Here is a 143,921-nt window from a genome sequence, read left to right as displayed (position 1 = left end):
AAACAAAACATTTGTGTTGCCCTAACACAATGACCATACCTGAAAGCAACTGAGGGAAGAAGGTTCTGACCAAGGAGCCAAATGAAGGGCTGTGCTTCTCTTTGGTCTAAAGCAGGCCTGCTCAACTTTGCCCCTCCTGCAGATATTGGCCTACAACTTCCACAGTCCCTGGCTATGGGTCACTATAGCTGTGGATTATGGGAGTTGTCAGCCAAAACCAGCTGGGGGGCCTAAGTAGAGCAGTCCTGGCAGCGGTGAAGCCAATGGAAGCTGTTGTCAGGGTTCCAAGGCCAGTCGATGGAGGGAGATTAGGGTGTCAATGCACAAGACCAAATCTCTCCCACTTCATTAAAATGATGATTTCAAGGTATCCGCCTTCGTGCTCTGAAAGCATCAGGGTCTCTACCTTCAGAGCCACATGTGGCTTGTGAGCAGATTTCATTTCACTAACAGCTGGGTTTTTCTCCTGCTTGCAGCAAACCTATATCTAAGGCAGAGACTTGCACAACTTGTGACCCACTCGTTTATGAGTGTCAGCCTCCTATTTTGGTAGCTCCAGGCCAGCAGCAGAACCAGATCCGTTATCAAGCCCAAGTTCAGTTTGTGGGAACACAATTTGTGTAGATCTGCTCTCACTAAAAATGGACAAAAAATACACGAAAACCTACTGAAGTTTAAAACTCCTCTCTAGGAATAGCCTACGTCTAGTGTTACATTGGCTACATGTGAGGTGGTTTCCAGCTTTTTGCTGGTAGGGCTCCTGTGCCTTTAACTGCAAGGAGCTGCAAAACAGACAAAAAATCAATAGCTAGACTTAATTTCAGTATAGGGATGGAGTAAAAGAAAAAGTTTCACCAGCTCAGTATTTCCATAAGCCCTGGTGGGAAAGTGGCAACTCTGGATAAAAACTAACTACTCTAAAGGGGCTATTACTTTACTAAGGAGTAAATTCCACAAAGAATCCGCAGAACAGTAATCTAACTTTTAAAAGGCACAAAGCATACATATTTCATACACACAATAAACAAAGTAACATATCAGTTTGTATGTACTATCAAAATATTCTAATACATGCTACATGCTTTAAAACAACTCAATAGGAATACATATTTAGCACACCCTTGGAATCCAAGAGTGGAAATTTCACATGCTAGTATATGAAAATACTATTGGAGAGAGGGCTTTCCAGGCAGTAGCACCCTGCTTATGGAATTCCCATCTCAGAGAATTGCAACTGGCGCACACACTGTTATCTTTCTAGTGCCAGGCAAGGACATCTTTATTCTCCCATGCCTTCCAAGTCTTTATATATTGTGGCTGCTTTTTAAATTTTTATTTTAGGGATGTGCTCGAAATGCGATTCGGCATCTGAATCACAGCACAATCCCTTTAAAACTGGGGATTTCCACAGCCCCTAACACAAAGGAGAGCAGGTCCATCTGTGCTCCTCCTCCGCTTGCTGGCATTGTCTGGCTCACGGTTCTCCTTCCAGCTATCAGTGCATGCTGATGGCACTGCCCACAAGCTGCCCCTATTCAGCACCAGCACGTGCATGGCCTCTGTACATGCCCTGACCATGCAAATGTGCTCAGATGCCATGTGTGTGCCGGCATGCGCAGAGGCCAAGTGTGTGCTGGCACCGCATGGGGGCAGTGGAGGAAAACACCACTGGTGTACTGGGGGGAGTACCGTGAGTACAGCAATGCCGGCAAGCAGAGGAGGAGCATGTGTGGACCTGCTCTCCTTCATGTTAAAGGGGCTGTGGAAGCCCTCAGTTTTAAAGGGATTGTGCTAGGGATGTGCACGGAACCAGGCGGGGGTGGCTCAATGGCGGTGTGTTTGTCTCACTTTAAGGGTGGGGGAGGGTCCACTTACCCCTCCCACTGCTTTTCTCTCACCAGCACCCGGTATTTTAAACGTCCTACGGGGCGGCAGCATACTTCCCTGCTGTCCCATTTGCTCTTTGGCTGGAAGTGGCTTGTGCATGTGTGCCCACCGGGCGTGAGCATGCACATATCACACTCATGCACATTGGGTGCTCGCACACTCGCAATGGGCATGTTTGCTGCGGGCGCATGTGCACCAGCTACTTCCAGCCACTTCCAGCTGAAGAGCAAACGGGGCGGCAGGGAAGTATGCTGCCGTCCCGTAGGGTATTTAAAATACCGGGCGCCGTTGGGGGAAAAGCAGAAGGAGGGGTAAAGTGCACCCTCCCCCATCCTTAAAGTGAGACCCCCCACCTTCGAACTTCAAACCCCCCAGTGTAAAAGGGCTTCTGAACAGGTTCGTGCACATCCCTAGATTGTGCTGTGATTCGGACACTGAGTAGCATTTTGGCACACAACACACCCCTTTTTGTGTGCTGCTGCTGCTTCTTGTAATTTTTTGATTACAAAAAATGAATTCTTGTAAATTGTTTTGTTCTGTTTTTCTTATTCTGTTGTTTATGATGTTTTTGTAAACTGCCCTGAGAATGCAGATGAAATGTGATAAAGACATATTTTCAAATAAACCAGTAAAAATGGGTGTATTGCAATTTTATTGTCTAAGAAACATGTCAATGCACATAATTCCCCATTTTGGAGTACATAGCACAAAACATAACATGCTCCCAAGCCTTTCAAATCCAGCTCTTCTGCATGTAATGTATGCCACAAAGAGTCTGACAGAGTGATACAGGGTCCCAGTGTGGCTGGCAGTGATACTGGCAGTATATACACTGAGACCCACTGAAAAAAAGACTCATTTCTACTAATGGACTGCAGCCCAAAATGGCAATGTCTCCCTGGGCATGAAACACGGCATATTTTACATAATTGGTTTAGCTGCAAAATAAGCAGATAAATAAATGTTAATGAACAGCTGGTCTCAATAAACAAGATAAATTAAAATTAATAATAATCTTATTCATTTAATGAACATGCTAACCATATTTTTAAAGGCAGGGATAAAAAATGCATGATCTCCTGCAGAGAGGCATGAATCCAAGTGAAAGAGATGTCTTTACAAGCACTCCAGGGCTACCTTTGAGCTTCAGAGGGAGTAGGCAGTTTGCCAAAAGCTTTGTTTTTTGCATCACTGATGGTGGTGGTGGTGGAGAAGGAAAACATGTTCCATTTTTAGTTAGCATTGCCCTACCACCAGAACTAAGCCAGATATTAGTAGGTGTGCCATATATATATTTTTTAAGGCAGAGGTTCTGGTTGCTGCTTTTAGCATCTGAAACCTCTTGCACTACTTAAAACTTCGCTTGCTTGATTTCTATGTATCAGGCTATTGATAAAGACATAGGCGCATGGCCAGGAAAAAGTGGCACGCTGACTACGCTTGAGCTCCATTCAGACATTGCATTGTACCTGAGCACAGTATAAGAGTCTTTACACATGTTCGTGTGATTGTGTGAATGACCGTGCATGCATTCATTTAAAAGGGGAATATGAGAACTGCAGAGTACAGATAGGAAGTGCACTACTGTACATGAGTTAACATAACATACAAACAATTGTACATGTGTACAGTTCTGTGCATGCATATTTTGTACACAAATTGTATGTGTGCTGAATATAATATGTGAATAGGATCCTGGAGTCCTGGGCGCTACAGCAGGCCTTAAAGAAGGGGCAGAAGAAAGGACTGGGGGTTGTCAGAGAAAACAGAAGGTATGATGGCCTCATCTCCTGTTTCATGGGAGAATTTAGAAGCAAAACATAGGCTCAGTTCATAACATAGCCATTCTAATCAACACTGGTCCCACCGTTCTGACTACCTTAAGTGGCACAGTGGGGAAATGCTTGACTAACAAGCGGAAGGTTGCAGGTTTGAATCCCCACTGGTATTATATCAAGCAGCAGCAATATAGGAAGATTCTGAAAGGCATCATTTCATACTATGTGGGAGGACGAGGCAATGGTAAACACCTCCTGTTTTCTACAAAAAGAAAACCTGGGCATCAGGAGTTGACACCGACTCGAGGATACACTTTACCTTTTTACCCACCCACCCCTGTTATAAGACTGCTGGGGGATTAGCACAAGTTGCATGGCATAGAGCTGCCAACTTTTTATTCAGCCTCTCCTCCTGTGCTATTAATCACAGTTTAATAATCACAGTTTTAATTTTCAGAAATTAGCAGATGATATTGCTTATCTCTGTGTTCACCTGCTGCTGTCTTCAGATCAAGTTGCTATCAAAGGCAAAGCAGCAGGCCAGGCAGAGTGTTTTAGTCAGCTGACAACCCTACTTGGATGAGTAGAAACAGTACAACAGATCCCCTAAAGAAAGAGAGAAACAACCAACCCAGAAAACCAGGTAAGGAGAGCACTGCTGATTGATATTGTCTGGAGGCATGGAGTTAAAGCTCTAAATAAAGTAGTTTATTTAGGAAATCCATCAGGGAGATAGGTAAGGCCTATATCCAGAGGTGCAGGTTTTGGGCGGTATAGAAATATGCTAAATAAATCCTGTATGCTACTAGCTACAGGAAGAAGGGCAGAGAGAAGACTGAAGTCTCTCTCTCTCCAGATGAGAATGAAACCTGAGACGATCAGGCTAACAAAGGGGGAAAGCATAGTCAGAGAGTGTTCCCTTGCTTACTATCTCTACCCCTAGTGGTCAATAGGGTTGCTGGTGCTAAGAGTCAATGCCATTAGAGCTGTATCTCCAACACCCCTTCTTGCACCAATCCATGACTCCCATCTTCTCTTGAAGAGTCTGGAACCAGTCGCTTGGTAGCGCCAGGCAAACCTCACTGGGGAGGCTATTCTGTCTTCAGACCAATCTGTGACCGTGTATCCCACTAGTCTGGGTTTTCTGCTTGCTGGTATCATGAGTTTGAAATGCACTGTACCCTTCAGGTACCTTCCCAGACTTTTGATTGCGGTCCAGTCATTCTTGGTTGGTGCACTTACTCATCTGCTCAGAATCCCCACTTTTGCAGCTGTGTCTGGCCTGTTGCTATGTACAGAAGTTTCCCAATTGCTCTTCTGTATAGACTGGCTCGCTGTCCTGATCTTGCTTCAGGAAGCTTCTCTCCATTGGTGTACTTGACCTCATTGGCTTCTATCAGTTTCAGGCATTCTAAGAGATCCTTTATCTCCAGTTTCTGGTTGAGAAGGTAACTTGAATCCTCTTCTCTTTCTATCCATATGCCAATATAATAGGAAATGCTTCCTAGTTCTTTCATTTCAACTTCTTTGTTCAGGTGTTCCACAATCTCACGACTGTCTTGTTTCTTTTTATAGCAAACAAGCAAATCATCAAGAGGTCAAAATGTAAACCCATCTGTCATTTCTGAATCTCGAGTATAGGCAGAGGTCAGCCTTCCCTTGCATGGACCCCTCCTTGAGTAATATCTGGCTCAGCTCCTCATTCCATGCTCTAGGAGCTTGCTTCAAGCCATAGATGCGTTTCTGGAGTTTGCAGACAAGCCTCTCTTTTCCAGGTTCTTCAAATCCTGGTGGCTGCTCCATGTGGCAGTGGCTGGTGAGGGCCGCACAGGGGCGTGGGTGGGCGGCAGTGGCTAGAGGCACTTTTACAAATAAATCAGCAGGTGCTTCCCAGCGTTAGGGCAGTACCTGCAAGCTGCCTCAAGCAGCGGCACTCGGCGGGGCCTGGCCTCTGCGTGGAGGCCCTGCCAGGCGGAGTGCCGCCACCCTGCATGGGATTCTGGGCGGAGTGCCGCTGCTGGAGGCAGCTTGCAGGTGCTGCCTTAATGCTGGTATGCACCTGCTGGTTTATTTTTAAAGGTGCCTCTCAATTTATTTTTAAATCTATTTATTTTTATACCTTTATTTTATTTGTTTGATTTATTTATAAATCAAACAAATAAAAAATCATTTATAAATCAAACAAATAATATTTATTTATTTATTTATTTATTTATTTATTTATTTATTTATTTATTTTTGAAGGCGCATGCTGCCATAGACTACTATGTGGCTCCTGGTTGTTTGAACCAATCCTTACAAAGCCTTAAACACTGAAAGGTAATTCTCATGACCCGGGAATTGGGTGGGGAGGGCATGGGGGTGTGTGTGTCAAGACTGATCTTCCCTTCTCCCCCTCCAGTTATCTTAGCTCTTTAGTGGGCCACATGGCTTGCACACTCAGATGAGCCGCGGTGCCAACAGTGCGGCGTTCTAGAGGCTAGGGAAGTGCAGTCTGGCTTCCAGATATCCCTCAATGCTCCGCACAAGGAGCATGGTGCATTGAGGGGTTTCCACGCAAGCTGGGTGCTCTAGGCAACCTGCTCTGTGTCTGCTTGGGCTGACACAGACACTCAACTGGGATCCTAGGTAGAAGGGCATGCTCGCCCCCTGGGGGGTGGGGGAACCTTGGGCTACCTGGAAGGCAGCACTGGGATTGGCCCCGATCCTGGTGCTTCACATGAGCAGCCCTACCCGGGTAGGTTGTGCAGCCCTGGGTAGGGCTGTTCATGTGAACAGCCTCTGGCTCTTGCTAAGTGCTCCTGCATCTAGAAGTGAATTGCACTCCAACTTTGAATTGGAACTTTTGGTAAATTATTATCTTATTTCACACATTGGACTAGCTTCTGGGGGTAACTGATTTTTTTAAAAAGGGGGGTAGGGCTTATTTAACAACAATTGAACAACTGACAGTGTGGGGAGCAGGAGAAGGGAGCATGCTTTGATTTTTGAATTAGGAGATGGATGTTTGGCACATAATTTATGCAATGCTGGTTCCTGACATTAAGTCAGTGGATTTCACCCCAGGGTATGGGAAATTGAAAGGCACTGATCTATTTGTCTAGCAGTACATCACTGCCTGAGATGATTGCAGCTACCAAAGTCCCTGATCAGCAATAGAACTCTGGGTTTTTTTTAATGAACTAATTGATTTGCCCTTCAACTAGTGCATTTAAAATTGGCACTTGTCTTTGTTAACCAATAATAATCCTGGGCCATTTTAGGAGAAGTACAAAAGCTGACAAGGTGGTCATTCTTTTAGCAAAATCATAATGGTAAGTTATCCATCAGAAGGCTTCAGTAAGTGTTGGAGATTTTGTTTTTGTTTTATTTTTAAAAGCAGAGAACCTGAAATGACCTAGTAATTATGATGAATTAACAAAATCCCTGAAAATGTTGTGATTATGTAAATCAACTAGCTTGTGATTGATATTTCTCAGGCAAAACATACATGTCAACATTGCCAGAAAATATTCCTAAAACTAGCCCTGGCTTTTTGCCATTGACACAAAATTAAAATGGGCTTTCCAGTATCGTAAGGGGTTTGGAGTTAAATATTCTGGACATAATAAGACGATAGTCACAACAAACCCATTGAAATCAATTGGATGATAATGCACAATTAAATACTAAGAGCCTGATCATATGCACAGTTCCTCAGAAGTAAGTCCCACATGATTTACAGTGTAACAGTTCTGTAACATTCCACTCTGCTCTGGGGCTGCTGTGAACTCATATAAGCAGCCCTGATGTTGTTGAAAACCAGTGGCTGCGCAAGCCGTTTTCCGCACTGTGGCAAATGGGGAGCTGTAGAAGAGCTGCTTGTACGGCTGCTAGTTCTCAACAGCGTCGAGGCTGCTTATGTCTCTACAGCAACCCCTGGGCACAGCATCACAGAGCTGTAATGCTGTACATCATGTCAGTGACTGAGTTTAATGGGAATTCCTTTTGAAAATGTGTGTGCAAACATTGCTGTTCCGGTTGCTTGTAGTGGGCTTTAGTGGCTAGATTGTGCCTGTTCCGCCTCATTACAGCTAGAGTTCTTGAGTTTGCAGTTGTTTGAGGAAGGTTTTGTTCTCATTTGTATACATACATATTTCTTTTGTCCTAATGTCACCTCTGGTCAAACAGGTTGTGCAGGTTTTTGAAACAGTAGGAAAGCCAGTGAGCCTGTTTACCAGAGGCAGAAATGCACACCAACTCTACCAATCCCTCATTCAAACCACCTCTTCTTTGACTGGTAGAAAACAAAGCGTCATTTATTTTTGTTCTGCGTAAATAGTAGGACTGTGTGTTGCTTGAAGCAGATTAATAATAATAATAATAATAATTTGATTTCTATACCGCCCTTCCAAATATGGCTCAGGGCAGTTTACACAGAGATATAATAAATAAATAAGATGGATCCCTGTCCCCAAAGGGCTCACAATCTAAAAAGAAACACAAGATAGACACCAGCAACAGTCACTGGAAGTACTGTGCTGGGGGTGGATAGGGCCAGTTACTCTCCCCCTGCTAAATAAAGAGAATCACCACGTTAAAAGGTGCCTCTTTGCCAAGTTAGCAGGGGTAACTTGGCATTCTGATTCTGATCAAATTCTGATCAAATGCATCATTTTTCCTATGAACTGGTGTGTGTGTGTGTGTGTGTGTGTGTGTGTGTGTGTGTGTGTGCCCACAACAATGAATCAAGCTGATGTGTCAGAAGCCTTATTTGATACCAGCACTGTGGGCTTGGATATCTTTTTATTTGAAGGTGTGAGTTTTAAAAACCTCTGCCTTCCTCCCCAGCAATCAGCCCATAATGTTCTGGGGAACAAAGAAATATACCCTCTATCAGATCCAATTGGATTAGGCCCAATTGACAATCTTTTCATCAGATCCAATCCAGGTGTTCTGAGTGTAAATTCTCTGGCAGCAAATGAGAGTGGATTCATTTTCAGTGACAAACAATGAATCCATTCTCATTTGCTACCAGAAAATCTGCTCTTAGAAGACCTCATAAACAATAGAACCCAGTACCGCATGGGCTTGTGGGTATGGGGGTGGTTAGCACCCTATGTAGCACCACTACACCACCACTCGCTCTGGGCCACCCCAGTGCCCCGCAAGTAGAGTTATGGGGCTGCTGAAATCCCCTATGGGGGAAAAGCTTTAAAACATGCAAACTTCAGACATTCTTTAAAAACCAACCCTTTGCCCAATCACTCTGAAACCTGGATAGTAGCAGGCACCCATTGGGGCACTACCACCCAACTCACTGTGACCCTCCTAGGAGGTACCCACAGGCAGAAATGGACACTGTCTGTCCCCATTGTCCCATAGGGTGGATGCAGCACACATCAACAACAGCAGAGCTTTGCAAAGAACAAAGTTTCCAAAGGTCGTGCACATCCACTATCTCGCTCACCACATCCACTGTGTCCCACCATCCCCCCACAAAGAAATGCAATTGATCTACACACAACAGTGTGAAACGACAACAACAAAACGTACTGCCCCACACACCCCCTCCCAAAGCAGGGTAACAGCAGCAGTCAGCAGCAAGCAAGCAAGCGTGATATCACAGATGCAGCAGACTAGGGCCAACAACAGCATTAAATGTGCCCTGCCCTCCCTCCCCCAGGCAGCAGACACAGCTACATCTGTGGCACCCGGCAACAAAAGCAGGTTAAGTAAGCAAGGGGGCAAAACAACATTCTGCCAGTGGAACAGCAAGGTTTGCCCCCCCACACACACACACACACAAGTAAAAGAGTGATGATGACAACAATGACACACAATTTGTGGCACCTTTTTTTTTTTGACATTTCTGCAACAGATCGGAGCCTGTGGCACCAGCACAACCTATTGTAGATGCAAGCAATCTAGTTTGATGATGCTAGAAGTCACTATATGACCCAATCTTCATTGCAAAGAAGGAGAGAGAGCGAGAGCGAGAGCGAGAGAGAGAGAGAGAGAGAGAGAGAGAGAGAGAGAACCTGTCCTGTGCCCATCCATGAGATCCCCAAAATACAGGCACAACAACAACAAACCATCCAAGGCATTTGAATTGCATAATATATATACTGCTAGACTTGAGATTATGTAGGGGGAAAATCATAGTATACTTGTGTGTGTGTGTGCTCTGCGAAATGGTTAGTAGGTTTAGGGTTAATTTTTGCCATGGCCTCAGAATGCTGCAGTTGGGGGTGGGGGTAAATGGGTGCAGGGAGTGAGGCCAGAGAATGTGCCTTCCTGCCCACTCAGAGTCTGTAGGCTGCTGGGCAGAGAATATTAATACTGATATATTGTGGGCACAGAGGGCTGGAGGACAGGCTTCTGGTTTGTTTTTTTTAACCCATCTTTGGAATGGGAAAAAAGACAGAACTGTTTTTTAAAACCACAAGACTACATTACCCTTCTAACCACCTACTAGTACTAGCGATCCCTCCCACACAGAATCCCTGCTTAAACTTCTTCTAAACTAAACAACACACAACTTTTTAAATTCAATTGCAACCCTAAACCTTCTTCCAAACAGGAAAAAGCCCCAAGAATACACAATTACAGAGATGTACGTGTGTGTGTGTGTGTGTGTGTGTGTGTGTGTGTGTGTGTGTGTGTGTAAATGGGTACACTCACTCAGTCTAGGGCTTCACCCACATTGTGTGTCCAGTTGTCCACTTCTATGGTCTGGTTTCTGAGTTTACTCTTTCTTTTTCAATCTTCTTCTCCTTCAGTCTTCAGATTTGGTGGAGGGCTGGGGCAAAAGCCTCAAAAATCTGGGCGGAAAGGGGGTGGCCAGCCAGGTGTCCAGTGGCCACAGGGGCTGGGGCTGGTGGCTGGCACAGACACAGCAGGCACAGGCGGGCAGTCATTCTCTCAGCAGCAGGAAGGGGGTGAAAACTCTTCTTCTCAGAAACAAAAAAACAAGCAATGCAGCAGATATAACCCATTCCCTGGCTGGCATGCAGCAGCATGGGCAGGCAGGATGGCTGGGGTCAGGCTGGCAAGGCAGAAGGCAATAGGCATGGCAAGGCAAAGCAAAGCAAATCTCTCTCTCTCTCTCTCTCTCTCTTCTCCCATGAGGCAGAAAGGCAGAATGGTGGCTGTTGCCTCTTTAAATCTGATTGAAAATCCCTCCTTGAACTCCTCTCCCCCACCCTTGCCCCTTCTTCAACCCTTCCCCTGGCCAATGTGGGGTCAGTCAGGAGTGGCAAGAGCCAAAAGAGCCAGTCTGGAACCAGGAGGGAATTGTCAGCAGATCAGCCCATTTTTGTTCATTGATGTGAAGCTTGGAAGGGTGGGAAATTCAAATAGACATCAAACACTAAATGGACACTACATGGAGATTGCCACAAAATGGAGGTCTGAAACAACAAAACGTTCAGCTCTGAAATTTGGGCAATTTGTTTTGGAGCCGAATTTTTCGGGACTTGCAGAGGGGCGATTTGTTTTGTGGACAAATCACCCAAAAGAGGCAGATTTGGGTACAGAATGATCTGTACCCAAATCTGCCTCTTTTGGGTGATTTGTCCACAAAACAAATCGCCCCTCTGCAAGTTCAAAACGTTTCAAAAACGTTTCAAAACGTTTCACACATCCCTACTAAACGGCCCACCTGGCATGCAAAAAGCCAGCTAGGAAATGGCACATGTGAACCCACCACCATTTCCTAGCTGGTTTTTCACACACCAGGCTCACTTTTTTGTTCCTCCGCTGCCAGCACTACAATGGCTGGTGATGGCAGCAGTTGAATTCAGGGGGGCCTGGCTCAGTCCAGGGGGGCAACTGCCCCCTACCATGTCTCACGCCACCATAATTGTAACCAGGAACTAGAAAGCAAATTTCAACAGGAAATCCTTCCTTTTATTAGGTTCTCCCTGCTCCAGGCTAGGAAATGTAAAAAACCACAACACTTTTGATCAAGCTACAGTATCATCAAATCTGGATTCTATTACAGGAGAAAATACTTATTTTTATGCAAATGCTGACTCTGGCTTTATTTTATAACTCGGTAGAGTCCTTATGTAATGAATTTGCCACATTATTTTCGTGCTTCTCTGTGCTGTACAGAGCTGATCACGTGGCAGAATTTTCATGCACCAAGGTCTGGATCGCAGTAGTCTGATCATCTTTTAGTGCTCCTCTATGAGCAGGATCAGACCCTACCAACATAGCTGCTTAGCTCAGCACCCTTGTCTGATCTAGGAAATTCTTCTTATTTTGCTAGTGATTGCACCAGCATGCATGAGGCATTTTAACACAAAAGGAGGCATTTGTTTATAGAGTCCATCTAACTCTCTTTTCTCCCCCTCCTTGCCATCAAACCAGATGAATGAGAATAATCATGGTGGGTCAAACCTGAGACAAAGTACTTGATGGTTTCTTTTTAAGTGCAGCAATTCGATTACAGAAATTGCACTCTGCCTGCCTTCCATCTTCTGTGCCTTTGTAGAAGTTAAAAATATCACATTGCTGAAAAGGGCTACTTTTGATCATAGGGCTTTGTATTATTTTGAACAGACTGAATTTAACTGGCTTAGCTGCCACAAAAGAATGCAAAATACCAACCTGGTTATCTCCAAATGCACGGCTGGATAGAATGACTAGAGGACCCTTGACTGGTGTAGTCACAATATGGATTATGCTATCCCATGCACACAGAAGTAATTAATACACAATGTTGAGAACCTAAAGAGGGATCTTGGGCGAGGCGGACCTGTGGTTATAAATTTACATTGGAAATCTTTGCTACCAGGGTAGATAAAAATTAATGTGTCCTGAAAAACATCATTAATAACTTTCTGAGGAAATAGGCACAATCTATGGATTAGATGCTAATCAAAGCTAAAGCTGACACAATCCAAAACTGCCTCACTCTACAGAAGAGAATACTAGGTTTGGACATTGTGACTGGAAGATTCTGTGTTGTATTTCCATTCGGGTGGGGGGCAGAATTAAACACGGATTCTGGCATTTGGTTAAAATCTGTATTTGAAGTATCAGCGGGCAAGAGGGAGGTACCGTCAGGCTTGGGGTAGCCGACAGATGCTCTGGCTTCACAAAAATCTGAAGAAAAAGCCTATGACCACCACCACCTCGAACAGCTCCAATGTAACTCAATGGAGCAGAATGTTTGTAGACACAGAAGAAAGTTAACAGACAACTAGGTGCACACAGCTGTGGAACTCAGTGGTGAGGAAGGCGGAGGGAAAGGAGGGCTTGAACAAAAAAAATTCTCAGCTTGAAGACTACTCCCTCAAGACAGTCAACCCCTTCTGCTTCTGAGGGTGCCTAAAACTTTCACCACGCTCAGGCAACACATGTAACATTTGAAATAGTTCATACAGTCAGGTGGGCAGTGGGGAGGGGGGCTGGTTAAGTTTACCTTCCCCCCAGATGAATCATGGCTTGTTTCACACTTTTTCCGTAATTCTTGTTTAAATTCTTAGTCTAAAACTTATGTTGTTTTCCAACTACCAGAGAATGGAGTGACCTTCCAATTATGGAAAATGCTGAGAGAGAGGAAAGAGGAGAGTTCTCTGATTGGAATCTTTAGCTGGGCAATGAAATTCCTTTTCAGGCCTGAAGGGACTGAAAACACCTGCCGACAATTGGTTCCCTGTGTCTCTATTCCCTTCCAGTTGCACTGACTCAAGAGTAAAGATGTGATCATGAAAGGAAGAGGGGTGATTTTTGCCAATTCCCCCTTCCCTCTGCTGTCCTTCAAAATATGCCCCTGAAAGTCCCCCAGCCCTCAGGGACATCTTTTCAGGAGGCAGCAAAATGAAGTCAGCGTTGATTAAAACCGCCTCTTATCTTTGTAACAGTGCAACGTTACTCCATATCATTCTTTCAACCCCCCTCTGCTTGCAACTTGTGGAGGAAAGTCCTCCCAGAAGGGACTACCATCCCTCTAAGCATCCAACTAAAGCAAAAAGGTTAAGAGCTGTGTATACTTCAACTTCCTCAACCCATCATGAGGTTTTTTGGTTTTTTTAAAAAAGAAATTCACAGGTATTTCCATGATTACTCATTGTTTCCTATGGGCAACGCATCATAGCATGTTGCAACCTGATGCGTTGGCTCAGTTTGATGAGGGCCTTCCATTTGTTTCAGGAAATGAATCTCATTGGCTCTGAATCAGATTGGAATCTGGTCAGATCCATTCTCTGTTCTGTGCACAGTGATCCTTTTTTTGTTCATCTGCAGAGAGTAAACTGTGAGGTCACTAAGGTTCTCATTTTACAGATGGGAAATGGAGCCAGTGAACTCACGGGAATGCAGTATGCACTTGGGCTTCTGATGTTCAAGTCAAGCATGCCACTCTGGAGATAAATTCTTGACTTCCGAATGAAAAATATATAGGATAACTGTCCAAGATAAGATGCTTAAGGGAATTTAGAAATTAAAAGAAACCCAACAACCGATGATAGTACACTGTTATTTTAATAGTGTACGGGTAACAATATTTCACTAATATTTACAGGACTGGGCTAATATCAGGGATAACCTAATAAAAATAGCCAAAAGATAAGGTAAGGTACCAAGTCATGATGGAAGGCTTATAATAGGCTATAGATAAATCTAGCTCTCAGTGTGAGCGTATATAAGGTTTTCATATGGTTTTTCCCTTGCCATGGAAACTGAGGGCAGAATGGGATGGTTCTAGAATAGTGTCATGGAGCAAAGAATGGATCCATCTTGTGCCTCTTTGAGAGGAGGAAGGGTCTTTCTACTATCTTAAATGGTGACTGGGTAATTTGTGCCCTTCTGAAAGGCATCTCTTATCTGATGTAATCCTAGCATTTACAGATGATGTAAATAAATTAGTAAAAAGAGTTCATAGGGGCTTAGGGTTTTATTAGCATTTCCCTTGTGGTAGCTCTTGAGGCAGCATGGAAAACAAAGCCCTATTTTTATATTTGTAATGGGGAAAGTCAGAAATCAGATAATATTCACTCCCGTGCTAAATGTTAACACTCCCTCCTATTTTTCACATTCACATACACACTATTTTACTGAAACGTTGTGAATTAATCACAACTAATATGGAAACACTTTTCTCCTGTTCCTTTTCTCACATGTCACCTGTCTGATTGCTGGAAAACCACCTCTGCCAATCTGAGGAGAAAAGAGTTCACTTTCAGTACCAATTCAGAGTGAATTCTCTTTGTTGCACATCTATGAAGAAACAGCACCATCTAGTGGATTTATTTTGCATAGAAAACCAGGTACACTTTGTCACAGAGCATGATCAAATCTGGCCTTTTTCTTGGGCTAGTAGAGCAATGGGAACAATATAGGTTTGCTATCCCTAAGAGACTGGCCCATATCATCCAAATTATATAGTTTTCTACAAACAGAAAGGGTAGATCAGCAATTCTGCTTGACAAGTTTAGGTGGGCAAATCCACCAGGCAAATGTTCTGCCTTTGCAACATTGCTGCCATGCCTACTTCTTCATCTGTTTAAGCTTCTTCTTTCTAAAATCGTAGCTACTAAGGTATCTAAGCTCCTCATGAGCCTTAATGAGCTGACCCATAAGTCCTGCTGTGAGGTAGAGACACATAGCCTCAGGAGAATGTAAGGTACGGATTGATTAAAGTCAGGTATGCACAGTGGCATAGAACATGTGCAGTTGTGAACCCATGTCAAGATCCCATAAATCCCAATTCTTATTAAACCTTAAATATAACTATATCCCCCCACCCCCAAAGACAATAAGGCTGTTCGCCTGGGCTAGGCTGCTCATGTGGAGTGCCAAGATCCACGTGGATCTGAGCACTCCAACCCAGCCAAACCCAACTTCTAAGCCCAGCCTTTAGCCGAGGTTAAGGGTGCAAACGCGCTCTTAACCCAGCTGCCGGGATTGTGTGCGAGCTCAGGATGCTTGCAGCCCAAGTGCACACAGAGACTGGCACCAAAAGTGCCCATCTCATGGGGGTATCCCCCAATGCACCACACTCATCACCATGTGCATTGTGGGATACCCAGAGGCCTGGATGCAGCATCCCACCCTCCAGAGATCTGCGCTGCTCCAAGCAGCATGGATTCTGTGGGTGTGTGGCAGTGTGCCCAAAGAGGAGGCACACCATCATCTAAGGGAAAGGTGAATTGGACCCTCCCCCCCACCCTTAATATGTACAAGTCCTTATCTGACAAGTTTGGATTATGATCCAATGCCTAAGTCATTGGACTGGCACAAGAGTCCTATTCTGCTCTAGTAGTGCTCTGGAAGAAGCAACCACACCAACTGATCAAATTATGTGCTTGCTTGACTAACAAGCAGAAGGTTGCTGGTTCAATCCCCGCTAGTATGTTTCCCAGACTATGAGAAACACATATATCGGGCAGCAGTGATATAGGAAGATGCTGAAAGGCGTCATCTCATACTGCACGGGAGGAGGTGGCAATGGTAAACTCCTCCTGTATTCTACCAAAGACAACCACAGGTCTCTGTGGGCGCCAGGAGTTGAAATCAACTTGACAGCACACTTTACCTTTACCTTACCTACAGCCACTTTGACAGAAGCCTGAGGAATTGGCAGACTCATATGGTTGCTTCTTTGCAAACATTATCTGCAAGATAATGGAGTGGGAAGCTCCAATTTGGATCCCCAGAAACGTGCATTGAAATTCCTTCCCACTCTAAAGAGAGAGGGTCTCCTTTCATCCCAAGGAAAGGATTTGGGCTCCAAGGCAGCATGCCAAAGTTGCTGTTGAGCCAAATTTCTGCCCCTCTCACTTTGGACTCGAGGACTGTCAAATCCAGCCCTTAAGCAACTCTGCTACTGCAGCAGCCTGGATGGCTTTTCATGTTTAGCTGTTCATATTACATTATTGCGTCTTTTAAATAGGGTGGCTGACATAATGAGGAGAATTACTCAAAGTGTTGCCATTGAAATTACAAGGACAAGTTAGGCAAGGCCTAACACCTAACTTATCCTTTTAATTTCCATGGGACAACTCTGGGTCATTTTCTTCATGTCCGCCTCTAAACCTCATTGACTGTGAGCTGCCTTGGGGATCTTCTCTGTCTGAAATGCAGCATCCAATTTCAATATAAATAAGTCAATAAACCACATGGGTAGATATTTTTTGTTCCTTCCATGTGGGTTGAAAGAGATGAGCTGTGCTCAATTCCTCAGTCAACACCATTCTGATAATAACTGCTAACCTCTGCTGCTAAGGATAATCCTTGGTGGAAGAGGTGGGTGTGCATGCACTAGAACTCACCTGGGGAAGCTGGAGGGGAGGAGAAGGGAGAAGGCAAGGGTCAGGTAAGCATAGGAATGTGCAGCTGTGGGGAGCAGCTCCCTTACAATAGGTCTGCTGCTACCAAAGATAATAATTGTACTTAGCATTTGTGTTGAACTTAACATTTGAAGTTCAAAGCACTTCATATAAATTTTCTCATTAATTCTTATAATCTTGCAAGTGGGTCTGTACTGGGGCATTGAGTAGTGGCTTATGTCTGAACTAAGCCCAAGGCTGGATGCAGATTTGAACTAGAAACTTCTGCATCCATGTGCTTAGCTACTGTGCTACAGTATCTTTTCCCTATGTTCTGATAATATGAAAATTGCATCTAATGCAAACAGTTACTGGTGGAGATATGACCCAATGTAATATATCATATGATGCGAGTTCCAGCTTTCAAAGTCACGGATATGTATAATTAGCCTGTTTCCAGAGCTTGGAGCAAATAACGACATGGCTTTATCCTCCCTTTTTTTTAATCCTCCCCTAAAACCAGAGGCAGCTCACTGTTGTTTCTATGTAACCCAGAAGTGTTACTGAAAATAAGCCTCCTCAATTCACTAAGGGAGATTCAAATATGAAAGAATGCTATTGCATGTGCGGCCAAATACAGACCTCCGAGTGGATGTTATCTGCATCCACACACCAAACCCTATTGAATCTGTAAGATGCATTGTTTGATGCGGATAGGAATGCACTTATTGTTAGGGATTTGCCTTCATTTTCAAAACAAATGGCAACCAAACCAAAGAGGGACCCATTTGAATTCCATTAATTCCAAAACTAATGTGATGTTAAAGAAATGGCTCCCCCCCCCCCATTTTGGGAACTCCACTCACTACATATTCATTTTCCTTGGGGAGAAAAAGGCAGTTACAGTGTTTCTTGGTGGGTGCCATCTTGATTACCCATATTGCCCCTGGATGTAATGACATCCTAGGTCACTATGGTGGTGGCTGTTATGCTGTCATCCACTATGGTTTCCCACACTGTTCCAGGGTGAATACGATGTCCCCAAAGGGCTCACAGTCTAAAAAATAAACATAAAATAAATACCAGCAACAGCTACTGGAAGGATGTTGTATTGGGGATTGATAAAGAGAATCACCATTTTTAAAAGATGCCTCTTTGCTCAGATTAGCAAGAGTGATGCTGTGTCCCTTGGCAGTATAGATATTCAATATGGTACCCAACAGAAGGCAGCTGTGTATTGCCTCTTCTGCCACTCCAACACACAGGCAGTGACAAAAGCAAAAGTAAAAGCTTAAAAAAAACCCTGAGGTTTTAATTATTATTTTTTAAAGAAAGTTTTTTATTTTTAAAGTAAGTGGTTGACATGCTCCACAGCCCTCTGGAGATGGAAGGAGGACTTCAGGTTCACAAGGAGTGTTCAGTGTCCCTATGCTGAAGACTTCTTTGCACAGCAGACTAGGTGCAGAGGGGGAAGGATATTTGTGTATCTTCCATCCCTCCAAAAACCCTTTCTACTTGTATAATTATGTTTGGGGGGCGGGGGCAGGGTCATGCAGTATTCAGAAACATATTCATACAAGTGCAAGGGGATTTTGGATGGAGAGGAGGGATGTGAAAATCATCCCCCCTCCTTTTCCATGCCCAGTCTGCTGCACAATAAACTGTACACAAACACTGAAGGCTCCTTGTGGACCTGCAGTCCCACTTTCATCGCTGGGGGTGTGTGGATCATGTCAGCCAGTGTTTTTAAAAAAGGAATAGGGACCCTCTGAATGATGCCAAAAATGTGCAGCGTGGGGTCTTCATGGTCCAAAAGACAACAGAGGCCTTGAAAGTGAATTGTTAAGAACAGACCTGCTGGATCAGGCCCAAGGCCCATCCAGTCCAGCATCCTGTTTCATACAGTGGCCTACTAGATGCCTCTGAGAAGCACAGGGAAGAGGTGAGGGCATGCCCTCTCTCTTGCTGTTGCTCCCTTGCATCTTGCATATTTAGAGGCATCTTGCATTGGAGGTTGGTGGCCCATAGCCACCAGACTAGTAGCCATTGATAGACCTGTCCTCCATGAACTTCTCTAAGCCCCTTTTAGGGTGTACATATAAAGAACAATTGTTGGTGTGTTTACTGGGGCCAGCAGGGATATGGAAAGGGCCACCTACTTGGTATACAAGTGTGTTAAATAAATAATAATACTTCTCAAGATGAGCAGAGATTGGAATCCAGATTTCTCAGGGAAGAAATCCAGCTTTTTACTCAGTGAACCACAGACATTATTTTGGTTAAAATGCCAAGATGCATTTGCCCTACTGGCATCTTTGTCAGTCATACCAGGCAAGGAAAACATGTGTTTCAGATACCCACTACAAGCAGTCTGGTTTATATTCACAGGCAGTGCTGGTGTCCTGTACTCCTTTTCCTCAGATGGCATTACAATATCCTTTGGTATTGTATGCTTTTAACCTTGACAGATGGAAGCTTCTGGAATGGACAAAAAACCTCACATGAGATATTTCATAATTATTTTATTGCTCAGTCTAGGGAAGGCAGAGCAGAAGGCAAAGGCAGACGACAGCAGACTAGGTCATCAAATTAGGGTACAACAGTCTCTCTCTTTTCTAGTCATATAAAGGAGGCTTCAGGGAGATTCTACTGAAGTCAGTGGGAAACGTCCAGCTCATTTCAAAGTGCAGTTGTACAGGTTTTAAACTTCAGTCCAAATGAACTTTGCTGCATTCCTGAGGAGAATAACCACATTCCCATATGCAAAAGGGAAAAGAAACATTGGTAGACTTACCGTGAAGGGTTCTTTTTCTGGTATGGAGAGGGCATCCACAATGTGACGGGTATTGTTACGCTCTGCATGCTTCGAGACAGGGCCAATAGAATTTCAGCACACTGTTCCCCTGCTCGGTAACTCCCTCTCCAGCCCATTTCTGTTCTTGAGCAATCCTCCGGGAACAAAAAACTCAGCTAAATAATGATAACATTTGCCAGGCCAAGACAAAACATAGTAATAGACATAAGTAAGGTGAGAAAGTTAAAGGTATAGAGCAAACTAAGTCACCCGGCAGTCGCCCCGCCTCCCACAACATTCCTTGAAAAATCCGCGGGAGGGTCAGATGCCTTCCCCATACCAGAAAAAGAACCCTTCATGGTAAGTCTACCAGTGTTTCTTTTTCCAAGATATGGGGAGGGCATCCACAACATGAAGGGACGTACCCAAACTCTCAGATGGGAGGGCAGCGGATAGTTTACACAACCTTTTGTAATACCATGTTTCACAAAGGGCAAAGAAGACGACCAAGTTGCTGCCTTACAGATTTCTTCTAAGGGAGCCCTTGCAAAAAAAGCTGCTGAAGCTGACGCACTCCTGGTAGAGTGGGCTGTAATGCCTTTAGGAACAGATAAGCCAGCTACTTCATATGCCAAGGCAATCACCGCCCTAATCCAACAAGCTAATGCCAATGCAGAGACCTTAACTCCCTTGGAGGCCAGGTGAAAAGACACAAAAAGAGAATCTGATTTATGGAAGGCTTTAGTTCGTTTAACATAAATTCTTAGAGCCCTCCTCACGTCCAAAGAATGCCAAGCCCTCTCCTTAGGGTGCTTGGGTGAGGGGCAAAAGATCGGAAGGACAAGGAGACCTATGGGAAAGAGTGTTATTTTTTGGAATAAAAGTAGGGTCCAGCTTTAATACCACAGAATCAGCTTGGAAAACACACAATTCATCCCTTACTGATAAAGACGCTAGTTCTGAAACTTGTCTCGTGGACATGATCGCAACTAAAAACAGCACTTTGAAAGACAACAACTTTAGTGAAACAGATCGCAAAGGCTCAAAGGGAGCTTTAGTAAGCGAGTTCAACACCTTATTAAGATCCCAAGTGGGAAACCTATGAACTGGAGGAGGGGCCAAATTATTAACCCCGCGGAGAAAATGTTTAATGTGGGGGTGAAGATTAGAAGATCCCAAATGAGATAAATCCAACATGGAAGCCAAGGCCGAAGTTTGACGGCGCAAGGTAGATGGGCGTAAACCCTTCTCCACCCCTGCTTGAAGAAAGTCAAGGACCTCTGGAACACCTGCTGAAAGAAGCAATAGTTTGTGCTTCTTCCCCCAGGCGCAAAAGGCCTTCCAAGTAATCTGATAGATACGTTTGGTGGATTCCTGCCTAGCCACCAAGATGGTATTCTGGACAGAGCGAGAGTAACCCCTAGCCTCTAGTGCATTCCGCTCAACCTCCACGCATGAAGGTGGAACCACGCCAGGTCTGGATGGAACATGGGACCCTGGATTAGGAGATCTTCCCGAAGAGGGAGAGGCCACAGCGGTTGAATCGACAGGGCCACCAGGTTGGAGAACCAAGGTCTCCGAGGCCAGGAGGGGATGACTAGAATGACCTCGGCTGACTCGTGCACCAGTTTGAGTATTACCGCCCCAAGAATTACTGTGGGAAGAAATGCAAATAGAAGACCTGAAGGCCAAGGAGACACTAGAGCGTCCACTTGCTCCGCATTGTGGCACCAATGTCTGGAAAAGAACCGGGGAACCTGATTGTTCTGCTGAGAGGCAAAGAGATCCACCCATGGTAGCACCCACCCTTGTACAATCTGATTGAAGACTTGTGGATGTAATGACCACTCTGCCGGGTCCAGCCACTGGCAGCTCAACCAGTCTGCCTGTACATTCGCCATGCCAGAAAGGTGTTCTGCTGTAATTGACTTCAGGTGCAACTCCGCCAATTGGAACAACCGTTTCGATTCTCTCATCAGAGCTCGTGACGGTGTGCCGCCCTGCTGGTTTAGATGAGCTTTGGCAGTGACATTGTCTGTGCGAACAAGGACATGTTTTCCTGACACAAGGTCCTGAAAACAAATGAGGGCCAGACGAATTGCTTTGAGCTCGAGCCAATTGATGCTGAATTGGAGGTCTCTCTGTTCCCATACCCCTTGGGCATGCTGGGACATGCAATGTGCTCTCCATCCCAGGAGAGGCTTGCATCCGTGGTAAGAATGGTCTTCTGCGAGACTTCCAAGAGAAGGCCTTCCTCCATGGCCGGAGACAGCCACCAATGGAAAGATTGGCTGACCTTTTGTGGCAGCTTGACCAGCTTGTGCCTCCTGTCCATGATGACCTGTTGATGAGGAAGCAAGAACCACTGAAGAGTTCTGGAGTGCCACCTGGCCCAAGGTGTGCACTCCAAACATCCTATCATCAGACCTAAGATCTGGGACAGAGCCATTACAGACCCCTTCCTCTTGGTCAGCCATGGTCTTATGGCAGCCGCTATCTTTTCCTGTCGATCCCAAGATAGGGAAACAGTGCCCATCCCCATATCGAATAACACCTCTAGGTGTTGTAGGTGTTGTGATGGTTGCAAGGGACTTTTGGAGCAATTTATCACAAATCCGTGGGATTCCATGATGCGTACTATGCTTTGAACATTTCTGATTGCTTTTCTGTAACTTCATGAACGGATGAGCACGTCATCCAAATATGGATAGGCATGTATGCCCTTTTGGCAGATGTGGGCAATCACCGCTACCATGAGCTTGGTGAAAACTCTCAGGGCTGAGGTCAGGCCGAAAGGCAGGGCTCTGTACTGGAAACTGTTCTGTTTGTATGAGAAGTGCAGGTAACGGGGAGAAGCTAGGTGAATCGGAACGTGAAGATAAGGCTCTGATAAGTTGGAGGCCAGCCAATTTTCTGGATGAATGGCCATCTTGATAGTTCTCAGAGATTCCATCCGAAACTTGCGCTTCTTGACGAACCGATTCAGCCACTTCAGGTCCAATATCGCGCGACAGGAGTCGTCTTTCTTTGGGACCAAAAACAGTAAGGAGAACACGCCGGCACCTGTCTCTGTTGACTGAACTGGCTCTATAGCCTGAATTTCCAGAAGGTGCTGGATAGCTTGGTCCATTAAGGCCCTTTTTGCATGGATTTTTGACACCGGGGTTTCAAAAAAGAAATTGGGGGGTTGAGACAGTAAGTCTATTTTGTACCCTTGAGTCACTGTCTGAATCACCCATTGGTCTGACGTGCTCTCCCCACAAATAGGAGCAAACCCTTGCAGTCTGCCCCCCCCCACCGGAATCGAGTCACTGCTTACGGTTTCATCTGTCCGGTGGGCTTAAAAAGGTTCCGGCTCTGTTTCTGAGGTTCCCTTTATTCTTGTTACCCCACGCTTGACATCAAGGCTGTCTGAATGAGGCTCCGTGTTGGTCTCTATCCTGGAAGGCATCTCTGAATCCAACATTGGGAAATAGGTTAAAGTTCCTAAAGGAACGAAAGGAACTCTGGTTAAAAGTGTTCCCTTGAAATGGCAGCCTCGGTTCCTCACGACCCACTGGCATGGCCTTCTTTTTATCAAGGGTGTCTATCAGGATCTGCTCCAAAGACTCCCCAAATAGCTCCCTCCCCGAAGGGAGTTGCTGCCAGTGCTGATTTTGACTTGGAGTCCACCCTCCAGTGTTTCAGCCACAATCCCCTTCGCACTGCCACCCCGGCCGCCATGGCTCTGGACGCGCACTGTATACAATCAACATTGAACCAGCCATTAGAACGCACGCCCTGGCAATTTTGTTTAATCCTTGGTGCAACTTAACGTGCTCCGGTGGCACCAATTTAGCCAATTCCTTGGTCCATAAAATGGACGCCCTAGCCAATACCAAATTGGTTGCCGCCGCCCTAATAACTGTTGCGGAGGCCTCGTGTCCCTTTCGCAAGGTGGTCGGTCTTTTTCTCCTCTGGTGCCCTCAGGAATTCTTCACTTTCTTTGCTCACCAGGGCACCCGTTACCAGTTGGGCCACGGGCGCATCGACCATGGGCACAGCTAGAAGAGACATATCAGGCGGCAGTGAGTAAAGCTTTTTAGGAAAAGACAGTGCGGGTTGGGTTGCAACTGGCACGCCCCACTCTGCTAGTATAACTTCCTTAAACAGGGAGGGGAAAGGAACCATAGCCGCTGAGACAGGGGTAGATGGAAAAACCTCCTGGTCCAGTCCCGAACCCTGAGGAGTATCAACAGTGGGTGCCACATCCTTAATAGCTCTTTTAACCTTGGTTAAGAGGAGTTCAAATTCTGAATTTGAAAATAATCTAATTGTACTGTGCTTCTCAGGTAACTCTTGTTCCTCTGACAATTCTCCTTCCTCTTTTTCCTCATCTGAGGAAGAAGATTGATTAGGGGCATGTTTAGGGCCAGACGGATGGATTTCTGAGGCCAGAGTGGTCAGTGGAGCAGTAGCAACCATAATGTCGACACCAATGGGCTTGGACGCATTGGAGGCTGCACTGCCTCATCTGAGGAATAATGTGCTGAAGACACCTTGTGTACCGCCTTTTGAACATCACCCTTTCACCTGAGGGAATGGCCCACCTAACCGGGCTGGAGTCTGGGGAAGATGAAAATGAGGGACGCCTATGTTTATGCACCGTGTGGATAGGTACAGCAGAGCTGCCTGGTTCAACAGCCAATGTAGTGGCTGATATAGTAGAAGTGCCTGTATTATGCATCCCATATTGTGCTGCCATGTTAGTAGTGCCTGTATTATGCACCCCAGGTTGTGTGGGATGACCAAATAGATTCAGGCACTGTTTCTTAACAAATTCCCCCAGCCAGAGTAATTCATTAGAAGACATGCGTCCCTCAGTAGATTCCAAATTTGGTACTCCTGCCTGCGTAATATCCCCTCCAGCTAAACTGTTATTGGTGTTAGTGTTACTACCTAGAGCCAATGATTCTTGCATCAGCCCATGTTGTCGCAATGGCAAGGGAGCAGGCTGTGCCGTGTCACCAGCAATAACCGGGGCGAGGATCGGACTTGCTGCAGCACTCAAAATGGCGACCAGAATTTTGGCAGGAACGACAGTTGCTTTTGGGCTGGGTTGCTGCACCCTAACCACCTGGATTTGTAGCCGTTCACTGAAGGGAACCGAAGTAGAAGCCCGTTTCTTCTTTGTCCCCTCCGCCTTTAAGTGCATCGTTTTCTTAGAAGCCTTCAACATAGCTGGGACCGGGGCCATTACAACAGGCGGCAGTGGCGGCGGTAACAATGGCACTGCTGAAGGAGCCCCTTCCCGTGCGCCCTGCAAGGCTACGGGGCCGCTTCCCAACGTAGCGGGAATTTGCGGCGCATCAGAAAGAGGTCCTTCCGAAAGGGAGCCTCAGAGAATGTCACCCGTATGGGCCAATTCCATATCAGTTGAGGGAGGGGGTGGGAAACAACACTGGAAAACACAAAAAAGGAAGGGAGGGTTGGGAAAAAACGGTACCATGACTACAACGGGAATGCAAGACAAACCGGGAATGAATGGTGACTCCCTCCCCCCCCCCCCCGCACACAGTAGAATTAGAAAGTAGCTCTGGCGAGCGGAGACTGAGTAAGTGAAAAAGCTGTCTGCAAAGCGAGACAGGACAGAACTGGGCTGGAGAGGAAGTTACCGAGCAGGGGAACAGCATGCTGAAATTCTATTGGCCCTGTCTCGAAGCATGCAGAACGTAACAATACCTGTCACATTGTGGATGTCCTCCCCATATCTTGGAAAATGAGGGCTGCCATTCAGACTAAGATGTTAAAAACTAAAAGAGGGGGGGAAAGACCTAAGATGTAGGGGTGGGAATCTGCCGAGAAGGCTCCTGAGCTTCTCAGTTTATGGCTTTTAGAATGAAATTGAATGGGGAGGTGCTTGTCTCATGCCTTGGTGCTGAAGTGGAGAGTCACAACATAGTCCAGCTGCTTACAATCAAAGTGTTAGTTGCTCGTTGCACATGAGAGCTGTGATTTCATACAACTGACGTGGTTCATACAGCTGGAAGTTGGAAGAAACCTTGGAGGTGCTCTTGAGGTCTAACCCTTGGTGCCCTGCTCAGTGCAGGAAACAAATCTTGTAGCTATTTGGTTGCACAAACCTAATCCCAACAGAGGGGCTGGATTTGGTGAATGTGGTCTGAATCCCACACAGCCACTGAATTAGAACATATTCGTAGCATAAGAAGAGTGTGGGAGAGCATTCCATTACAGAAGCCAACAACAGTCAGCAATAGGAAACAACACATAATGGATGAATCTGGCTCAGGGGCATTCTAAGATCTGGGAGCAGCAACTTCATTTGTTTCCTTTTCCTCCCAACCTCCTTTTCTGCTACAGCTCCCCCACCCCACCCCCACTTCACCAACTACAGCATGGATCCCTTCAACTCAATTTCATTAAAACAATTTCCCTGTACTGATACATTTCTTTCACCACACCCCTACAGAGCAATTTTTTGGGTACTAGTTGCCAAAACAATCCAAATTTCATGGCAAAATGATTCAATTGTTTAATTTCATAAGCACGCATCTATCTAAATTAAACAATCAGCAACCACTCTACTCCTTTTCCGACAAGGTAATACTATGACTGCTGCCAGAGTTTGCAAACAAAACTGTTTTGTACAAGTTCTTTAACTTTATTTTTCATTTGAAAAGGTGCTGAATGATATTGTTAAATGTGACTGAGTCAGACATAGTTGATGGAATATTTTGTTAAATATTTGTGTGTTCTTTTCATGGCTGTTGAAGAACAGAAATTAGGGCGAATTTTAAGTTTTGTGTTTACAAAAAGATATATTTGATTTTCATTTTTAAATGTTTCTGGGTATAGACCTGCTAACTGGGCAATGAGGTACCTTTTTCTCAAGGTGGGAGCAATGGCCTTTATTCAGCCCCAGCATAGCATCCCTCTAGAGACTGTTGCTGGTGTCTACCTTTGTTTATTTTTAGAACATGAGCCCTTTTGGGACAGAGAATTTTCCCTTTTTCTATATGAACCACTTTGAGAAGGTTTTTTTTTTTTTTTAAACTGAACGACCAACAGCAAATGGAAATAGCCCCTGCTCATGAATATCAGTTTGAAATCATGTTGAGAAGGTGGTGGCCTCCCAGTTCCAGGCTGTCTTGGAGGAAACTGATTATCTAGACTCATTTCAAACTGGCTTTCAGGCGGGCTATGGGGTGGAGACTGCCTTGGTCACCCTGATCTACAATTGGGAATTGACAGAGGGAGTGTGACTCTGTTGGTCCTTTTGGATCTCTTGGTGGCTTCTGAAACGTCTGAGGGGATTGGGGGTGGGAGGCACTGATTTACAGTGGTTCTGCTCCTACCTCTTCGGCAGATTCCAGATGGTGTCCCTTGGAAACTCTTGTTCTTCCAAATCTGAAATTTCCTATGGTGTCCCTCAGGGCACCATATTGTCTCCAATGTTGTTTAACATCTACATGAAACCGTTGGAAGAGATCATCAGGAGATTTGGTGCAGGGTGTTATCAATATGCTGATGACATCCAAATTGATTTCTCCATGTCAACATCATCGGGAGAAGGCATAACCTCCCTAAATGCCTGCCTGGAGGCAGTAATGGGCTGGATGAGGGATAACAAACTGAGGCTGAATCCAGATAAGATGGAGGTACTTATTGTGTGGGGTCAGAATTCGGGAGATGATTTTGATCTGCCGGTTCTGGATGGAGTCACGCTTCCCAAGAAGGAACAGGTATGCAGTCTGGGGGTGCTTCTGGATCCGAACCTTTCCCTGGTGTCCCAGGTTGAGGAAGTGGCCAGAGGTGCTTTCTATCAGCTTCTGCTGATACACCAGCTGCATCCATTTCTTGAGATGAACAACCTCAAAATGGTGGTACGTATGCTGGTAACCTTACTGCAATGCACTCTATGTTGGGCTGCCTTTGTACATAGTCTGGAAGCTACAGTTGGACCAGAATGTGGCAGCCAGGTTGGTCTCTGGGTCTTCTAGGAGAGATCATATTACTCCTGTGTTAAAAGAAGTACACTGGCTGCTGATATGTTTCTGGGCAAAATACAAGGTGTTGGTTATTAGGGCTGCCAAGCCCTAAACAGCTTAGGCCCTGGGTATTTAAAAGAACGTCGTCTTCACCATGAGCCCCACTGCTTGTTAAGATCATCTGGAGAGGTTTGTCTGTGGTTGCTGCCAACTCGTTTGGTGGCTACTCGGGAACAGGCCTTCTCTGCTGCTGCCCCTGGACTTTGGAATGCACTCCCTGTTGAAATAAGAGTGTCCCCATCTCTGGCAACCTTTAAAAAGGCACCGAAGAAACATTGATTCACCCAGGCTTTTAATTAGATTTAGGGTTTTAAATTTTTAATGTTGGTTTTAAATGATTTTACTGTTAAAGAGTTTAATGTTTAGATGATTTAATTTAGTTTTGATTTTAATTGTTTTGTTTTTGTTTTGATGTAAACCGCCCTGAGTCATTTTTGGAAGGGCAGTATATAAATCAAATCAAACCAAATCAAATAAATTCAAGTTTTCTGTAAAATAGTTATTTAGCCTATTTAATATCTTCTATAATAAAAGGCTTGGGTATGATCCCGTGTCCCTCTGCCCGTGTCTTTCTCGGCCGTTCTGGGCATGCACGGAGAAAGATACGGCTGCAGAGACACGGCGGCCATGTTGAGGACAGCAGCGGCCGAAGAACGGGCTACGGGGAGGGCAGAGTCAGCAGCGGGTGGACCGGGAGGGCAGAGGCGGCTGCGAGGGGACCGGGAGGGCAGAGGGGGCAGTGGGGGGAACGGAGGAAGATACGGCCACAGAGACACGGCGGCCATAATGATGAGAGCGGCGGATGAAGAACGGGCTACGGGGAAGGCAGAGATGGTGGCGGGGGGAAGAGGCGGCGGGGGAAGCCGGCCGAGGCGGTGGCGGAGCCGCGGCCGAGGCCTGGTAGCGCCGCTGAAGCCGGGCGGGGGGAAGAGGGCCCCCCCCAAACCACCACCGATGGACAGGCCAGCGGTGGCGGGGAGCCCTTGCCCGGCCGGGAAGACTGGCCGCGGCATGGAGGCTGGCGGCAGCGCGAGGGGGAATGGTGGCGGGGGGCCCGGAGCACACAACTCTCCTAGTGCCCGTTAATTTAACGGGCCTAAAATAACTAGTATGTAATAATAAACTAATCACCTGCAAACATGCCCTGTTATTTTCACAGAGATAACCTCAAGGAGTATGTGCGTGTGCATGCTGAAGTACAGTAGAAGAAATATACAAAAGGACATTGGCCCAATTCTGGAAGAAACCCTCCCGTAGAAAGAAGTGAAATACTGTATTTATCTGAATCCAAGACTTGTCCCCCCACCCAAGTTCTTTGATGTTAGAAATTGGGGGTTCATCTTAAATTCAGATTCCTCTTCCTTTGGGGTAAGTATTGGTATAACCTCTATTTTTAAGGGGAACATCTTAAATTTGGGGTCATCTTCTATTCAAGTAAATACTTATCTAAGTCATCAAAACAGCATACCAGGTAGATGCCTTACAATCTGATCTATGTTTTCACAAATTCTCCAATACTCCTACCACCTGCACAAAGGGAATAACCTGGAGCTTCAGCAAATATTTACTAATGTCTCTTGAATGAAGGTATAGCTTAGAATGACCATGCAGCTCTCAATTCTTATGACATTCATACCCATTGCCTTTCTTCCCATCTCAGCTTTATCTAGCGCAGGGCTACCTAAGAAGTCACAAGGCTAAGGCAATGATTTGAGGACCACATATCCAAGCTCAGCTTCTGGACAACTCAGCTGCAGTCAGAGTTGGTGAAGCAACGTGGCAAAGAGTGTGAATGGTGGGCCTAGAAAAAGGAGATGAGACTGCAACTCACTAGTAAAACATATGCTTTGCATACAGAGGAAATTTTTTCTCACCATCTGCACAACTGTGGTTAAAGAGTGAACCATGATCGGTGAGCCCCATACACTCCCATGGAGCTGGTGGTGATAACTCAGAATTTCTGGGTTCTCACTACACACACCACAGGCATGCATGAGGCTCGATGATTGCAGTTAATTCTTTAACCATGTGCTGTTCATTAGAATGTAGCCAGAAGTCTCGGGTTCAGTCCCTGGGATCTCTATGTAAGGATGGGGAAGACAGGAGTCTAAAACATTGAAGAACCATCACTAGTCAATGCAGACAGGAAAAATGACTTAAGGTTTTAAATCGTCAGTTCAAATCTCAGCCATGAAATCACAAAGTGACCTTTGTCAAACTACTCTCAGCCTCAATTTTCCTTTTCCAATACATGGAGAGTAATACTGGCCTGTCTTACAACATTGCTGTTGTAATGATCACCAATATGATGTTTGCAGAATGCTTTGCACACTCAAAAACATAAGTGCTTACTCCTTATTACAATACTAAATAGATTTATATCCTGCTTTTCAACAAGGAAGTTCTCTAGGGAATTTTCAAAGCATAAGGAATGAAAAGATGGTCCTCTGTCCCAAAGGAGCTCACAGTCTAAAAAGATACTCAGGGGAGAGACCGGCAGTAGCCATTGATGATAACAGAATCAAGTTTCTTACTGCAACATAGCATTTAAATTGCAAGAGAAGCCCAATAAACCCGCCCCCACCTCCCGCCAAAGATGACACAGTCTGTTCCAGCACCTGGAAATATTTCCATTTAGGGCAATGCAAAATTATATCCTGTTAAGTGATCCAGATATAATAAACAGTTTTCACTTGCTTTTCTCTCACAGGGTTAAAACTTTAGATATGAGTGAGATGGAGTTAACTATACCTCCAAGTAGATGTGTCGATAATATGCCTGCATTAAAGGTAAGTTTGTGCAATGACATCAACCCTATCATTAAATCCCATGAAACCCAAAGCAATTTTCTGCAAAACCAAAAATGAGGTTTGCACCTGTAGCACCACTCTGCCATTGCTATATACTTTTGACATGATTACAGCATTCATTTAGACTGTGGTCTTTGTTCAAATTAGCACCACAACTAGGAGTGATTCAGCCCTGAAATTCCTACTAACAAATGAATGTCTAGAGCTGAACTGCAGTTATTGGTTTTTTAAAAACCCTGGGAACTAGGCACAGTTTTTAAAAAAGTTTTGTCATTTATAGAAAAATAATTTTAATTACTCCATGGGGCTGCTACGCTGGTTATTAGACTTGCTAATAAGCAGCAGGCTATGTGCTCCCACTGGGTAACTGTCAATCAAAGCGGTAGCAGGTATATAGCAATGAGGAGGTCTGGCTGGATTCACATGTCGTGTATCGAGACATCTCAGACGTTTTGCATCACCTACAGATTGATAGCTTTGTCTCAGACGCAGAGGATTTAAAAAGAGACAGAAAGAAGCAAGAAGCAATTGAATCCCATTGATGTGCATCAGGTATACAAAGCTTAGTGAAGAAATTCTGCCTTCAGCACCATGAACAGCTCTCTGGCTCAACCACTTCACTATGCGGGAGGCTACGAACCCCAGGATTCCAAAGAGTGGAAGGTGGTGATCCCAGCTTTCTTGGGGGTGATCTGCCTGGCTGGTTTTGCAGGGAATGTGTGTGTAATTGGGATCCTCCTGCATAACTCAAAGAAAGGAAAACCTTCCATGATCCACTCCTTGATCCTGAACCTCAGCCTGGCAGATCTGCTTCTCATCCTTTTTGTTGTGCCTTTCAGGGCAGCTGCTTACTCCAAGGGAGCCTGGTACCTGGGTTGGTTTCTTTGCAAAACTTCTGACTGGTTTCGAGATGCTTGTATGACAGCCAAGAGCTTCACCATTGCTGTGGTAGCCAAGACTTGCTTCATGTATGCAAATAACCCAGCTAAACAAGTGAACATTAAGTGGCACACCATCTGTGCTGTGCTGTTGGCTATTTGGCTAGTGGCCTTGGGAATCCCACTGCCCTTGTGGTTCTTTAGCATCTTCTGGGAGACAGAGGTGGGCTCTTCTTTGTGCATTGTGATTATTCCAGCTCATGCTCACAAATTTATGTCTATCTTTGTCAAGCTCTATCCCCTGCTGGTATTTTGTGCACCCCTTACCTTTGCTTTCTTTTATTTCTGGAGAGCATATGGCAGATGTCAGCGGAGGGGGACCAAGACTCAAAACCTGAGGAATCAGATCCGATCCAGATGCCTCACTATGATGCTTCTGAGCGTTACTGTCACCTCTACAGTGATGTGGCTCCCCGACTGGATTTCTTGGCTATGGCTATGGCATCAAAGGAAGGATGGGCCTGCTCCCCCACAAGGATTCATGGCCACCACCCAAGTCTTGATGTTTGCCATATCTTCAGCTAACCCTCTTATCTTTGTACTTATGTCTGAAGAGTTCAGAGAGGGTTTCAAAGGCTTGTGGAAAAGGCTTACACTGAAAAAAACCCTGCCTACTCCAGAAGGTCAGGAGGAAACTGCAGCTGATGACTCAGAGGGAGCCCCAGATTCTGTTCCTTCCCCAGAGCCAGTGACGCCTATTCAAGAGAAAGAGCTGCCTTCTGTCCCCCATACATCGGAAAGCATGGAAATCAAGGAGATGCCCATTTTGCCAGATGTTGAGCAATTCTGGCATGACAGGGAAGCAGTTCCTGATGCTCAAGACAATGACCCTATTCCCTGGGAACATGAAGGACAAGAGACAGTAGGTTGTGCTCAGAAAAACTGAAGCAGTTAGAAAGCTGCGAAGGCAAAACAATATTTTTATATATATATATATATATATATATATATATATATATATATATATATATATATATATATATATATATATATAAATTTGTCGCTTACTTGGGGTAATGCTGAAATGGTATGTAAGACATGTAAAGCATGTAAAGCATAGTTAATTTTGTTTTACTTTTGAATCTGTCTGGTAGTGCTGACTACAAAATTCATTCTGTACAAATACAGCAATTAATGTTCCAAATATTTTACTCTTCAGATTTTATCTCTTAATTTAACATTTATGTTTTGTACTTTCAAGAGGATGATTTATGCTAGACATTTCAAAGAGAAATCCTTTACATCTGTTAAATATGTAAAATAGTTCTGCTTCTCTAAATGAGCAGAAAATGCATGATCTGACTATAAAGCAGAAAGGTTTTGTGCTTACTCATAATACATGCAGCAGGTTATGTGCGCACACTTCAGGTGCAAAATTACTGCTCTGGACAAGTTATCTTAAATGCAAGAAGGTAGAGAGTGAAAAGTATAATTTGGATCTTTTAGTAATGGAGCACTTTCCAGAAACTAATGCATATTAAATGTGCTCAAAGGAAAAAAGTTGGGTCATGTTTTTCCAGTAACTGATCAGCCTTCTTACTGCGTTAGTGATAGAAGTAGAGTTTAAATTGTAGACATAGTGTGCCAAGCAAGATGTGTAGAAATGTTCCTTTCTTTACTTAAAAATGCATTGTGCTCATTTGGACAGTTTCAGAAGATTTACAGTTGCAAATAAAAAGAGCAGTAATCAAGTTAATTTCAGCATTAGAGAACATTAGGAGATTATTTCACTCTCATTAACTTCATACAATTTCACCTTCTTACATGCTAGAAAGAATTTTTGCAGAGTGACATTTAGGTTCAGCTATGTATCTTCATTTAAGATAAACTGTATTTAATCTTAATACATGGATTTAGTCCTGTTTCAACTTAAAATCATATTTAAAAAAGGAAGCAAGTTGTTACTATAGTAACACAAAGTCTATTAAGTGAGGCCCAGTTTCTAGAAATGTTGTAACGTGTTCTTTCTGCATTACAATTCTTGAAATACCAACTTTTATATATGTAGAACAGAACTCATCTTTTCCCCATGTCAGACAATATGTATTTTCCAATATATGGAAGTATAGTCCACAGCAACTGAAGTGCATGTGCGCAAGTAGTAACTATTTGGATAGTGGTGCTATTCATGCTTCTGTTGTAGATGGAATGTGCAAGGCCCTCTGAAGTGAACTGGAACATAACTCCTCTAGGAGACATACTCAGCACATTCTGCCCCACCAGTGAATAGATTGGCCAAAGACATTTTGTCACCCCAAGCAGCTGCACTGTGTGATCCAAGAGGGTTGCTTACAGTATGACAGATAATGTTAGGGAATAGCAGCCATGAATAATCTTAAGAGTTGCATTTCACCACATTCTTGCAAGAGATCCTGGGACACAGCTCTGTGATCATGCACTGCTTAATTTATGCTCCTAAAAATATTGCCATTGCAAAACCAGCACTGAGATTGCATGTGTGGTTAATTAAACACAGCAGTTTAAATATGCTCCATAGCAGGTCGAGTTTCAAGATGTGCATGCATACATGTGTTCACTAGATTTTAAATGGAACATTGTATCTTTCACCAATAAGCCTATACCTTTGGTGGCTTCTAGTTTGATTGTAACAGCTGTCGTTTGTTACTGTGTTGACTATAGGTTATATTTTAAAGATGCTTAGGCTGCTATGTAGGTTGCTTGTGCTATATCTTCAAAATATTTGGCCCAATGATGTATTTAACGCAGCAACAATAGCAGTTTGTGTCCTCCTTGGTCCCCTGCCCCTCAGTAGATGCATTTATAAAATTTAGTGAGGATAAGATTTAAATTATGGACCTTAATAGTGCTGCATAAATAGCACCTCAAATTAGAATGCTGTACTGGGATGCTGGTTGCCAGTGTAATATTTAGCATCTGTAAAATGGTTTCTTGCCAAAAAAAGGGAAATATTTGGATGAGTCACCCTTTGAGCTGGGCTTATAAATATGGTTCATAAAAATTTCCCTTAAGTTACAAAATATGTGTAAATTTATACACAACTAATAGCAATAACCCAAGGAATCCCACACAGATACTAACTATTGAAAATAGTCCTGAGATTCTAGAGAGAAGGTTCCAGCATCACTAATTGGTTTTAATATGTGAAGGTAATCTACTGTGCACTCCTCATGCTTTTTTAAACAAACAGTATTTGGGGCTAAAGTGCACTGTACTTCTTAGAAATTAAAGATGTACTTTGAATTTACAACTTGAAATTTTTCAACAAAGCATAGGATAAGTTACTATAATGAGTAATATTTTTTTCTGCTTCCATGGTGAGATTTTTCTTCTAATTTGCTATTGTGCTTGGTGGGGGACTGGGAGGCAGGGAAGGTCAGTACTTTCAGCATACTCTGAAATGCTGAACTATTTCCAGTGGAGGCCAAATTGTACGAGCTACCTAGAGTTTGTAGCTTTATAATTCAGGGGGAAAAAATTGTACTTTCTCCTAGGTTCAAGTTTCCAAAAAGTAAGCCAAACGCATAACCAGCAAGTACACCCGCACACCCACCATATACACCCCAAACCAACCACAAACCCTCCTTGCACAATCACCTTTCACACATAGGATAAATAATTCCAAGTGAAATATTGGGAGACAAAGCTAAACAGAAAATAGTTGAGAAGTATTATAGTGGTCCTAAGAAATGCAGAATCTCTCAGTATCTCACCCATAAAGGATAAGGAGATTTATTTACTTGAGCTCAAACGTGTTTTGGTATCTAAATTACTTTAGTTGTATAACTAATTGACCTCAAACTGTTCTATATGGGTGATTTCAAAACTGCTAGGCTTGCAAAATAAACACACATTTAGAATGTACTAAGCATTTACAATCCATTTATAAAAAGGGTTGGTTTATTGTCGTTCAAATACGTAAACTGAACAATCCCAACATTTCAAAATTAAAACTTTAGAAACACAAGTTTAACATTCAAAACAGGAATATAGTTTACAAGAAATACTCAGAAAGGAAATCCATAGTCTAATCCAGAAGTTGGTAAAGATCACTTAATGGTAAATAACAGTGTATTTGTACAACCGTGCTATCCTAGGGGGAAATGGTTTTTCCCCCCTGTGCATGTCCAATTTACAGCAAAAACGTTACCAGACTACTGGGCAAGCAACTTGATTGTGCCTATAATTGGAGGGAGGGGGGAAATCAAAGGAGGCCTGTGAACAAGATCAAATGGTGTTTATTCAATTTGGTCTCTGCAAGGTTCATTCTCCTTTCATGCTGGATCTGACACTAATGGAGTTAGTCCTGATTTATACAGGAAAGGCCACGCATGAGTAGAGAATTAGGCCCTATATTTTCAGGTTTGTGAAGGGACATAATCTTACTGTGGCCTTCAGCAGTCAATAGTTTAATCATCAGATTGCCTGACCTTGGCTTTCCCATTAGGACATCTGCGGTATTTTAGTAGTTTTTTTTAACTTCAGACCACAAACATCAATCATCTCAAGGCTTTCACACATAACACTGCTGAGAAGAATGCCTCCAAATACTACCAACATCCACACCTTGTACACAGATATCGCATTGTTCTAGGATCTAAAAATCACTGGAAATAGCTGCATGGTTAGATTATTTGTCGGTCATGCCACAAAGAGAAAAAGCATCAATAATGCAAATGTTCTCTCTGTACAGAGACTGCTTTACGTTCACAAATGCTGCTTTTCTCTCTGCTCCTTGGATGGTTTTGCAATAGGTTCACGGTAATGTATATGATTAAACCTGACAGATGGCTCATGCAAGCATCTTGACTTAACAGATATTCTTGTTCAAGAGTACTTTGTAATTATTTTGTTGTTCGTCTTGTAGGCTCTGAAGCTGTGGGAGGTGGAGGGGGACCTCTGCGATCTAAGTCATCTACATAGGACACAATGAGTTTGCGTCTCTCCTCCGGCACACAGTCAAGTACCAGATAACGTTTGTCATTCTGTAGTATCTTTTCTATATCCTTCAGGTGCTGGTCAGATTCCTGGATCAATTTTTTGGACCTGAAATAAATTATGCAGGTGGTTCAATATTACATTAACAAATTGGAGTTTTGGTGAAGATACTAGTGGATAGGTGTCCCTCTAACAATTCCACCCACCAAATAAATCTCTCTTGACATTGCAATCAGGTAGGCCAAATGCTCAAAAGGACACAGAGACTGGGCTATCCTCTCACCTATAGAGATGCCCCTTCAGGTCAGGGATGAGGCACAATGGCAGGGATGCGTGAGTGTAAAAAATCTTGCACTGCCACTGCCTGTGCTGTATCTGTTCTGCCGGTAAACAGAAGACTTCAGTCTCAAGGGCTGCCAGTACCTTTTAAAATCAGCACTAAGTTAAACTACAAAAATGTAAAATGAGAAAAATGAGCACATTTCAAATTCAACACTGTAGCTGAAGAACACCTGTAGAAAATGGATGCCATTCTTCCAGTTGTAGCCCAGTCCAACTGAGGCATTAGTCTGATCATCATATTCATATGAGACAGCACTCTGTTTTAGGGGCAACAATAATCAGAACTCAATACTTCACAATACTAACTTAAAAGCAAAACAGGCAAGCTATCACGATCAAATTAACTTTCGTTCACATTGTTCCTAGAATCTTTAACTTGATAGGGTTGTGTACATTTTTGGGATTGCTGCCTAACAATACAGTGAAACTGTTCACACCTAAAACAATTTATTTGGGAGTAAGGCTATACACTTTACTTAATATACATCTCTACATTTTGGCCTAATTAAAATGTTAATTTGGCTTTCATCCTGGAATTAATTCAGTCTGAAAATTTATCCAGGATATATCCAAAGGAATGTACTAGAACCAATACCACCCAAAAAACCAAAAAACACCCGCATCCTTGATTTGCAGGATTTTCTATTCTTAGAAATAACTGATGGCAAACCAAAAATCGACCCCACCCCCACCTGCCCTTCAAAAAAAAAGTTAAGGCACATAACTAAAAAGGTTGATTGGATACTGGGAATAAATATACGAAAAGATACAGAAAATGAAATTTAAATAATCTTTGCTTCTATGCTACATCTGGATACATACCTATATGTTATAAATTTGGTCTCTTTCAAAAGCGTTCTGAAATCCGCTTTGGCTGTAATATATTTGTCTCTGATGTACTCTTCAAACTCCCTTTGTTTTTTCTGCATGAAAAGAAAAAAGCAAATTAAAAATCTTATTACTGTAACAACATTAGATCAATTTTTGCAAGAAGGTACATAACCTTATTGGATGGAAGATCAAAATGCAGCAGCCAGATTGGTCTTTGGGGTAACTTGGAGAGATCATAGCATGCCTGTTCTTAGACACCCGCACTGGCTGCCAGTATGTTATATATATAGACTACAACTCCCATCACCCCCAGACATGGCCTTTGTGGCTGAGGATAATGGGAGTTGTAGTCCAACATCTGGGGGCCCAAGGTTAAGAAATCCTGATATGTGCTGGTTACCACCTTTTAAACCCTGAATGCCTTAGGCCCAGGTTACCTGAATGAATGCCTTTCCCTGCAGGATCCCTACCACTCATTAAGATCATCAGGAGAAGTCCGTCTTTTGGTGCCACCAGTTCATTTAGTGGCAACCTGGGATCGGGCTTTCTCAGTTGTCGTCCCTAAGTTGTGGAACGTGTTCCCCTAGGGTATAATAGGCTTACCATCTTTGGAGTCCTTCAAGAAAGCCTTAAAGACCCATATTTTCATCCTGGCTTTTAATAATATTTCATAGGTTTTTAAAATGAGTTTTATGTTATATTTTTAACTGATTTTATTTTATGTTCTAAGTTAAATTTTTTGGATGTGAACTGTCCTGAATGGTTCTGGGATGGGCAGTATAAAAATGAAATAAAAAAAAGAAGGGAGGGGGTAGAAATACACCTAGTTTCCACACGGAAGCCTAAAACAACCACCATTTTACAGTTTCTTACCCTGTCACTGGAAGAGAATTTAATGCACCTGGGATCTTCTTTAATGATTTTCTTTACTTCTTTCCATGTTGACGTCAGAGTAATCTTTTTTTAAAAGACAAGCAGAAAATTACAAGCTGGTATATGAAGTACAAACAGACAATCCTAGCTGAGACATGCAACACCTAACAGAACAAGTTTGATAAACCCTAATCTAATTAGAGTGGCCCATGCACAGGAACAGGTATTCAGAAATGCAGGGAGGTGCTGAAGAGATGCAACATCTACATACAGATGATATCCAGAAGGGGTCCCAATCCAATAATTTACAAAACCCAATTATACTATTGCTCTATCCTATCAATGACAAGAGCCTACTTATCATTGTGCACTCACTGAGATGGGGTGGGGGGAAGCAGAAGATTAAATGGTATGTAAATCAGTAGAATGTAGATCAGTACATGCCACTGAAACATACAGGAACATAGGACGCTGCCATATACTGAGTCAGACCATTGGTCCATCTTGCTCAGTATTGTCTACACAGACTGGTCGCGGCTTCTCCAAGGTTGCAGGCAGGAATCGCTCTCAGCCCTATCTTGGAGATGCCAGGGAGAGAACCTGGAACCTAGATGCTCTTCCTAGAGTGGCTCCATCCCCTAAGGGGAATACCTTACATTGCTCACACTTCTAGTCTCCCTTTCATATGTAACTAGAGTGGACCCTGCTTAGCTAAGGGGACAAGTCATGCTTGCTACCACAAGACCAGCTCTCCTTCTTGAAGCTTTGAATATGTAAGCTTTGAAAATATATCCACATAGGTTCAAACCTAAATTGATTGAAAACTATCTACTATACTGTATAACAAAAGTGATTAGAAAAATAGGGGTTCATATTGTAACTGTTAAAGTGAGACCAAGAAAAAGAATGAAAAAAGAAAATAAGAATACATGGTGAAATAAAAATGCTCTAAGAACTTAACAACATGCTTTAAGACCCATTGATCTCTCTCGGTAATATTAAATGAACCTAGATACCTTTGTTCTGCATTCCAGGTTTAAAGTATTAAAACAAAGGATGCATATAGAAGATGCACCCAATAGTCTCATAAATGAATGGAAAGAAAACTTATCAGGTTTCTTAAAACTATGAACATAATAGAGTGGCTAAGGTAAAAGATGGCTAAAACATAGTATACTCATGTAGCAGTTAACATATTGGACAAAAACATCAGAAAGGGAAAAGCTTAGTGCAACACAGTTTGATGCCGTAAACTAGAATGAAATGATATCCACAAATAGCATAGGTAGAGCTGCACTGAATATTCATGCTTGAAAATTCTCAAGTTCAACATGCTCCCCACCATTTTTTCTTTCTATGCTGTTTGCAGCATGTATCCATCTATCTATCTATCTATCTATCTATCTATCTATCTATCTATCTATCTATCTATCTATCTACCTACCTACCTACCTACCTACCTACCTACCTACCTACCAATCATATTTCTGTACTGCCTGATATAAACATTCCTAAGCGGTGTACAAAGTTAAAATATAACAAACTAGCTGACCCAGCAGAGAGCATCTGTGCACTGGTTGGGGCCAAACTGATTTTAAAACTGCTTTTAAAACTTTTAAATTTGCCTCTTGCCTGTTTGCTCTCCCCACCCCTCAATCTTCAGGCCCAGCTTGCTCTCCCCACAGAACATCTGTGCGCTTTCTCCCTATTTCTCAACGCTCCCCCCCCCACCCCAGCCACCCCCTGTCCTTTGGGAGGGCAGCAGAGGCGACAAAATCTTCTTCTTCCCCACCCCACCTCCCCCTGCCCAATGCCGCCCCACGGCGGCGGGGAAAAGGAGCGACTATGGGACACTGGTGGGGCCGCACTCTGCTTTTGGCATGGCACCGGAGGGCCCCCTTACTCATCCTTCCCCCCCCCCTCGACTCCTCCCCCCATTCGGCCTTCCTCCCTCTACTCTCCCCCTGCGCGCCCATTGTTTCCCTTCCCTGCTTGACTTCCCGTCCCACCTCCCCCTGCCTTAAGCCGCCATATGGGCAGTAGGGAAGACAGGCAATCACAGGATGCTGGCAGTGGAGATGGCGGCAATAGCTCATTTGACAGGCCCGCCAGTTGTATGGGCATGCTCCGCCCCCACTTTTTTGGGCCCACCGCTGCCGCCTTCTCACCCCACCACCTTCTCACTGCCGCCATTATTTCTGCCTATCACCACCTCCTGCCTGCTCCTCTTGGCCGCCTACCTCCTCGCCACTGCCTCCTCCTCCCAGCTAGCGGAGCTTTGCCCACTGCCTGCCCACCTCCTCGTCACACCATTATTTTTTGCCACTGCTGCCACCTCCTCCGCCCGCCCGCCCGCCTCTCCTCGCTGCTGCCATTATTTTTCTCCACTACGCATCCCTACCCATCTATCCAGCTAAGAGAATTGATTATATAGAAGATAACTAGCACTTTGTATTTCATTCAGAAACATATAGGCAACCAGTACAATTTTTTCAAAATTAGTGTGATATGGTCCCTTTGGGTTGACCCAGACACCAATCTGGCTGCCACATTCTGTACCAGTTGTAGTTTCTGGACTACATACAAAGGCAGCTCCATGCAGAGTGCATTACAGTAGTTAAGCCAAGAGGTTACCAGCATATGTAAAGGTAAAGTGTGCCGTCAAGTCAATTTCTACTCCTGGTGCCCACAGAGCCCTGTTGTTTTCTTTGATAGAATACAGGAGAGGTTTACCATTGCCTCCTCCTGCAGCATATGTACCACTGTTTTAAGGTCATCTAACCCAAGACCACCTTAAGTGGCACAGTGGGGAAATGCTTGACTAACAAGCAGAAGTCTGCCCGTCCAAATCCCTTCTGGTATGTTTCCCACACTATGAGAAACACCTATATCGGGCAGCAGCGATATTGAAAGATGCTGAAAGGCATCGTCTCACGTTGTGTAGGAGGAGGTAATGGTAACTCCCCCTCCTGAATTCTACCAAAGAAAACCACAGGGCTCTGTGGGTGCCAGGAGTCGAAATCAACTTGATGGCACACTTTACCTTTACCTTACATCCAAAAATGGACACATCAGGCGTATCAGCCGAAGCTGATAAAAGCACTCCTGGCAACTGCATCAGCCTGAGAAACCAGGAGAGTTTGGGATTCAGGGGCACTTCTAGACGTACCTGATCTTTCAGGGGGAATGTAACCCCATCCAGAACAGGCAGATCTAAACCATCTCTCAGGTCCCGACCCCCTACAGTCAGTACCTCTGTCTTATTTGGATTCAACCTCAGTTTGTTATCCCTCATCGAGCCCATTACTGCCTCTAGGCATTTAGGGAGGTTAAGTTGGGATGGAGAAACAGATCTGGGTGTCAGCAGAATATTGATAACATCCTACACCAAACCTCCTGATGATCTCTCCCAGCGGTTTCATGTAAACAATAAAAAGCACTGGAGACAGTATGGAGCGTTGTGGAATTCCACACCTTTGCTCTCGTTTTGCAGAATAACTGTCTCCAAGCGACATCATCTGGAATCTGCCAGAGGTAGGAATGGAATCACTGTTAAACAGTACCACCTAATTCCACCTCACTCAAGTGACCCAGATGGATACCATGGTTGATGGCATCAAAAGCTGCTAAGAAATCCAAAAGGATCATCAGAGTCACAATCCCTCTGTTGATAGCCAATTGGAGATCATCCATCAGGCCGACCAAGACAGTCTCTCAACCCCATAGAACACTCGAAAGCCAGTTTGGAATGGGTATATATAATTTGTGTCATCCAAAACTGCCTGGAACCAAGAGGCAACCACCCACTCAATCATCTTGCTCAACCAAGGAAGATTAGAAACAGGTCTGTAATTAACCAACTCTGAGGGGTCCAATGCAGGTTTCCTCAGATGAGGTCTAATAATAGCATCCTTAAGACAAGGAGGCATCCTGCCCTCCCTCATAGAAGCATTTATAATATTTACCAGACCCTCTCTGATAATGTGACTACCAGATGAAATAAGCCACGTTGGGCAAGGGTCAAGAGAATATGTCACGAGATGCACAGTCCGAAGCAGTTTGTCCACGTCCTCAGAAGTCACAAACTGAATGTGATCCAAATTCAATCCTACAAAAGGAGTTGCTGGACACCTTTGCAGTAGACTCTGCCATAACTTTGGAGCCTAGTTAGGCACGAATCCAAGAGATTTTATTCACAAGAAAGTCGTTAAAGGTATCACAGCAAGTGACAGATGGTTCCAAATTCAAATTCAAGGTGGAGGGGGCGTAAACTAGCCCCCTCACAACTCTAGACAACTCAGCTGGAAATGAATTTGTGGAAGCAATGAGGGCAGAAAAGAACCACTTCTTTGCTGCCTGCACAGCCAGAACATAGATCTTCAAATGTGCTCTATGTTGCAATCTGTCTGATTCATGCCATGTCTTCCTCCACTTGCACTCTAGTCATCTAGCTCACTGCTTCAGCTCCAAAAGTTCTTCTGAGTACCATGGGGCTGACTTTAAAGCAGGTTGGAGAGGACACTTAGGAGTGATTGTGTCTACCGCTCTAGTAAATCCATTATACCGTATTTGCACCAGAGCATCGACAGAATCACTAACAGAGCCAACTTGAAACTCTTCCAAGGCTTCTTGGAATCCTATTGGATCCTAAAACCTTCTTGGGTGGACCAACCTATGGGTCCTTCACCCTCACAGAAGTGGGTTGTGGTTGCAAATCCTACCTTAACCAAATGGTTAAGTGATCCATTTATTACAATGGGAAGTTGACAGGAGTCTCCACTCACGGAACACCAACCTGATCAGAGCAAAAGACCAAACTGAGCATGTGACCAGCATCATGTGTCGGCCAAGAAACCAACTGGGATAGGCCCATAATCGTCACAGCTGCTATGAACTCCTGAACCATTCCTGACAACTTGGTCCTGAAATGGACACTGAAGACCCACATCATCAGTAACAACCTGGGCCACTCCAATGCCAACTGCATAACCAGGTCTGTCAGCATAGTCAGGGACACCGTTGGGCAGCAGGGTGATTGGTACACCAATACAAGTCCCAGTCTATCCTTGGACTCTAGACTTAGGTAGACACATTCGATAAAGGCCAATTATTCTTATAGACCACAGCCACCCCACCTCCCCACCCACATCATCTCACCTGCTCCACTACAGATTAAACCACTGGGAGGAGCTGGAACCAAAATGGGCCACTAGGCTCTCCTGACTAGGTCAGTTTTAAGACCCTTCTCTGAAAAAATCCTCAATGGGTGGGGTGCATCTGAATGTTTGCTCTGGTATGTGAAAATGTTCACAAAATTCCCTCACTTCAGCTAAACTCCAGTCACAAGAGCATAACAGTGGACCTGATCACAGATTATTTTGTTAGGCGAGTAAATACACATTTCATTCCAGTATTTCGCTAGGCAAAACACAGTGGAGAATGTAATTCCATTATTTTGCTACACAGGAAAAACCAGGGAATGAAAGGACAGTAAAATATACCAATTTCATCTGAAGAACAATGGTTGACATCTTAACTAACAATGAAGAAATGCAGTGTGCAAACCGCCTCCACAGCGTTCAGTGATAAAGAGTTGCACTGCACACATAGGGAAAAAGAGTGCAATTTTCACCACTTTCTCCTTTCCCTGGAAGCATGTCATGAAACCTGGAAATAAGTCTCTAAGGGACTGCACAACCTTCAGGACCTACTTCTGCTCCGGGATGCAGGGAACACTTCTGGGGGAGAGACTGGTAAAAATAACATTTCCCTGCACACACAGAATGACTGTAAATTACTAAATGCTGAAGAGACAGTTTGCATGCTTAACCTCAGCACTGTCAGTCAAGATGCCAGTCAATAAGGATATTCAAACAACCTGCATGCAGGCAGGGGAAGGCAGGGTCGGGGACCAAGGCAGGATCCAACTCACCTTTCCCCCAGATGACGGTGTGCCTCCTCTTTCGGCATGCTGCCACATGATTTATGCTGCTTGGAGAAGCATGGATCTCTAGGTGCCAGGAAAACTGTGTCCTGGTCTCTGGGTATCCCACACAATAATGGTAACCAGGTATCCCATGCAATAAGCATGGTGCATTGGGAGGTACCCTCATGAGACAGGCGCTCTAGGTGCCCATCTCTATGTGCGCTCGGGCTGCAAGCAGCCTGAGCTTTCATAGAGATCCAGCCAGCCACGTTATAGGCACATTTGTGCCCTTAACCTCAACTAAAGGCTGGGCTTAGAAGTTCAGTTTGGCTGGGTGGGAGCACGGGATCTGCATGGATCCAAGAGCTCCACATGAGCAGCCTAGCCCAGGCTAGGCTGCTCGTGAGAGCAGATGGTAACATATGTAAATCAAAAAACAACTAAAGAATCAGATAGACTATGAAGTTAAAGCCAATGGCAAAACTCTAAGGCATCTCCTTACTGATGACGTTTCATCCAGAAGCTGCCGGAAATGCTCTTTCTTCTTTTTTGTAAGTGCCTCAATGTGTTCATTAAATAATTTTTCCTTCTCTTCTCTTTCCAGAAGGGAGCCAGATTCCCATCGATGATCTTTTCGGAGTGTCCTTCTAGTATCGGACCATGACACATCTGAAGATCGCACCTAATGTAGGAAAAATTTAGATGGCTACAGAGAAGGATTTTTCAAAATAAGAAAAGCACCCCCATCCCCTGCCCACAATTACATAGATCCAAAGCATTGGTTTAATTTTCACTTAAGAAACTGATCTACTACTTAAATCTGAATGCACTGGGCCAATGAGTTAGAAACTCCATGGTACAATCCTAACATATGAAAGTTAAAAGCCCTTGCACAAAAGGGCTTTAATGTTTCCCTCTTCTCCACTACAGCCTCCACGTTCTTAAAGGTCAGGAGGCTCTCTGGAATGGTGTGGGATGGGGCACAGGAAGCCTCTTTCCTCAACTTGGAAGCAGAAAATCAGCAGAAATGGGCAGGGCCCTGTGTGAACGGAAGTGCCTTGAGACCAACCTAGCAAGGCTCTTCTTATGTTCTTATGCTTTCTGCTTGTGCAATATCACCTTCTGGCCCATGCCAATGTTGGCATTAACTTAACTAGGATCTGCAGCAAAAATCTCCCCAGTGTTGGTGCTTCTTGTTCTGGGGATGCACAGGTAGAAATAAAGAGGCCTGTGTTTTGACTGTGTTAAAAATAGCACAACATTAAACTAGGCTGTAATGGAAACATTTGATTAATCAGTGGGAGCCTTTTACTACTGCAGTCCTTAATTTAAAAGTACTATTCGTAGGAGAACAGAATTTTACCAATCATTATACAAAATGTAAAAACATAACACATTCCTAAAATTACAACAAAAAGTGATATTCTCATGCTTTCAAGTTTTTCCATAAAGTCATCAATATACTACAGACCACTATGGCTACAGTCTTCTTTATTATGGCTATTTGGAATTTAGTGAGCACTATGAACAGGCCCAGCTATTCTCCTGCTCCTAAGATATCAAGAAATGGTTGGATTGGGGCTGTTCAGTGTGTATGTGCGGAACTACAAATGTGAGTGGGAATTCAGCAGATTTGTTTTTAAACCCCCCCCCCCTTTTTTTAAAGCAGGATTTCAAGCTTTTATTTTTACAAAAACAGTTGAATGTATGCAGAAAGTGTCTGCTGAAAATACAGAAACAAATTCTCTACATTTTTTAAAGGAGGAAGGTTTTTGTGTTATACAACACCCCTTTCCTAATTCTTCTGTTCTTCTCCAGCCCATGTTTCTCTTGTTACCATTCAATACCTTATTTCCTGCCAGAATTCTACAAAAAACTATCAAATGAAGTCATCAATATTGTGCAATACTGGTTGTATTATTTATTCAGCAAATGGAATTTGGCTTTTCATAATGTAAAACCATCTGGAAAACAACGAGGAATTTCTTTTGCTACTCTATGGAAAGTGTGCTTCTCTTTCCATTCTTGGTACTTCATTCATTCATTCATTCAATTCGATTTCTATACTGTCCTTCCAAAAATGGCTCAAGGCGGTTTACACAGAGAAATAACAAATAAATAAGATAGATCCCTGTCCCACAAAGGGCTCACAATCTAAAAAGAAACGTAAGATAGACACCAGCAACAGTCACTGGAGGTACTGTGCTGGCAGTGGGCAGGGGCAGTTACTCTCCCCCTGCTAAATAAAGAGAATCGCCATGTAAAAGGTGCCTCTTTGCCAAATTAGCAGGGGTATCATATGTCCTTGATATAAGAAAAATGAGTTAATAAGATTTGGTATTAGAAAGTAAACTCCAGGGCTGCTACAAAAATTACTATTTTTTATCTAGTCAATGGAATATCACACATACACCCCTCGCTTGAAACTAGCTCTCTTTTCCCAAACAGCAGGGCTTTAGGACAAATGTTCATGTTCAAATGCAGCTCTCCAGAACTTCACATACTGAAATCAGCAACAAGCAGTTTTACTTCTTCCCTTTTACATAAGAGCATATTTGCCCCCTTGTTAATCTTAAAACAGAGGAATCCTACCATATCAGATAAAAGAGCTTTGAAATTCTGGATGGCCTCTTCTCGTTTGTGTTGCTCCCGTTCTCTGTCAATCTCCTTAGTCTGCTCGGAACGAGCTTTCTGGACTTCTCTTTCACGCTCACGCAAGCTTGCCTCAATGCGAGCCTGTCTTTCCAGTTCCTTTTCTTTTTCAGAATCCACATTCTAAAAAGTACACATTTCATTCTGATTAGCCTGACAACTACAATTTTAAGAGAGAGAATTAATTCAAGAATGTGATTGATTAAGCAAACAAATATAATATGCCTAAAGTGTGATCCACATAATGAGACAATTTTGGAAAATACTGCTGTTCTCATCAATGTTAGGTTTCACCTTAACACTTCTAAGGTCACCCTATACATAGCTATCTCTGCTTTCAATGACTGCACAAATAGGAGCACTGGTTACTTACTGTGAAGGCTTCTTCTTGCTGTTGGATTTCAGGATCATGTGGGTTATCCTTCTCAAGTGCGCCAGAGGCAGAACTATGCAAAATAACTAGCAACACTTTAAAAGCCTGGGAAGAATAACCCCATCCAGTTCTGAATAGCTAAGTCCAAAGACAGAGGAGCCAAGTAACACATGGAAGGAAGTTAATAAGGATTAATGTACACTTGAGTGCACTGAAAAAACATTATGTCCCTGCAGTAGATACGGGGAGACCCAAGCAGGTGGGTCAAGATGTCCACAAATCCAGCAGCAAGACGAAGCCTTCATGGTAAGTAGCCAATGCTCCTTTCTCTGCTGCTGGATAAATAAGTAAGATTTCCTCCCTCTTTCACAACACTAGAACCAGGGATCATCCCATGAAACTGAAAGCCAGAAAATTTAAGACTGATAAAACGAAGTGCTTCTTCACACAGCACATAATTAATCTATGGAATTCTTTGCCACGGGATGTGGTGATGGTCATTAGTTTGGATGGCTTTAAAAGGGGCTTAGACAAATTCACAGAGGACAGGTCTATAGACTGGTGGCTTATAGGCCAACTCCAGACTCAGAGGCAAAATGCATCTCAATACCAGTTGCAGGAGAGCAACAGCAAAAAAGAGGGCATGCCCTCAGCTCTTGCCTATGGGCTTCTCAGAGACATCTGGTGGGCCACAGTGTAAAACAGGTTGCTAGAATAGATAGGCCTTGGGCCTGGATCCAGCAGGGCTGTTTTTATGTTCTTAGGACATCTCATGTGGGACCTGCCACAGCGGACTATCCTGGTGGAGGGAGTACCTGCTGTAGCACTCTTTTGCCAAAAGCTGCCTCTGCTGATTGGTATAGGTCCATCTTATGGTATCTCACAAATGTAGACAGAGAAGACCATGTTGCTACTTTACATAGTCCGGCAAGTAGAACATTAGTAGAGAAAGCTGCTGTAGTCACAGCTGCCTTTGTTGAAAATGCAAAAACATGTAATGGAACCTGAAGCTTTAAAAGACGTATGCTAGCACTATACAGGCTGTAATCCATCTGGCTATGGTGAATGCAGATGATTTTTGTCCCATAGGTGTTGGTAGGTAGGAGACAAATACTGCATGTAAAGAGCGGAAGGAAACTGTTTCTTTGAGATAAAGCTTCAAGCAACGACAGATGTCTAACTTGTGCCAGGTGCATTCTGAGGGTTGAGATCGTTTTGGACAGAAAGATGGTAGAACAATGTCTTGAGAATGATGGAGCACTGATAAAACCTTTGAAATGAACAAAGGTTCTGGGATCAGCCATACCAAGTTGGGAGAACAAAATACATAGATGCTTATTTACAGATAGAGCTTGTAACTCCAAGGCTGTTCTTGCTGAGGATATTGCCACTAGGAAGGCAAGCTAAATGCAGTGGTATCGAACAGATAGATTCAAACAGTGGAGCTTGTAAAGCCCGAAGAATGGTGTGCAGATTCCAAGACAGAAAATGGTGAATTGTGGATGGAGAGGAGTGTGACTCCCCTGAAGAACCATTTCAAGTGAGACTGACACACATGGCCTTATCTACTGTTTGTAGCTAAAAGGCCTAAGAGGGCAAGCTGCCTGTTGTTTCAAAGGTGTTAGCCTTCAAGTCTTTCTCTAGCCCGTCCGGTAGGAAACGTAAGAGCTCTTTGATTCCATAGAATTCCTTACATCTCTGGTTCTTTTTACACCAACATAAAAAGGCCCTCCAAGTGAATTGATAGATGCTACAGTGAGGGAAATAAGTATTTGATCCCCTGCTGATTTTGTCCGTTTGCCCTCTGACACAGAAATGACCAGGCTATAATTGGAATGGTAGGTTTATTGTAGCTGTGAGAGACAGAATAACAACAAACGAACCCTCAAAAGCCCAGTGCCCAAAAGTCAGCGATGGATTTGCATTGTAGTGAGGGAAATAAGTATTCGATCCCCTATCAACCAGCAAGATTTCAGGCTCCCAGGTGTCTTTTCACTATATGCAGGTAACGAGCTGAGATGAGGAACACCCTCTGTAAGGGAGTGCTCCTAATCCCAGCTTGTTACAGTACCTGTATAAAAGACACCTGTCCATAGAAGCAAGCAATCACTCAGCTTCCAAACTCACCACCATGCCCAAGACCAAAGAGCTGTCGAAGGATGTCAGGGACAAGGTTGTAGACCTGCACAAGGCTGGACTGGGCTACAAGACTATCTCCAAGCAGCTTGGTGAGAAGGTGACTACAGTTGGCACGATAACTCGCAAATGGAAGAAACACAAAATAACTGTCAATCTCCCTCAGTCTGGAGCTCCATGCAAGATCTCACCTCGTGGAGTTGCAATGATCATGAGAACGGTGACAAAGCAGCCCAGAACTACACGGGGGGAACTTGTCAATGATCTCAGGGCAGCTGGAACCATAGTCACCAAGAAAACAATTGGTAACACACTACACCGTGAAGGACTGAAATCTTGCAGTGCCTGCAAGGTCCCCCTGCTCAAGGCAGCACATGTACAGGCCCGTCTGCAGTTTGCCAATGCACATCTGAATGATCCAGAGGAGAACTGGGCAAAAGTGTTGTGGTCAGATGAGACCAAAATCGAGCTCTTTGGCATCAACTCAACTCGCCGTGTGTGGAGGAGGAGGAATGCTGCCTATGAGCCCAAGAACACCATCCCCACCGTCAAACATGGAGGTGGACACATTATGCTTTGGGGGTGTTTTTCTGCTAAGGGGACAGGACACCTTCACCGCATCGAAGGGACGATGGACGGGACCATGTACCGTCAGATCTTGGGTGAGCACCTCCTTCCCTCAGCCAGGGTATTGAGAATGGGTCGTGGATGGGTATTCCAGCATGACAATGACCCAAAACACACAGCCAAGGCAACAAAGGAGTGGCTCAAGAAGAAGCACATGAAGGTCCTGGAGTGGCCCAGCCCGTCTCCAGACCTTAATCCCATAGAAAATCTGTGGAGGGAGCTGAAGGTTCGGGTTGCCAAACATCAGCCTCGAAACCTTTCTGACTTGGAAAGGATCTGCAAAGAGGAGTGGGACAACATCCCTCCTGGGTTGTGTGCAAACCTGGTGGCCAACTACAAGAAACCTCTGACCTCTGTGATTGCCAACAAGGGTTTTGCCACCAAGTACTAAGACATCTTTTGTGAAGGGATCGAATACTTATTTCCCTCACTACAATGCAAATCCATCGCTGACTTTTGGGCACTGGGCTTTTGAGGGTTTGTTTGTTGTTATTCTGTCTCTCACAGCTACAATAAACCAACCATTCCAATTATAGCCTGGTCATTTCTGTGTCAGAGGGCAAACGGACAAAATCAGCAGGGGATCAAATACTTATTTCCCTCACTGTATTAGTGGATGTCTTCCTTGATGCCAACATAGTGGCCATTACATTTTCTGAATATCCATACCGACTCAGGATGTTCCTCTCAGGCTCCAGGCGGATAACTTTAATCACGCTGGGTCATGACAACATACAGGGTCCTGCTCTAGCCTCCATGTTTGGTAGGTGAGTGTGAGATGGGAGTAACAAAGCACCTGTTTGGAGGATAGGAGGTCAACTCTATTCTGTAACTGAATTGTAGTAACTGCAGCACACATTTGATGGTGGTGGAGAGCTCCCAAGTGTGAAAATACCGTAAGCGCACCCACATTCACCCACCAGGGTGCTGAGTCATTACTATTGCCTGGTTGTTTGGACTGAGCTGTGAAGCCCTGATGTTGTTGGCCCGATGACATAGTTTGAATGGAATCTATTCCAGTAAGAGCGCTGTGATGGATTGTCCTTTTCCTTTGGTCAAGTGGGACCTGAGGGGACGAATAGAGTAAAAGTGCTTTTTATTTTGTCTATGGTCCTCTCTGCGAGCACTGGGGAAAGCCTCTCTCTTATGCTTGGTTTCAATGAGTATATCCTGCAATGCTTCGTACTCAAATAATGTAGAACCCTCAAGAGGCACTGAGGACAGATTAGAGCAAGAATGTTTTAACCATACACTGCATTGAGCCAAAACTGTTGGATGCCTTGGACTGAGCTGCAAAACAGACAGAATCCATACTGGGATCAGTCATAAAGGCTTGCACCTTTTGGATCTTCAAGAGGATTTGTTTTAAATGAACAGGATCTGCAGGTGGGTTCCGATCCAAATCATCTACCCAGAGAAGCAAGGCTCTGGCAATGATTGAGGCCGCTGTGGGCAGACAGAGATGAAGCTTCATACACACTTGAGTGAAGGCTCAATCCTTTTATCTGATGAGTGTCTGAGGGAGCCGTCTCTATTGTTTTGGAGCACCACCCCATATAGGAGAGCCATTACTGGCGCGTCAGAGGAAGAAACCTTGAGAAGGTTTTACACCTCTTGAGGAAAATTATAAAATGTTAGCCATTGTACCATACTTTCTGGTAGACGCTGGGTTAGCCCACTCTTGTATAAACACTTCACTGGAAAATTCAGGGAAAGGAGAATAATTTCTGTTCCTCTTTTTTTGAAAAACAAGTACTCCCTTAGCATTGAATGGAATCTCTTGGAGGGCAACAGTTGTAACCCCAGAATGTGAATGACCTTATTTAACAATGGGACAGAGCCATCAGAGATAAATAACCTTTGAGAATTGGAGAAAGAATCAGTATATTAGTAATCTGACCACTCCCCCTCTTCCCTCAAGATCCCCAAGTGCTATGGTCCTGGGTTTCATAAGCATGGGGTTGGGTGTTGGTTCAACCAGGTCTGGATTCTTTGAGTCAGGGGCATGTGGGTGCTTATCCTGGTTGTGTGGGCCTGGGGAGGCATAATCTGAGACTTCAGTGGCATGAGACTTGTGGTTGGCTGGTATACAAATGTGCTAAATAAATAAATAAATAAATAGATAGATAGAAGTGTAGGGGGGTTATTCTTGTCCCAATTTCTTGCTGACCCTTTCTTTTTATCCTTTCTAGGGTTTGGGCTATTGGAAGAAAATGAGAAGGCGATACAAACACCCTCCTCTTTCTTTTGTGCTTTCCCCTTTTTGATTGCTGGAGTGATTTGGTGAGCATGTCTTTAAACAAAGTCTGCCAGGCTGGTGGCACGGAGGATTGGAAATCTGAAAGCACAGGAGGGATGGGAGCTTCAGCTAAATCTACTGGTATCATGGGAGAAGGGGCCTTGGCTCTGGTCTCATTGGCCCTGGATTGTTCCCTCAATGCAATTGGGTGAGATGAATTGCCTGAACAATCCCTCTGATCTTCAGATGCCTTGCCTGCCTTCTTTGTCTCTCTGGATTCCAGTGCTCTCATGCTCCTCTCTGTGTGTTCAGTTTCTCGGCAAGGGTCTGATGGCCAGGCTGATGCTGCACCTCTCCCCTGCGTTGCAACTGTTCTTGTTTCCTACGTGTGAGAAGCTGAGATCGGAACAGGCGTTTTGAGCCTCAGGCAGGGCCAGAGAAGATGGCCACACAATCAGGAGCTGGTAGAGCCACTGCTGCCACTCTGGACTAAACTGAGATAGTATCGTCCACCGAAGGTTCCTGGTATTCGATTGCCTTGATGGGTCTCACAGCTTACTAGTGGGGAGAGCCGGAATATTCCCTTCGCAAATTCTCCATGGTTGTGTAGCCTGGCTATGGTGAGGACCTAGTGGTGCTCAATGTGCCATTGGAGGGTATGCACAGTTGAAACTGAACACTGGTCTTCCCCTTGGGAACCAGAACATTATGGATATTTGGCCCCAGTTGTTGCATTGTTGAGAGACCAACTCCAGAAAGAACAAGTAAAGACTGAAAAGTCAAAGGTAATTTTTTTTAACATGAAAGAGAAAGTAATGTTAAAAATTAAGGAATATAAATGGAAATAACAGAGGAAAAGATATAAAGAGCAGGCTTTTGAAGAGAGAGAAAAGCTGTCTCTGGAGTTGGATGCAGGACCAAAGGAACTTGGCGGGTTATCCTTCCCAGGCTTTTAAAGCGTTACTAGCTATTCTGCATTCCCAGAATATGGGAAACTCTTATATTGGGCAGCAGCAATATAGGAAAGTGTTGAAAGGCATCAGCTCATACTGCATGGGAGAAGGCAATGGTAAACCCCTCCTGTATTCCACCAAGAAAACCACATGACTCTGTGGTCACCAGGAGTCAACACCTTGAATGAGGAGAGCTGGTCTTGCAGTAGCAAGCATGACTTGTCCCATTAGCTAAGCAGGGTCTACCCTGGTTGCATAGGAATGGGAGACTAGAAGTATGAGCACTGTAAGATACTCCCCTCAGGGGATAGAGCCGCTTTGGGAAGAGCAGAAGGTTCCAAGTTCTCTCCCTGGCATCTCCAAGATAGGGCTGAGAGAGATTCCTGCCTGCAACCTTTGAGAAGCCGCTGCCAGTCTGTGGAGACAATACTGAGCTAGATAGACCAATGGTCTGACTCAGTATATGGCAGCTTCCTTTGTTCCTATGACTCGGCGGCACAACCAATTCAACCAAGCTATTCTGCATAGTCCTGCCTCTGGAGCACATGGGAAGGATAACCCACATGAGATGTCCTCATCCACCAGCAGAGAACAGATCTGCACAAACTAAAAGATGCTCTTTTGCAGACTGAAAGACTACCTACAAAATTACAACAGCTAGGCTATGTTTCAGCATTTGGGATCCAATGAACAAGTTCTGCACACTCAAAGGGCTTTGCGTTTGTGATTCACAAGCATCAGCCCTCCATGTCACATCATAGATCACCTCTGAAAACTGAGGGGGGACTCTCAAAAGCAGCTTGTTATGTAGCATAGGGCAGAGGTCTCTGCAGTTCAAAGAAAAGTCAAAAATCACCTCACACTAAACCAAGCCCTGAGGCACACCTGAGAAGCTCTTTGCACCCCAGCCCATGGCTTAGGAACATCTTCAAGCATAATTCAGTAAGTGACTAGAAACTGGACTACACTCCAGACACAGGTAAGGCCACCATCAAAAATCTTATGTCAGCTTGGATGAAGATGGGAAGGACAAGTGATCGTAGTTGAGGAGAAAAGAGAATAGTGAAAATCTTATAACTTTCACTTTCATTATGATTAGTAACCTTGGCAATATTCCTGATTTATACTATCCTAGGTCTTCAACTGTATTTTAAAGAAGTCAGACTCCTGAAAGAGATATATGCAAGCAAACCTCATGGGCAGAGAATGAGTGAACTGAAAAACTCTGCAATTCACATTAGTTGCAAACCCTAGAGATCAAATACAGCACCTTATTCTGAGTGGCATTACCATCAGATGCTAGGCTGGTAGTAACAGTGAGTAGCAACTGTTCTTTAGAACTCCCTCTCTAAGGAGGTCAACCAGGTCTCTTACTGGTGGCATTTAGAAGCATGGCAAAAATCTGTTGAGACATTTGGGCAACTAATATTATTTAGCTGCTGGAATTCATCCAAGTGGTTTCTAACATTGTTTTAGAATTGATTTTATTGTTTTCTTGTATTTTCCTCTCATTGTGAGCCACTTTTTGGTTGTGTCAGACTGAAAGGAGTATAAAATATAGTTCATAAGTAAATTATGATATGGATGCTGCCACCACAACAGCCTCTGGATTGGTAAACAATTGCTCTGAGGGTGCTCTTTAAATCAACAGCTCAGGTTTCCAGCAGGAATAAACAAACAGAAGTATGGCAGGTCCAAGTCATGAGGAGTTTCAGGGAGAAATATGAAACATTTCCATTTTCAGAGTGTAACTCTGAAGGTTTATAAACAGATAAGTCCCAAGTGATTCCATTCTTTCATTTATGAACACAGACTAAATATACTGTATACTTTATTATATTGTCTCACACTTTAAGAAACTTAGAAAACTGCCTTTCCATTTAAAAAAAGATCAAACAATGGACAAGCACACTGGCAGTGCTCATCACCAATCAAGAATAGTATTTTGTATGAGGTATTTCTGCTACTGGGCATATTACAAAGTTTGATGTCAACTTCCCCAACAATGAAACTCTCTGAAAATGAAAGCAGTTTTGTCAATAACACACATACTTTGGCTATTTTTTCAATGTACTGCTTAAAAAGATCCTCCCTTTGTGAAGAGCTGTCCACAGCTTTGTAGCGAGGGTCAGTCTCTACTTTGTCCTTCACTTTGCTCCAGCGAGACTGACTGTCCAAGTGGTGATTAGATAACAGTTCAAAGAAGTCCATTTTGATCTATATTTTAAGCAGAAAAGAAAAAAGAAAATAAATCAAGAGTTACAAAGATTTTGACAAGCCTGCAACTTAAAAAAAAAAATTAATTAGCAACAGACTTACCAAAATGACAAAAACTATCTAATTTAATTCAACATTAGATTATCCAGAAGGTTACTAAATTTTAAATGTGTGTCCCTTAATTCACTTCAATTTTGGATGAATTTTTTGCAAATGTATTGGAACATCCAATAATACTGAATCCTTCAAAATGCTTTGAAGATGAACAGTTCTGTAAAGGATACTGTTCAGAAACTGGAGTTTTAGGCCATGATTTCAAGACATTTACACTACAAGGCAATTGCCTCAAGAATCTAGGCTTTCCTCTGGGAATTAGTACTACAGCCACTCCAACCTGCTATTTTAATTACAGAGAAGTACATCTCATGAGCAATTGGAGTTGCTCCTGCAAAAAACTGACATCCAGACTAGTATTGCGGTGGCACAATGAAAGAAGTTTGTGGAGCTGCACAAAGTTGTGGCACTCTGAAGTGTTATGCAGGAAGAAGGAGAAGGAAGGCCTTCTCCAGAACATATACACGGTTGTGAAATCTTGTATATGATCTGCAGAAGGCCTTCCAACAGTTCCTGTGGAGCAGCACAATTTGGTGCAGCTCCACAAATGTAAGTGGGTATAACTTCTCTCATCGTGCTAATGAAACAGTAGTCTGGATGTCAGCTCTTGTTCCACTACCCTTATTGTGCAAACGGACTGAGTGTAGAAGGGATGGTGCAACTTTGAGCATCTGTGTAGTGCTGTGACTTCTGTGCGGTGCTGTGACATGTGCACAACTTTGTTAATAATGCTAGCACAGCATGAATTTGTGTCAGTTAGTATAAACCAGTTCTCAGTTCCATCACACCTGTCTATGCTGTAGTTTTAGATTCTAGTAATTAGGAAATCTGCTGAAGACTGTTTTCTCTTGCAAGCAATGTTTGGAAGACTACACCCTTAGATTTATCACTAGACTTTGACTACCAGATTAATGAACTTCGAAATTAAGGACTATTATCATTCAAAGTTACATATATGCATTAAAACAAATGTTAATGTTTCAAGGGCACCACAGGCAGCAGCTAGTAGTGGGTAATTATTTTAAAACAAGTGTGAATGCTAGTACAATATAGAATAGTGAGAACTTATCTGAATGTGGTTATCTGATTAAGTTAAAATTAAAACCAGATATAAATCAGAAATAAGAATATTGTCAATATATTAACATTTGGCAAGTCATTTTCAACATATATACAATTGTTAACTTATTGCTTTTCCATGGTTTTGTTATAGCTCTTTTAAAATACCAAAACCAGCATGTTTGTTTATTTAGAAGATTTATATCCTGCCTTTCAGACCAAGGTCTCACAAGGCAGTTAATCACAGAACATATGAATTATGACAGATCTTATCACTTGTTATGATGACAATCTACAAGTTGTGTAGCAGATATCAGTCTGCACTGAACTGTCTCACAAAACAACTTCCCCCCCTCTGTATGAACAAATGCAGCAAAAGCTAGGGCATAAAGTGTTCTCTGCTGGTTTCCTGTGGAATGTACAAGTTATGTATGACAGAGAGTAACTATGGAACCTTTAGCTGATTTGCACAACCAGCCACCTGCATGGATGGATGCCTGTAACACAACCATGTATGTGCACGTTCTACATTATAATCAGTATGTCTGAATAAACTCTTCATGTGACTGCAATTATTTCAGCCACACCAGTGCAAAGCCACTTTTTTAGCAATTGAAGTAGTGAGGTTAACACTGTTACAATCATATGTGAAGGCACCTCACACCAACAGCTTACTAAGCAAGCTGTGTTCACATACAAATTAGGTCTCTGACTCATGGAAACAAGTCTTACATTGAGCCCAAATCATCTTAATTGCTAAAAGGACAAAGCCTAAGCATCTTGACTTCTGAGCATTCCAAAACTCTTTGGCTTATATCCTGACTAACCTTATGCTCACAGTTGTGCTGTGAGCACAAAGTACACACGGGGGTGTGCATGTGTGTGTGATTTTTGCCAATCCTCCCTTCCCTTTGCTGCCCTTGCCCCTAAATACGCCTCTGAGGGGTGGGGCACCTTTAGGGACAGGTTTGCAGAGCGGAATCAGCAAAAATTGCTCCAACCCCCCTCATGCGAGAAGAAAGTACTTCTGCGAGTGTGATGTTAGTCAGGATGTAAGCTTCTAAAACAATATAGAAAGGTCATTGTGACTTTATTGTAAATATTTATTTAATAATAAAATTTGATGAGACCACACATTTAACATTATTCCCTACCCCTCCGCACAAGCATAAATCATACATGAAGAGGTTGTCACTGGAAACCCCAAGTCTTCATAACTATAGGAAAGCAAATCTCATTGATTTGAGTATTTTTAATTCTGCTATTTGACACAAATCTGCCTTATCAATCAACTGAAATTTATATGCCAGCACACTGGAAATATTAATGGTTATCATTATGTACAGGACAAAATTAATGAACGGTGCTGATAATCTGTAAATTTATCTCAACACTGGAATTTTGTTCTTGGCACACTACTTAGGTATGCAAGAACAATTATATTTTTGATTTTGATGGTCCAAAAGCAAACAGAATCAGGAAATAGCCTCTCAGTGTTACATACAGCAATTCTGTTAATCCTTTATCAGTAGTGGTGGTGCAGTCTACCACAGTTGTTTTAAGAGGATACACAGTACCTTTATAGCTATGATATAAATTATTTCAAAAAGTGAATTTAGACATGGCATGCAACTAGTATAACATAAAGCTTTCTAAGCCAGACGTAAGAGAATTATATGTAGTGGCTGACATGAGAATTACTCAAAATATTCCCATTGAAACTTTAAGGACAATTAGTAATGCCTAACTTGTTCTTTGAATTTCAGTGGGACTACTTTCAGTAATTTTCCTCATGTCAGCCGGTTTTTTCTCTTAAAATCTCAGGTGTCTCTGTGGAAATCTTTAAAGTAAGGGTAATTGTACAGGCACAATAGGCTAATGCTATTTTCTTTTTTAACGATCCACTAGATTATTAGTCAATCTTCAATAGTTGAAGTAGATTTAAAAGTACCTAGAAGACTACAATCACTAAAGCAGCTTCAGTGACGATCCTGCCCAACTTTCACACACTGTGCATCCCTGTCTCTATAGAAACCAGTAGCTGTCGTCCTCATTCTACTTGAAAGCCAGCATGATTCACCACCTAATGCTGCTGTTAGCTGTTCTCTTTGGTAGAAGAAAAAATACTAGCTATTTCAGTTTTTCCACTACCTTCTCTAGTAAATGAAGCAACCACTTCTACTAACTAATATATTATATAATTCTTTCCTAGGGTTTCAAGATTACAGGATTTCTGCTTCCATATAGGTTGTTGAGAAGACCACATTTTATACAAAAGCTGTTCATTCTTAAGACCTCCGGAAAAGAAAAACACAAAATGAACAGCATAAACTTGTAAAGTTAAGAGTATAGATAACACAAGTTAACAGCACCTGTGCATTTTCCTGCCTCTCTCTAGTAAACAGGCATTGATCATAACTAAACTGCAGCCTACAAAAGTTAGACGTTCCTCTACATTTCTCTCTCTCTCTCTCTCTCTCTCTCTCTCTCTTTCTCTCTCTCTCTCTCACACACACACACACTCTCTCTCTCTCCATACTAATGTTGCACTGGTGTAAAATGAACAGATATACACCTCTAGGTGGTTCACTATTCCCCACAATGTTGCACAACTACTAGCAGAAGACTTTCTCCAGATTGTGGAGACTGCGCAAAAGACTGCACATGTTCAAACATCTTCTGTAGGAAGAGGCAAGAACTAGTCTGGAACAGAGATTCCGTTCTTAGAGCAATGTCATTATGCTATGTCAATGCTAACACAACAGGGTTATTTTAACACAACACTAGTCTGGATGCAGGCCAGTGTAAATCTTGTGAACCCTGAAGTACTGCAAGAAAGAACTGATAGGCACCCCTCATCTTAGTGACCTTGGCAATGGGCAGAGTTACATCAAAACCTGTACACCTGAGAGACTTCTCCTTCCACCACCAGAAATGTGCAGAGAAGCAGCGGAACTTATATAGTACATCTTATTACCTTTGCTTCAGCACAAACAAATTCTCCTTTTTATCTCCTCAAACAAATGCACCACAGAGTTGAAGATGCCAATATATAAAGTGCCATATTTCAAACCCTTACTGTAAAGGTTTTGGGAAGACTGCAATTCTGACATCAATCCTCTTTTCTGAACACTGGATGAGAAAGCTTCACTTAATACTTTAGCCACATTTTTTGCTTCACTTATTTTTGTGGAAACACAGCAAAAGCAAATAAGGCTGAAAATACTGTGTGTGTATTTAGGAGGATTTTCCCCCGCTTTTTTTTGCAGTTTACACATTCTGGGCACAACTCTCATCACTTCACAAGGAAAAAAACTGAAAAAATGTAAAGTACCGGAACTGCGGGAGGCTAAAGTCACCACACAGAGATACCAATTCTTTCCTCACTAGGGAATCCCATAATACTTTGCGTGTCAGTGATTGACAGCTGTCAGACTGAACTGATTGACAGGCCGCACAGCACAAAACTGTAAAATCTATCCACTTGTTACAAAACAGAATACATAAGATGGTTACAAAAGGCTTTGGGAGAAAAGAAATAATTAGTTTCAAATGCAAAGATAAATACAATATTTAATACAATATATTGTTTGATGTAACTCATGCAATATTAAAGAATTTACTTATTAATTATTCACGTTGATTATGGCTAAGATGCAACAATATTGTTTGAATCATGACTACAAATAAAAACAAATGGCAGCTAAAGTTAAAGTTACATATTTTCACATCTAGGAAGCTAATCATTCTGGTGGCATAGACAGACTATAGAGCTGATGTAGCATAAAATCTAAGAGACTGAGTTCCCAGTTTGTATAATCTCTGCCATGAACTCATTTGGTGGCGATTTTATTGTTACCTACTGTTTGAACAACTGAAATCTATTAATAAATGTTAAGTATTATTACTAATCTTGTTAAAAGAGATGAACAATGAAACACCATGAAAATATACTCAGGAAAAACTATTTGAGGTTATGTAAATAATTTATAGCAGGTCTGCATTTCAGTTGTGAATGTCTTCTGTTCCTATATGCAGAGGGGTTTGCATGAATAAACTTCATGTATAGGTTATGGAAAGGAAAAAAAATACCAGAAATTATTAGGATTCAGACATATTTTTTCCTTCATTCACACAGCATACTAGGACACTAAGGAAAGTTTTTGTACAATTTGATGCTAACACTGCTGAAGACACTTTGTAGTATCCGTGTACTTGGTCTCTTGTACTGACAGTGCAGACAAATGACATTTGGAATTCATTAATCTTTAATAGACGACCTTTAAATCCTGATAAGTAGTCATACTAGCATACGTTTACGGGGAGATTAAAAAAAATATCACTGAAATGTTAGCATTTAGAGAGAAGGCAACTATTTATAACTTGCCACAAAGAGTTCTCAAATCTTACTTGCATCATTGAAAGGATGGACATGCAATGATCTGTTTGGAGTTTTCCAGACAGAGAAGTATCCAACTCTAGAATTTTAACACCTAAGTGTTAATTTAACATAAGGATACGACAGCATAACTCAGTTTGAATGTTTTAGAACACTATACTCATTCTGAGTTTAGAAAAAAATTTAAGAGACCAAAAATTTGGGGAATGTTTCAGCTAAGAGAAATGAAGGCAAAGAAGATTACCTTTTGGGGTTGGTGTAGGAACTGGGAAGACTAGCATTGGCTTTCTCCTATGCCTCCCATTCAAACTACTTTCACACGCTTCATTATAAAAATCTTACCTTCTCTCCTCTGGTCTTCGAATCTTCTTTTTCCTTCTTCCTTGCTGCTGTGATAAACTCATTAAACAAGGCCTCTCGATCTTTCATTTTTTCAATTGCTTTGAATCTCGAGTCTTTAGCATGCTTGGCTGCAAACTCACTAAAAGTAGTTCTGTAATAAAATGGCAAGTGTACTGATTTGGCAGAGCTTTCTTAACTGGAAAATGCATTCAGAAGCATAGTTGTATTTTTCTTCTTTTGGGGTATATGCACTACACGCCTGTGCCCTCATAACATAGATGCAGGCCTAAGAAGTAAAGTGCTTATTCAAAGTTGCTTTGCACTTTTAAAAAATTGCTTATGCATTTAATGCAGTTTTTCCAACACACAGCATAATCATCATAGAATAAGTGTTCCATTAGCAACCTGCCCTGTTAATTCATGGTTATGCAATGTAAAGTTAACAAATCGTTCACTTGCCATCAATCTCAACTAGGAGTGACACAAAAATCCAGGTTCTTTTAATACTATGAGTAAGGGCAGTTGTGTTTGCAGGGCTTTCCACCCTGAAACATTTATCCTTACAATACTCTCACCTCCAGGGCCAGATTCCAAATCTCAGATGTGCAGTAGATATAGTACTGCCACTTACCTCAAAAAAAACACACTACTGTGCTTTTTCCAAGATCTGATGCTAATCTGGCCCCAAGATTACGTGAGACATTATAATCCTACGAATGTTTTCATCACAGCATGGAAATAATTAGACTTGGAAAATCCCGCCTACTGTTGCTGTAGGGTAAATTAAAACAAGAGAAGAATTTGGTAGCTTATTCAATTGATTGGAAGTGAATGTAAACCTATACTAAAGAAAGTGAGCAGCAAACCAAGGCTAGGCAAAAAGTCTTCAGCACATAAAACAGATGATTTTCAAAGACCACAAGTCCTTTAATAAAAGGGATTATCGTTACCTTTGATAAAAAGTTAGAAGTTAACAAGACATGCAGGTCCTTTGGAGAATGCTTTCCTGACTAAATCTGTATACATATGCACATAGATCAAAATAATGACTTCTGTGTCCTTTCTGGTATAAATAACAGCTAAAATGGTTACAAATAAATTATCTTCAAAGTGTCAGTATTGCATTCACCCTAAAGTTTAATCTATACTAGGTAAAGATAAAGTGTGCTATTAAGTCGCTGTTGACTCATGGCGACCACAGAGCCCTGTGGTTGTCTTTGTTAGAATACAGGAGGGGTTTGTGACAAACCCAATCACATAGCTGATTGCAAATACCAAGCTGACTGAAGCAAAGAGGAAGGGAGCGGGACGTCCTTGTATGTTTAATGCATTTTACTAAATAATGACATTTAACTAAAATAAATGAACGGTTAATGCAAAATACATCCTAATTGAAATGAAAAAACAAACATTTTAAAAGCAATTAGAACTACTGCCCAATTAAATGCTAGTGGTATCTTGCTTACAATGTGACTGAACAGTGAAAACACATCTGGCCATTAAACAATAAAAGACTGCAACCCAGAAATTAAGTAGGCAGGATTCCAGATGGGGCTTTTGTATTACTAGTTATGGAACTTTCATACTGCTGATTATGGAACTACTGTGGATCCTTACCTTTATAGGAGCTTATTTGTACATGCAATTTGCTAAAGTGGGCCAACAGCTTTTAAAAATATCCCTCAATGCCATGGACAGTTCTGACCCTATAGTCAATACTATGACTGGCAGTGTTATGTAACATATTTAACATAATACTGACAAAGCATGAGGTCTTTACAATAAAGAAAGACCTTTATTGGCACACTTTGTGTTAGAATAGCAGCTCTATTCAGACATTATGCTGAACACTCATACAATGAGTGTGCATAGGTACAGATCTGTACACAGGTACACTTATTCACACATTATGCTGAACACAGGTACAAGCAATACACTTCCTATCTGTACCATGCATTTGAGAGCCTGTAGAGTTAAGTGTGCTGTCAAGTTGGTGTCAACTCCAGAACCCTGTGGTTGTCTTTGGTAGAATACAGGAGGGGTTTACCATTGCCTCCTCCCACGCAGTATGAGATGATGCCTTTCAGCTTCTTCCTATATCGCTGCTGCCCAATACAGGTATTTCCCATAGTCTGGGAAACATACCAGCAGGGATTCGAACTAGCAACCTCTGGCTTGGTAGTCAAGCCATTTCCCTGCTGTACCATTCGGTGGACTGAGAGCCTGTACCCAGGTTCATTTCTAAAATGAATGCAGGTAAAATCATTCACACAAAACAAATATGAGCGTAGAGACAACTATACACTCATACAACATAATGTCTAAATAGGGCTAATATGTGTGTGTATTCATCATCCAGTAAAGTTTGGGGAGGCTAAAGACTAGGGAATACAGTTTGTGAACATTTAGAAAAAAGATATCGATCCTCCATAGCACATAGAACATTTGGGATTGTTTCGCCTCCTGAAACAGCCAATGATTTTTATAATTTGCGTTAAATGATAATAAGCTTGTGGAGAGCAGTGCTGGATTTCAAGTTTATCAATGGAACCGAGAAATGTAGTCAGGGAAGCAGTCATGGGGCTGGAGTGGCGGGTAGGAAGAGTTTCTAAACATGAATGGAAGGAAATATTCTTACCTGGGATTAATCTTTGCTTCTTCCATCATTTTCTTGAAGTCTTCCTTGGCCTGCATTATTTTGTTTTTCTTTTCTTTACGCTCTTCTTCTGCCCTAGTTTTCACATACTGATCAAATACCTAGGAAAAAACCCACCACAGAGTACGCTGAAATAAACATTCATTCATAGAAGGAATTGGTCTCAAACAATGAAGACTTATTAAAGAACTTGAAAAAGTTATAAGCATTTTAATGTTTCGGATAACACGAAACAAAATTTAATACAAATTTTTCTTCAAAGATTAAACCTCCCTGAAATTACAGAGCTGAATAGAGCCATACCAGAAGAACCAACCAGAATAGTCCAGTTAAGTAATATAATTAAGAACACTACTCTTGAAAAGGTTGCAGATACAGATGGCTTTCTATTTGAATTTTATAAGACCTTTCTAGTAGTTATGGTAGAGCTATTTTCACTGAGGGAAAATTCCATTTATACAGACAGCAAAATTTAAGTTTATTCCCAAACTGGGCAAGGATAAACAGGTTGCTCACCTGTAACTGATGATCTGGTAGAGATCCGTTGATATCCATTAGAATGGGTTCTGCGCCTGCGCGGAAGCCTCTCGGTGTTGAGTTTTCACAGCTCCTTTTCAGCGCCTACACCCTGCCCCAAGTGTCTATTTAAGGCGGGAGGAAGCACAGGCAGCTCAGTTCCTTGGAGACCGCCGAAGCAGTCATAGATATGGTAAGTTGTATTCAGTAAACCTATGGTGCACTGCAGAGGGGAGGCTCGGGAGGGTCTAATGGATATCAACGGATCTCTACCATATCATCAGTTACAGGTGAGCAGCCAGTTTATCTGGAACGGGATCCGTTGATTCCATTAGAATGGGTGTTTAGTTAGCTCCAAAAGAAGGAGGGAGCAGTGCTTTATTGCAACACCCTTTTAACAACGCCTCTCCCAAAGTTCGCCTCCGCAGTGGACCGTAGGTCAATAGCATAGTGTTTCACAAAAGGTTCCTCAGATGATCAAGTAGCAGCCTTGCAGATATCTGGGAAGGACACCCCAGACAGACTGCAGAAGTGCCATAAGCTCTAGTGGAATGTGCATTGATAGATTTTGGTGCCGGTACTCCTTGTATTGAGTAGGTAAGGTGAATGGCTTCCACTAACCAATGTGACAGACGCTGTCTGGACAGCGCTTGGCCCATAGAAGAACCTTTGTACGATATCAGTAACTTTTTGGACTTCCGGAACTGCTTTGTTCTCAAGAGATAATAGAGCAGTGCTCTGCAGACGTCTAAAGAGTAGAGAGCCTTTTCCAAAGGCGTGGAAGGAGAACTGAAGAAGGTAGGTAGGACTATGACTTGATTGACAAGGAAGTCTGAAACCACGGACGCAGATCTCTGGACGCAGGAGAACTTTTTCTGGGTAAAATCGAGTGTAAGGTACGTCCATACAGAGGGCGGTCTGTTAGCTCACCCTGTGGGCAGTGGTGATAGCCACCAAAAAGGCCGTTTTCAAGGAGAGATGCTGAAGAGTTGCCGTATTCATTGGTTCAAATAGTGGCTCTGTTAGAGCAGAGAGGACCAGAGATGCTCTAAGGCTCGATTGGCTTGCGTATAGGAGGGTAGAGATTCGTGAGGCCTCTCAGGAAACTCTTACAGGAGGAATGGGAGAACAATGTCTTGCCATCCCATCCCTGATGTCTAGACAAGAGAGCCGCTAGGTGGACTTGTATGGATACATTAGAAAGTCCCGATGTCTTAAGGCCCGTCAAATAAAGCAAGACTTCCCGTATGGTGGCTCGTTTGGGACAGAACCCGTGTGTTTGTGCATAAGATACAAATCTCTTCCACTTGCTAGCATAGTTCTGCCTTGTAGATGGTTTGCGCTCGTTCAGCAGGATCCTCTTCAGCAGTTGACCCGCCATGCCGTCAGTTGCAGTGTGAGAACTTCGGGATTCAACACTTAGCCACCCTCTTGAATTAGTAGGTCCAGGTGGTTTGGAAGTCTCTGGTAAGTGTGCAAGGTCAGTCTGAGTAAATGCGGAAACCATGGTTGGCGTGGCCACCACGGTGCAATTAAGATGCATCTTGCTGGACTGTGCAGGAGACGAGCTATTACTCTGCTCACAAGCGGCAAGGGGGGGAACATATAAGAGCGATGGAGTGACCAGTCTATTTGGAACGCATCCCCCACAGACTGTGGATCATGTCCCGCTCTGGAGCAGAACAGCCTGCATTTCACATTTTGTGTTGTAGCAAACAAGTCTATCTCCAGGTGGCCCCAAAGGTTGAAGATCCGTTGGAGGTAATGGTTGTTCAGTTCCCACTCGTGGCAGTCCATGGAGAACGAGCGGCTGAGACCATCTGCCAATTCATTGTCTGACCCCTTTATGTGTATTGCCACAGGTGTTATGCTGTTCTTGATGCACCAATGCCAGATCTGAATACTGAGTGCACAGAGTGATCTGGAGACCATGCCCCCTCTGTCTGTTGAGATAGGCTATGGCAGTGGTGTTGTCCAATTGTAACTGGACCACTCGTCCCCACAGCATGGGAAGGAAGGCTTTCATGGCTTGAAAAACTGCCAACAGCTCCAGAATGTTTATGTGTAGTAGACGTTGATTGCGGGTCCAAAGGCCCTGAGTAGTGGCGGCATTGCAGTGTCCACCCCAACCTCAAAGAGAGGCATCCGTCGTGACCCACACTGACAAGAAGTTGGGCCTGAAACGGGACCCCCCTGAGCAGGTTGGAGCTTCGTGTCCACCAGGAAAGAGATCGAAAAATTGGCAGTGGTGGAGACAGATGTTTCATGGGGCAGTCCCTGAGTAGATTGAAGGAGGACAGGAACCGCAATTGCAGTTTTCTCATTTTCAGGCGCGTGTACCGCACGGTTGTCCTGTAAGAAGCCATCAGTCCCAATAGACGTTGGACGAGCCACGCTGTTTGCGACGGCGTAGCCTGAAACATTTGAACTAGCGACGCTATGGTCTGAAAGCGGTCTTCTGGTAGAAACGCCCTCCTCAGTGTAGCACTGAGCCAAGCTCCTATGAACAACATGGTTGAAATTGGCGTCAGGTTGGATTTCTTCCAGTTGACTTGTATGCCTAGGTCCTGGAGAAGATGTAACATGTCCTTTATCTGCAAAAGTAACTCTTCTTTGTCTGTTGAGGACAGCAGCCAATCATCCAGCTACGGATACAGTTTCAAACCCCTTGTCCTCAAGTGGGCGACTACCACCACCATGCACTTGGTAAAAACACGGGGAGCCGTGCACAGACCAAACGGCAGTACTTGGTACTGGTAAAGCGAGGTCCCCACAGTGAATTGCAGATACTTCTGAAAGGAGGGCCGGATTCCTAAGTGAAAGTAGGCATCCTTTAAGTCTAACGTCACAAGCCACCTCTCTTGATGGAGAAGAGGTAGGATGTCCTGTAACGTCATCATTCGATACCCTTTCACATGGATGAACTTGTTTAGGTGTCTTAAGTCCATGATTGGTCGAATCCTGCCATCCTTCTTTGGTATCTAAAAATAACGGGAGTAAAATCCCTCCCGTCGATTTGCCCATCGCACTGGTACTATTGCTTCCTTGAGCAGGAGTTCCTGAACCTCCTGAAGAAGGGCCAGCGTTGCTTTTGTGAAGCGTATGCCCTTGAAATTTGGTTGGTTCTTGAACTCTATCGCGTAACCGGATGTAACAATCTTCAAGACCCACTGATCTGATGTTATGTTGCGCCATGCTTTCGCATGACTTGCCAACCTGATGGTGTTGATGGCTAGTGGGGCTGGCTCCGTGATGTTGTAGGCCGGGACCAAATCTTCTCTGGTGTTCTGGGAGGGGAAGCAATGGGGAGTCCCAGGTATGAGCGATGGGCTGCTCTGCACTTCAAAGACGCTGTTTGTCCCCGTCTGTCTGTTTGTTGCGTTGACCTGAAGAAAATCTCCCTTTCTGTTGGGTCGCTTGTTTATTGAATGGTTGATAAGACTTACGCAAGTTTCTCTGTCTTGTTGTCTGTATGTAGACTGGGGACAGTAAGAGATACGCTGCTTAATTCCATAGGATGTGGCCATTGAGGTGGCAGATGTAAAGGTTTTAGCAGTGAATTTTGATTTTTTCTTCTTTTCCATGGTGGCATCAGTCTCTTCTGAGAATAAACCTTTCCCATCAAATGGCAGACCTTCTATTTTATCTTTCATGTCCTGTTGCAGGGTGGCTGATCTCAACCAGGCATGACGACATAGGGTGATAGCTGTCGTGATGGAATGGGCCTCAGATTCCGCTAAGTGCTTCGCAGTGCTTAACTGTTGACAGGTAAGGTCACCCGCCTGCTGCAAAGTTTTTCGGAATCGAAGTTTCAGCTCTTCTGGAGATAACGTATCCAAGTCCTTCTCCAGTTCCTCCCAAATGCAATAGCTGTACTTTGCCAAACAGGCTGAGTAATTTGCAACCTTTATGGATAAACAGGAAGTAGAATATAATTTCCTGCCCATCACATCAAGTTTCCTGCCTTCTCTGTCTGCAGGGGTCGTATGTCGTCGTCCAGACTTCGAGGAGGTTGCACAGTCGATAACTAAGGAGTTCAGGACCAGGTGCTTAAACAGGTAGGTATTATCTTGCTCCTGCACCCGATACAATCCTTCAAGTCTTTTCGAAGTCCGTGCAGAAGTATGTGGTACTTGCCACAAGCACTGTGCTACACTGGAGATGATGGGTAACAAGGGGAGTGCTATGGGCTGTGTTGATTGAGACTTTCGCATAAAGTTATAAACTGGATCATCTATAGTTTTAAGTTGTAAAGTAAGATCCAGTCCTAACGCGTTGGCCATACGTTTCACATGGGAACGATATGCCTTTAATTCTTCCGTTGGTGAAACGTGGGAAGGCATTGCTACATCTGGAGACAGGTCCAATTCTACCATCTCAGCATCTGATTCAAAATCAGATGAGCCATGACTATCGTCAGAATCAGGGTCCAAAATAGTATGGCGCGATGGAAGTTTTGGAGACGTTTCCTGTGGGGAAATAGGAATCGGCAAAGGATCGATTTGCACGCCAGCATTAGAATACTGTTTAGAAACTGAGTCTGTGCCAAAGCTCACTGAATTCTAGTCTGGGTGTTCAAACTGGAGAAGACCTTTTTATGAGGAGCCAGAGCAACATCTGCTGAGAGGGACGGGGCGGAAAGTCTAGTAGGATCCTGTATTGATGTCAGTCCCCTTCTCCAAGCACGGTCTTCCTGGAAGTCATACCCTGCACCAGGTGAGCTGGTACCCGGTATAGCAGTCTCTTTGGATGGAGACACTTGATGGCTAAAGCCGCAGGTGTGCCACGGGGTCGAAGTTGTGAGTTGCATGGCAGTGAGCAAACTTGGGGAAGAGCCGGAAGCATCTTCCTCGGAATGCGGAAAGCCTTGGAAAGTGGATGGTGTATTAGTAGTGGAGTCCAGCATTTTCAGAAGAGGATCCAGCTATGGTGCCTCAGGGTCCTCTGCATCAGCTCCCTCCAGCGTAAACGTCATTGGTTTTCGGAATCTTGGGGTCACCGTCGTGATATTTGTTGGAGTATTTAGTACGGATGCCTGTTCATCCTCCCTCGATGTTGATGGTGAACGAATGGGAGTCAGTGCCGGTACTAGGTCCCTAGTAGCCGAAATCGAGAGCATCACTGGCAGCACCACAGATGTCAAAGGAGCTTCTTTCAATGCATCGTGTAGAGTCTCTGTAGATATCGATACCGAGGTTGACAGTCTCGGTGTCAACGTTGCGTGTCCCGTCAGCTTCTCTACTGCCTCCATCGGTATTGAAATCGTCACACCGAGGCCGTTGATATCGAATGGGGTATAGGTCTTGGTGTCAAAGGAGCCCTAGCTGGAGAGCTCGATGCAGAGGAGTCGGCTCGTAGTGGAGCTGTCGATACCGAACGCTGCAAAGTTGTCGGTATTGACAGTGTCGAAGTCAAATCTTCGGGAGTTGGCGTTTTCGATGCGGAGACAAAGACCACGTCTTGTGCAGTTCCCGGGGAAGGCGTCGATTCCGACTGGGTTTGAAGCCGTGCCTTTTTGGCGGGAACGCCCGTGGCAGCCATTTTCCCGCCCGGCTTTTCAAGGACTTAGGGGCCTTCATGGGGGGCATCGAAGTTTTAGACTGGGCCAGACCCAGGTCCTTCAAGCCATGCACCTGGGGAGATTTTGAAGAGGAAGGCGCTGCCAAAACATCATCATATAGAGCAGCCCGTAAACAGAGCTCGCGATTTCTGCTGGTCTGTTTAGAAAAGAATTGACAAATTTTACAGGCCGAAGTCTTATGGGCCTTGCCCAGATACAGCAAACACAAGCTGTGGTGATCTTGTGAGGGCAGTTTCGCTTTGCACTCAGTGCAGCGTTTAAAGTTCTTTTTCCCCTCAGGAGCATCTATAGTACTCACTATCTGAGGTCAGTAGCCAGAAAAGCAGTCCGATCTTTCGCCAAGCCAGAGGAGATCACAGAAGGAAAAACAGTCACAATCCGGGTCAAAACGAGAGCAGACAATCCAAATCAGGTAGCAAGAATAGTCTGAAAGAACAGTTCGAGTCAAAACCAGTAGATCTGGAAACGAAAGTAGCCAAGGAAACTAGCACGAAGGAGCCGCAGAAACCAAGTGATTCCTATGGCGGTCGCAAAGGAACTGAGCTGCCTGTGCTTCCTCCCGCCTTAAATAGCCACGTGGTCACGTGGGGCGGGGCGGGACGCAGGCTCCGAAAAGGAGCTGTGAAAACGACACCGAGAGGCTTCCGCGCAGGCGCAGAACCCATTCTAATGGAATCAACGGATCCTGTACCAGATCCATATTAACTTTCTTCATACTGACCAACTGCAATTATAAAACATTTGTTGCAATTTTAGCTTAAAATGTTTGATACAGTCATGCATATACATGAAGATAAACAAGGTTTTATAAAAGGATGGTTTATAATATAAGGAAGATTGTTATTCATTCTATATCAATCAATTTTTATTACAGCCGTTGGCCAGCCAAGAGATAAAAATCAGAACAAATATAACTAATATACACAAATAGTAACTGATAACAACACACAATAAAACAGTATACAAGCATCCAGGATAGATTACTTTAAAAACAGTAAAACAGCTCCTAAAATTGAGACCTTAATTTCATTTTGGCCACACTTTTGTGATCTCACAGCTTGTATCTGCAAGGCAATTATTGTGTATAAAAAGGTTCACACCTTCCAGGAAATCTAACAAACGGGGGGAAATAAGTTCTTCTCTGACACCTGAATACAAAGAACAATATAACAGAACATGGGTAACAGTTTCCAGAAGGCCAGAGCCACAGGGGCAGAAAACCGTAGCTGAAGAATCCTTAGCAAACCTCCTTTCCAAAAGAGAGGAGGGCAGCACATTTAAGCAAGCCCGAGCAAACGCAACCCGAAACTTGGAAAAGTGAAGCGTTGTCATTCTATAAATTAGAAGGAAGTTATAACCATAATTAAATCCAGCGCAGAAAAAGCTTATGATCATGCGGCTTATTTGCTTCAAATGATTTAAGAAAAAATGATTGGCCCAAATTTTAGATATTGGATTAATTAAACTGATCTATTTGTCTCCCCAAATGACATTATTTATCAATTGAGTACCTAAGTGCCCCTGCATGAATTGTTATGTAATTGTTATATTCTAAGATAGAAATTAGCAGTAGTAGAACTCCAGTTCTGTGGAAAGTCTGCTCATTCCCTTCTCTAACAGGGTAGCATAGCAGGAAGATAGGGCCCAAAAGCTCTGCCAAGATGAGACAGCTGCTCCTTTCACAAATGGCCACTTATGTCCTCTACATCATGAATGCAATACCAAACTTCTGGGACCCTGAGATTGTGAATAAAAAATACTTGTTAATACAGATTTAACCAGGACAATTTAGTATTGTAGGACTGGAGAATGGGAACTTTTTAGAAAGTAAAGGTAAAGATTACCTTTTTTAAAAAAAGTACTGAGGGCTAAAAGCCAGATTCTGGATACACTCCTCTTTCATGAACTCCTGTTAGCTAAGACGAGGGAGATTCGCTGGGGATGACTCATTCTCTGCTAAAATCAGGTTGCTGGCACCATGTAAATCTCCTTTTACATGCTTCTTCCCTTTCTTTCCCAGGTAAATAATAAGGGAAAATAAAGCTGGGGGCAACTGGTCCCTTTGACCAGGTTGTGAACTTGTGACTGTTCAGTGGAGGAACAAAACTGGCTCCAGAAAAAAAAGTGGGAAGTGCCTCCTAGGACACAAAATCCAAGCAAATATTTCTTCAAAGAACCTGCCTCCTAGTGGACAGACTGAAGAACACCAAGAGTCCCAGACTGCTGGAAGGCAATAAGTAGAATGGAGGAAGAATGGCAACCCTAATGGAGGTGGCTGGGCCGCCAGGAAGAGGAGGCGGCAGGAGTGGAGGGAACGGGCCAGCTTAAAAGCCAGCCAAAAAGTGCACCGGGGGGGGGGAGGGGGACGGGGGCGGGTGGGCGTCAGAGACACCTGGGGGAAGAGAGTGCAGACGCTCTGCGCCGGGTCTGCTAGTGATATTTTATTCTACCTGTCTTGAAACGATAATATTTCTCAACATGTTTTTCTAAAGATAACTGAAAGTGGAGAAGAAAATTAAATACTTGGGCATCTGGTTGACAAACAAAAACGCTTTGTTGTTTTTAAATAATTATATTAAAATATGGAATACAGTAAAAACTGACTTGCAAAGATGGTCTAGAATGAACTTATCTTTAATGGGAAGAATTTCAGTTGTGAAAATGAATGTTTTACCTAAAATGCTGTTTCTTTTCCAGACTATTTCTATAATTAATATTTTAATCTCTTTTAAGCAATGGCAAAAGGACATAACCAAATTTGTTTGGCAAGGGAAAAGACCAAGAATTAATTTTAAAAATTTAACAGATGCTAAAGAAAGAGGTGGTCTTACCCTGCCAGACTTAAGGTTGTATTTTGATGCTGTTTGTTTGACATGGTTAAAAGAATGGATAACATTAAGAAAATACTTGATCTGGAAAGATTTGATAGGTTTGGATGGCATTCATATTTGTGGTATGATAAAAATCACTATGTAAGAAGAAGTCTAATGAGAGTGTGGGTAAAATATAAAAAATGGTTGGAACCTAAAACTCCGTTATGGCTATCTCTGATTGAAGCTTTAGCACATAAAGAGATAAATATGCAACCGGAATGGGGTACCTATAGGGATTTGTTATGTTTCCAAGAAAAGGGCTGTAAATTAAAAAACCTAATTGAAGTACAAAATTTGGTTAGTAATTGGTTTCAGTATCATCAGTTAAATGAAGTTTATAAGAAGGATCTTAAAGTTGGATTTGAGGATCAAATGTCGAGATTTGAGAAGGAGCTGTGTGAAAATGATGAAAAATTAGTTTCTAAGATGTATAGGCTGTTGCTTTTGGAGGAGACAAGAGATGAAGTGGTTAAACAACTATGATAAAATGGGCTCAAGATGTGGATCATAATATAGATATGGCAGCTTGGGAAAAATTATGGAAAATGGATTTAAAGTTCACTGCATGTTATACTTTAAAAGAACATTATTATAAGATGATGTACAGGTGGTATTTGACACCTAAAAAATTAGCACTAACGTATAAAAATGTTTCATATGTGGTGGTCCTGTAGGAAGGCAAAGGCCTTTTGAGACATGATATATAATGAGTTAAAGAAAATTTTTTAAATGACATTTCCTAAGAGACCAGAATCCCAGGGATGTGCACGGAACCACGGAGGCGTGGTCTGGCACTGGGTGGCATGTAACTTTAAGGGTGGTGGTGGTAGTACTTACACCCCCCCCCCCGCTGCTCTTCCCCTCCAGCGCTGGTGCGTTTTAAAATCTTCCTGGGGCGGCAGAGTTCCTCCCTGCCGCCCCTGCCCCCGTCGTTGTCATCCAAAGCCTTCAAAGGAGTAAAGCTAGCGGCGCGCATGTGCCCTGCGCGGCGTGCGCACTCGTCTTTGCCGCTTGCGCGCGCCATGACATATGTGGAACGCGCGTGCCAGTGGCGGAGACGCGCGCGCAGCGCAGGGCGCATGCGCACTGCTAGCTTTACTCCTTTGAAGGCTTTGGATGACAACGACGGGGGCAGGGGCGGCAGGGAGGAACTCTGCCGCCCCAGGAAGATTTTAAAACGCACCAGCGCTGGAGGGAGAAGGGGGGAGGAGTACTACCCCCCCAAAGTTACATGTCCCCGCCCTCCCGAACCGGTCCAGCGGTCTTTTACATTGTGCCCGGACCGAACCGTGCACACTCCTACAGAATCCTTCCTGCTGGGAATAACGCAAGGAGAGTTTTCCACAAGAAATTTAACATTCTTTATGTATGCAACCACGGCGGCCAGAATAGTATATGCGCAGAAATGGAAGGATAATGAATTGCCCTCAAAAGAAGATTGGTTGATAAACATTTTGCTGAGATGGCAAATATGCTGAGATGGCAAAACTTACAGTACTGATAAGCGATTAAAACTTGGAATGTTTTAAAGAAGATTGGAAACCATTCTTATTATACCTAAAGAACTATTTTTCTAATACTGATTTTTCAACAGGGTTTGAAATTTAGTAATATTAGCAGGTTGAGTAGAGTAAAATCGAGTTTGTAAGGTATAGGATATATGTTTTGAATTACTATAGCAGTGGTTGAATTGTATAGTTAGTGATTCACATGGATTGGTGAGTGGGAAGTCAACATTTGTTTAATAGGATGTAACGAGATTTTTTATTGATTTTTGCAATATCTTAACAATTTAAAAGCAAAAAAATCACATGTTTTTCTAAAGATTATTGGCAATTTCTTTTCTTGGTTGTGAACATGTTTCTATGTTGTTTTGCTTTTTATAATATTATTCTATACTTCTTTTGTTTCTGTTGGTTAATTTGCTTTAGTGTTTCTAAACACTAAAGGTTTCTCCTATATATTTTTAATGCTTGTTCCTGTTTTCTTCTGTGTAGGTTTTTCCACTGTATTCTATTCTGTCATAATTAACTTTCAATGTTCTCTGGACGATGGGCTCTGTGGTGGCGGAGTGCTCTTTCTCTTCCGCTTCCCACTTGGTTTCTCCCTGTGGGCAGCGGCTGCAAGTGGATGACTCTCTTCCCGAGGTTGTGGGTCGGGTTGTTGCGCCTTCCACCTTAAATATTCCGCGTAATCATGCGGGAGCGTGTGTCTGAACCCACACGTATGCGAGGGTTGAGTTGTTGGATGGCGTATGCTGTCATCCAAATACCCAGGCAACGGTGGTACCACAGCCAAGGGTGACTGGATCAAAGGTTCTGCTGCCACTCTTGGGGAAAGCGATGGAGTCCTTGGATGGGGGAGCGCCGGCTCCAACTCCACTTCCTCTTCCCCTTCCTCCTCCTCCTCATCCAATCCTGCACTCACAAACCCTTGGAATGTGGATTCTGCAGGGGTGTTCGGATCCGATGCCATCAGGCTCCTGAGTGCCGACGTCGCACTTCTATCAGAGCGGTGGCTTCCCTGGTTCCGTGGAGTCGAGGGAGACTGTTGAGGAGTGTGTGCAGGGGAGAGGGAGACGCGGTGTGCAGTCTCTCTCGGCGCCGAAGAGTCACGGTTGCTCTTCGCCTTCGATGTTGAGCTCGATGTCGAAATGACCCCGGTGTGCTCACTCCTCGATGTCGAGGGCTTCGGCGTCGAGGGTGATGGTACCGATGATATGCCTTTTCGTTCCTTTCTCGATGTCGAGGGTGTCCTCGACGTCGAGGCTCTCGGTGTCGAGACCGGGCTTGAAGTTCGATGCTCTGTATTCCACTCACCCTCCGATCCCTGCACCGAGGAAGGTGATGGGGTTTTCAGCCTATGTCCAGTCTTCTCACCTTCATGCCCAACGCTTTCCTCTCGTCGATGTCTTTTTTCCTTCCGCTTGTGCTCCTTCGAAGAGACTTCCAAAGGTCTCTTGAAAGCTTTATCAGACACGGTTTTAGACTGTACTGCGACAGCTCCGTGACTCCCTGCACCCGATACCGCAGCCGATGTCGATGCCATAGTCGATGTCGACGGATCTACAGGGCGAGGGGTTGGCGGGCGGAGTGCGTCTTCATAAAGCGCGGCTCTAAGGCGCAACGCCCGATTTGTTCTCGTTTGTTTCGAGAATGCACAGCAAATTTTACAAGCTGCCGTGTTGTGCTCCTCACCGAGACACAACAAGCAGGCATCATGATGGTCGGTGGATGGCAACTTTGCCCGACACCTCACACAACGCTTAAACGTAGTTTTATTCTCCATTTTTCGTAAGCAGTCCGTCTGTAAGCAATCCGAACTGTAGTTCGTCAACACCGTCCGTGAAGCAATTTGCAAAATTCAACAACAATCCAAGTAAAGCCAAAGAAATCAGTCCGATCTGTCGTCTAAATTAGTCCGTTAAACAAGTTTCCGATTCCGTTTAGCAGTCCAGGTAAAGCCAGATAAATCAGTCCAATCTGTCGTCTAACTTAGTCCGTCAAGCCAAATATCCAATTCCGTTTATCCTGTCCAATATTCAATACCAATTTTCAAGCCGTATAAGTAAAGTTTGTTATTTCTGTCTACCGAGGAGCCCACACGAGGTCTGAACGCTGTGGCGGTCAAACAGAAACTAACGGAAGACGCCCAACCGCACTATATAGATGGAATGCAGGAGCACGTGCAGAAAGACGGTTGGGCGTCGCGAGGAGCTACCTAGTCGGCCCGAGAGGTGCCTGCGCAGGCGCAGAACCCATTCACTTATGGGCTCAATGGATCACGATCCAGATCATACACTTAATAAGCATAGCAATACTTAGAAAGATTTACATTAAGTTTTTAAAAATGGAGTTTGATGTGGGCTTTTATTGCAGGAAGCTTTTTTTTCTAGCTGGCATATTGCTTCAGAAATACTTCAAAAACACTGGCTTGATATACTCCACATAGCTTTTCACACAACAAAATAGGAAAAATAGGTTGCTTGCCTGTAACAGGTTATCTTTCTAGTGATCCATGATCTGGATAGTGATTCCGACAACACTCATAAAAATGGGTTGTGCGCCTGTGCAGACCAACTTCGGGTAGCCATCGTTAGCGCCTCGCGACACCTTCAACCACCCCTGCACAAGCGTGCAGTACCTCATATTGGCGGTTAGGCGTCTCTGGTTGGAATGACATGGTTGGAATAGTTGTGTTGGTCATCCAGAAACTGAAGACAGAGACGCCTAACCGCTGATATGAGGTACTGCACGCTTGTGCAGGGGCAGTTGAAGGCGTCGTGAGGAGCTAACGATGGCTACCCAAAGTTTGTTTGCACAGGCACAGAACCCATTTTTATGAATGTCGTGGAATCACTACCAGATCATCTGTTACAGGTGAGCAACCTGTTTTTCAATCACAAATTGGGTTCTGCACCTGCGCAGCAACCTCTTTGGAAAAATTCCATTGCTCCATGAAGTACTCTTTGGCTCTGCCGAATCGCGCACAAGGCGCATCTGTTATTGTTATCTGTTATATGCAGGAGAGCACCTTCTCCTCAAATCTTGATTGGCTGCTGCAAAGAGTGAATAACGTGGGCAGATGAAGTCAGGTAAGCGAACAAGTTGGCTTCCACCACTTGGCGTTAGTCCACAGCATAATGCTTTACAAAGGGAAGATCTTAGGACCACATTGCTGCTTTAAAAATGTCTGTCATGCTTATGTGGGCTGCTGGCCATAGCTCTAGTTGAGTGCGCCTTGGCACCTTGTTTATTGTACCAAATGAAGATCAACTCTACCAGCCAGTGTGATATTCTCTGTCTGGAGATAGGATGTCCCTTCTCCTCCTCCCCCAACATAGGAGATAAACAGTTTATTCGACTTCCTAAATACCTTCATTTTGTCCATATAATAAAGCAGTGATCATCTAACATCCAGCGAGTGCATAGGTTTCTCCAAAGAAGTAGAAGGGTTCATAAAGAAGGAAGGCAAGACTGTGTCTCAGTTTAAATGGAATTCAGAGATTACTTTAGCTCTGAAAGATGGGTCTGTTGTCCGGAAAGAACGTTGTGTAAATTCTAAGAGCTGTTAGTTCACTGACTCTCTGTGCCAATGTAATGGCAACCAAGAACACAGTCTTTAAAATTCAAAAGTTAAGGGAGGAGCTTAGTGGTTTGAATGGAGCATCCATAAGTGTGGACAGGGCTAATGAAAGACTACAAGGTTCAATCGGCTCTCTGACTGGTAGAAATAGGTTATTGATTCCCTTAAAATATCTTTCTGAGTCAGGGTGGAACACATTGTGTAAGTCCTAGCCAGAATGTCCTGCAGAGAGACATATGAACCTTTATGGAGGCATTGGAGAGTGCTGGGTTCTTCAAATTCATTAAGTATAAAAGGATTTGATGGATGGAAGCCAAGTAATGGTAAAATCCTTTAGTAGCAGGAGTTTGTGAACCTTTTCTATTTGCACTTATAGATTCTCCTTGTGAATTCTTTCCTCTCATTTAGGAGGATGTTGTCTAAAAGTTGAGCCTCAAGTCAGTTAGATTCAAATACCTGGAGGTTGTGGTGGAAGATGTGGCCTAATCTCTGTGAGAGGAGAGTTTGGTGGTGTGGAAGACGAAGGGAGGAAATAGGTAATACACAGCATCTCTCCATGGCATCTGGAAGGCATCTCCCATTGAGTCCTTCCCTAGGCCTGCCCTAGAACAGTAGAGCTTGCTTTTGTTGTCATGTGTTGTGAACAGGTCTATTAATGGTTTCCCCAGTTCTGAAAGATATGGAGGATCCCTGGATTTATCTCCCATTTGTGTTGGGAGAATTTTAAGTCTCTGCTGAGAGCATCCAGTAAGATGTTGTCCACTCCTTTCACGTGCAAGGGCTATTGGATTTCTTTCTTTCTTTCTTAGATTTATATACCACCCCCTCCAAATGGCCCTGGGCAGTATACAACAATAAAAATAAAACCCACAAATCAATCCTTTTTTAAAACAATCATTACAGACAATTTAAAAACAGCATAAAACCTGCTTAAAAACAATCATTACAGAACAGTGTAAAAACAGCACAAAACCATTAACAACTAAAATATTTAAAACAGTTTAAAAACCCCGGAAGGCCAGGCCAAACAAATAGGTTTTAAATCTTGGATGCACACCATGGTGTATGCTCCACTTCCACAACTTTAGCGCTAGACTGCAGAAGTATCAAGACACTGTTCCTCCCTACTGGTTGAGATATGCTATTGCTGTTGTACTGTCCAGCATAACCTGCATGACTCAATTTTTTACTAGAGATAGGAAAGATTTCAGGGCGTTTAACACTGCCAGTAACTCCAGAAAGTTTATATGCAGAGCCTGCTGTTGCAGTGTCCATTTCCCCTGAGCATGAAATCTCATGCAGTGGGCTTCCCATCCTTTTGGGGAGGCATCCACCATCACCATTATTGATGTTGACAGAGTCTTAGAAACTGGAACAGTTTCTGAATCATCATCTCAATCCAGTCCATGCACAGGGAATCCTTTAAAAGTTGAATCTGATGGAGTGGTATGTGTGGACTCCATCAAATATTCCAAATTTCTTGGATTTATCAGGTACAATTGGGGATGTGTCCCTAGAAGAATACCACCTTCTACTTGAGTCAGAGCCATCGTCATGGTCCGAACAAACTGGAGAGATGTCTGGAGGAAAATATATTAGCACAGGAGATGCACTGGAGGTGCCTGTCTTTTGCGGGGGTGTCCTGTATCTTAGCCATTGACGACAATTGAAGTCAATGGTGATGCCAGTACAGCCAGCGTATTGGTACTGAGAGTGACCATTGTTGGTATCGAAGTCGACACCAGCATTGAGCCTGGAGTTGAAGACCTTGCAGCATCCTGACATTTCTAAAAGTTCAGTGGACAGAGATCGTGTATGTGGAGACTGCATCGAGGTCGAGGTCAACGCTTCTCTGTAAGAACTGATCCCAATGGTTAATTTGTCGATGGTAATATCTAGCTGTGCTTCAAACCTGAGAAGCTTGGAGAGTTCTCTCCTTGGTATTTCTTCTTTTTGTGATGCCAATGCTGATCATCTTTGCTAATGGCCTCGGGCTTCTTAAACACTGACTCCCCTTGGACTTTCTCGAAGCGAGATGCCCAAGTTACTGACCTTGGTGTACACTCAACCTCTATCCCGAGATGTCACGTATGTGGCACGCACGCGCACCACCGGCAGCAATGAGCACGCGCGCGCCACAAAGGGCGCAGGCATGGCTCCAGCTTTTTTGACTTGCTAACTTTAAAGACGATGACGGGGGCAGGGGCAGCAGGGAGGAATTCTGCCGCCCCAAGGACGTTTTAAGAAAGTCCAGCGGCGGGGGAGGGGTGAGCGGCGGGGGGGGGAGAGCTATCCCACCCCTTAAAGACACACTCCCCCCCCGCCAAACCGGCCGAATTCCAGACCGGTCTGGAGGCCTTTTGTATGGCCCTGGACCGGTCCATGCACACTCCTACAAATAAATCACAGTAACAAAAGAATCTTGCCTAAAGTAGCTAAATACAGTAATTTTTTTTACTGTATTTTTTGATTTTATGATGCATTTTAATTATGTTTAATATTGTTTTTATTGTAACCCACTCTGAGACCTTTGGTTACAGGGTGGGCTACAAATGTAAATAATACATAAATAAATTATAAGCAGACACAAGTTGCTTCCATTAGGTGATTGATCCACTGAGGGCCAGGAAAGAGTCTGTTGTGTCCTGCCACTATCAGAAATACACTTGGTGAGTATACGAAGCAGAGTCTTATTGGGTGTGGTGTTCCAGACACTGAAATTCCCTCCCCGAGAGGCTCATTCAGCCCCTCCCCCAACAACTTTCAGAAAGCTGGTTAGGACCATGTTTTTTTAGATATGCCTTTAATTTGGTGAGATTCCTGGCTTTTGTACTATCCTGCTACTTTATCTTTATTGCTTTAGCACTGAGGTTATTGTCATTTTAATGATGTATTGTTGAAACATCTTACTTTTAAGGCCTTTAGTGGCTGAAAAGCAGCTATAATTTTTTTAAAAAAATGCATGCATTTCCAAGCCTCACAGAGATATTCATTAGATTATAGTATGTTCTTTGACAGAGTTCTGTATTGGCACTAAATCTGGACCAAGTTCATTTTGACTTGGTCCAAATGTGTGCTACAGATGTGTAATTCTCTTGATCTTATACAAGAATTAGCAAATAAAGCATCAGCTCTTCCTTATATTGCATATCCACTGCAACGGAGATGTTTATAAAAATGTTGAAGAATCCGAGAAACACACACATTTTATAATAGTAATGCAATAAGTTATATCCTCAATTATTCAAGGGACTGGAAGATTATCCAGAACATTTGATAATCAGTTGTTTTGATAAGACAACACTCCATCCAACATGGTACTATAAGTACTTGACACAGATTGGAGACATGCAAGCAATCATATCAGCCTGCTTCAGATTGTGGTGGTTCTATTAAGAGCTATTCTAAATGCATAAAAAGACTACTTTGGAGAACTAGATATATAAATGAAAGGCATTCCTGAAGAACATGTGGCAGAATGCCGATTTATCTCTGCATTTTCTAAGGTCAGCTAGATACATTAACTCCACTGTAATTTTTTAAAAGCCTCTAGTGGTTTCAAAGACATCTTGAAATCTGATTTCCATTGACAGATCCCCCCATCTAAATTTTAATGTATACTTGTAAGGGAGGCCCCTATACACCTGGGGAGGTGGTGGGTATCCTGAATCAGGGGCTAGAGGCAGTGATGGGTTGGATGTGGGCTAGTAGACTGAATCCAGACAAGATGGAGGTGCTGTTGGTCCATGGAAAGCCAATCAGAATGGGGGAGTTTGACTGGTTCTGGATGAGGTTGCACTCCCCTTGAAAGAACAAGTGTGCAGCTTGGGAGTACTGCTGGATCCAGCTCTGCTTTTGAATGCTTATGTGGAGCCAGTGGCCAGGGGTGCCTCTGCACAGCTTCGGCATGTGCGCCAGCTGTGTTCCTTTTTCAAGAAGGCAGCTCTGGCTACAGTTACCCACACCTTAGACACATCATGACTGGATTACTGTTAACATGCTCTACTTAGGGCTGTCCTTGAAGAATATTCAGAAACTGCAGTTAGTGCAAAATGCGGGGAGTAGGATTTTATCCAGAGCTGTCTGCTGGGACCATATTACACCCATTCAGAAAGACTGGTGAAAAATGCACAAGGACCATTGGCATCAGCTGCCAATTTGTTTCCAGGTACAATTCAAGGTACTGTTTTTGACCTTTAAAGCCCTTTATGGTTTGGGCCCTGGATATCTGAAGGTCTGCCTGCTCCCAAGGGTTTCTGCCTGTTTGACAAGGTCATCGGAGGGAGCTCTGATGTACCAACGACGAGGAACGCTCGGCTGTCATGAATGCAGGACAGGTCTTCTCAGTTAGTGTCTTCAGGCTTTGGAATATTCTCCCAGTGGACATCTGCTCCTCAGTCTCCATCGGAGTGTTTAGAAAGCAAGCAAAATCATGGCTTTTAACCCAGGCTTTTATATGAGTAGAATTTTTTTGTTAATGCCACTTCTGTGCTGTGTTTTTTAGTGAAAGTGTGTGTGTGTATAAACTTTTTAAATAATTTCTCCTTTTCATTATATTCCAATTTACTATTTGAATTGTTTTGTTTAATAGTTTTGTTTTTAAATTTATTGTAAACTGCCTTGAGATTATTTTAATGAAAGGTGGTATATAAATCTAACAATTAACATATGCAATTACCACAGTAAAAAGGCCTTTTCTTTTACCTGTTTCCTTTCTTTAGGATTAAGAAGCAAGTACCGGGGATCAAAAACTATCTTGTGGAGCTCCTTCTCCCAAGTAGAAAAAGCAGAAACCTTAAGAAATAACAAAAACAAGAAGTGCTCATTTTCATGGCAATTAAATTCACCCAAAGGCATGCAGGTTGTGCAGTTTTGCTTGAAATCTACAGGACATCTGTTAGAAAGGAGCCATAACTGAAACTCTTACAGCAATGTCATCACTAATAGATGATGAACTGCAGGAGGTCAGCATGGCAAATTTCCACACTAATTGGCTCTGAAAACCACTACATAATTACACAGAACTAACACACACCTAATTACTCATTAAAATAAGCACTACTGTGTGACATTTAAAAATCGCTACTTCAAAAGAGATCCTTGAAGTTCTGCATTCTGACTTCCTATGCCTTCACAGTTCGCTTTTTAAAGGATCCAAGTTCTCCCCTTGCCCCCTCCCCTCCCAAGGAGGGTTATGCACAAGAATTGACTTTTGGGCACTTAAAAAAGAAATAAATAAAATCTGGAAGCTTAACAAGACAGAGAAGATTTGGTAGAAAAGACCTTCGTTGATTTCATTCTACATAGAAGGGATGTACCAATGAAGTCCAAAATGATGAGTTCTTCAAACTTGATGAATGCAAGCCTGGTAATGGAGTATAATTGAAGGATGGGAGTTGCACAGACAGCAGTCCAAAGTAACATCACATACTAAATTAAGGGGACACATTTTCACCACCCCCATGATTATGCCCAATGATTCCCTACTGTGAACCTTCAATGTTACAATGGCAGCTGGCTTATACCAATTCAGACCACTGGTCCATCTAGCTCAGTATAGATCCAGATTCAAATGCATCAGATTGAAGTTGCTTAGCATAGCATACATTCAAGACTGGTTATATCCCTTTACACATCACCTGTCAGAATTTGTCAGCATAAAGGTAACCAAACACACTTAAATCCTGACAACAATGTGCAGGCATTACTTGTCAGACAGAAAGACAGATGGTACTGTATATGAATTAGATTTTCCAGTATTTAGATTAAAATTTCAGTTACAAAATACAAATGTTGTTCCAATCATTACTTTTTCATCTATTACTTTTCACATGTTAATTAATGGTCTCCAGCAAAGTTTAGTACATAAGAATGGCACAGTTAATACAAGAATAGTTTCTGACCCCTCTTTCTAGTAGCATGTCCTTAAATTGTTTCATTCGAGCCTCTAAAGGGACAATGGCTCTCTCTCGAGCAGCTTTGATTTCAGCTTCCATGGCAGCCTCCTTCTCTGAATCAATGTCTTTGTTATCCTCTTTCCTAGAAAGATGATGACAAACAACATTCTATAAACATCACACATTTTAAACATCTGATTTTACATATCTTCAGAAATATAGGCTTAGAATAGTATCAGATGTCAAGTTTTCCCCATTTGCAGTACAGAGGTACCAGGTTATTTATAGTGAACTCAATTCACACCATTCTTTTGACAAGCTGCCAGTGAGCAACCTAGCTCTATGGGGATCCAACCACATGTGCTTTTGTGCTTGCCCTACATTTACGTTTGGGACACACTTTGATCTGGCAACTAGTGTGCATGGGGTGCATGTGGAGCCTCCACACCTTGTCACTGTGTCTGCACAATATAGAAAGAGCAACAAGCCCAAAAGTGATATGCAACACAAGGCCTGTTTTTGGACAACAGCTGCTACTAGAACATATTATTGGCTCACAGAAATGGCTAAATGGCACATTGTAGCACTACACACTAATTGTTCAGTTATGCAACAGAGTAAAACTAAAAAGCTACTTACTACAAGACAATTTCATTTATACTTTAAGAAAAGATGGAATTTTCTCCCAAGTGCTACTGGGCTTTGAAATGCAGCATTTTTTCAAAATGAAGAACATTAGTAGTTCTAATATAGACAGCTAGATAGACAAGTATTACTTCTACAAATTTCTTGTAATCAGCTATACTATAATTTTTATGCTAACTTACTTCCTCTTCTTTGCTTTAATTGGCTCATCATCATTGGTTTCTTCTAGCATATCATGTTCTTCTTTTACTGTAAGAGAGGTTTCTGTTAGCCTTGTAGACACAGCGGAGACAAACTTCACCACTTATTGTTGCTTTCAAAGTTCTAAGGAACACACCTCATGTTACTTTCAAAATAGAGGTTCTCCATGGAGACACATCAGTGTCTCATGATTTAAAAAAAGCATAATAGTCAATCAATAAATGCCATCAATTAACAGTTAGACAAAAACATATTTCAGCTTTAGCACAGTTTCTAGAACCTAACATATGTCAACTTATTGAGATGGTAGCTCTGTTCAGATATGACAGCAAACCATGATTTGATATGTCCAAACAGAGTCATGGTTTTTCAAACAATAGACTTTCATGCACTATCAGAAGTGGGCAAGGCACTTGATTATACACTTGTAACTTGAGTTGTATTTAGTACAATTTTAACTCATCACCACTAATAATAAGCTAGCCTTTGTTAATCTCTACAGCAATATCAGTATGTTTCATTTTTTAAATTAGGAATTTACAGTGAGGGAAATAAGTATTTGATCCCCTGCTGATTTTGTCCGTTTGCCCTCTGACACAGAAATGACCAGGCTATAATTGGAATGGTAGGTTTATTGTAGCTGTGAGAGACAGAATAAAAACAAACAAACCCTCAAAAGCCCAGTGCCCAAAATGATAATGTCTTGATTAATATGAAAGATAATGTCTTGATTAATATGAAAGTCCAACACTATTTTGGGTAGGAAACCAGAGTTGGTGCACATCACCTCCTTACTGGGATAGAAGGTGGTAAAGGGGATGTCAACTCTCAAGGCAGTGAATTTGCTAATGCTCCTTGCATTAGTGATGGCAATGAGGAATACAGTTTTGAAAGTGACTAATTTGAAGGAATCCTAAAGGGATCTTCTGTGAGTGAACTAAAAGAGAGACTCCATGGTTCTACAGGTTGCCTAACAGAAGGGAAAAGGTTATTAAGGCCCTTCAGAAAACACTTGCAGTCCATGTGGAAGAAAAGAGATCTGGAGCACCAATCATGGTGCACAGCAGACAGGGCAGATATATGAACTTTTATAGAGGAATTAGACAGACCAGCTTGTTTGACAGAAGTGAGGTAGAGAAGTACTTGGCAGACAGACACAGATGAAGGGGTCAAAGCCTTTGGAATGTGCAGAAAGGAAGAATCTTTTCAATTTGCAGCTGTAATTCCACCTGGTGGGGGCTTTCCTTTCGTGAAGGAGGATATTATCTAAAGGTTCAGCCTCCACGCAGTCATATTCAGGGTCTTGAGGCAGTGGTGAAGAACTGTAGTGATCGGACTCCCCTCCCACTAAAGAGTTAACTGGAAGTGACCCTGTCTTGACTGACAGGCTGGTGAACTCCAGGGCTCATCCATTCAAGCACACCAGGTGGGTGGGACCTAGAGAGCTGTTGCCAGGAAGAAGAGAGTTCTTTGTTAGAGAGGAAGCTAGTCTGGAGGTGCGCAGGAGGCCATGCGGCCATGGAGGTTGACTGCAGGAGAATAACTCTGCAGATCTTTGAAAGACAGGAGGGCAGGACGCTTGTATTCTCATCCGCAGTTTGATGAGTTCAAGACAAGGAGCCAGGGCTTATGGCTTTGGGAAGTTCAACATAGGTAAAAGTTTGTTGAGCCAGACTTTGCGTTAGGGATATTATATTTCTTTGGTGTGTGTGCTTTTGCATATTCCCGATACTGTTCTATTATTGTTTACCTGTAGCTTATTTACAATAAAAAACACTAGCCAATGCCCATACTACATAGGGCATTGCAAAGGATTCTATAAATTTTAAGTATGCATTAAGGCAACCTATTTTTGTAACCCTCCTAAGTCTTAACTGTACCTAAAAGCTGAGAAAGCCTCAGACGGAAACATTCTGTAGTACTTTAATCAAACTATTTTTGAAGTTCTTTTCTTTTTACTAGCCTCTCCGAGTCGGTTTTTAACTCAAGAAAAGGGGGGGGGGGGGTCCTCTGGTACAAACATGTCCTCAAATGGTCAGCAGCTATCAGTTTTCTCCCCACGTGTAGGCTTGCACGTGGAAGATTTTTGTACTTATCCAATAGCAAAATAAAGAGAGTTTTCCCTGGGATTCCAACCCAAGCCCAGGGAGGTTCAAGCTCTGTCAATAAGAAGCATGGTGGTGGCAGCATTTTGAACCTACCGATAATACAGAAAAGCTTTAGGAGAAGCCTAGCCAGGCAGCTCTGCAGGGATGATTCAGCATTTCTTTCCCTCGCTTGAGCTTGCTCTGAGACAAAGGCTTTAATCTACCAAAAGAACCCTCCCTTTATTCTGTTGCAGTAGGACCAGATGATGGTGGAGCCCTTGAGACAGACGGAGACAAGAGGAAACCAGAGCTGCCATGGCCACCATGGGATGAGTAGAATGAATTTGTCTTTTGGCGCAATAGCTTGTTTAAGACCCTGGAGAGTAGTGGGAAGGGTGGGAAGAATAGGCTGCCTGCTCAAGGAATCTGGAATGCATCTGCCAGAGATTATATCCCCACTGCAGCTCTGGAACAAAATGTGGGTGTTTTTTGTTCTGATGGGTAGCAAAGAGGTCCACTTGGGGAGTCCACCATTGTTGGAAGAGAGAAGCACTGGATTCTCTGCAGAGAGTGTCTGCCAAGATGTTGTTAGCACCCTCTATGTGGAGAGCTTTGGGGCAGATTTGGTGGCAAACGCACCAATCCCATATTTGAACAGCCAGATTGCAGAAGAACCTGGACACCATACCCCGCTTGGCAGTTTATATACAGAGTGACCATGGTGTTGTCCAACAGCACTTGAACCATGTTGCCTGACAAGAAAGGAAGGAATGACTTTAGAGCCAGGAGGACAGCTATAAGTTCCAGGATACTGATATGCAGAGACGCCTGTTGATGATTCCAAAGGCCCTGAACATGAAGGCTTGCACAGTGAGTGTCCCAGCCTGTCAGAAAGGTGTCCGTTGTGATAGAGATCATAGGCATAGGAAGGTGGATGGGCAGACCCATGTTGAAGTTTGCTGGCAGAATCCACCAGAGTTCAAACAGGCTGGGGTATCATGAGTTTAAGTGTTGATCATCTGTGTTCTGTTTGAATACCAACAGTAGCTATAGTGGAATCACACTGACAACATGCTGGAAGCCATCAGGCCCAGGAGGCACTGAACGGACTGCACAGTCTGGCTTGGGTTGGAGAGGATAATGTTTTGTAGCGGCAGCTGATGGTCTTGAAGCACAAAAGCATATTTGAGGTTTGCACCGAGTTTAGCACCTATGTAAGAAAGGGAGTGTTGGGGAGACAGGTTAGACTTCTTCCAGTTGACCTGGATGCCTAGAGTGTCCAACAGAGAGAGAACCTCGTTGATATGATCCAACAGCAAGTCTTTGTCATATGAGGTGATTAGCCACTCGTCCAAACGAGGGAAGATGGGCCTCGAGTCCCCAGATGGGTGATAATAGCACTCACACATTTTTTTGTGAACACACAAGGAGCTGTGGAAAAGCTGAAAGATGTTTTATTGAAAAACCTGGTCCGCCAAAGTAAATAACAGGTATTTCCTGTGTCATGGGAAAATGGCAATGTGAAAATAGGTGTCCTCGAGATCTAGAGTGATGAACCACTCCTTCCCTGATAGAAAGGGGAGGAGCTGTTGCAAAGTCAGCATTCAGAATTTTCTGGTCCGTACGAAGTCATTCAGGGAGTGTAGATCCAGAATTTGATTTAGGATGCCATCTCTTTTCAGAACTTTAAAGTATCAGGAGTAGAGCCTTGCCCATTGGGATTCTCTGTCCAAAGAAGGGTAGTAGAGTGAGGAACTCTATGGTGTAGCCAGTGGAGATTACACTTAGCACCCAGGTGTTGGAAGTGATAAGATGCCAGGAAGCTAAGTAGGGAGCAAGCCGGATAGAGGAAGGAGCGGGACCGCCCTGAGCCATTTTTGGAAGGGCAGTATAAAAATCAAATTATTATTATTATTTTTATTTTACACAGTCAGACAGGTGTTATTGACTGGTTTGTTTTATCCAGACATCGAGTCCTTCCCAAGGACCTGGGATGCCAGAATTTTATTGTCAATGTTGTTGCTGTTGTTATAGATATCGTCGCAGAATATAGGCTGTTCCCAGTAAAGCTGCTTTTTGTAATTGGCTGATGGTGATTTCTGTGCCCCTATGGTGTTGAGGTGCTCTTCAAGGTCTTTTGGAACTGCACCCAGGGCGCCAATTACCACTGGGATTATTTTGATCTTTTTCTGCCACAGCCTTTCAATTTCAATTTGTAGATCTTTGTATTTGGTGATTTTTTCTATTTCTTTTTCTTCTGTTCTGCTATCCCCTGGTATTGCTATGTCGATTATTTTCACTTGTTTTTCTTTCTTCTTGACTACAGTTATATCTGGTGTATTGTTTGGCAGATGTTTGTCTGTTTGTAGTCGGAAGTCCCATAATATTTTTACATCTTCATTTTATACCACTTTTTCAATTTTATGGTCCCACCAATGTTTGGCTACAGGTAGCTTGTATTTTTTGCAGATGTTCCAGTGTATCATCCCTGCTACTCTGTCATGCCTTTGCTTGTAGTCAGTCTGTGCGATCTTTTTACAACAGCTGATTAGGTGGTCCACGGTTTTCATCTGCTTCTTTACAAAGGCGGCACTTGCTGTTTGTGGTTGATTTTTCGACTTTTGCTCTTATTGCATTTGTTCTTAGTGCCTGTTCTTGTGCAGCCAGTATTAAACCCTCTGTTTCTTTCTTCAAGTTGCCATTCTTAAGCCATTGCCAGGTCTTGGTGATGTCTGATTTTCCATTTATATTGTGCAAATATTGAGCATGCAGTGGCTTATTTTTCCATTTTTCTGCTCGGTTCTTGACTTGTTCTTTCTTGTAGGCCTGCTTTGTCTCATTGGTGTTGAATAGTTTCGCATTATTGACCATTTGAAGTGCATCTTCTTCACTGTCCTTTATATATTCTTCAAGGCCTCTTTTCTCCGTCTCTACTGTTTGATGGACTTGCAGCATTCCTCTTCCACCTGAGCTGCGAGGGAGGTATAGTCTATCGACATCACTGCGGGGGTGCAGAGCATGATTGATGGTCATGATTTTCCTAGTCTTACGATCTAGCTCAGCCTGGGTCCAGTCTATTATTCCTGCAGTGTATCTGATAACAGGTATAGCCCAGGTGTTTATGGCTTGTATGGTGTTCCCGCAATCGAGTTTGGACTTGAGGATTTTTCTAACTCTCCTGATGTATTCACTTCCAATTTTTCTTTTAACTTCAGTGTGTGGGATGTTATCAGCCTGGAGAATGCCCAAATATTTGTAAGGTTCTTTCTCTTCCAGGTTCTTGATCTTGCTTCCATTGGGCAGTTCTATTCCTTCTGTTTTTCTTATTTTCCCTCTGTTCATTATTAATGCAGCACACTTGTCTAGTCCAAACTCCATTGCTATATCGCTACTGAATATACGGACAGTATTTAGCAGTGATTAGATTTCTGACTGGGACTTTCCATACAACTTCAGATCGTCCATGTACAGCAGATGGTTGATTTTACTTGATGTTTTAGATGTTTGGTATCTGAGGCCTGTTTTGTTTAGTATTTGTGAAAGTGGGGTCATGGCGATTACAAACAACAGAGGGGATAGTGAGTCCCCTTGGAAAATGCCTCTTCTAATGCTAACCTGTCCAAGTGTCTCACCATTGATTGTTAACTGTGTACTCCACATGCACATTGCTTTTTTTTAATAAACATCTGAATGTTTTTGCTGATACCAGTTGTTTCTAAACATTTTAGTATCCATGTGTGAGGCAATGAATCGAAGGTTTTCTTGTAGTCAATCCAGGCAACACTTAGATTGGTTTTTCTTCTCTTGCAATTTTCTAAAATCATTTTGTCAATCAGCAGCTGGTCTTTTGTGCCTCTGGTGTTTGGGCAATTTCCTTTCTGTTCAACTGGAAGCTGTTTGTTAGTTAATAAGTGTTGCATCACTTCATCTGCTATTATTCCAGTTAATAATTTGAACATGGTTGGAAGGCAGGTTATCGGTCTATAACTACTTGGTTTTCCCAGTTGTTAGCCATTGTTCAATATCACCTCCTTGCAAAATGTGATTGAACTGTTTTGATAGTTGTTTATGAAGGCTTGTTAGGTGTTTAAGCCAAAAGCCATGCAGTTCATTGTCGCCTGGAGCAGTCCAATTTTTAATTTTCTTTGCTCTTTCACTTATTAATTCTGGTGTTATTATTAGATCTTGCATTTGTTGGTTACATTTTTTGATCTCTTTCATCCAGCCTGCTTTTTTATTATAATCTATTGGATTGTCCCATAATTTCCCCCAGAATTGCACTGTTTCTTTTTTATTTGGTGTTTCTAGGTTTCTTGCAGTTTCTCCTTCTATGCTTTGGTAGAAACGTCTCTGATTCGACTGGAATTGGAGATTCTGCCTGTGCTGTGTAGTTCTGGCTTCATATCTGCTAATCTTCTTTGACACTGCTGTTATTTGCTGCTTTATTATTTCCAGGACTTCTCTAATTTTCCTTGAATCTAGGTGGTATTTTTGGATCAGATACTGTTTGGTATTTTCATTCTTCAGCTTCTTGTCTTTCATATCTTTCAATTTACTAGCATCTGATCTAAGCCTGGAGATTTTATTTTCTAATCTAACCTTCCATTGAGGTGATGTACTGCTTTCTTTTTTTACAGGTCCATTGATCTTATATCCGAGTTCTTGTGTTGTTATTGTTGCTGCACTGTACATTAGTTAGTTTGTTTCTTGCAAATTATTGGTTATTTCTGCAAGTGTAGCATTGACATCTTTTAATGCCTGAGCGAGTTGTTGTTGTTGTTGTTATTATTGGGCAAGGCAACAGAGGAGTCAAAGGTTCTGCTTAGAGCTGTCCGGGCCTCTGGACTCTGGATTTTGTTTTGGGTGTTGAGAAAACAGACACCTTTAAGATTGTGGAAAAGAATGGCAATAGCCTTTATGATCTTGTAAAGGGGACCTTAGGTCTGCCAGGTCTGCAAAAGCACTGCAAATAGGTACATGGCAGAAGTAAAAGTTCTGGCAGTAAATCTGGACTTTTTCATGCACTCCATATTGTCCTCAGTTTTGGTGCTGAAAAGGCCTTCGCCATCAAAAGACCTTCGCCACTGCTTATTCAATTTTATCCTGCATGTCTTGCTGAAGGAAGGACAAACAAAGCCAGGCATGACTGTGAAGTGAAGGCACTGTCAAGTGTATGGGATTCAGTTTCGGTAAGATGTTTAGTCGTACTGAGAGACTAGGGAGTTATGTCTGCAGACTCAGATAGAGTTAGATAGAAGCTCTTTAAACCAAGACTGCAGAAGTACAGGAGCATCCTGCATATCAGCCTTGAAGCTCTCCCAGACAGAATAATGGAATTTGGACATACAAGCCATATAGTTTGTTTTTTTCATGCAAAAGGCAGGAAGAGGAATAAATTTTGCTTCCCACAAAATCCAACTTCCTGCCATCCCTATCGACCGGAGAAACATGTTTTCTTCCTGACTTTGTGGAGAGGGCACAATCCACCATCAAAGAATTTGATGGAGGTGCTTGAATAAAAATGTAGTCTACCTCTTGCACCCTATAAAGAGGTTTCCAGTTGTCAAGAAGTAGACACTGAAGAGCCTCCAAAGCTGATTCAGCTGAATTTACCAGGACCAGGAGAATGGATAAAGCTCAGGATATGATGAACAGGTAGAATACATACAATTGTATACTCGGTCACTGACAGTCTCAGTAGGTTACTTCAGCTCCAGCCCAAGAAACTTTGCCATCTCAGTAGGGAAGTCTGAAGAGTTGCCAGGTACATTGTCATCAGGTGAGGTGCCTGAAGGACTTTCAGTGACAGTAGACTTATCATCTGACTCAGAAGTAGAAACATAATCCTCATCTGAGAGATATTTCCTAGGGACAGAGGGAACACCCTGAGGGAATGATAGAATAGCAAGGTGTTCAGGTGAAAGAGGAATATAGGCCGTAGTCACAGGAAGAGTACATGGAGCTGCAGTTTGAGATGGGGGAGGTTAAGGAACAGGAGGAGGATCTAAGGGGCACTTGAAAGGAGAAGAACCAGTGGGCAGCTGTCCCTTAGATGAAGCAGAGGACCTTAATTTCTTCAATTTCCATCAGCTAAACCCTTCATAATCTTAGAAAAGAGAGGGTGAAGGAGCATACATCAGGTCCTGAAAACTTCCCAACCTATGGATGTAATCTGGGCCAAAGGCTGAAGGAGAGCTCCAATTGTCCAGCTTCCTATGGTAGGGAGAGAAACTGTAGGCAACAAGAAACTGGTGTTCTTTCCATGGTTGCGAAAGCCGATGAGGACAACAAGCAGGTGTAGTCTTGGCAGGAGATGCAGATGGTATCTTAGGTATCCCAGCGAACTCATCCTCAATATCGAGGCTGTGAAATGGTAAAACCTTTGGAGGTGGATCCAGAAGATGTAGTCAGAGGAGAACCAAGGATAGAATAAAAATCCAGCATCAGCAAGAAGTCCCTTGACGCTGCCAATGTTGAGAGAAAGCTGCGCTGGTGATGTCAGTATCGATGTAGGAGGTTGTGGGGACCTGTCGACAATAGAGGAAGATGGCAGCAGAGATGAACGTGGGGAAGGATGACTGTCCGAAACCAAAACGTGAGGATGGAGCAGCTAATGATGTTGATGTCAAGAGTCAGGAGACCTGATGTCGATGATGGAGTGGAGGAAGATCTCTTAACTACCTCAGGAGAACAAGACAATGAGTGAGTGCGGAACACCTGGGCCGAAGAAGGTGTTGGCATCAACAATACCAATGAGGGTGGCGGATGCACTCACATAGAATACTTCAATGAGGATTAGGAGAGGAGAGCTAGTCTTGTGGTAGCAAGCATGACTTGTCCCCTTAGCTAAGCAGGGTCCACCCTGGTTGCATATTATTATTATTATTATTATTATTATTATTATTATTATTATTATTATTATTAATTCGATTTCTATACCGTCCTTCCAATATGAATGGGAGACTACATGTGTGAGCACTGTAAGATATTCCCCTCAGGGGATGGAGCCGCTCTGGGAAGAACAGAAAGTTTCAAGTTATCTCCCTGGCTTGTCCAAGATAGGGCTGAGAGAGATTCCTACCTGCACCTTGGAGAAGCTGCTTCCAGTCTGTGAAGACATACTGAGCTAGATAGAGCAATAGTCCTACTCAGTATATGGCAGCTTCCTATGATGAATATGGTCCGACAGCTGTCAATGCCACTGTTCAAGACTTAAGTTTGGGGTGGTGCACAAATATCTATCTACTTAATTCTCTTGGCCGATGCGTGGGGATGCATGGTAGAACTCTTGTGAGGGTGCAAAAGTTCCAAGAGGACAGGGAGAGGAGGCGGCCTGATAAGAAGCGGAGGCAGCGGCGGGATGGCCTGGCCCTGGCCCGCTGGGGTGATGAGGCAGCAGCGGCAGCAGGCCCTGCCTGCCGCAGGGAGGAAGCGAATGGCGGGCGAAGCCCCACTGGCCTGAGGAGGAAGTGGAGGTGGTGGTGGGACGGCCTGGCCCTGGCCAGCTGGGGTGAGGAGGCGGTGGCAGGCCCTGGCCTGGCCACAGGGAGAAGGCGAACAGCTGGCAGGCGGGCGAAGCCCCGCTAGCCTGAGGAGAAAGCGGAGGCTGGACGGCCTGGCCCTGGCCAGCTGGGGTGAGAAGGTGGCGGCGGCGGGCCCTGGCCTGACCGCAGGGTGGAGCAGGGAGGTGAACGGCCAGTGGGCAAAGCCTCACCGCCCTGAGGAGGAAGTGGAGGTGGCGGTGGGACAGCCTGGCCCTGGCAAGCTGTGGTGAGGAGGCGGCAACAAGCCCTGGCCTGGTTGCAGGGAGGAGGCGAACGGTCAGCGGGCAAAGCCTGGCCAGCCTGAGGAGGAAGTGGAGGTGGGACGGCCTGGCCCTGGCCCGCCCGGCCACCAGGGTGAGATGGTGACGGTGGCAGGCCCTGGAGAAAAGGCAAATGGCAGCGGGTGGGGTGGAGAACCAGAGGCTGGGGGCAGGGAGGAGAATGGGGCACAAGACTTGGGGGAAGATATACCGGGGCTGGGGGGAGAACTAGGGGCACAGATGCAAGCTGGGACTGAAGGTTGGGGGAGAGAGCAAATGGGCGCGACAAACAGCAAGTTTAAGTTTTAAAAGCAGTTTGGCCCCAACTAGCGCACAGCTAGTAATAGATAAATACTCAGGGAACCACACCAGCATACCAAATTATTCATTCCATTGCATAGAAGAGATATATTCAGCAATTTAAAGGTACTTTTTTCAATGCCTTGTGAACTTACACTACACTCAGAACATATACTCTAGTTCTGTGCCTCAAATTTCCTTTCTCTTCAGATTCATATGATCCTTCAGGGTCATATTCCAACTGCTACTAATAAAAATCAGTAATATCAATATTGATATTGACACTTCCTGATGAAGTTTAGATTATAATGGCTTCTTGATTGAATTAGAATGGTAAACACCTCCAGGCATATTAAGAGTGGTCAGGCTCATAGAATCTGATGGATTCATACGATCCTTGGAGAGTTGCTGGCTGGCACTCCTTGCAAACTTAGTCATTGTGGGACAGCAGGTCTTGTGAGAGCAAACATGAATTTTCCCTTGTTAAGCAGGGTTCACCTTGCTTTGCTTTTGGATGGGAGACTACATGTGTGCATTATAATATGGAGCCATAGTTCAGTGGAAAATGCTAGGAAACAATTGGTTTAAAACTTGATGTAAATGTGAACACAGGTAGCTGCACATCATCACATCAACTATGTGGTGGCAAAAAAGCTTACTCTGCATCCTACGAAAGTAGTCCAGTCAAGCTTTTCTGTATAGTACTGGACAAACTCCAGCTTAGCCCACAGGTGAATATATGGCAGGACTTGAAAGCATACCATGACCTGTCAGCGAAACATTTTGATTATAACACAGACTCATCTGGTGCAACTTGGAATCCACTAGGTCAACAGTAATCTGTGGATAAGACCAGACCCTATTTGGTTCTGGTCTGTGGGATGATTTTCAGATGATGTAGCTGACCATAAGAACATAGAACACAAGAAAAGCCCGGTTGGATCAGGCCCAAGGCACATCAAGTCCAGCATCCTGTTTCACACAGTGGCCCACGGGCAAGAGCACAGGACATGCCCTCTCACCCACTGCTACTCCCCTGCAACTGGTATTTAGAGGCATCTTGCCTCTGAGATAGAGGTGGCCTATAGCTCTCAGACTAATAGCTATCGATAGACCTGTCCTCCATGAATTTATCTAAACCCCTCTCAAAGCCAAACAGGCTGTTGACTGTCACCACATTTTGTGGCAGAGAATTCTATAGGCTGATGATGCCTTGTGTGAAAAAGTACCTCTGTTTGTTGGTCCTAAATTTCTTGGCAATCAGTTTCATGGGATGACCCCTGGTTCTAGAGTTATGAGAGAGGAAGAAAAATTTCTCTCTATCAACTGTCTTCACACCATGCATGATTTTATAGACCTTTATCATGTCTCCTCTCTGTTCTCTTGTTTTTAAACTAAGAAGCCCCAGGTGTTGTAGCCTTGCCTCTTAAGAAAGATGCTCTAGCCCCCTGGTCATCTTGGTTGCCACAAGACCACTAGACCCTTGCCCTTCTTGGCAACTTACTTCTAGCAGTGAGAATCGGCAGACTGGGTCCAGCAGGTGATCAATGCCTCATTGTGAGAGGAAGTGGTCCGAGATGCCTTGAAGGAGGTTACGCTTAAAGAAAGCCTTCTTGAGCTCTGAGGACTGTAACAACTATGGGCTGGTTGCAAACATCTCAATTTGGGATAAGGTGTTTGAGAATGATCTGGATCCATTTAAATTCTGCTTCAGACACAGTTTTAGTCCAGGAATGACCTTGGTCATCCTGATGGATAATTTTGACAGGATAGAGATGGGGGAATTCAGCCATGCCCATTTTTGTGGCACTCTTGATGGCCTTCAATATAATCAACAATGGTATACCTCTGGATAGGTTATCCAAGTTGGAATTTATCTGAAAATTCGAACTCTCTTAAATGTTTGGCTGTCTATTATATTTCTGACATTCTGGCATATGGCACTCTATAGTGTTCAAACAGAATCCAAGTTTTACAATAAGTCATTATTTCCTATTGTATATATCTCATTTTATGACAAACAATGCTGAGCATACAAGTAGGAAAAAGCCCCTCTGAATTCAATGAGATTTACTTTCAAATACCTTTCAATAGAGATTTACTTTCAAAGTCTGCACTGTAAATCAGCAACTATCTTACTTAGAGCTCCACTTCTAAATGCTGGTGGGTTCAGAGCAAACAAACAAGAGATAAGTTACTTGTGCATTCCTCCTGAGCAGTAAAACCAGTGGGGGGGGGGGAGTGGGAGGAGCCCCTTCCTGTCACTTTCTAAGAAAGGAATAGTTGCAAAGTACCCAAGGACCACAAAACTAGGGTCCCAGCTAGGGATGTGCAGACCAGTCCAGAGGTTCGGGATCGAACCGAACCCCAACCCAGTTCCGTCTGCAAATTTTTGCCACCGTGCATGCGCAAATGACCTCTGCAAGACTGTGGGCCATGCCAGGCATCGCATAGGCCATTAACACATGCACAGCGGCGGCCAAAATAGCCACTGCGAGCAGTTACGGAGGCCCAAACAGGCCGAAAAGTGTTGTTTTACCTGGCTGCAGCTGTGATTTCAGAGGCTGGCGGGGGAGAGGGAACCTTCACAACTCCCCCCCCCCGGCCTACAGGAAGCCCCCCAAAGGGGCTATTTTTTTTAAAAAAAATGAGGCCCCCCCCCCCCCCACTGACCGGACCGGGGGGTTGATAGGGGCTGCACTGAACCGGGCCAGCCGGTTCCGTGCACACCCCTAGTCCCAGCTGTTGGTGTGGGGAAGAGGAAGATACAGACACACATTAATAATAAGTAGGGCATCCAATATAAACTTCCACAGTGGCTTCTCTGGAGAATTCAATAGAACAACTATTCACAGTGGAATTCTGCCAATGATTCCAAGGCAACAGTGTCTAGGCCATGGGTATCCAACCTTAAGTCTCCAGATGATGTTGAACTACAACTTCCATCAACCCTAGCCACAATAGTCAAAGAATGGAGAAAGACTGGCTTTAAGGGAGAAACTGCTGGAAAAATTATCTCCTAGCCAATCCTCTGTCCGAATCTTTCTTCCAAGAACCTGTTTCTTATTGGGTGTTTGGACCACTGAGAAACAAATAGTGAGAATCTGTATTTCCTAAGATTATGTAAGCTCTCAAAGAATGGAAGAATGTTTCATCTACCTGTCAATCAAAACCAAGCAGTCAAGCACATAAAAATGGAACTTGCAAAAGATATAAACAGTATTCAAAATTATGAAGTACTGTATTTACCTGAATCCAAGACTAGTCCCCCCCCCAGGTTTTTTTAATATTAGAAATCAGGAGGGCATCTTAAATTCAAGAGTCCTGTTCCTTTTGAGTAAATGCAACTCTAAAAACAGGTTGCTACCTGTAACAGGTGATCTCTCTGGTGATCCATGTTCACTCACAACATGGATTCAACAGGGTTCTGCACCTGCAGAGTAGCCCTCTGCAGAAGAATTCCAAACTCTCTGAGGCGCTCTTTGGCTCCTCCAAATCGGGTGTGACTGCTAATTTTGGTGGGACAGCACCGTTCTCCTCAGTTCCTGATCAGCCACTGTGATGAATGAAGAGCGATGTCCGCAGATAAAGGCAGGTAAGAAAGGTAATACAATACAACTATGGAGGAATCCAAGCAGCGAGGTAGGCCAGGCGGGTGTTGTGTGTGAATATCGATCACCAGAGAGATCACCTTTTACAGGTAGGCAACCTGTTTATCTCTGACGTGATCCATGTTCCCTCAAAACCTGGGTGATTAGCAAGCTCATCAAGATGAAGGTGGGAGCCAGGATTCCATTCAGATTATTTTCTTGCAGACCACCTGACCAAATATGGCCTCCACCACTGAACAGATGTCAATAGTGTACTGTTTAACGAAAGGTAAGCCCAAGGACCATGTGGCTGCCTTGGACAGATGTCCTTCATACTGATGCCAGACATATGAGCCACTGATGTGGCCATGGCCTGAGTGGAATGAGCCCTGATCGTTGAAGGGGGCTATATCCCCTGTTGGAGGTAACATAAAAATTGGTTCGACAACCCAATGGGAAAGTCTTTGATGAGAAGCAGAGTGACCATTGTTTTCACCTTTGTATGAAACCAAGAGTCTCTTGGATATATGGAAAGGTTTGGTACGGTTAAGGCCAAACTCGCCAAACTTAAGGGAGGACTCGCCGAATGTTGAGGGAATGCACTGACTTTTCCAGTAAGGAGGAGGCATTCTGGAAGAAAGCAAGCAATATAATATCTTGATCAGTGACAACTTTAGGAGTGAAAGACGGATCCATGCATCTTAGTGTACAGAGAGTCTGCGTGAAGTGGTAAGCTCACTGACACGGCATGCTGAAGTTACTGCAACCAGAAAAGCGACTTTTAGAGACAAAGACTTGAAACTGATGGAGAGGAGCAGTTTGAAGGGAGGCTCAGTGAGAGAGGAGAGGACCAAGGAGAGGCTCCAGGGTTCAACAGGGTCCCAGACTGGAGGAAAGAGGTTGGTCACACGTTTGGAATATAGAAGGGGAAAAACTGACCATCCATCCCAGCCAGGATGTTTTGCTGAAAGAGCTGCCAGATGCCTCTTAAGAGAGGTGTTAGAGAAACTGGAACACTTGAGGCCCGTAAGATAGAGAAGAATTTACCTGATGGTAGCAGAGGAAGGGTCAAAGCCCTTAGCGTCAGCATGGGCAGCAAAACGCTTCCTCTTACACATTTAGTCTCTGCATGTGGATTCTTTCCGCTTGTTCAACAGGATGGAATCTAATAATTGAGACTCCAGGCGATCAGATTCAACAGACAAAGGTTGGAATGGAGGACATAGGCCCCATGCTGGGACAGGACGTCCTGACAAAGCAGGTGGTGTCGGTAGATGCCTCTCAACAGTCTGAGGAGCAGGAACCATGGTTGCTGTGAGCACAATGGTGTGAAAAGGGTGCAGGAAGGAATGGTGTAACAGTTGACATTGACGAAGAAGAAGCGACCACAGAGGATTTGAGAAGACAGGGTGTAGAAGTTGATGCTGGAGTCAAACCCGAACGCAGGGTCAAAGATGGACAAGGACAAGGCTAGCACTAATGAAGGTGAAATCCTTGACGTTGATACGCGCAATGAAGAAGCAATGGTAGACCTCATGGACCCTTGGGTGGATGACGGTAAAGGGATGCGAGGCAAATCAGATGTTGACGAAGTAGACAGTTTTGGTCTCACTGATGTCAACGGAGAAGTAGAAGTAGACTTCGAAAGTAGATTTTCAAAATTTGTGATGTTTAGGACTCGATGATCCCAGAGACCCAGAGCGATCACACTAATGTTTTTATGGCATCGACGTTAAACATCGGCTTCCAACTGCCATAGGCTTCTTGAAAGCTGAAATCTCATGGTCCTTGTGAGAAGGAGCTTTAGGGGCAGAAGATGAGGAAGACATCGAACCTGACGATGGTCCAATGCCCGAAGGGCAACTCACTGAAGAGAACATTCTCGATCCAGATTATCACAAGTCAGCCAACGTCGATGCCATCTATGTCGATGGTCCTGAGTAGTTCGGTACCGGAGGTCAAAGTGTGGTCTTGTAAAGAGCAGCCCGAAGACGTTCTCGGCTCTTTTTGGTTTGACGAGAAAAGGCCAAACAGATTTTGCAGGCCTTGACACTGTGCCCTTTGCCCAAACAAATCCAACACTCTACTTATTTATCTGATGAGGGTAAAGTACACCTGCAGGAGGTACACTTTAAAAAGGTTTACTGAGTTTCTGAGCAATAGGGGCAAGACAAAGGGAATAAATGAAAAAAACAGGCTCAGGTCGAAGCAAAGGAGACTACCGAGACACCGGGTCCAGAGGGAGAGGCAGAAGAATAAGCTGGAAAACAGTCTGAGACAAGCCGAAAAATCAACACAGGAATAAGCCAAAGGGGTTAGCAGAAGAACAATGGAAGAAACAGTCCAAACTCAAGCTGAAAAAAATCAGAAGAAAAAAGCTGAGGAACGAGGAGCACAGAGTGAATCTTTCCTGATGAGAGTAGCACAGCTGCTCTCTAAGAAGGAACTGAGGAGAATGGCATTCTCCCACTGAAATAAAAGACTGCAAGCAATTCAGCATAGCTGAAGAGCGCCTCAAAGAGCTTGGATTTTTTTCACAGCGGGCTAGTGCGCACGCACAGAACACAGATTGTGAGGGAATATGGATCAGCTCAGAGATCCTTTATTTAACCTCTACTTTTTAAAGGGGGTTGTCAAATTCAAAGTCATCTTCAATTCAGGTAAATACAGTACTGAATAAATAAATGGTACAGATTCTTTCTTACTTGGTTTTTTCCCTTCATCCATTCCTTTTTTGTGTGGAGGCTCTTGAATAATTTTGTCTACATCTGCTCTTCCTATTAGATCATCTGGTCGGTCCCACATAGACAGACGAGTGGTAGGGTTGTAAAAGAAAACCCGTTCATCACCAGTCCACACGACACACCTAGGGGAAAACATACATCTGAGATTGTTCAGCTGTATTCTGTCAGATTTTGTTTAAATGTCCATGAGTCATGAACAATGTTTCACATTTCTATAGTCTCCAATCTACAGATCTATTTTCTGTTTATAAAACAGTCTTAACATAAGAACATAAGAACATCCCTGCTGGATCAGGCCCCAGGCCCATCTAGTCCAGCATCCTGTTTCGCACAGTGGCCCACCAGATGCTGCTGGAAGCCACAGACAGGAGTTGAGGGCGTGCCCTCTCTCGTGCCATTACTCCCCTGCAACTGGTACTCAGAGGCATCCTGCCTTTGAGGCTGGAGGTGGCCCACAGCCTTCCGTCTTCTACATGCACATAAGCTCCACAGAAATCTATGGTACTACATTGTACTTAACTCTGTGTTGGATTATGGCCCCAATGTTTTATGAACAGAAGTCAGTGGATTGTAATCACTGGCTCATGTGCAGACTAAAGAAGCACCAGAACTTCCAGCCAAGCGCTGGTAATGCCTGGTAGCTATCACTGCATTCGTGTGGAGTGTAGCACACACACAACTGCAGGAGGGGTCATTTTCATTATCTCCCCTGCTCCAGAAGTGTTCTTGATGGCCCAGAAATTGGCCCCTAAGGACTTTGTAACCCTCAGGGTTACTTTCAGGTCACAATGAGTGCTTTCAGGGGCAAGGGAGATGAGTGAAAAACCCTACCCACCCCCGGGTGAATGGTGAAGCTGCACTAATCTGCAGTGCAGCAACACCTATCTGCATACGAGCCAACAAGGGCACACAAACACTGAACAACCCCACATTTGTGATTTAGAGAATGAAGCATCCAATGGGTTTTACTCCACATAACTTATGTAAGAATTATCATGCTGAATCAAAGTAAACATTCTGTTTGCCAAGAGTGGTCATATGCAAGAGTGCAGTCCTATCTATATTCAACCAAGAGCTTAATCCTGGAGCATGGTGGCAATACCCACCTACTGCTATTACACTAATTTCCAGGAATTGTAGACAACATGACATAGTTCCTAAACATACAGATTGCACTTACTGTAAATCTATTAACTGGCAAAAATGACATCATAGCAAATGACTATGTATTTATCAAATCCTTTAATAAGGCTGTTTATGTAAATAGCCCACACAACATCCTGTAGTTATTCGTACAACAGATTAAGAGCAAGAAAATATTCACCATATTAGACTGCAAAAAAGAAACTTATGGGATAAAAAGAAATTACAGCAATGTTAAACTTTTTAAATAAGTTACCCTATCAACTTGAGAAAAGGGGTATATACCATGGGGTTCCAGGAATAGGAGTGGTAGCTACTGGTTTGGCTTTCTGAGCTGCCTTTTCTTCTTCAGTCATTTCTTCTTCTTTTGGCTCCTGGCGGGCAGACCAAAAGTTATACAAATCAGTTACACTCCAAGACCACTTTTTGCATGTATACTGAGCTAACAAAAATAAAGAGGTACTATCTAAAAAGAAATACATTGAAAAGATTCTCTCCATACAAAAATGCTAAATAAAGGATGGTGTTTGGAAAACAATCAAATCCAGAAATCACCAACGTGCTAGAACATTTTCTGAATCAGAAGATTTACTCATGCTGAAATTTCACATACACTAAGTAAGTGAAAACTCAGAAAAAGTAATGCCCATGTTAAAACATCAGGAATATAAAATATGTCAATATACTATTTTCTCAAGCATCTGTTGCTGTTTCAAAAACTGCACAATAGTACTTTGTTCTCTGGGTGCCATCTAGACAAAGTTAAATGCAGATAAGTTCTGTTTTATTTCAAGAGGATTTAATTTTATCTTTCTGCCAACTAAACTATATAACTGTTTTTACACACTATCAGAAAACTCAAGTACTAACTTAATCTGTAGACATTTAGGCCTTTTACCTCCTTTATAAGTTCCTTGATAGGTTCTACTTTGGGTTCCTCCTCTTCTGTCTCCATAGGCAAAGGGTCCTCAGCAGGTTCTTTAATGCTCTCTTTCATCTTCTCTTCTACTTTTTCTAAAAATAATAAATCATTTACTTTCAACTTTCTGCAAACTGAAGTTATGAAACATTTTCTCATCTGCATAATTTAAGTGCATTCTACATCTAGTGACTGCCATGCTGGGGAAAATTACTCAAAGTAGGCATTGCCTAATGTGTCCTTTTAAATTCAATGTGATTACTTGTCCTCATTCTGCCAGTGTTTTCATTTTTGTCATTATTTTTGTGAACTATGGCCATGCATTTCTGATAGCGATCAAGGGTGTGTGTGTGTGTGTGTGTGTGTGTGTGTGTGTGTGTGTGTGTGAGAGAGAGAGAGAGAGAGAGAGAGAGAGAGAGAGAGAGAGAGAGAAGCGGGGGAGGGGGGTATATCAACTAACATACTCAAAGTTTTAGGAGACCCTCAACCTGCCTTATACTTAGCGAGTCCATTGGTCCATCTCCGAAATTTTTGGGCTGGCTCATGAAAATTAATACCAATTTTATGCAAGTGAGGGAAAATTTGCATGGAGCCAGCCAGATCTCTCCGCCCCCCCCCCCCCGAGGGGGGGCAACCATCAAGATGGCCCTCTCATGAACAGATGTCAAAATGCCCTCTGAACAAGGAGAAATATGCTTCAGGGCCTCTCCAGAGGTTCACAAGATGGGGCAGATTCATGTGGGAACAGGGTTCTCTATTTTTTTTTCATCTGTGCATGGAATGAGTTTTGTTCTAGGTGGCAGCACAGTGTGTGTGCACATGCATTCAGAGTGGAACCTTTCTGATTAAGCCTGAGCGGGATCTAAAATTAATAGAACAGACATCAAAATACATGTAAGCGTGCACACACATGCCTTAGAGGGAACACTGGGTGGCAGTCCTTCAAAGATCCTGGCTCCAAAGCATTTAAAAGTCCAGACCAGAGCCTTGAATCTCTCTCTCTCTCTCTCTCTCTCTCTCTCTCACACACACACACACACACACACACACACACACCACCAGTGCAGCTGGAATAAAACAGGAGTTATATGTTCTGAGGGTCTTGTATTAGTCAAGACCCTTGCTGCTGTATTCTTAACCAGCTGACATTTCTGAGGGGCTGCCAGAGATAGCCCCTTGTAAAGTGTGTTGCAGTAATCCAGTTGAGATGCAACAAGGGCATGGATAAACATGGCAAGTTCTGACAGACAGAAATGGACACTGTTGGCACACCAGCTGAAGCTAGGCAAAAACCGCCATGCCCCACATCCCTCCCAGGCTATAGTAGACACCTGAGCTTTCAGATGTAATGGTGGGTCCAAGAAAACTCCCAGGCGCAAATCTGGTCCCTTCAAGGGGAGTACAGCCCCATCTAGAGCAGGCTGATAAACCATTTCTGAATCAGTGATTTTCCTCAGCCCTGCCCAGACTTCAGCTTGTTTGCCAGCATCCAGCTCTTCACTTCACATCCAGCCTTCAGACATCAATTCAGAATCTCAACTGCTTATCAAGCTGGGGGTGGTAGAGAGAGATGTTAGATGCCATCTGCAATTGATGACACCCAACACTGCCCCTGCCCCCATGACTTCAAGTGGTTTCATGTAGATATCTAACAGCAGCAGGGACAGGACAAAACTCTGAGGGGCACCAAGCCAATGGGCAAGTCATTAAAAAGAAGTCCCCCAGCACCACCTTCTGGAACCTACTCTGCAGGAAGGAGATAAACAGTGCCTCTCAACCCCATCCTTGCAAGGCGCTCCAGAAAATACGATAGTCAGTGGTATCAAAAGCTGCTGAGAGGTCCTACAGGAAGACATACTCCCTCTGTCCAGCCCCTGGCGTAAGTCATTCACTACAGCAATCCAGTTTCACTCTCAAAACTAGGCCCAAAGCCAAACTGAAAGGGATCCAGAGTCAGCTTCATCCAGGAATCTATGGAGCTGAGCTGCCACTACCTGCTTGAGCATCTTGTCCAAGAATGGCAAATTCGAGAAATTTATATGGCTCTGGGACAATACAGAACATAAAACACATATCTGTGAACTTATCATGCAGAAAGGGCAAACCTTATCATAACAAGTTATACACGGGCTCCAAAACAACACTGTACCTTTCTCTTTCAGTTCTTGAGGTTTCTCCCATGTTGATTCCAGTGTCCTATTGTTATAATAATAAGTCTTCCCATCTGCTGTTTTGTACTCTGTCCATTCAGAGACTGCTGTTGCTCCAGCCAATGTAGCAGGTGATGCGGCAATAGCAACCTGAGGATGGATCATAGGTACAATAGGAGGGGCCATTCCTGGCAAGACACCTACATAAAAGGAGCAATAAAAAAACAAGTACTGATAAAGTATCATTTTGAGTCAGAAACATCAAAATGAAATCAGCATATATAAAGGGTTAAAAATGAAAGTGAGGCTATTAATACTGGAAGGGGACAGATTCTTTTCAATTGTCTTTTCATGTTAGTAAACTGTACTTCTTGAACCTTACTGAATCACCAGTGTCCCTTAGTCAACTGTACACCCAGCTGTTGACAGCGCAAACTGTAGTCAACATTTTAAATAGAGTGTAAAGTTATATTACTACTACACCACTTTATAGATGCTTAGGAACAAATTATTTCTAATCCTACACACTGTAGGCACCATTTCAACTAGAACTGGGGATGGTGGACTCAGTGTGAATAAAAGATGTTTTGCTCACACAAAGGGGGGTTATTTTCACTCGTATCGCCTGAAAAATATGTCTGCCCGCCCCCCAAAGATATTTTCAGGGAGTGCAGAAGGAAGCCCCTCCCCATTAGTGCAAGTGTAACATCTTTCATTCGCACAAGTAATAGTTTGGAAGCTGTGCAGCATTAAAAGATGCTCTTGAAAATGGTAACATAATAACACTAAGAGTAGTAAGCACAGAACCTGACTTTTCCAATATAATTAAGAGGGAACATTCAATCACCAAATTCTCTCTTAACTGGTCATAGGCTGTGATACAGCTTGGCATACCCACACATGCAAACAGCGCATCCCCAGCACCATGAAGAGAGCCCTGTGCATATACTAAGAACTCCATCTACCATTGCCAGCAAGCAGAACCTGATTCAAACATAGGGCTCTGGATCGTGGTCTTAATCAGGACTGAAAAAGAGAACATATGTTTTTATACGTCAAGATCAGATGTTAAATGCCCATGCAATGTGGTGCCGGGGTTTTTTCCAGCCTTGGCTTTAATGCCTTCAAAAGCTTTATAATTATTTTCTAGAGAAAACTTTAGTATTAAAGATAAAATACATATTTCTTGATCTGAATTTTATTATAATTGCATAGTTTTAGAACAAAAAAAAAATGTCATGCTAAATTTATGACAGAATGATTCCCTTAACTTACTTAAAAATGAAGTGCAAAGAATAAACTAACTTAAATTTTCAAGTCTTTGACTGGATTGTGGATTAAGACAATTTTTGCTTTATACAAAAATATTTAAAAGTTTGATATTTGGATTTTAAACACTAACTAAGCCACTGCAAGTTTAATGCTGAACAACTCTAGCTTTCCAACTGGGTGAAAGTGTAAGATAGTGACTACAAACTACATTTTAATATAAATATAGGTTTCAGAACAATCTTTAAAATGTAGGTTGAAACACAGACATACAAGCAAATACATACACAGGCACACTAACATGCAAACAAAGTTTGATCACTGTACAGATGGCAGGAGATAAAAACCAAACACTTGTATCCCACACAGAAATAAAAAAATAAACAAACATGGAAGAGATTCAAATAGGTCAAGTAATCTGAACTTGTAGTGGTTTTTTATTAATTAGGATAGTGCTGGCAGTTAAGTGGGAATGTTTTTCATTGGCTACATGTGAAATCTGTGCTTGTAAATGTACTTTGAAAATAAAGACAGAGATCCAGTTATCTGAGAAAAGCAAATAAAATGATAAAAACAACAACATTCACTACCATGCCAACTTACAGACAAAAACAAACTAAGATGGTTTTAAAAAATTACCGGTCTTGGTGGTAGCGACTGTCTTTACATACGGGCAGCTGACTATTTGCATCATTGCTACACCTGTAAAATGGATAAGCAAGCATGTTGGAAAGCTGCCACTGTATGTCAGCTACCACGGGGAATCTGAACAATATCAACTTCCTGCTACAAGTTTAGCATGCCATTGTTTTCAACGGCAAAGAGAAAGCAGGCAGGAAGGTCAGGTTTGCTCTAACATTTTATTAAATGATGCCAAATCAATTACAAGTTTCTGCAATGATCTTGGTTTATACGGAACACAAGGACTCAAAAGACAACACTTCTGCCCTTAAAAAAAACAAAACATGGGGGATGACCCAGAGATTTAAATTCAACATGGATAGACTTCTCCACCCTCTTACAAGACAATGCTAAGAACAAAGGCCATACTTCTTTTGCACTCCATTTACAGCATTTTTTCTATGGAAAAACTTATGGAAAACAGTTCATATGATCTATTCCTATCTATTACATGCTCACTTGGAAACAAGTCCCAGTGTGTTTAGTGGAGCTTATTCCCAAGTAATCACAGGACAGTAGTCCTAGGAATATACTGTGGCAAAAATTGTGGTGTTGAGAAGACAAATGATACTAGGCAGCACAGGACAATAGGTCTGAGATTTACATATAAATATATATATAACATTGTGGGAAAGGGAGTAAAGAAAATAAAGAAACAAAGAAGTTGGGTTGATGGCTCACCAACAGCCTATATTTACTCTCTCATACCTTCACTCACCTCTCCCGCCTACCTCCATTTCAAGGCCAACAGACTACATATGCTAAGATGCCTTCAACCCCCTAAACATTATATTTAGTTAAAATATTTCTATTTCCCCTACCCAGTGCAATGCTGCTTGAGAAGTTTCACAAAAATAGAAAAACAGTTAAAACAATACAAAACTTACTAGTAACAGAACCCAGTAAAAAACAAATGTAATAGTTGAAAGTTAAAGTAATCCTAGCCATGTGGAAGCTGTTCTTCTCTAAGCAGCTCCCATGTGACTAGGGTAATGTTTAATGGGTCCTATTAAGTTTATTATTTGAGATGAACAAGCCAAGCACTGCTGTCTAATTGAGAAAGGATACTGACGGCTCACAGAGGATGAGACATCAAGCAAATGAAAAGAGAAAGGGGGGGGTGAAACAGGGAGTAAAATTGTAGACAAGAAGCAATTGCATGAGAGGTATCATTCAGTACCTTATAACACTGAAAATGCAAAGCAGAACAAGATTAAACCCTTCCTGAATCCTTGTGAGAATATTTTTATTCCCATAATTTATGATACACAAAATAAAATTAAATCCACGCTCAAATCCAAGACAATAACTGTTTCTCCAAAAGCATTCAATACAAAAACACTCACACACTATCCAGGTGTTTTTGTATTGTATTAGTCTTCCAGGAAGTGTATTTTCTAACCAAGATTCCCAAGCTGTATCCATGCGTGTAACAAAATGCACAGCTAGAGTCAAGCAGAATGTTTGCTTATATATACTAGGTTATATTTATGCTTCATACTTGTAATGAATGTAGAGGTTAATGTTGTTAACCATGTTTTGAACATGCCTGAAAAAAGATTAAAGTATTGCAAACAAATGAAAATGAACTAGGATATGATTACAGAACAGAATGGTCAAAGTAGGCATTTTCTCTGCTAAACTTTTCATTATATGAGTGCAGGTTTCTAGCCCTTATTACAGAGAAACCCTACAGAAAGTTGGAGCACTTCCAAATAATGCTTGAGCCATAGGGGGAAACAAATAGGACCTTCAGTAATCTGGAAATGGTACTTCTTCAATTATAATAGTAGTGGCAAGGTGGGATACATTTTTAGTACCCATTATTAAATGTTTCTACCTCTCATTTTTTCATCAATAGGTGGGTTTAGATGACCAACAAGGTTTATTTAGTTAGCTAGCTAAAGGTTTATTTAGTTGTGAACATGATCTGAGCCTGCGAGCTCCCTCCTCTCATTACCTTGCATGCTACAGTAATCCTGGTTTGTTAAACCACAGCTTCTCCCAACCCACTGTATTGCTTTAACTGTGATTTACAAATCATGATTAAATCAGGATCCATAGTCAAGATTGGAGTCTGGTTTCAAATAGTTATTTAAAAATGGTTTGTAAACCACAGCTCTGCATTCAAACAAGTAGCAGTGCTATGGTTTAACTAAATCATGATAACTATGTCACTGCTTAACAACAGGGAAGAAGGGGTGGTAAAGGTAAAGTCTGCTGTCGAGTCGGTGTCGACTCCTGGGCAGGGGGGGTGGGGAGTGGAAAAACAGGCTCGGCCCGCATTCACAATCAAATAAACCATGGTTCATTTGGTTATATCAATCCACTCAAACTATCCATATTCTAATTTGACCCCCACCTCTCCCTGAGATGAGGAAGGCTTTTCCAGAAGGCGCACAGGCAGGACTACTCTGTGGTTGCAATGACAGAGGCTACACTATGGTGGTCTACCAGCACCCTTGCCAATGTTGCCCAATATGATCATGACTTCATGAATAATGAAAAGAATGTAAAAACAATGACATTTGAGGCGTTGCCCTGCCATTTCTACTTCAATATTAACACTTTCATTCTAGTGTTAAAATTGCTGAAATAATATAAAATACCATTCCACACCAGGAAAGTTGATCCTTTCCTGAACTACTGGAATTTCGTATCGTATGTCTTAAAAGCTCCAAGGTTCTACTACAAAGTCAGGCAATTTGGCCAGTAGCACTTGAAAGTCAAACTAGAAGTGTTTCACAAGTGAGGAAAAATAAAAACAGGTTGCTCACCTGTAACAGATGATCTGGTAGTGGCTCCATCATTCATAAATAGTGGGTTCTGCGCCTGCGCAGATCAGCTTCGGGTAGAATTCATTAGCTCCTCGCGACACCAGCAACCGCCTGTTGCACGTGACTGTAGTAGCCTCTAGTGGCGGTTGGGCATCTCTGCAATCAGTTTCTTGATGGCCGACATGGCCGTACGATGCTTCTGTTACAGTGGTTTGTCATTTCAGATGTAGGGAGGGCGTTATGAATGATGGAACCACTACCAGATCATCTGTTACAAGTAAGCAACCTGTTTATCTGGATAGTGGTTCCATCATCCATAAATAGTGGGTGAATTGCGAGCTACCCAACTGGTGGTGGGCATAATCTGCCAGTCACTGTAACACCCTCTTTAAAACTGCCCGTCCAAAGTCAGCAGCCTTTGCTGCTCTAATGTCTATAGAGTAGTGTTTCACAAACGTCTGATGCGATGACCACGTTGCCACCGTGCAGATGTCAGCGAAACGAATGCCAGCCAAATGTGCAGCCGATGTGGCGTAAGCTCTAGTAGAGTGTGCTTTAATTGTTTTGGGGGGACTGACCCCCTGCTGGTCATACGCTAGTTTAATCAACTCCACCAACCAAAAGTAAAGTTTCTGCCGGGTTGGAGAACACCCCCTGAACTTTCCCTGTAAGTCTATAAACATTCGAGGTGTTTTACGTATAGCACTCGTGCTAGCATCAGCAATTCACCCACTATTTATGGATGATGGAACCACTATCCAGATAAACAGGTTGCTTACCTGTAACAGATGATCTGGTAGTGGTTCCATCATTCATAACACCCTTCCTGCCGTCCCCACATCTGAAATGACAAACCACTGTAACAGAAGCATCGTACGGCCATGTCGGCCATCAAGAAACTGATTGCAGAGATGCCCAACTGCCACTAGAGGCTACTACAGTCCTTGAGGTGTAGACCCAGTACTCGAGCCATTTCAGCTACCTGCTGATGGTAACCTTTCATTTCTTCATTTGGAGAAATTGATGGTACTGCTGCTACATCCGAGTCCAGATCCGGGAGTGAAGGAGTCTCTGGGTTTTCGGGATAACCCTCCGTTGAGTCTGAGGTATAGTCCTCCTCAATATCAACATCCTCATCGTCTTCTCTAGACGACACCGGTGAGTTGCCTGCAGCTGTAGAGGTCACTCTAACTGGTTCCTTAGCTGTCTGTGTTGCTGCCTGGTGGCGAACAGAGAGCAACGGTTGTGTCTACACAAGTGGCACATAAGTTTGTAATGAAACTGATTGCTGCGCTGGCAGCGTGAGTTCTGGTCTGGGAGGTAAATACGCCTGAAGCGATACTGTACGTTGAGTGGGTCTCGGTACAGAGGCTTGGACGGCCGTCTCCGCCCGCTGCACAGGAATAATTGATTGCACTGCAGTTTGTACAGCTATCTCAGTTCTCGCAGCTTGCATGACAGTTTGCACAGCCGTCTCTGTGCTACGCGCCCTTATGGGGGGGTGGGTGGTGCATCCTCTTTCCTCTAGCCATCTCTTGAAAAGGGAGTATTCCTCACAAGTTATTGTTATCGAATCTCCCCAACCATCCCTGGGTAGGAGACCCATAACAGGTGTAGCCTTCCCTGACAGAGAGGGTGTCTTTGGAATATGCAGAGCATTATAGTCACCTTCATTGAAACCAGTAAAGGTGTAGGTAGAAGGTGTACTCTCCTCTGAATTAAGCATGTGCGTCAGCCTGCTACCCGGAGAAAACTCCCTCTGCCCTGGTGTGGTCACAGGAGACATTCCAGATGTTGGCAATTCGATAAGCCTTGAATTTTCTTCTTCACAGGGCACAACGCTGAAGTCGACGTCGGGCACGATGTCGATGTCTGGTACAATATCAAGTTCGGTGTCAAGAATAACTGCCACTGTCGATTCCGGAGCAGTGCAGTCTGTAGACACCGGCCTCGATGTCGAGTGGTGCCGGTATCGAGGAGTTGGTATCAAAGGCGCCACCGTCTCTCGTCTATTCTCCCTCGACGCTGAGTGATCTCGATGTCGAGACAGTGGAGTCAGTAGAGACTGGTGAGGTGTCGGTGCCGGGGATAAGGAAGCCGCCCGCCGTCGAGGGATGAGGTAGTTCTGCAGATCCGAAGGCGAGGGAGTGTGCTCCGCAACCGGCACTAGCTGCTTCTGTTTCTTAGGAGGCGGCTCCTGTTTCGAAAGCTTCTCCTTGTGTTTTCTCTTGTGGCGTTCCTCTGGTCGCTTAAAGGGGGCTGACGCGGTCGAGGTCGAAGCGGTCGATGCCGCAGCCTTCGATGTTGTAGCCCTTGATGTGGAAGCACTCAATGTCGAGGCCCTCTCGGTCGATTTCGAGGAACCAGCCACCTTCGGGGTTTTAGACTGCCCTTCCCGAGCAGGACCCAGCACAATATTCTCTGTAGCCCTTTTAGGTGCCAGAGACTCCTCAAGCAAATACACCCTAAGGTGTGCTGCATGATTCTTCAGTCTGCTTGCTAAAAGTAATGCAGACTGAGCAGGATTTCGTGTCATGCCGCTCTCCTAAGCAGAACAAGCAGAGGGCATGGCCGTCCGTCGAGGGAATCTTGCCGCGGCAGTTAGTGCACCACTTAAAGGTTGTCTTGTCCTTCCCAGACTTCCCCGAGCTATCTGTCTTACCAGATCTCTCGGTCATTTTCAAAGAATAGTCGTCCGTTCCATTGTCAAAGGGAAAAATCCAAGATTGCAACAAATCCAAAGGAGTGTCCGTGAGGGAAGCCGAGTCCGTATGCAAATTTCAAGCCAAAATAATCCGAAATAAAGCCACGTCCAAAGGAGTATACGTAAGAGTAGTCAAAGTCCGTCTTCCAAGTTCAAAAGTCCAAATAAACTTTCTTCAAGGAGCAACTATCTCCGAGAACTGAACGCAATGGTGGTCAGAAAGAAACTGATTGCAGAGACGCCCAACCGCCACTAGAGGCTACTACAGTCACGTGCAACAGGCAGTTGCTGGCGTCGCGAGGAGCTAACAAATTCTACCCGAAGCTGATCTGCGCAGGCGCAGAACCCACTATTTATGGATGATGGAACCACTATCCAGATCTTAGCATTTCTTTGCTCAAGTATGATACAGGCATCAGAAATAGCTCATCTGGAAAGTTAACTATTTCTATTCAGCTGAGGTTACTAAGAATCCTAGTAATGCTAGTTCCAAATTTTCTAATTTGTGATTCAACCCCTTGACATTACGAAAAGGGCTTAAGAAAATTACATTTGGCAATAGACTACAGGGCTATTTACAACTTCTTACACAACATCAAGCTCATCTGTGCAACCACATAAGCCTTGAAACTGCTCCATTTTAAAAATGAAAGCTGAATCTCTCAGGAATTTAAGCAGAGTGTGAACCACTCAAAAGTAACTTAAAAGTTACATTGTGCTCCACATTGTCAACATTTTAAGAAGCATAAATAAATCATATTTATATAAATAAATATATTCAGCAACTGCAAGCTGTCTTCCAATTTCTTTACAATGATCTTTAAACTGAAACAATACACCTGGGCCTCACAGAGTCTTTTGTAACGAGCAGAAGGCACTTCTGCACATGTACAAGGTGTGGATGCATGTGTCACCGGTAGCTCTTTGGCTTTATGTTCTCACATCACATTACAATCTGCTCCAGAGCATCCCCTAATTTCCAGGAGCAGCTTTTCAAAGGGTGCAAGAGTCCAACAAAAACCCCAATGCACATGCAGAACACCATAGGTGGCCTGATGAACACCATATCTGCTCCCAGTGTTTTTGCATCTATATTTCAGTGCTAGGACTAGCACTGAATATCTTCATTACCAGCACAGTACTTCCAGTGACTGTTGCTGGTGTCTATCTTATGTTTCTTTTTAGAATGTGAGCCCTTTGGGGACCGGGTTCCATCTTATTTGTTTATTTGTTGATTTCTCTGTGTAAACTGCCCTGAGCCATTTTTGGAAGGGCGGTATAGAAATAGAATATTATTATTATTATTATTATTATTATTATTATTATTATTATTATTATTATTATTATTAACTATTGAAGTGTAATGTGCCTGCACTCTGTTTTATCTCTATCAGCTATATAGACCTATATAAGATCCAGGGGCTCCAGATGACAATGTTGTGGTATTGGCTTAATTTTAACATTTATCTATGCAACTAATGCAGTTAATTCCACTTTCAAGGAATAAAACTTCTATTCAAAGCACATACCACTAGCTGGGCCGGCACCGCAGCTGCCTCTCCCCCACTCCGTGCCGGCCCGGCCAGTTTTTTGGCCAGCTAGCCAGCCTGCTTCTCTTCTCCCCCATTTCTATGCCCCACCCAGCCAGCAGGGCCGCTGCCGCCTCCTGTTCTTGACTGTCAGCCCAGCCCACCGCTGCCTCCTGCTCTTGGCTGGGCCGGCTGGCCAGCCCGCTTCTCTTCTTCCCCACTTCTTCCCCCCACCAGCTTTCTGACTGGTGAGCCGGCCGGAAAGCCAGCCTGCCACCACCTCCTGTCCAACTTCCGGCAGCGGCTGCTTCCTCCCACCAGCCAGGCTGGGCCACTGCCTACTGCTCCCGGAGGCTGCCATCCCTATAGTCCCGGTCACAAGTCAGGCAGCTGCTCTCGCAAGAGCTGCCACACATGGGATTAGCGATGGGTACGTTTAAGATAGACAGAAGATGTTTAGTCAGTGGCTGACACCCAGACTTACTTGTGCTGCCAACACTGCACTGGTGTAACAGGAGAGGGACAATTTTCATTGGTCTGAAGCTGCCCTTGCAAAATATGTCACAAATGATTGTGCAGCCCACAGAGACAGATTTTCAAGAGTCACAGTCAGCTTCAGGAGAGACAGATTAAATCACCCCTCCCCTGTTGCACCAGCACATTTGCAGCATCAGCACTTTGTCAGTCTTTATATCAGCTATTAGAGTCTACTGCCTAATATCATGTTCTGTATAGCAGAATCAAGGAGAATTTTTTCCAACTATCAACCATAAGGCCAATAAACTCTGTTTTGCTGAAGCATAAAAGATATTCTGCTCATGCCAAAAATAGTGTTTTACATGGCTAGATATTGCTTCTTTCCAATAAAATATTGGAAAAAATTCTTCTTTAAAAAGTTGGTCTGCTAACTCCAAATTCTTTGAAGAATATAAAAAGTGAAGAGGATTCAGGCAAATTCCAAAACAGTGGACACATGAATGCAAACAAACTGACATGGAGATGTGGCTGACAAGACAGTGATAGTTTCCCAAATTACCTGGAAGTGGAATAGGCATGCCAGGAAGGGGAACACGAAACGGAGGTACCATTACTGGTGGAAAAGCAGGAATTGCTGCTGTTGGCTGAGGTACTGCATGAGGTACTGCAGGAGGCAATGTCTGTTGGACTGGCTGAGGTACAGACTGCACAGGTGTAGCAGAAGGAGCAGAGGTTGAAACACTGACTGAAGGTGTGGCAACTGAAACGGCTGAGCTAGGGGTCTGGTCTTGTGTTGTAGGTGCTGATAAAGAAAACAAACATGCAAAGTCCTGTATCATATGGTAGTTGCATATTTAATAGGACTCATCAACATTTCTTTGTACATTTATTAAAAAGTCTCTTATTCTCTCATAAGTGGTTTGTGAAAACAGTTACAATTTCCAGGAAGGCCACATATACATTTTAATAAAAACTTGATCGCGAAAAGTTTTTACAAACTTAATGCTAGAATCCTCTAGATACTCTGACAATGCAGTCCTCTTTACAGGAGACTCTGTTGTGATTATCATAAGAACAGCCCTGCTGGATCAGGCCCAAGGCCCATCTACAGGTGAAACTCGGAAAATCAGAATATCGTGCAAAAGTCCATTAATTTCAGTAATGCAAATTAAAAGGTGAAACTGATATATGAGAAAGATGCATTACATGCAAAGTGAGATAAGTCAAGCCTTAATTTGTTATAATTGTGATGATCATGGCATACAGCTCATGAAAACCCCAAATCCACAATCTCAGAAAATTAGATTATTACATGGAACCAAGAAGACAAGGATTGAAGACTAGAACAATATCGGACCTCTGAAAAGTATACAGTGTACTGTGCTTGATTGGCCAGCAAACTCGCCTGACCTGACCCCATAGAGAATCTATGGGGCATTGCCAAAAGAAGGATGAGAGACATGAGACCAAACAATGCAGAATTGCTGAAGGCCGCTAATGAAGCATCCTGGTCTTCCATAATACTTCATCAGTGCCACAGGCTGATAGCATCCATGCCACGCCGCATTGAGGCAGTAATTGCTGCAAAAGGGGCCCAAACCAAGTACTGAATACATATGCATGCTAATACTTTTCAGAGGTCCGATATTGTTCTATTCTTCAATCCTTGTCTTCTTGGTTCCATGTAATATTCTAATTTTCTGGGATTGTGGATTTGGGGTTTTCATGAGCTGTACGCCATGATCATCACAATTATAACAAATTAAGGCTTGACTTATCTCGCTTTGCATGTAATGCGTCTGTCTCATATATCAGTTTCACCTTTTAATTTGCATTACTGAAATTAATGGACTTTTGCACGATATTCTAATTTTCCGAGTTTCACCTGTAATCCAGCATCCTCTTTCACACAGTGGCCCACCAGAAGCCGCTGGAAGCCACAGTCAGGAGTTGAGGGCATGCCCTCTCTCCTGCTGTTACTCCCCTGCAACTGGTATTCAGATCAGTAAATTAAGTAATCTCTGCAGATCTTAAAGTTGGGTAAATTTCTTTCTCCTTCCCCCACCAACACACACACACACTGAGCCGGGTCTCATGATCAGTGAGACCCGGTTTGTGCAGCAGAGCGTGGAGAGCAGGGTAAGCCCGCACTCCCCGCAGACAATCAGGGACGCAGATGCTCGCTCCGCAAACCTGGTTTTAGGGAAGGGGTACTTAGGCGGGTTAACCGCCTGTGAGCCCAGTGGCTCCCACGATCAGGCAAAATCGGGCTAGGCTCCCCTAGCCCGATTTTGCCTGATCGTGGGAATAGCTCCACTCTTTCTCTTACGTGCGCGCACGCACACACACACTTCAAGAAAAAAGTACATTTCTGAAAACAGTTACACAGATTTTTCAGCTTTCTTCAAAGGATAATTTTATTTCACCTCTATTTTTGATAAAAACCATCTAACAAGCCACCAGAACAGTGGAAGAGGTTTTTTGTTGCTTCATCAAACAGCAAATATAGTCAGCTGAAGAACTGGTTTATTGGGAACTCACAGTTCACCAAGCCAAACTTCACTTTCCATTGCTTTAAGGAGTGTATGTATAATACAAACCTTAAATAGAAAACCTCATCAAATCAGTTCAGCATGCACATAGCCACATAGTATAGGTATATTCATTCTTTCCCCCTTGGAATCAAGATATTTCGAGCACTCTGAAATCCTATAGCACCTCCAAGTGGTGCCAGAGATTAATATTAAATTCTACAGCAAAACTAGAGACTGTCTCAGAGAACAAGCCAACGTTTCATAAGAACAGCCCTGCTAGAGCGGGCCCAAGGCCCATCTAGTCCAGCATCCTGTTTCACACAGTGGCCCACCAGATGCCACTGGAAGCCTACAGCAGGAGTTGAGGGCATGTCCGCTCTCCTGCTGTTACTCCCCTGCAACTGGTACTCAGAGGCATCCTGATTTCTGATTATACTAGGGGATTTTAGGACAAACAAGCCATGAAAATCCTGAAGTCACTTATTTTTATCAAACAAATACTCTACAATAAGTAATTTTAGGAATGTAACAAACATTTTTAAAACAACTTTAGGAAGTTTTTAATTCAACAATAGATTTTGCCCTTGAAATGCAAAATTATGACTTGACAGAAGAATGATTTAAATCAGGGCTCAACAATTCCCAAGTGACTGCTTGCCATGATGCCCAGAAATTTAAGCATGAAACCCACGCAAGGTGATGGATAGATGAGATCAGGAGGAGAATTGAGCAAGGAAGGTGGGAGCAGATTGCTACCTCCTCTTCCTCCTCCTGGTCATTTTGGTCCATATTCTGCTTGAACCAGATGGACACAACTAACAGGAGTGGGCAAGCAAGGCAGGGCATCTGGCTCCCTGTGGAGCAGAGGGCATTGCAGAGGTTCTTAACCTGGGGTCTGTGGAAAGTCTTTGCTGCACTGAATTCAACTTGCTTTCTAGTGAGCCAAATAAAGTTGTTGAAAACAACAATCTGGAGTACTTTTTTCCAATCTAATTTTTACTAGTGCCTTATGAAAATATATTTTCTAAATGGGGTGGGGCTTGATGGGAGGTACTTGTGGATCTGTGGGGGGTGGGGTGGGTCCATTGGTGTAAAAAGGTTAAGAACCACTGCTCTAGAGCCAAACAAAATTTGTCGAGGCCTGCCATAAGTAAAGATCAACAAAAAGATCAACAAAAAGAGTCAAATATAACGACGTTTACTACAGAAGGGCAACAAGTCAGCTGTTTTCAAGGATTTTTCACTTGATCAACACACTAGCACTTCAGACTATTATTGATCTCATTTCAATTTTTAGGAATAATGAAGCACAGAGAAAGCAACATTGGTCTTACCTGTGAGGGGTTCTTTTTTCCTGTAATCGGAGCCCACCCTTCACCATAGGGTTGTGTACCCTCAGGGACAGATAGTGATCACAGCAAATTTCCAGTTACTAGTAGGCAGAGCCCCAAAGCCTCAGTTCTGGACTGCTGAGTAGAAGTTGTTGTGGAAAATAGAGAAAGCTATAGTGGAGAAACTCAAGTGGAAAGAACATACAGTAATAGTAAAAAGGGAAAACACAACTGATCACCCTGGGAATCGACTGTCATCCTTACTGGGAACCCCACCCCCACCCTGGAAGAATACGATTATGTAGACTCGTGGACCAGGAGCACTGATGGAGAGGAAGAATGAAGTAGTAGTGTAGTATCGTGGGTGGGCCGGATGGGCTCCAATTACATTGAAAAAGAACTATTCACAGGTAAGACCAATGTTTCTTTTTCTGCCATAATCGGAGCCCATCCTTCACCATAGGAAGCTACCAACGACCACCACCAAGGTATCAGGGAGGAAAGAAGATACTACATGACCTGGGCTGCTTGATCAAAATGGAATGACGATATCTTATAGTGGTGTACAAATGGAGAGATGGAAGACCACATTGCTGCTTGACATATTGTCTGAAGAGGGACATTCACAGAGAACGCTGCCGAGGTTGACGCACTTCTGGTGGAATGAGTTGTGATGCCTCGAGGAACTGGAATGCATAGAGACTTGTACGCCGGAGCAATGGTCGCTCGAATCCATTTGGACAGAGTTGTTTTGGAGACTTAGTCAGTCAGTTTATTACAATCAGATGACCCAAAATACCTAGTGATGCCAGGAGGAAGGAAATGAAGAGGGCATCGGACTTTCTCAACGACTTGATCCGACGTATATAGATTCGGAGAGCCCTCTTTATAACAAGTGTGTGCCAGTTCTTTTCTTGGGCATGGGTTGGTGACAGGCAGAAGGAGGGAAGTGCAACAGGTTGAGATCTATGAAAAGGAGAATTGATCTTTGGAATGAATGTGGGGTCGAGTTTTAGTATGACTGCATCTTGTTGAAAAACACACAGCTCTTTGAGGACTGACAGAGCACCCAGTTCAAACATTCACCGGGCTGAAGTGATTGCCATTAAGAACAGGGCTTTGTAGGAGAGAACTTTAAGGGAAACATCACAGAGAGGTTCGAAAGGAGATTGTGTGAGAGCAATGAGAACCTTGTTTAGATTCCAGGATGAAAATCTGTGTGCTGGTGGAGGAGCTAGGTTGTTTGCCCCTTTCAGGAAACGTCTGATGGGGGGATGGAGGAGGGAAGCAGAACCCAGTGTGTTGATGCCTAGAATGGAATATAAGAGTTGATGTTTGTCTTCGAAGTGTGTTTGGGCAGAGGCCCAGGCTTATACCAGATTGAAGAAAAGCCAGGACCTCTAGGACTCCTGTTGAAGTAGGAAGAAAACCTTTTATCTTTGCCCAATGGCAGAAAACCATCCACGTGGCTTGTAGAAGAGGGTCATCTGGATGCAAGGTGCCGTAGCCATGATGAGTTAGTGGAGCCTGCTCAATGTCCACTCGTAGAGTTGAAGCCAATCTGGATCGGGGTGCAGAATTGGCCCTTGAAGGAGATCATGGCATCTGGGAAGTTGCCACAGAGGGCGGGTGGACATCAAGAGTAGGTCGGCAAACCACGGTCTTCGTGGCCAGTGAGGGGGCCACTAGAATGATGAGGGCCTATTCCTGATGTAGCTTCTGAAGCACTTTTGCAATTATCGCTATGGGGGAAAGCATAGAGGAGACCCTTGGGCCACTGTGGTGTCTATGGCTTCTGCACGAGGATGGCTGAATCAGGAGAAGAACCTGGGTAGTTGGTTGTTCCGGTTGGACATGAACAGGTATAGTAATGGTGTTCCTGGAACCTTGGTCATTAGCTGAAATACCTGTGGATTGAGAGACCATTCCACTGGTTCGACCCTTTGACAGCTGAGCCAGTCTGCTCTTAGGTTGGAGGTCCCACTCAGGTGCTTGGCCCTTATTTATCTATCTATCTATCTATCTATCTATCTAGATAGATAGATAGATTGATTGATTTATATGTCGCCCTACTCCCATAGGACTCAGGGCAGCTTACAAGCAATAACATACACAGCAACACATTTCTATAAAATAACATCATAACCCCAACCCCAACCCCAGCTTATGGAGAAGATGTTCTTCTCTGCCCACAGGAAGAGCAGTGTGGAATGACATGAGAGACCTCGACCTTGTACCCCCAAATGGTCACATGAGACTCTCCTATCACATCGATCCTGATGAGAACATGGGTGTTTTTGATCAGTGGTAAGAAGTAAATCAGAGTGAGCAGGATGGCTCTTAATTCTAGGAGGTTCATTGAGCTCCTTTGTTCCCATAGACTCAACTTGCCTTGTGCAAAGTGGCTGAGGTAGTGGGCTCCCCAGCCCAACAGGCTGGCATCCGTGGTGATGGTAATGCACAGAGAAAGATTTAGAGAGAGGCCCTCTAGTAGGGCCGTGACTCTCCAGCAGATGGAGAAGAAAAGGTGGAGAGGGATGGTGAGTTCCCTGTAGGTGTGGGCCATGATCTACTCCTGGAAGGGGAGGAGGAACCACTGGAGGGAGCAGGAATGCCATCTGACCCAAGGGATGCATTCCAGACAGGAATAGTTGGGCTAGAAGCATCAGGTCCGCTGAGTGGTTGCATAGGACTGCAGAGGTGAGACTGAAGATCTTTCCCCTTCGATCCTGTGGGAGTGAAATTAGGCCAATCAATGTGTCAAAAATGGCCCCGAGGTGGCATCATCGCTGAGTCGGGAGGAGATGGCTCTTTTGGAGATTTACAATGAACCCATGCGACTGGAGTAAGCAGAGGGCTTTCTGATCATTCTTTTGGGCAAGATGCAGAGATGATGACTGGATCAGAAGATTATCCAGATATGGGTGTATGTGAATGACCTGTGTGCACATAAATATGATCATGGTGACCATGATCTTCATGAATACCCTTGGGGTTGATGAGAGCCTGAAAGGCATTGCTTGATATTGAGAGTGAAGATTGTTGACACAAAAATGGAGGAAGCAGCAGTGGTCTGGGTGAAGTGGGACATGTAGGTATGCTTCTGAAAGGAGAGGAGAGCTGGTCTTGTGGTAGCAAGCATGAATTGTCCCCTTAGCTAAGCAGGGTCCACCCTGGTTGCATATGAATGGAAGACCACATTTGAACACTGTAAGATATTCTCCTCAGGGGATGGAGCCGCTCTGGGAAGAGCAGAAGGTTTCAAGTTCCCTCCCTGGCTTCTCCAAGATAGGGCTGAGAGAGATTCCTGCCTGCAACCTTGGAGAAGCCACTGCCAGTCTGTGTAGACAATACTGAGCTAAAAAGACAAATGGTCTGACTCAGTATATGGCAGCTTCCTATGTTTATTCCTATGTCTACTGAGCTCCCCAATCTTTGTTTCTCACCGCCTCTTTGATGGTCTGAAGTGATTCCATTCTGAATGATTGTTTGAAAATGTGACGATTCAGTGCCTTGAGATCTAGCACTGCCCTCCATGAGCCATCGTTTTTTGGAACGAAAAATAGTATGGAATATACACCCTGACATAATTCTGTCAAAGGGACAAGCTCCACTGCTTGGATCTGAAGATGCAAGATCACTTGAAGCATGCGTTGGTGCTTGGTTGGAGCTGAAATGGGTAGCCTGAAGGGAAGTTTCTTCATCTCTCTCTCCTCTGATTCAGATGCAGATGTACCTAGCAGGATAGATCATACGGGAGGAGAGGGGTGGGTGCGGTCAGGCTGAGCAGGAGTGGGGGAGGTAGGATTGCCTTGTGGTGGAGGTCTTTTAGGGGGGGCGTTCCTTGGATGAGGGATCTGGGCACCTTTTGTGAGTACAAAACGGTCCGGACATAAAGCAACCCCGCTCTCCCAAAGGAATGGCTTTTTGTACCGGGCTTCTGCCGTCTGTGTTGGGTCCATAGAAGGGAATTCCCAAAAGAAATTAAGGGAAAGTCAAGAGAAAAATACCCAATTGCAAACTCAGAAATGCAAAAAATGTTTGGAATTCTGTTCAAATTAATTAAAAAAGACTCCCTTCCCACCCTTGCACAAAAGGAAGGAAAAAAGGGTGGTGGGAGGAAAGGAAAAAGGATTCAGACAAGCCTGTAAAATGATTGAGTTTGAAGAGCACTCTCTATTTGCTGCTCTCTGAGGCGAGACAGGAAAGGAACTGAGACAGGAAAGGAACTTACTACTAACCGGAAATTTGCTGCGATAGCTATGTCTGTTTCTGAGGCATAATGGGTACACAACCCTATGGTGAAAGATGGGCTCCGATTACGGCAGAAAACAAGTATTTTGCTTTAGGTACAAAAATTTAATTGACCTCCAGCCTTTGTGTAATTGGAAATGCTATAAAACCTCAAAATACATACCTCTGAAAAAACATCAGAATTCAGAAAGTAAATATAACTTCTGGAGTGTGCTATAAATAATTTACATCAATTGTGGGCCAGCAATAAAGCATACTGCTATATTATATTTGTAAAGATCACAAATGATCTTAAAAAGCAGACTAGTTAAAAATCCCTGTATCTCATATGGACTGAATCATGATGTTCTGTTTGATATTTTTCTTTTATTGAGAGGCTGGTTCTAAACGCTAAAACAAACAAAAACCCCTACCCTTTGAGTGTGTTTGCACAACCATTTTTCAACCAGTGCTTGCAGCTATAATACAATTCAGCTTTGTATTGTATGTATGGAGCATTCAGCTCAACATGGTGAGCACACTGAAGAATTAGACATTCTAGCTACCATATATTTGCACATTCCTAAATTTCAAAGCCGATGTTCCTTGGATTTTCAGGAGGTTGGAATAGTGCGAGCTCCTCAAGATGAGAAGAAATTGAGGATAAAGAAGAAATGAATGGGAAAAAAGTATAGAAAACATGTGGATTTCTGAAGCACTCTGTGACACAGTACTTCAAATTTAACTGTATTCATCAGCTGTAGCCATCTTGGGGCTAGTAACAAGGTAACAATATGTTGCTGTTACTAGCAACTTGAATTATTGTAGCATGAGAAGTCATAAAATGTTGTAAATGTAGATAATACTTTCACAAATCATAAGGCCGAAATTAAAGGAACTCCTAAAAATAAATACACAGAGGTGGTAAGTCCCCTTTCACTTGAACAAGTACAATTTTGGAAATCCAAGACCCCTCTTCTTCACAAATAGTATAAAGGAAATCCTCCTTGTGATTTTTGAAGAAACTCTAAGCGGGGAGGCAAGCAATTCTTTCCTTCTGCCCTGTCAAGGCAAAGTGTACATGCCACCAACATTTCAGATTAGAAGCAGGAAGTCTACAGAAGAAACGGCTGGCTGATCTGCAAGCAAACAGGGAACTCTTCATTTTCTGATTGATCTCATAAGCAGGAAGATGAAGAGTTACATAAAAGGTTCGGATTTTGAGGGAGAATGTCCATAAATGCATGAAGTTAAGAACTCACCATAACTATATCCATGAGTATACCTAACTTCTCTGTGTTAGAAAATAAACAAGCTTTTTTTGGGGGGTGGGATCTGGTAAGAACTCCCTCATTTCTTGCGGAAGAAATATTTTTTCTACAAATACATTAGAATGATTTGGTTCAAGTGTGTTCATGAATGTGCATGAGTTCGAAGTTCAACGGGGGCGGGTGCCTCATTAAGGGCGGGGGAGGGTGCACTCACCCCTCCCACCACTTTTCCCCCACTGGCGCCATTTGTTCCTAAAAGCCTTTGGGGAGGAAACATACCTCCCTGATGCTCCATTGTCCTCATCAGCTGGAAGTGGCCAGAAGCATGCCTGGTGCTTCCGGCTGATGTGGGCAACAGGGCGGCAGGGAGGTATGCTGCCGCCCCGAAGGTTTTTAGGAACAAACGGCACCAGTGGGGGAAATGCAGCGGGAGGGGTGAGTGCACCCTCCCCCGCCTTTAAAGAGGCACCCCCATCGCCTTCGAACCACGGAGGGATGGTTCCGTGCACATCTCTATTCATGAACTAACTCAGATCTAGTTCAAACATGTAGTGCCTCTGAAACAAGTGCTTCTGGAGTGAGCAGTGTTGTCACCGTGTGCACAAGGAGATGCCATTTGTGTAAACTGGGAAGTCTGCATAGGTGGTCATCACAAGAACTAGGGCATTTGCAATACAGACCAACCATGTGGAGGCACGTTTTCCAACAAATGGCAACTTCACATGAGCCCAAGAATCCTACATGTTCTTGAGGTAGTCATATGTCTGAAACAGTCCTAAGAAACAGTAATGATATAAGAAAAGAGAATGTACATATATGACATCTATGAACCTGGCTTTATTTATTTCCCTCTGCATGATTCTGTACTTAGAAGAAATTACATGATGGGGGAGGGGGAGCAATTACTCTGTGTCCATGGGTGCTAAGAAGAGAAGCAATATTCTACAGTGCAAATTTTTTCAAAGGACATAATTCATTTTTCATCCACTCAAAATCTAACTCCCTTCCCTCCCAATTTACTTACTAGAAACTGTTTGTGAAACAGAGGTTGCTGTGGTGGTCGTAGAAGTTGTAGAGGATTGACTACTTGATGATGTAGATGGAGATCCTGCTGATGCAGGGCTACTAGTAGTAGGTGTGGAGGCACCTACAGCTTGGGCCTGGGCCTGGGCTTGAGCCTGGGCCTGGGCTTGAGCCTGGGCTTGAGCCTGAGCCTGGGCTTGAGCTGCCAATATTGGTGTCAACTCAGACTGCTGAATAACTTTAACTCCATCTGGTTTGGTCCATGCCGACTCACGTGTTCGTGCATTATAGAAATAAACCTAGAGGTGGGAAAAGTCATTTTTGTTATAATACATAACGCATTTCTTCCATTCAGCTTTTAAATGCCAAACTAAAATATCCTTCAAATCAATACATGTTTTATTATCAGTAGTACAAATATTTATGTACCACTTTTCAACAAAAGGTTCCTCAAGTGGTTTTACATAGCAAAAGGAAATAGAAGATGGCTCCCTATCCCAAGAACATTCACATTCAGAAGCAAGAAAGCAAAGGCAGACCCTAGCAACAGCCACTGCAGCCACTGTTGGCTTAAACAGGGACATGCACTCTCCCACTGCTACATATAAGAGAACCTAGGTAGAAAGGGTTGTTTATTGCAAACATATATTACAAATGTTTTATTACTTTGAAGAAAGCTTCATGCTACTACCCAGTCATCTTAACTGATAACACTATTACATTATTTTTAAAAACAAGCATTTTAAACATGGCAGGGGTGTAAATCTTACCTTTCCATCTGGAGTTTTGTTTTCTACCCATATTTCTTCAGTAGGTGGCATTGTTGGTGTTCCAGGGGCAGTGACTGGTGGCATCCCTGGAGGAAACATCATACCAGGAGGTGGTGGCATATTACCCATGGGAGGAGGCATGAAAGGTGGTCTCTATAAATAAAAACAATATAAATATTACAGAATATGTAATATTTAGGACCTTCATAACTAAGCAGAAACCGCATACATTTCACAGAAACAGCACTTGCCCCACAGCCAAGGTCTCTCATGGACATTTCTAAAACCTAATACCTTAAACAGTTTGATGAGCTGTAAAAACAACAAGATGGTCACTACAGAGAGGAAAAAACATGGGATGGAACAAAGTCTTCCCCACTATAGAAAAAGTGGCAAAAAACTTGTTTGGCAAGCCAATTCTATAACTAAAATTTGGGAGAATGCAAACAGTAAATGCAAAGCTCTGATAACACACAGAAATAATTCATTTACTCATTGAGCTGGTTTGAATAATACCTTTCTGGTGCACTCAATTAAAAGGGGGACAAGCAAAGAGCCCACTTGTCCTGACGTCTTCTGCAGGCATCCCAACATCCTCCCAGCGTTTTCCATTGAGTTGGAGCGCACTCATCCAAAACACTGCTCTATACATGACCCAAATACTAGCATTTGGGCTGCAAGTACAACAGCAATTCAGACAAATTCCCCCCATGCAATAAAGCCCATGATTAAGTCAAGTGTGAGTTCCTAGGCAAACACATTGGCAAATACATGTTCACTTCCAGTGGCTTTAGGAAAGTACTCAAAACAAGTTTATTTGCAGGAAATTTTGAGGCAACTCCTCAGATTGTCCCATATGTAAAGCATTTACATAAAACTGCAAACAAGCTCGTTCTGTTCATGATCACAGCAAAAAAATGCCACTGCACTTGTCAATAAGTGTATTGATACAACACTTGTCAGTAAACCAGTAACGACGCTGGAAATGCTATTATGTTCAGGGAAGATGGATAAAAGTCTTATGTCATTCATATAGATAGAAAGATAGATAGATATAGATATAATTTTCTCTCTATATATATCTATATATCTGAAGATTCAGATATATCAATTGAGTATCAACTGTAATACTAATAAGTTAAAATGGGAATGAGAATTTAAGACATCTTTGTCTGTTGTTCAGTGGAAGTATGTGTCAGCTTCCTGGCCATAAAACATAAGTTGCTGCTCTAATGGCCCTACACTCCAGTGATAATTAGAATGGTACAGCCTAAGGGCAATATTGGAAGTGTTAACAATCAGAATGCCAGGTTTTTACATATATGATGGATATATAAAACCATACAATGTTTTTGGAATTAGATTGTAGGTGCCATTAAAATCAAGGTTTAGTGAAGTATTTACTTACAGCAACTGAAGTGTTATTGGCCAAATATGGGAAAACTACCACAGTATCAACTTTAGAAGAATCATGTAGAAAAATCTGGTGGATTGTGCTAACGTAGAAAACAAAAGCTTTAAATAAAGATAGGAATGGAACTTTGAACATAAATGAATTTATGAAGAACAGGTATAATTTGTAGTGTGTTGGAATAGGAGCTTATACAAGAAAATATTATAGTACAAGTTCTATCATTTTTATAAGAGCTAAGTATTTAGAAATCTAACATTTGTAGGATACAATTGTTTGTAGGACAGAGAATGTGGTCTAATTGGCAGTATAAGGGTGATATCTTGGCTAGGAATTTTGACTGCTATTTATTCATTCACATTCTGCATGGTACAAACTCTGTATGAAGTGGTATGTTGCGTTAATTTTAAAAGTCGTCCATAAATGTTTTAATATCCTGTCTTGACATTAAAAGATCTGCAAACTCTTTATTACTGATATATCATCCATGCAATGTTGTGTTCAGTGCTTAACATTTACCAGTGTGTAATTATTTCAACATGTTGGGTAGCACCTAAACTTCTCTTGCACTAGAATACACAATGCTGTGTTAGCATAAAGACAAAGCACACAGTCACTGAGTGAAGAGAGTAATCTCTGTTCCAGACTAGTTTTTGTGTTACTAGAAGAAAAGCACAGCATGGCACACCAAGTAATTTCTGCACTGCATGTTTCACTACCTGTTGTACAAGCTCAAATATGCCCCCAAGAAGGCTCTTTTTTTGCTAGAGATAGTGCAACATCGCGAACTAATGTATATTGAAAGTACAAAGAATCTTCCACGAGTGTCAGTGAATGCTTCCGAATAATTTTACATACAACTAGCCAAAATACTTGTCAGAAATGAAAGGGAAGAAGTACTATTCAGACAGTGTTCTCTATGGGTCTATTCTGGAGAAGAGGTCAAGAGGCTGAAGGAAAAGAAGCCCAAAGGGGCATGGAATGGAGGAAAAAAGGCAGAAAAAGAAGGGGATCTGGAGAAAACGTCATATAGGGCCTACAGACAAAAAAAAACTATTTTCCATAGTATAGGGAGGTCATCCTCAACGTGACAGGTTAATCAGTCTCTGCATGCTCCGAGACAGGACCAATCAAATTTCAGGAAGGCTTATAGCTAGGTTAGGTAGCTGTCACTCAATCTCCAGTTCTAGTCCTGTCTCGCTCTGTTAGACAGCTCTTGGTTTGAGCTCTTGTTCTACTTGCTATTTTCAGGATAATTCAGGCTAGTTCTTTCCTTTATTGTTCTAACTGGAATTTATTAAAGTGATTTTTAGTTTACTATTTGGTGAGGTAAAATTTGTAGTTTATGTTTTCTTGGAAATTGGCTCTAAAGTGATTCTTAATTTACCAGTTGGTGAGGTAAACATTTGTGTTTTTATCTTTTATTTTCTTGGAAATTGGCTCTATTGATTACAATCAGGCAGTCCTCCCACTTAGGCAACATGCCTAAAGTTCCCTTTCTGAGGGACCTTTTTCAGAATCAAGGGGCAGAGACCCCTAAAGGGTAATCTCCTTAGTCCCCAAGAGACCCCGTTTGGTTTCTCCTCAGCTTGATTGTACACCTGGCACACTGACCGAAGGTGCTGGGACTTATAAAAACCCGATTAATACCACTGTTTTTTCTGCCAAGCTGCACAAAAGAAAGAAATAAGGCGGCAAGAACAACCAAAAAACTATTCTCAGAAAGAGATGGTGATGTTGGACTGGCTGGGAGGCTGAGTGAAAAGAAGACTCTGACACAGAAGGCAATGGGGCTGAAAAGTAGGGAGCTTAAGGAAAAATGATAGTGTAGACAGCAGGCAAAAAGACAAATTAATATTATGAAGTCTACTGAAAATCTCTGCTAATAGCAAAATGATGCACACTTATTTCACACCCTGCAAAAGCAATTCTTCACTCATTAAAAAATAAAATTTAATCAGTACTCCCCTAGAAAATGTATCTCACACACATTTTACCTGCAAATGGGGAGGACCCATAGGTGGAGGAATTCCTCCTGGAGGTGGCATTGGCGGCATATTTGGATCAAATGGAGGACGTCCAAAAGGAGGCCGAGGTGGTGGAGGCGGGCCTCGCATCATACCAAATGGTGGTGGTGGGCGCATAAGAGGCGGTGGGCCTCTCATGACGGTATTTGGTGGAGGAGCTGGGCCACGAAATCTTAGTGCTTGCTGTTGAGCCATTCTGTGAGCAAAACCAAAGAGAAAAAGTTTTGTCTTCAAATTTGTTGATACACAAAATTACATCGGTGTTATAAATGAACCAAATCACACTGATACACCGTCTCATGAACAAAATTGGGGCTCCAAGCTTTTTAGGAGGCTTTTTCCTCACATTTTAAATGTGTTAGGAAATAGTATCTAGACTGGGGCTACTAGTATGAAAAAGCACTGTGCAAGCTTCCCTCCCTTAAGCCTACCTACAAAGCACCTCAGACTTAAGGTGCAACACCCAGACCTCTCCTACATACATCCAAATCTTCTAAAGGAGTAGTTTCTGCTAAAAATACCAAGGCACCCAATGGTTTCATAATGTGAATGGATGCTTACCACACTCTTGGATGAAACTATCTATATCCTGTCACCTGTGATCTAAATCAGAATTTGAGTATGCTAAACCCACTCTGCCACCCAGCCCTGTATAGAGGTAAGCTTAGTAAATGTATATATAGAAAAAACGTTCACCTTTGTAACCAACAAACGCTCTTCTGATGCTCTCAGGAAAACAATTTTGCTCACCATTTAGTGCCAGTGCAATACCAATGTTGGCATGATGACTCAAATTGAAAAAAACAAAGGTTATAAGGTGGTGAACGACAACAGACATACAATTCAACACTCATTATTCAGACACCTTTTAATTTAGGAAGTTGTATAGCATCAAGGTGTTTAAGAATTCTATCACTGTATATAAATTCTAAACTTGTGATACAACACCTTAAGTGACCACTGTTACCTCTACTGAGATGGTCAAGAGCCATGTTAAATTACTGTATTATAAAGATATTGCAGTACATAATATATACATATTGCATCAGTTACAAGGAATTCACACATCTACAAGTTTCAGGTTACGCCTTAAAAATATAAGCAAGATTGGACCCTATTGTTCCAGCTACCACTCATAAGTATTTTAAAGGGGAAAGCCATAATGTGCTTCTCGTAACTGACATGATATATTCTTGCATTTTATACTTAAGATATCTACATTCAAGCACAAAGCATCATATGAGTAGAGGTTCCAAGACTGAATATTTTCAATAAGAAAGTCTTTCTGTCAGCTCTGAGAAATACTGTCTACAGGACTGATCATAAAGAGTATTATAGTTTATGCAATGATTAGAACCACCAAGGAGTGGATTCAGGGGTGATATTTTGTACACACTTTACTTTTTGTGATTCTGCATTTGCATGGAGATTTTACCCAGGAATTTTAACTTTTCCAAGAGAGATCCACAAACAGATCCCTATTGTTATTTGTGGACACCAGAAATGTTTATCTGAAAAACACCTGCAGGCTTCCCAAGCGCACCTTGTTGATTGTTATGTGAGGCAGGATGCTGGAATGGATGTGCCTTGGCCTTATCCATTCTCACATTATTTTTACATACAGGTGCTCATAGGATCTCTTTAAAAGTATTACACTCACAACAATTATAAAAACTAGTTGCTTGGTCTATGCCAATTGCAGCCTCTAAGCAGAAAATATTAAACGAAATTAGTTGTCCAATTTCTACTAAACAAGTGGATGAATTCCTCAGTGACCACGCACAGACAACCCAATACACTAGGAAATGACTGACAGAGCCAGTGCTTTTGGGGACAAACCTGCTGTCTGACTATTTTGGAAAGGATCAATGTTCAGACAAATCCTAGAGAATCAACTTTTATTTTTAGGATTTAGAGTAGGGACAACTTCAGTCCTCCACTTGTTTTTGAAATACATCTCCCCACCATCCTCAGTCACAGTGGTCAACAGTCAGGTATAATGAGAGTTGCAGTTCAACATCTTCAGGAGGGTCAATGTTATGCAGCTCTGCTTTAGAGGGAAAAAACCCCTCTTCCCTAGGCTAAGAATAGAGGAAGAAAGCCCAGCATTGGCACAGGCTTTCCTCCTCTCTTTCTACCATTCATTGTGGAGGCAAGCTAGCACACCACCAGCCCATCTCTCCACAGGATCTAGCACAACAGTGGAAGGAGCAGCTGACGTCAGTGTATGTTCAGGACATTTTATCCTAAACCTCTAAGCCTAACTATTGTCATTATTGCTACAACAGGAGGAACAGATATGAACCTTAAGAAACAGGTCCATCTCAACAGTGAAGCCTGCCTAGTCTCCTGGTTGCAATGGAGTGCTTCAAAGAGGCACTGCCTTTTATATATGATAAAGCATTTCACTCGTGACTGCAGAGAGCCTGCTACTATGAACACTAGGAGTTTCTAAGAGCGGTGTCATTTTCACCATCAGTGTGATCATTAGCATCTATACTGAATAAAGTGAATACTGCATCATATTCCAAACTGCACCAATTACTGTATCCTAAGAATTTATGGGGAAGTATTCTGTGGCTGTACATTCCTCCCATGAACAAAAGGAGAACTACACTCTTGTAAGGACCCCTTCCGCTGTTGAAGGATAACATGTGAAAGCACAATTTTCCTTGTGTTCACGAAAGGAATTTGCAGCCAGTGTGTCTCTCTGTGAATACTTAGGACACAGCACTGTATTTTATGGTGTATCCACACAATAACATGTGCTAGTATATTAGTGCACAAAATAAGAGATACAAGATACAATTTTGTTAAGATCCACCATACACTATATAGCACTTTGACAAGCACATAGAATGTTGTTCCAGCAAAGATCTTTCACTCCTCCAAAGATCATTTCATGAATTCTATTTCTATATAGGGGAAAGCATGAATCTTGCAGGCAGACTATCACACATCACAGATGTATTTTGCTCTGTATCCACATGCTGGGGGGTGGAGAGGACAATATGCTTCAACCTTCCAGTCCATGTATACACTGAGCAAAACACAGGCCCAAGCAAATATCACACACGATAGTGTACGTGCAAGTATCATGCTGTTACCTAAGTGGAGGTGCTTATTTATGTTAAAAAAAGTGTAACATGTTGAAATTCCTTACAGTTAAGTCAATGCAACTTTAGATGTGGTGGTGGCAAGAGTCAATGCAGTTCACGTTTTTCTAGGCTTCAGGTGTACTATTTTACACCAAGAACTCAGATGTTTTTACTGTTGTTTAAGAAGCAGCACACTAGTTACACTCCTACAAAAAACACGACTGTTTTATTCCACTAGAACGCAAACACTTGAGTGCCGTCTGCTCCAGCTGGCAGCAGATCTCCAAGGCATCAGGCCAGTGAGTCCTGTTACCTCAGATGCTCTTTTCCCTAACTGAAAGACTGAACTGGGGGCCTTTGGCAAGCAGAGCATGTGCTTTTACCACGGAGCTCCAGCCCCTCCCCCACATGCCAGGTGAGGCAGACCTGCGTCCCCTGCTCCATACGTCAACGCGCATCGGAGGAGCCACCATATTTCGCTTTCATAGGCCCAAAACGAACACCCTCTCTGCAGAATCCCGCCCAGGGGAGGGAAGCGGCCCAGAGTCCCCGTGTGCACAGACACTCCTACACCACCCTCCCCCCTCCCGAAAATATCAACTGAAAAATAACTGAAATAAAAGCGACCTAAGATTACTACACCCACTTGTACAATACCTCAAGGTATAATAACGAGAGTTAAACCGTTCGGGAGGGCGGGGGGAGGAGCGGGAGACTGGGGGAGGGAGAAAACGCGGAGCTTGAGTGGGGAGGGGCGGAGACCGAACGGCCGCTTCCGCCTCGAGGCTGACCTCAAGGACACGAGGGAGGCTGCGGGGGAGGGGCGGGAGGCGAGAGACCTCGCTGAGGGGGAGCTGGGGCGGGAAGAGGAGGCTCATCATGCTTCCTCTTGCTCTGCGCGCGCTCACAAAGGCCTCGTGCTCCTGCTATAACACTCCCCCCCGCTCCACTCGCCACATCGCGCCCTGAGTACAGGAAGGATTTCGCCCTACCTGATCTCATTATTGTACCGCTCCGCCGCCCCAGCGTCCCCTTCGCTACCGCCAGCCCCAGCGCCGCCGCTAGCGCCGCCGCTGCCACTACCTCCGCTGCCGCCACCTCCTCCTCGTTCCGCCATCACCAGCCGACTCTGCCGCCTCACACGCCCACCCTGGCCAGGCTTGGCTACGCCTCAGTGGCTGGTGTTTATGTCAATCATGAGCCGTCGGATGCTCTGCTGCCCTCTGATTGGTATCCGACACCGCCGATTTTGAATGAGGGGCGGAAAACGAGCGTTGAATGGCTAGTTTTGCTCAAAGGACATCAAGCAGCGCCGTGGAGCGCGCCCTCTCGCGGCCCCGTCTGTAGTACTCACGTGACACGTAACCAGGAACTGACCTCGAGTGCTTTTTTTTTAACGTAGGTAGTTCTGTCTTTTTATCTCTATGGTTACCATTCGCCTTTCCAAACCGTCGGAAGCGAAGTCGGAAATACGTACCGGACGGGGAAGTGCAAGATCCCACCCAATCAAAAACAGATCCAGTGCATGACTCCTTGATGGACAGGGGAAAGTGGTTCTACTACGCCGGCAACATCCAGCAGCGAGTTGCTGATGTTCCGGGATTGGTATAAGTTGCCAGGTGACTGTTGATGTCCTTAAGATTTCAATGGCTTGATGTTGTACAAAATAAGACGGCCCTTATTTTATTTTATCTGTCCCTTATTATGTCCCGCCAAATAATGGGGAAACGCTGGATAAAAACGATTCAGTGGCCAACCTACCTTCATAACAGACTGAGAGAGAGAGCGAGAAAGCAAAGGTTGTATTGGAAATTCTAGGACCTGCATTTCGAGAAACAGAGACAAGTGCCGTGTAAATGCAACCACTGCACCATATGCTCGCAAGAACTACAAGTCCCATAGTTCCATTTTCATCAGCATTTCCTTTGCACAGGCAGGAGGAGCCAATGGGGAGACAAACACCAAATGCAAGGACATTGAGATCCTCCCCAGGTATAGTGGGAGCCAATGCTACTGGTAAGGTTTATAGCCCCAGAATTAATGCGTGTAAACCCAGAATTCTCCTATTGAGCTATGGCCTCTGGGATATCAAGGCTGTGATTTTTTATTTTTGTAGTCTCTTTTGTAGTGCTTGAGATGCATCAACCCATATGTATTTCTTTCCAGCTATTAACGCCAAGTGAACTGGTTGAGATTAACTTGGTTGCGGTTAAAGGCTTATGTATGAGATGGCCCTAGGTGCCTCAAAAACATGTCTGAATCGTATCTCAAACAGATTTTCCAAATCCCGTCTTGATGTTACAAAGGCATAAGTGGTCATTGGCTCTGTTTTAGAAAAAAGAATGTCATCTTCTTAAGTGCTGTTGAAAAACACTGTACCATATATATGCATGTTTACTTGAAAGTAAGCTGCACTAAGTTAAATGGGGATTATTTCCAAGTAAATGTGAATACAATTGCAGCCCTGGTAGCAATATACAAGAAATTCAAGCCACTAGGCAATTTCTGTTCACTTCATGCCTTGCTGAAATGAATGGTTGCACAAATTCCATCAACTACTAAAGTAAAGTAAAGTTGTGCAGTCAAGTCGGTGTCGACTCCTGGTGACGACAGGGCCATGTGTCATCTTTGGTAGAATACAGGAGGGGTTCACCATTGCCATCTCCCACACAGTATGAGATGATGCCTTCCAGCATCTTCCTATATCGCTGCTGCCCGATATAGGTGTTTCCCATAGACTGGAAACATACCAGCGGGGATTCGGACCAGCAACCTCTTTCTCCCTAGGCAAGTTACTTTTCCGCTGCGCCATACTTATGTCTAATGTTTTTTAGCTGCTTTCTCTGCCCAGTGTCTCTTGACGCAGCAGTAACTTGCCAACTTATGACAGATGATTTGTATAGATGCAAAATATTGTGCCTTACCTTTCCCCAATTCATCTAGCTTCACCCCCATATTTTCCTCCAGAATTTCCTGTCTAAGCCACTTGTGTCATTTGGTGTAGCATAGTGACTAGGAGACTGAACTGTGAATCAGGAGTTTCCGAGTTCAAATCTGGTCTCTGCCATGAACTCACTAGGAGGCTTTAGGCAAGCCACTCCCTAGCTGCAATATGGGAATAATAATATGTAATTGCCTTACTGTGTAGTTGTAAGGAATACCATCAGGGTAACACTGTGCTTCGCACAATGAAAAAACATAATAAGCATAGTTATGTTCTAATTATTGGCTATTTATAATTTCCTCACTACTGGGGGGAAATGTGGCATTTTAAAGCCACTGTGGCTTCCCAGAAGGCAGCTGATTTCCATGTAGAAGATGGAAAGTAGTCCACTTCTTGGTTTCATGTAAGTTCCCCTCCCCACCTGTGCACTGAGCCAAACCTATACATCTGCTTAATTCAATGCATCTTCCTGCCCCCCGCCCAACTACATTACCAGCACAATGCAATAATCCCAGTATCAGATATGAACCAGTTCCAGTAATTTCCTTGGTGCTCAGCCCTACTAATTGGTGACTTTACTTTAGCTTCATGATGGACACAAGTTCCAAAGAAAATGTACAACTCTGGAGAAATATTTAAATACAAATCCTAATAGATGTTACTTTGACTCGCAAGGTAGTCCTGTTGATTTAAATAGGATTTTATTCCAAAGCCAATGTTTAAAGATTACAGCTTCAGTCACCGAAGGCCTCCTGTGTTATCTGTATTTCAGTCTTCCTTTTAGCCACTAGGAGATCCCCTTTAACAGTTGTATATGTAGACAAAATGTTGCATTCATATATAGTCAGTGATGCCAGTGTTATGGGGAGGATTCTTGTGCTTAGTGTGTCTGTCTCTTTATGGCTGGTCCAGTCAATTAAATGTTTTGAAGTGAATGGAAAGAGCACTAGTCTCGTTTGTTCCTGATATCCTGCCTCTTAAGTGTTAGGGGTTCCTTTGGATATCTTTACTATATATCTAGGCAGATTTAGTGACCTCAGATTTGTAATCTGCTGTAATTTGATCCTTAGGATCAAAACCTAAGTTTGCTTAGTACTAAGTAGCAAAATTAGTACCTATTAAGGTACTCCTACTAAGTAGGAGTAAGTAAGGAGCAAACAATAGACGTGTTTCACCCCACCACCACTGTTAAAGGGCTAGTAGCATTTTTAACTCTGGGCAAAGCTAAAATTGCTGTACATGTGGCTGAGGCTCTCTCTCCTTGTAGAGGGAGTAGCAAAGTGGCCTGCACTTCAGGAATAAGCACAGGCAATGCTGAGGTATATGACTCAAGACTTTCCCCCTTCTGTGCTTCTGTCTTCAGTTCTATTACGGAGTGGGACACACAGAGAATGATGTGCAGGAAAGCTGGTCTTGTGGTAGCAAGCATGACATATCCCCTTAGCTAAGCAGGGTCTGCCCTGGTTGCATATAAAAGGGAGAATAGAAGTGTGAGCACTGTAAGATATTCCCCTCAGAGGATGGAGCTGCTCTGGGAAGAGCAGAAGGTTTCAAGTTTCCTCCCTGGCTTCTCCAAGATAGGGCTGAGAGAGATTCCTGCTTGCAACCTTGGAGAAGTCACTGCCAGTCTGTGAAGACAATACTGAGCTAGATAGACCAATGGTCTGACTCAGTATATGGCAGCTTCCTATGTTCCTATGATGGCTGTCGCTGCTTAACCTAGACCCAAGCAGTTTACTTTCTGTAGTTGTATAGTGGAGGGAGCCCAAATATATTTGGCCATGCAAAGAAATGACTACAATGCTCTGATTCTAACCAGCGAATTCGGAATAATTTAGTCTTTCCTTGGCTTGAAGAAAAAAGAATACCCAGACATATTCATATGAGAAAATGGGATCTCCAGACAGCATGTCCTCTCAGTTGTGCTTGTGTACCTTGGAAGCAGGGTGGATTTGATTTAAATCAAACTGATTTAAATCACGATTTAAATCACTAGCAGGGTGGATAAAAATCAATGATTTTTTTAAAAAAAATTTTAAAAATCCGATTTAAATCAAAAAAATCCGATTTTTTTGATTTTTTTTTAAAAACATTGATTTTTATCCACCCTGCTAGTGATTTAAATCATGATTTAAATCAGTTTGATTTAAATCAAATCCACCCTGCTTGGAAGTAAAGGTAAAGTGTGTTGTCGAGTCGATTTTGACTCCTAGTGCCCACAGAGCCCTGTGGTTTTCTTTGGTAGAATACAGGAGGGGTTTGTCATTGCTTCCTCCCATGCAGTATGAGATGATGCCTTTCAGCATCTCCCTTATCGTTGCTGCTCGATATAGGTGTTTCCCATAGTCTGGGAAATATACCGGCGGGGATTCGAACCGGAAACCTCATGCTTGCTAGGCAAGTCATTTCCCACTGCACCACTTACCTTGGAATTAGAACTTTTGATTAGGGCTGTTGAAGATTTGGTAAGGAAGCTTTAAAGCATACCCCGTTACCTTGTATCTGCACCAAAGAAATCCATTCTCTGGTGGTGCTGAGACTCACCCATTTTTTGTGTGTAAACTCAAAACGTTTATATTCTTATAGTTTCCTGCTACCTGCTGTATCCAGTGCAATCAATGCACTTATGAAAACATTGTAGCTTCTTTCCTAATTTTCTTCCTTGAGATAGGTGCTCTAAATTCACTTATGCCTGACATAGCTCTTGAAAAGAGATTGTGCTCGGTAACAGAAACTGGTGAGGATGTACGGCTGAATGAATTCAATACCCCAATGTGTTTTGAAATCATCTAACAATGATTGCTGTTGACAATGAAATGCTTACTATTATGACAGGTGACTGCGGATGGAAGGAACACTATACTACAGTGACAGAATGTGGGGTTAGAGACAGGGTGGATTTGATTTAAATCAGACTGATTTAAATCACGATTTAAATCACTAGCAGGGTGGATAAAAATCAAAAAAATTCAATTTAAATTAAAAAAATCCGATTTTTTTGATTTAAATCAGATTTTTTTTTAATTTTTATCCACTCTGCTAGTGATTTAAATTGTGATTTAAATCAGTTTGATTTAAATCAAATCCACCCTGGTTAGAGAGAGTTTTAAATAATAACGAGCCGACCTTGCACAGAGCATCTGTGCGCTCTTTGGGGCTGGCAGTTACCTCTCCCCCGCTTCTGCCCCAGTCTCTGCTTCCGGGCCCAGCCACCTCTCCTCCCCACTGCCACTTCTGCCCCCCCTCTTTCCCCCCTCCTGGGCCTTGCCTCCGTGGGCGAGCTGGACCCGCCAACTCTGGCCTCCATGGCCGGGCTGCCACCGTGGCAACCAATCTTTCTGGCTGCACCACAGCCAATCAGGCGTGTCTGCTGCCCAGCCAATCAGCTGGGCTCTGGGATGCACATTCCAAGGCACACCCAGGAGAATTAATATAATAGATAATGATGATGATGATGATGATAATAATAATAACAACCCACATGTTGCATAGCCTAACACAGACAGTGCCAATCCATCTGCACTACTGTGGGCTCCCTAATAAAGCAATGGCAGCCTCGCACCTTTGTGCAAGTACACCAACACTTAAGGTTGTGCACCCACACTCCGGAAGCACTACTTAAACTGGAACAGTATTCCCTCTAATTTTATCATCAGTGAGCGGAAAGAGTTTTGTTCTAGGCAGCAGTATCAACACTGTGTGCACATAAGTAGCTCTTGCGCGCACACACACACACACACCATACCAGGAAATAATGCGAAGTGTGGTGCACACATTTTTTTTAACCCCCCCGCCACACATAGTCCCTCTAGCTACACTCCTTTCCATCCCCACTCCACACATCTCCCTCTCTATAATGATACACACACACGAGTCCCTCTAGCTACACTGCTTTCCTTTCTAAGTTGGGGACCAATCCTTCTCTTTAAGTTCCCTGGTCCTCCTCTGTGGCTGCTGCTCCTGTCCTGAATCTGCCCTTTTGCTGCCTCTGGCTGCTGCTCCCATCCCAAGTCCCTTCCCTCGCCGCCGCATGGGCTCTTGCCGTGGCAAGATTGGGGGAATACTTCCTCTCGTCTCTCTGTTCCTCTGCTCAAAATGCACCCCCCCACCACCACAACTGTTTTTAGAAGAGAAAGAAAGCTGATTGTGGCCCTGCTACACGTGGGCTCTGCCGCGGCAGAGGAAGGAGGTATTCCACCAATCTTGCCAGCCACATCAAGAGCCCATGTGGCAATAGGGGAAAGGCGGGGGAGGGACTTGGGACAGGAGCAGCAGCTGTAAAGGGGGGGCGGCAGCAGGGCAGTGGTGGCAGCTAAAGGGTGGACTCGGGAGCAGCAACTCTGGAGGAAGCGGCACTGGGAGGTATAGGCGAATCTAGGGTGAGGCAGCCAGGGCACGTGCTCTAGGCGCCACTTGGGGTGGGCGCCAGTGCCATGCTGCTCCCCACCCCCTCCCCAATTCACAATTTTTAAAAAAGTTTTTTTTTAAAATATTTTAACCTGTAGCCCCTTCGGGGGGCTTCCTAAAGGCCATGGGTGGGGGGAGGTGGTCTGAAAAGGTTCCCCGTCCCCCCGCTGGCCTCTTAGATAACCGCTGCAGCCCATCCTGGTCTGATTTTCAGGCCTGTTCAGGCCTACAAAGATCACTGCAGCGGCCATTTTGGAGGTTGCCGCACATGCTCGAAAGGCCTCTGCAAGCCCTGGCAAGGCCTAGGACCTTGCAGGGACCATTTGAGCATGTGTGGTGGCCATTTTTTTAAATTAAAAATGGCTGCTGCACATGCTCAAATGGCCTCTGCGAGGCCCTAGTCTAGTTTTTTCCCCTGATCTAGGGAGTCAGAAGAATGCAAGTGGCAATGGACCCAAGCATTTAAAAAACAGATATAAATGGCACAAAAGTAAGTAGACAAAACATGCCTTAAAAAGACAGTCAAAGTTCTTTATTTGCGACCCAAGGTCAGCATAACATAACATAACAAAACATCTCATAGCATAGAAAAATACAATAAGGAAGTGAAATATTTAAATATATAGATGAATATCCACTAAACAAATGATCAATAAAATTTTAAAATTAATCAAGGAAAAGCTCGCTGCCGCAACAGTACTGCAATAGAACAGAATTTAGCTACCTTAAAGGTGACATCTAAAGTTCTATCCTCAAGAAGATAGGAAACATAAAAATCTCCAGAGCAACCTGGGAAGGGTGTCAGAAGAGGAGTAAGTAAGGAACATCTTAACAGTGTTGGTTTAATACCTTGTAAGCTGGCAAAACTGAAGAGTGGGGGGAGAGGCAAGGAATAAAATGGAAATATTCACTCGCATGCTGTTTAACTCTCTATACAGAGCTCTATTTTTATCTGTATATTTGTCAAGCAATCTGATTATAAGGTTTGTGAGATTTCAAACTTGGAAAGTGCCTGCCTTTAACTTATGTGGTGCTTAAGGGGGGGGGGAACTGCTGTAAGAATTCACACCCAGTAATGTTGCATTTGCAATGTATTGCCATCCCTGTGTTGTGCAGTCTTACCATACTGAGAAATGGCTTGTCTTTTGAAATAAGTGGTTCATGTGCTGCAAATTATTCCCTTCAATTTAGCTGAGTTGTACTCGGATTTTTATTGCCTGTGCATCCCAAGTAGATTTGCTCAAGTTTCCTTGTCTTCTAAAAAAAAGTTATATTTTAGAATGTCTCCATCAGTGCAACTCCATTTTTACTTTGAACACAATTGTTTTTAAAAGACACATTGAATAGTCATGCTGTGATTCTGATTGACTAGTGCATTTGATAAACTAGACATAAAGTTTACTGTCCCGTCTGCCTGTTGCCTGCCTCCGTATTGAACAATTTGTCTCTTTTTAATTTATTTCATTGGCCCTTGGTGCACCTTCCCCCTTTCTCAGCCTGTAGCTACTTTTCAGGGAAACCAGCTTCCTCTGGCTGGTAATATTTTTCCCCTTCTGCATGCCGGGCAGATCTTGAGGGGATGGGGCAGGGGCAACCTTTTACCAAACCTTTGCAGTGTAGCAGAGACAGAAAATTGGTGACAGTAGTGCAGGGTAGATTATTGTTATAAATTATTTCTCTCTCACACACATACACCATTTTTCTGATTCGAATATCAAACTGTTTTGCTGTTCTGTGGCTAGCTGCAACTTACACCTTCTTCCTGATCAGGCTGCTGGATCCTAGCCTATTGTAAGTAGCTGGATAATTTCAGATTGTTTGGGGCCCCTAAGATTTCCCATTGCAACCACCTCCCTTTAAGGCAAAAGTTGTTTGGACAGAAAAAACCCATCCCTGAATTTTTTGGAGGCAGCAACCTGTAGTGAGGTGTGCTGAGGTGGCAGAGCATTTGCTAAAGAGAGCTTTCACTGCTTAGCTCTATGGAGGCATGCCCAGCACATGGATGTGCTGTGTTTCCTTGGGAAGGCGACTGGCACATACGTGCCACATATGTGGTTGTATGTGTGTATGCATGTGTGTGTTGCTTACAACCTGTTTCTCCTGAAAGTGTCTGGAGTTGTATTTTTGAGCTGGTATTATGGTAAAGTTATCTGAAAGATGGGTGTCAGATGTTTGGACAGGGGTGCAATTTCAGTGCTTGCCCTAGGTGCTATTTTCCCTAGATACGCCTCTGCCGGGAGGACTAGGCAGAGGAACATTTGCAGTGACAAAAGAGCGAGAGAGAGAAAGTTCCCAGCCAGCAGCAGCGAGGGCGAGATTGAAGTGAGCACAGCTGTTTGTGATTGCTGTGTGCTGGGTGGGGGCTTTGTGTGCACGTGTGCAGCTGCGCAGCTTAGAGGGAAGACTGGACTGGAAACACATCACTTAGCTGTCAGCCCACAGCAGCGGAAGCAAATCTACACTTCCCACTCTAGGCTGCATAACATGTGGGTCATTATATTTATTTTTTATATAGCAATATTCACGTGTGTGACACTTCACAAGTACACGTAATAAGAAGATAGGTGCATTTTCCAGTGAGCAAACAATCTGAAATATATATTATTAGCTACTGTTCTGAAAAATTCAGAAATAATTTTTAGATGCTAAGCACCTTTGTAGCAGGACTTGTTTATGTTGCTTGTGTAACTCTATAACATATATGTATAAATAATAAGCATTCTTTTTATTTGAGGGTTTTTTTCATTTAAAAAATCCCATCTTTCTAAGTGGAGAGCGTCCCAGGTGGTTTGCAATCAGAAAAAAAATAAAAATAAACAACAAAATTAGCTGTTGAGTGGCCTTATGGTAGTGAATGTAAAGTGCGGGGGGGATATGCATGGAACCAGTTTGGCTGATCCAGTCCAAATCCGGACTGCCCGGTCTGGTTATGGGAATGGCAAACTGGGCCCGGTTCGGTTCATCTAGCAAACTGGGCCAAACTGGTTTGTGGTCTGGTTCAGGTATACTTGTAAAGAGGAATCCGTGAGGTTTCCTGGTTCATCTTCCTTTTGGCAGGCAATGATTCCAAAAGCTAGTTATTGCACATGTATTATATTAGCACACATTTCCGATGATGCAGGACAGGGCCAGACATTCATTTCATTTCATTTCTATGCCACCTCATCCAAAGGCCCTGGCTGGTGTGCAACAACAAAAAACAAACAAATAACTATTTAAAACTATTTATTTATTTATTTAATACATTTATATACCACCCCAAAGCAAAGTCTCGGGGCAGTTCACAACAATAGAAATGAATAAAACATTAAAATCAATTAAAACTCCAAAAGCTGCTCTACAATATTTAACTTACAAAAGTTAAAAGGCCTGTTTAAAAAGAAGAGTCTTCAAAGATCTTTTAAAAACCCCTAGAGATGGGCAGAGTCTTATGTCAACGGGAAGCACATTCCAAAGTCTCGGAGCGACAACTGAGAAGGCTCGTCCCTGATTGGCCACTGAATGACTTGAACGTAACCACAGACAGGCCTCCCCTGACAAACGCAGTCAACGATGGGGATTGTGCAGAAGAAGATGCTTTCTTAAATATCGTGGGCCTAAGCTGTTTAGAGCTTTATAAGTTATAACCAGTGCTTTATATTTTGCCCGGAAATCTATTGGCAGCCAGTGTAACTCCTGTAATATAGGAGTAATATGGCCTCTGCAAGATGACTCGGAGAACAACCTGGCT

General features: G+C 43.3%; 2 protein-coding genes across 10 annotated transcripts; one reads left to right on the top strand and one right to left on the bottom strand.

Annotated features, from left to right (window-relative positions):
• Nucleotides 1-31,038: 31,038 nt before the first annotated feature.
• GPR151 (G protein-coupled receptor 151) lies at nt 31,039-32,400 on the top strand. The gene has a single exon (XM_053293443.1). It carries the CDS (start codon nt 31,168-31,170, stop codon nt 32,398-32,400), a length of 1,233 nt encoding a protein of 410 aa, XP_053149418.1. The 5' UTR covers nt 31,039-31,167.
• Nucleotides 32,401-35,358: 2,958 nt separating this feature from the next.
• On the bottom strand, nt 35,359-134,165 carry TCERG1 (transcription elongation regulator 1). 9 transcript variants are annotated; one of them, XM_053293732.1, is made up of 24 exons: nt 133,924-134,164; nt 130,439-130,530; nt 129,713-129,938; nt 126,305-126,457; nt 125,536-125,833; nt 115,702-115,944; nt 107,614-107,676; nt 105,705-105,905; nt 103,535-103,650; nt 102,922-103,010; nt 101,455-101,615; nt 84,950-85,016; nt 84,129-84,264; nt 82,930-83,019; nt 64,153-64,271; nt 61,515-61,665; nt 55,436-55,600; nt 46,996-47,178; nt 44,906-45,085; nt 38,478-38,561; nt 37,596-37,696; nt 36,944-37,030; nt 36,715-36,854; nt 36,404-36,539 (listed from the first exon to the last, which is right to left on the bottom strand). In XM_053293732.1, the coding sequence occupies exons 3-23, from the start codon at nt 129,935-129,937 to the stop codon at nt 36,731-36,733; spliced, it is 3,036 nt and encodes a 1,011-aa protein (XP_053149707.1). In that variant the 5' UTR covers nt 129,938; nt 130,439-130,530; nt 133,924-134,164; the 3' UTR covers nt 36,404-36,539; nt 36,715-36,730. The 9 variants fall into 9 exon arrangements, with proteins under 9 accessions (XP_053149702.1, XP_053149711.1, XP_053149707.1 ...); XM_053293731.1 differs by having other exon boundaries at nt 133,833-133,991; XM_053293733.1 differs by lacking the exon at nt 133,924-134,164 and adding an exon at nt 133,498-133,758.
• Between the last annotated feature and the right edge of the window lie 9,756 nt (nt 134,166-143,921).

This window comes from Hemicordylus capensis, chromosome 2, assembly GCF_027244095.1.
Source record: "Hemicordylus capensis ecotype Gifberg chromosome 2, rHemCap1.1.pri, whole genome shotgun sequence".
NCBI lineage: Eukaryota > Metazoa > Chordata > Lepidosauria > Squamata > Cordylidae > Hemicordylus > Hemicordylus capensis.
This window is presented reverse-complemented; position numbering and strand designations above follow the sequence as displayed.

Bases quoted from the DNA above. Each gene is read 5' to 3' on its own strand.
- GPR151 (XM_053293443.1), top strand. From the start codon at position 31,168: ATGAACAGCTCTCTGGCTCAACCACTTCACTATGCGGGAGGCTACGAA.
- TCERG1 (XM_053293726.1), bottom strand. From the start codon at position 133,957: ATGGCGGAACGAGGAGGAGGTGGCGGCAGCGGAGGTAGTGGCAGCGGC. The intron at 64,272-82,929 runs GTAAAAGAAAAG...GTTTTTTCCTAG, and splicing joins ATCCTAAAGAAAGGAAACAG to GTATTTGATCAGTATGTGAA. The intron at 61,666-64,152 runs GTAAGAATATTT...ATTTTATTACAG, and splicing joins GAAGCAAAGATTAATCCCAG to AACTACTTTTAGTGAGTTTG.